This window comes from Phodopus roborovskii, unplaced genomic scaffold, assembly GCF_943737965.1.
Source record: "Phodopus roborovskii unplaced genomic scaffold, PHOROB, whole genome shotgun sequence".
In the NCBI taxonomy this organism is placed as follows: domain Eukaryota; kingdom Metazoa; phylum Chordata; class Mammalia; order Rodentia; family Cricetidae; genus Phodopus; species Phodopus roborovskii.
In genome coordinates this window covers 18,905,559-19,049,737 of record NW_026125391.1, presented here as the reverse complement: position 1 = coordinate 19,049,737, position 144,179 = coordinate 18,905,559, and the positions used below count along the sequence as shown (strand labels likewise).

Genomic DNA, 144,179 nt, shown 5'->3' with positions numbered 1-144,179 from the left:
GTTCCCAGCAAACCTTGCCTAACTGCTGACATGAGCAATAAAGATGCAGTTTCTTTAAGCCCCAAGGTGGTGGGGAATTTTGTTACACATCAAGGTGGAACATGTACATACATGGCAGAGCACGGAGAAGTGTTGGACTCAGTCATAAGTGTTCATGCTATGACATCATATTGTCGTGTCTCAAATCTTACTTCCATTGCCAAGTTCCATGTTGAGACTGGTTGTCCCCTGTGAGATGGTAATAGTGACCATATTGATTATGGGTGTTGCATTAGTTTTCTAGGGTTGCCATAACAAAATACCACAGTCTGGGTACCTCAAACAACAGGACTTTTTGGAAGTCTGAGATAAATTGCTGGCAGAGTTGGCTTCTTCTGAAGCCAGTCTTCTAGGTTTCCAGAAGTCCACTCTTCTGCATCCTTACAGGGCCTTCCCTGTGTGTGTGTGTGTGTGTGTGTGTGTGTGTGTGTGTGTGTGTGGTGTATGTAGTAGTGTCTACTTTTCTCTTTTCCTTTTTTTAATTAATTTTTTACATTCCAATCCCAGTTCCCCCTCCCTCCTCTTCTCCAGCTCTCCCTACTCCCCTTCCTCCTCCCATCTATTCCTCAGAGAGGGTAAGGTCTCTTCTAGGAAGTCTGTCCCATCATCTCATTGAGGCAGGACCAAGGCACCTCTCCACCCCACATCCCTGTGTCTAGGTTGAGCAAGGTATCTCTCCATATAGAATGGGCTCCACTAAGTCAGTTTGTGCATTAGTGTTAGATCCACTGCCAGTGGCCTCATATATTGTCCCAGTCACACCACTGTCACTTATAAGACCACTTTTCTTCCTTAAGAGAACAAATCACACTGCTTAGAGTCTACCTACCCTAGCACCTCCTTGCATGCTTGGAAATGGGGGTGGGGAAACTTGTCTCTCTTCACTTGAATAATGAGAAGAGCCGCTCTCTACTAAACACAGTATGACCTTCTGGCCCACAGCTTTGTGGTGGTGGTAAGAGAGAAACCAAGGAGACCCTTCAGTGATTGCTGCTTCCTTTGTGGACTCTTTTAGGGGCTCCTGGATTAAGCCCGAGGGAGCATCACAGGGTATTCTAGCTGAGGAGAGGCCACTGTGTAGACAGCAACAGTTGGTGTCTGGGATTGCCTGAGTGTTCCAGAACTGACCCCTGGCATCGGTCCCACTGCACACAGTTTGCAAAAGGTATTTTAGAGAGAAAGTCCGGACTCAGAAACCCCTTCTGCCAAGTCCTTTGTTTTCCTTCTGTTGCCACGGAGTCTGGGGCTGAATTTTTAAAATGGCATTTTCCTGGAAAGAACTTTTTGGTCTTTTTTGGAAATGTATCATGTAAAACAAGATCACCAGTGGGCCATTGGCATGGTGTTCCCAGGGCCAGCTTGGGAAATAGCAGGTGGGGGATGGTCACTCAGGGTGGGAAGAAGAACAGAAACAAATTGGGAGGGAAGGTGGGATGTGACTAAGGGGCCAGCATTCCTGGGTCAGAAGTAAGTTCAGGTTCAGATTCATTCCAATGGGCAGGCATCATGATGGAGAGATACGGTCCCAGAGCCAGGCGTGGGAATGTTCCCTGAGAGCCTGTTGGCAGCTGCTCAGTATCTCGGTCCCTTACAGAAATAAGCACATTCCTAAGCCTGCCATTGTCATCATTCCTTGGTCTGTGTAGCTGAGAGGGCAAACTCGATGCCCCAGGAGCCATACCTCTTCCGTTTGAAGACAAGAAAGAATGGCTGTCCCATTTGGTCTGGAGACTCTGAAAAGGTTGAGTCCGCGTCATTTCATGGCACTGGAGGGTCCTCAGGACAGGACCCTGCCCCTCCTCCACCTGAGAACCTGTTTCTCATTCTGTTTTTCAAAAGCACGTGTATGGGAGGAGTCTGGTTTGTGGGGCTGGCCCAGTGGCCTCTTCACCCCACCCCACCCCTTCCCCTTAGCAGCATAGACACAGGCTGCCCTGTGGCCACCTCCCTCCAGGCCCAGGGCCAAGGCAATGACTGTTGCCAAGTGGAATGTCTGAGGCAAGAAGGCTTTTGGAAGCTCTCTTTAGAGCTGGCTTCCATCCTTTGGGCTCCTGTTATGCCTCCCGTCCATTCCTTGTCCATTCCTTTTCCTGCCCTGGCCTCTTGACGCCTGTCTTAGGTCTCCTGGGTTTATAGCAACCTAGTATATAGATGCACGCACCAATTCTGAAATACCCTGGGCCCCTTTGCTTAAGTCCTTGGTTTCTTAATGACTTTCATTTTGTAGGTAGGACTGATGAACATTTTGGCCCTTGATAGTAGAACCAAGCCCTCTGTGTTTTCTCGAGTTAGGAATGTAAACATCAGGGAGATGGATGCAGCTTTCTTATTTCAGGTGACCAGCATTCATCTGAAGCTATCCAGGGACCCTTGACACCAGCTCTCTCATTGTCACATGCTACATTCCACTCAGCTGTGTGCCAGGAGTCAGAGACAAAGGTCAAATATTTAGTTTTACTTCTTCACACTGCACTTTAGAATTGCATTTAGCTGTACACAGTAGAAATGAATTTGAGAAGCACCTGGTAATCGATTTGAAGTTAGTAGGCCTGAGTTAGGTGACCACTATGGTGGAGTAGTAGTTTGAAGGTGTGTTAACATTTTTAATGCTGCGAAATATTTATTTAATGATGCAAAGATGTGCTGTATTCTTTTATGTCGCATTTGTTTAACTCTGAAGCTGTGTCTAAAACACCTGGTTGGTCTAATAAAGAGCTGAATGGGCACTAGACAGGAGAAAGGGTAGGCAGGCCTGGCAGGCCAAGAGAATAAATGGAAGGAGACATCTTGGAGGAGAAGATCAATGAGTGAGAACAGGAGAAGGAGAGGGATATGCTGGGGAACAGCCACCCAGCCACACAGTCAGACATAGAATTAGAAGGAAAGAAAAGATAAACCAAAATAGAGAAAAGCAAAAGCCCAGAGACAAAAGGTAGACCGGCTAATTTAAGTTAAGAAAAGCTGGCTAGAAACAAGCTAAGTTAAGGCCAGGAATTTATAAGAATAAGTCTCTGTGTGATTATTTGGGAGCTGGGTGTCGGGCCTTCCGAAGAGTAAAAAGTAAAACAAAACAAAAAACAAACAACAGCAGACCAGAGTTAGTACAAGTCTTTGTGTGCACTCTGATTCGTTTATCCTTTCCTCCTTAATACTGAGTAGTGCCCCTCCTCTTCCTGATTATAAGATGCCCACTGCTCCTCCTGGCATTTTGTCTTTATGCCCCCAGTGGAAACAAACAAGGACAAACCATGCTTCTCAGAAGCTCACTGGGCAGCTTGTGTTCCTTTCACCTGCCAGGGTCACAGGACACTGATACCTTCCATGCTGTCTCATTGACAGCACATTGCTGACTTGTGGAAAATCCCAGATTCTGTTACAAGAAGGAAGAGTATTAACACGGGAGCTGATGCAAGTATTTGTAATTCATGCATATTACTGCAATAATTTTCCAATGACTCAAACTCTGTACATGCTAAGTTGTTCTTATTCTAATGACTCCCAACTCCATGTTATTAATATTTAGCATTTGATGTTCACTCTGTATTTAAATGTTCCCAAACCAGATGTTGTAATTATTGCTATTTTACAGTTTCTTGTTAAGAGTGACTGTGTGTTCCATTTCTTCTTTTATCAATGACTCTCCCATCTGATCCCTGCCAGACTAATTTCCTTCTTTAAGTGATAGAGTCTTGTCTTCTTCTCAAGGTGGGGTGTTTATAAAAAAAAACTCCTGATTTATACTTGACCTTGGTTAATCATTTCACAAGGATGGGTGATGTTTTTCATCACAATGACATTGTTGGATGGTCTTCGATAGTGGTAAGTCTGCTGTTCACTTTTATTGTTGGTGGTGATGGTTTCTCTTTCTTACATTACTATTAGTTTTTTTTTTTTTTTTGATAGCTTGTATTTTGCAGTTTCTAAAATGAGCCCACATGTAGCTTCCTACATGCTCCAGATTCCACATTTCTCCAGTTTGAAGATGCCCCTGCTTTGGCTGCTCTTTCTGCTGTTGTAACATGGTACTTAACAAAGGAGAGGCAAGGAAGAAAGAAGGATTTATAGTGGCTCACAGTTTGAGGGAAAAATTGATGGTGGGAGCATCCAATGGCTAGTCACACCATGTCTGCAGTCAGGAGAGAAGGAGGGAGGGAGGGAAAGAGAGAGAGACAGAGACAGAGAGAGAGAAAGAGAGAGAGAGAGAGCTCTGTAGAGATGGTTCAGTGGTTAAAAGCACTGGCTGCTTTTCCAGAGGACCTGAGTTCAATTCCCAGCACCCACATGGTGGCTCACAACCATCTGTAAGGAAGTTGAGAGATCTAGAGAGATAGATGTTTGTGCTTGTGCTGGAGAGATGGTTCAGCAGTTAAGAGCACTGGCTGATCTTCTAGAGGACACTGGTTCAATTCCCAGCACCTGCATGGCAGCTCACAGCTGTCTGTAACTCCAAGTTCAGGGGTTCTGACACCCTCCCACAGACATATGTGGAGGTGAAACACCAAAGAACATAAAAATACATAAATAAATCATAAAAATAGATGTTGGTGTTCAGTTTCTTTCTCCTCACCACACTGTCAGTGCCCACACTCAGGCAAGAATTCTGCAGACACCTCGGAGGCAAGCTCAGAGGTCACTCTCCAGTTCCAAATCAAATTGGCAATCACAGGTAACCGTCACAGCTGTGTCACCATTGTAAACTGTTATCAGGCAGTCTCCAAAGGCCTCCTCCTCTTCTCTAGCTTCCAATTAGTCAGTGTGGGAGCTTCATATCTGTTTCTCATGCTTGTATTCTCTCTGTAACTTTCCCTATCTTAATTGTATCTATCTATCTATATAATATTTTCAGATAATTTTAAAGGCTCATTTAAGTTCATCAAGTCTTTTCATTTTGTCTACTGTGCTGGGTCTTTTGTTTTTGTGGAATCAGGATGTGAACTCAGGGCTTCATGAGTGCTAAGCATATGCACATCACCCAGCTATACTGTTTCTGTTTAATATTATTTGATTATATCTTTTATTTCTAAAGCTCTAGAACCTCTTCTTTTTTTTTTTTTTTCAATCTTGATGAGGGAAGTCCTTCTGTGTATATGTTTCTCTTATTGGCTAACAAGTAAAACACTGTTGAACAATAAGGGGGGGGGGAAGATAGGCAGGACTAGGAAAAGAGGAGAATTCTGGGAAAGGTAGGCAGAGAAGAGTCACCCTGTGGAGACTGGGAAGATAAAATGCACCAAACCCTTCTCCAGTAAGGTAAGACCATGTGGTGGAAATAATTAGATTAATAGAAATGGATTAATAATTGAGACAGAGCCAGCCAATAAGAAGCCCTAGTCACTGGCCAACAGTTTCATAACTAACATAGCATTTGAGTGTTTATTTGGGGCTTCAGGGCAGAGGGACTCTGCCGGGCCAGAAAGCTCATGTTAGACAAACTTACCTTAAACCACCAATCTATTTTTATGTTTTTAAAAATCTTTTTCCTCTGATCTGCCATTTTAAAATGTAGGCTATAATTACTTAAGTAATCATTTCATTTAAAAATTCATGAGGTACAGGATGGCCAATTTCAATTGTCAACTTGATTGGCTTACAAAATGCTTAGGGCATCAATGAGGTCTACCTTTGGTGTGCCTGTGAGAATATATCCAGAGGGTTCCCTTAAAGTGGTGGCACCATCTCCATGGGCAGGAGTCCCAGACTGAATCAAAGGAGCAGGGTGGGGTGTGGGGGGTGTGGGTAGGAAAAGCCAGCCATGAACTGACTAGCTTTCTTCATGCTCTGGTCTGAGCCACAGACCAAGGTACCCCCACCTTTCCTGTGAGCCAAAGTCAACCCTTAAGTTGCCTTTGCTTGGCATTTGGTCATAGGGTAGGAAATGTAATCAATACAAGGTAATAACACCCTTATTTGTATTGTAGCCTTCCTCACGGTAGTTTATAATGTAGCTTTGCTCTCTCTTGGGACAAAGAAAATTCACAGCAGGAAGTTTTCGTTATCCTTCCTGGTGCCCCAGGACCAAATGTTATCCTAGCTTTGATTATTATTATTTTTTTTTAAATGATTTAAATGTCAGGTATATGATTAATTTTACTTGTTAACTTTGCCAACTTGTTACCCAGATTTTTGTCACATACCTCTGTAGATGTTGCTGTAAAGGGGTTTTTAAAGGTGTGGTTGGCATTTAAATCAAGAGGCCTTGAATTAGACATTCCTCTCTACAGTGAGTGGACATAATCCAATCAGTTGGAGGGCAAAAGAGAATAAGGTTTCTGCCTCTTAGCTTGAGCTATAATATCAGTGATTCCTTGGACCTCCAGGCTAATTTATTGTAAGTCTCTCACACAGGAATCCCTCTGGCTTGTTTTTCTGGAGCACCCTGGTCCATATACAGATACTCAGAGTAAGTTTGTAGACCATCCTTATGTTTGGTACTGTGACAAGATTTTCCTTTATCCTAGTGATAAAGGAAGTTTCATCTCCAACTCTGGAGAGAAACAAGTATCACTAGGCTTAAGTTAAAGTAACTATCACCCGAGAGTCTCTGGTACTCTTGGAATCTCCAGCTCAGCTCCCCCCCCCCAATGCCATCTATTCATCATTGGTGGCTTTTATGTGGGCATAGATGCTCCAGACTCTATCAGGTACATCTAACATTCAACAAAGTTCACACTGGAGGATTGAGGAATGGAGTTTTAAAAAATGTCATGCCATTTTTTAGTACTTTTACAACTTTGTGTTGGGTCACATTGATCTTGGGATGCATGTGGTCCCAGGTCAGGGATTGGTAGGCGGGGAAGGGCACATGAAATTTCTTTTTGAACCATCACCAAGTGAGGAGATGCCCCCTACCCTTAGCAGAAGTTCTGTCTTTTTATTTCTTGCACATAGGGATTTTTTTTTTTTTTATTTTATGAGCTCAAGTATGCCTGTGAAAATATTTTTTCTGCTCATGTTTGTATGGGTTTGTAGGGGTGTGGAAATTCACACTAGCTCATTTTGTGTTGTTGCTGGAACAACCCAAAAACCAAGTCACTCCCCATGCTGGTGAAGAGAGCCTTTTCCGTTCTTTCCTAACTCACACCTCCCTAGTCTTCCCTCATACAGAGGGATTTCACTCTGATTGTGCTTCTAGCTTTCACAAGGCCCCGGGGTTCAATGTCCAGCACTCCTAAACTGAGTGTGGGTGTGCACACCCATAGTCCCAGCTCACTTATAGCTCTAGCACTCAGAAAGTGGGTGACAAATCTCACTGTCGTCTTTGGTGTGCTCTGTTGAGGTAGGCTTGGGTTTTGTAACTCCAGGTCTTGTGTAGAGCCTAGGGACAGAACCCAGGGGAGGATCAGAAATTTAAGGTCATTGTCATTACATAGTGGGCTTGAGGCCAGCCTGGGCTACATGAGACCTTGCTCCCCACTCTCACCCAAAAGGAGCAGGACTCCCCCCTGGAGCTATGACCACTCTCATTCCATGGTCTGGGACACCTCATCCTGTTCCAGAGACCTGTGGTCTCAGAACTTGAAGGACTAATACATCACTGTGTTGGCAAAGAGTGAGCCTCAAGAAAAAAAAAAAAAAAAATCAAGGGAATAGAGGGAAAAGGAAGCATAGCCCGGAGAGGCAAGGGGCCATCAAAAGGTAAATGGAGCATGGGGAGTTCAGATAAATGAGTTGTGGCCTGGCCAGTATGGCCCTGTGGTGACATTCTGCAGCCCTTTCTCAGGACTGTGATTTAGGGGCAGAAGACTGCAGGAGCCTGTCCTGGAGCGTTCTGAATTTATCTAGGCTATTATTTGCGTTTGGTCAACTTTTCAGACTCCAGTTTTCTTTTCTTCCAGGCTGTTGCCCAAGTACATTAAATCTCTGCCGAGAAACCTTGCTGAGCTATTTGGAGCGCTTTGCCGTGTGAAGCTAGGGGTTTTGTAATACTGGATCTTTCGTAGAAGGCAGCAGCAAGGCCCTGCAGTCCGATGGAGATAGGGCTCCTTCCTGTCCTGTAGATTAGGAGCTACCCAAGTCATCAAAGCTGGGGGCCAGGAGAAATCAGTGACAGAAGACTGCCCTGTCCCGTGACTCTTTCCAAATCTCTTAATCTCTCTACTGTAGATAAGAAGAGTTGGATGAAGACTCCCCTGCTGCAAATGATCTGAGCTGATTCCTCACAAGAGAATAAATGATAGGGTCATGCTAATGGATCACAGGTCTCAGAATGTTCCTCCCTTCTCTCTGTCTCTCAATTTTTATTTGTGTGTGTGTGTGTGTGTGTGTGTGTGTGTGTGTGTGTGTACCCACACATACCACAGAGTGCTTTCGGAGGCCAAAGAACAACTTTATGAGGCAAAGCACCTTTATCTAAGCCATCTTGCTGTCCCTTCCACTCTCTCTCTCTTTAAAAAGAAAAAAAAAAAAAGGTATTTGGCACCGGGGATTAAATCCAGAGCCTCAAGCATTCTAAGCAAGTGCTCTATGACTGGACTACATCATCAGACAGACCCCTCCCCATTCTTTCCCTTTGTTATTTAAATATTAATTTTATTTATTGGTAGTGTATATGTATGTCTGAGGGTGTATATGAACTCAAGCATGCCTGTGTCATGGTGCATAGAGGGAGGTCAAAGGACAACTTTAGGGATTCAGTTCTCTCCTTCCCCTTGTTTTGAGGCAGGGTCTCTCTTGTTTCTGTCATGTTGTGTGCTTTGGGCTAGCTGGCCTATGAGCTTCTGGGCAACTCCCATCCATGTAGGAGTGTTGAGTTTCAGATGTCCACCATCACATCTGGCCATTTCACTTGGGCTCCAGGGGTCCAATTCAGGCTGTTGTGTTTATGTAGCAATTACTTTTGCCCGCTGAGCCATCTTGCTGGGATTGGGTTTTATGTTTTGATTCAGCATCTCACACTGTAACTGTAACTTGCTATGTAGCCTAGGCTAGCTTTGAACTTATGGCAATTCCCTGGTCTCAGCCGCAAGGGCTGGATCACAGGTGTGAGCCTTTATCTGGCAGAATTTACTTACTTTCTAAAATTTACTTTGCAAGTTCTCACAGCGTGATTGGTTTCATTATGGCATTTTCATGTACAGATGTCGTTATACTTTAGTCTCGTTCACTTCCCCTCTGCCGTTTCCTGCCTTGTCTGCCTCTTGCCTGTCCCCTTCTCCCCTTCTTCCCCCAGGAAACTCCCTCTTCTACCTTCATGTGAAGTAAGTTTCATTACTTTCTCTTTTGTTCCTCTCTCTCCCTCCATTAAAGGTAGCTTTCTCTTCCATCATGTCATAACATATACACACACACACTCACACACTACACACACAGAGTCTGTGAGAGAACACATTTTATTTGTCTTTTTGCATCTGCCTTCTTTTGCTTAACATGATAATCTCCAGTTGTTTCCAAAAGTTTTAATAATTGTAGAGATGACAATACAGAAAACTAAAAATATCCTCACTATAGGGGTGGCATGATTCTAAGTCCTGTCTACCTCTGTTTCTCATCATCCTCACACTACCACCAAGGGCTAGAAGTTACTATTTTTATATTTGAGGCAAATGTACAAAGTCACAGAGGGGTTAAGTACTTTGTCCAAGGTCACAGGTAGATTCCACGAGGCTGGGACTCAAAACAGGCCCTCAGATCCCACTTAGCCCTGTCATTTCAAAGACTTGAGATCAAGGGTCAGGGATCTGCTCTTGGGATGGTCAGAAATTCCAGGGGGCTATCTTAATCCCATTTCAGGAAAGAACGACTAAAGCCTAGAAAGGACAGAGTTAGGCACTGACTTGATTTTGATGGGAAAATTAAAGAACTCATGGACTGATCTGGAGGGGGTGGTGGTCAGAAAGCCTTGCCTAACTAGATGAAACAGGAGAGCAAAGCCTGGAAGGCTGGGGGATCTGAGCGCACTGAGGGATGTCCTCACAGTGTAGTGAGACCCAGAAGGTGTCTGAACACTTGGAGTTTAGAGGAGAGTGGTGTACAGTAAGGCTGGATGAGGGCCCAGAGACTCTGCAGGCTTTTCGTGTCTCGAGTATCACTGGCTTTCTCAAGCCCTAATGAAGGCTGGGTAAGTCTTTGTCAGGGGACAGTCTTTTGCCCTGTAGGATGTTTAGCAACATCTGTAGCCTCTACTGAGTAGATAAAATAGTAATCTGTCCTGATAAAATGTCTCCAGATACTGGCAAATGCCCCCTGGGGTAAGAGTAGTGGATTGGTTCCAGTGTATTCCTGAGCAAGACATTCTGCTCTCTGGGTTTCTTTCTCGTTGTCTGGAAGACAGACCCTACATCATGGGGTCACTGTCTAGACATGTGTACTGACTTATATGTCCTTTGTCCTGGTCACCACTGGTCCTGATGAGGTGGGTTCAGACGTTTGGAGCCCTTGCTATGCTCAGGTTAGAGGCATGATCACCAGCAGAGTAGACCATGGGGCAATGAATAGGCTATGTTAGAAAAAGAAGAGCAGAGATGCACAGCAGGGTCAGAACAAAGCCATGGGTGTTTTCATCACCAGGCCCTCCAATGTTTCAATTCAGGGTAATATTTCCCCATTTGCTAGTCCTCTTTCTCTCCAAATCAACATAAGTGCAGAGTACTTGACAAAGCAGGCCTTTTACAGAGAAAATGACTTTAAATCAAAAGGAATAGGAACAAGACACTTGGCATTAATGGTAACGATAACTAGACTCCTCTGAAGGAGTAAAAATATTGCTCCTTTGTTCGCTGATTGTTATGGGAATTCGTACTTTTCAAACTCAATATTAAGCCTTTCTAGACTTTCTGTCAAGTGTGTTGTGATGTTGCCAAGTAGGTCAGTGAAAAGGAAGGGGTTTTTCCCCCCAACACATCTCTGCTCCTTCTCTCCCAAGGACAATTAAGTTACCTATGGTCTTCTTTGTCTTTTTGTAAAGGCTAAAAAAATGCTCACATTTAATTATGCATATGTATACGTGTCTGGGTGTGGGTATATGCTTGCGTGTTTTGGTGCTCACAAGGGCCAGAGACGGTGTTAGATCCCCTGGAGCTGGAGTTCTAGGAGGTTGTGGGGCACTCCCAGCTCTGATGTGGGTGCTGGGAACTGACCTGGGATCTTCTGCAAGGACAGTGTGCTCTCTCTGCTGAGCTGTATCTCCAGCCTCTCTCTCTCCCTTCCTTCCTCCCTTTCTCCCTCCCTCCCTTTCTTCCTTACTTGCTTCTTTCTTCCTTCCTTCTTTCCTTTCTTCCTTGCTTCTTCTTTTCTTCCTTCCATACTTCCTACCTCCCTCCCCCCCCCTCTCAAAATGATATAGGGGACAAATCATGGGATCCTCGAAGGGCGAACTCACCTAGTGATGGAAACCCCTGCTTTCTATTGCCTTCAACCGGCAAGGTTTCCAAGGGAGGTCATAAGTTTACTAAACAATCACCGTAGGAGATTGTCCACAAGGCAAATTGTATACTAGCCCCTTTCACATTTTCTGGTCTATTTCCTTGATTTGCTGTACATCTGATCTGCTAGCAAACTGGGCCTAGTGAGCACCCTTTAAAAAAAAAAACAAACAAATGGAAGAAAACTCTGCTCTGAAAACCACTTTGTGTCCAAGGATTGAGATATCTGTGGTGGACAGTGACCCTGCACAGGGAGTGAGGCTGTTTGGTTCAGGCCACAACTAAGTGTCCGTTGGTCCCATTAAATGATGGTCTTGTTTCACATCATGAAAGAATGCAGAATACCAGCTCAGAATCAGAGCTGAACCAAAGGCACAGGTATGGATGATGGTAACAACTGTGAATATTGTGAATTACTACGGATTTATTTGCTGATAACATGCCTGGAGCTCCCAACACAGGAAGGGCTGACTTATTTAATTATAATGTCTATGAAATGAATACCATTATACTCATTTTCTAGGGAAGGATCTGAGGATTAGAGACTTTGTTTCCTTGAGGTGACATAGCTTCTAAATAGTAGTTACAGGACATTCAAAGCCCATCCTGTGCATTTTGCTGCCTCTGCTGATCATTTAGGAGACTATGACAATGTTAGAAAGGCACTTTTGGGATTCCCAGTGAGGCTGTGGAAATCCTGAGAGGAACAACCTTATGTAGCTCTGAAAAAGCTGATCTCATGGATGGCTTTTGGACTGTGTTGGGGAGGAGAATGATATATTAACATTTAAGAAAAGCTTCCTAGCTATGACCATCATTTTCATTGGGCAAGTTTATCATTGTCTTTGTGAATGATATTTATAAAGACAATACACACCCGTTCCTTGGCATCATGCCAAGGAGATATCTCCGGGCTTTGGTTTTCTTCTTCTTCTTCTTCTTCTTCTTCTTCTTCTTCTTCTTCTTCTTCTTCTTCTTCTTCTTCTTCTTCTTTTCTTCTTCTTCTCCTTCTTCAGTGAAGAATTGTGACATCTTGGCCTCTAGTTAATTTTGACTTTTTCCTTGGATTCATACATATACCAGCACCTGGGAAAACCCTCTTGAAGTCTTGGCTGTGAGCCTTAACCTTTAATGGCTTAGCTATCTTTCCAGTCCAAGGGAAAAGCCTCTTAGAGGTCCAGCATCCCCTTATGAGACATTCACATGGCTTCCAGCATGTGAAATCAGTTTCCAGGTATCCAGTCACAATGCCTGAAGATTTGCAGCTTCAGTCATCTGGGCAACTGGACTTCTTGTGGAAAGGTACTGTGGAATGCTGGTCAGCTGTGCAGGCTGATTGTGGGAATCAACCCATGTTGGTCACCAATTAAAGACAGGGGTTTAAATGATTTCAACAGACCCAAGAGAAATGACAAATAGGTGTTTATTAGGGAAGGACTTACACAGATAAGAATAAATAACCACCAAGGTCTTCTGGCTCCAAAAATGCAGTCTCCACAACCCAAGAGATTGTGAGCCATCCCAGCCTCTACCTTATAATCGGTCACTTCTGCACCTAAATCCATGCCTGAAAGGTGTGGCCACCACTACAAGTTCATTGGCAAGGTAAGATGCCACTACATACTGTTTACACACAGCCCTAACTGCATTCTCCCAGGATCTAATACAAATAGAAGTCAAAATTATGGCATACCAATTGAAGGCAAAATTTAAATGTTGAAAGGTGTTCCTGGTATGGAGCAGGCATTATTAAGCAAACTACAGCCCATGGGTCAAATATAATCCACTGGCCTCTCTTTCTAAATATACAGTTCATTTGGACCATTCATCTATCCATCCATACAGTCATCCATCCATACATACATTCATACATCTACCCACCCACTCAGTCATTATTTTGGCTACTTTTGATCTTCCCCAGGGGAGGTCAGGAGCACAATGAACAAAGCCAGAAATAGTATTAAAAAAAGTAAGAAAAAAATTGACATAGAGGAAAGGATGATATTGTTCCAATTCCTGGAGCCACAGCTTCGAATCCATAACTCCCTTTATAATCCACCTTTCAAAATTTCTTAAGGCATACATGGTGATTTATGCCAGTAATTGCAGTACCCAGTAGACAGATGACCTCAAGGATTGCTGTGATGAGAGAGAGAGACAGAGACAGAGACAGACACAGAGAGACATGTTCAAAAGACAAAAGCACAAATGTCTAAATTTAAATTTCTCACCTGTGAAATGAGAGACTGTATTACATAAGCCAGCTCATCACTTAGCTCATACAGGTGATGAAGCATTGAAAAATGAGTGAGAAAATCTCCACTAAGTGCTAAGGAGTAGTATCAAGTACAAAAGACAGTGGGTTTTTTTTTTTTAACAAAACAATCATGAAGACATGAAAATAACAGGGGGCCCTTACTTAATAAAATGACCCCTTCTTGGGAAGGAGGGGTTCTGGGGAGTGTGGGAAAGGGTAATGGGTGCCAGTGATTAAAATGTGTATGTATACATGTAAAACAGTCAAAGAATAAAATAAAGTTATTCCCCCTGGTAGAGGTCAAGAGGAAATAAATAATAGTGATTGTGAAAGACCCATGTACAGTTGTATCTGTCATCCAGTATATGGTTTTGAGACAAGTTAAGCTGGGTTATTAAGATGAACAGGAAAGGAATCACAACCACGCCATCTTGAGAGGAAGCTGAAGCTTTTGTGAGAGTGGGGCCCAGTGTGTGTGGTGCAGACACGTGTCTGAGGGTGAGTGTGTGTGTGTGTGTGAGTGTGTGTGTTCTGGGGTCAGGTAGAGAAGTTAGTGGCAGGAGGAAAATGATGAGAATCAACTCAATGAGATTCCTGGGTAACATATATGAGGGAGCAGGGAAGAACTCCATCTGGGTTATGAGAGGCAGTAACTGCCTGGGGCTGCCATGCCAGACTTCCCAAGACCCACAGCTGCCAGGCCCAGGAACACAGAGGAGACGACACACACAGCCCATCATTCCAGTTGGCTCAGCTTCTCCACCCTGGGGGAGGGATGTGGTGGAACTGGAGATTACAACAGAAAGTGACAGTGATGATTAAAGGCATGGCAAATCAGGGCCATAAAGAAAGGTTAAAGGGATGGTAGCTATTCAGCCTGGAGAGGGGTGGCATGGAACAGTTTCTGTCAAGTCTGTAGAGTTGTTAGTGGACACATGCAAGGCACATGCTCCGAATAGCCACAGGTCTAGGGATGACAGCACCCCCAAATCGGCCAGGCACTTCTGTAGGGTTGGGGGTGAGGCTGCTCTGGGGACAGGCGGAGGCATAATTATAAAGGCTCTTTTGTGGTCTCCAAAGTCCCTTCTCCCCTCCCTTTTGTTTTCTGCATCTGTCATTATGTCGTGAAAACCACAGCCAGGCCTTTTGACAGGACTGATATCTGCTTTCCTACAGACTTGGAAGGTAGTGTGGCTATAAATTTGACAAGCTAGATAAATACCAGCACAAAGGGATGACTGTCTAGTGTTGTGGAGCCTTCTGACTGGCTTCATCCCCAGCCAGGATGGATCACTCTTCCTCCATTACCTCTAGCCTTCTCTAGTCTACCTGGATCCTTGACTGACAATCCAGGAGCTCTCTCATCTGTCACCTTGACACTTTGCAAGGTTTTTTATTTCTTTCCGGGCCAAACACAATTCATTTCAACTTTCTTTACCCCCCCCACCCCATTTAAAACATTTGAAATGTTTTCTCTTTTCACTAGGTGAAGTTTTTTGCTCCCATAGCCAGGCTGTCATAGCATATCCACAGGCCAGCAAGACTCAGTTTCTCCTGGGATAGAGACTATGAGGCCTTTTGGCCTGAGTGTCCTCAAATTCCTCTTAAAGCAACATGGGCCTACTCTGAGTTTTTCTTATTCTCAACTGAGAACTTGTAAAAGAATCTGGCCATTGAAGGGAGCTGGTTATGAGCCATCCATTCATACGCTTCCATCCTAGAGTTGGGTTACGATCAGGTTGGGGCCTGGGAGGTCTAGAGTTAAAATGTATTTTGTTTGGTGAGAAGACCCTTTCAAAGGCTACATTCCCACCAAGAACTTCTTCAGGAAGCAGAGGATGTAGATGTCTCCATCTGCCATTTTCACCATGCCGAGAGCATATTTACCACACCAAGCTCACCTCAGGAGGTCAGAGGTGTCAGCACGGATGGAGTAGAGGACCAGGGAGGTAAATGGGTAGAGACTATTCTGTCAAGACTCCTGAGACTGTGCCTGACGTGAGGAGTGCTCTGTGCTCTTCTCCCTGTAGCTGTGGGGACAGGCAGAGGGCAGGTTTGGCTTGCATCCTTTAGGATTCTGCAGCATGAAACACAGGGATGACATTTGCCAAGCTGTGGGTCCCAAGAAACTGAGACCGTGGTCATAGAAGCGTCAAAACTGCCAGCCATTGTGCAGCCCTTATGACTCCTCCCTTTATCACTGGCACACTCGGAAACAGTAGGCAGGGCTCACCATACGCTGAACTGCGACTGTAATGACAAGTTCTCAACAGGAGTTATCAGATGGAGTGATGGAGCGTGGAAGACGCCGTTCGAAGTCTGTGCTTCTCGGATCTGGGCAATCCTCGTTTTAATGCAACTCTGGTGTCCAGGTTCTGGCAGCCGGCTGCCCTTGACAGTGGCCAGCTTGGGATGAACTAGATGGCCTGGGCTGCATTTACCTTGGTGTTTTGCTGCCTCTGTTGATGGTGTTGGCAGTCATCTTTTTCCTCCTGTCCTTCCCATCTCTTCTCCTGTCTCCCCCTGCCTCCTCCCACAAGTACAGGGGAAGCAGAGGAGTCCTTGAATCTGCAAGGAGGCGTGCCCGTCTCTATGCTCCATTCCACTGGAAAACTCAGAACAATTCCTATTATTTTCGGTTCCCAGACCTTGAATGTGTCAGACTTCAGGTTCACTTCCTACATCTCTCCCCGGCGCCCGGATCTGCAAGTAATTTAACCTTGTTTTCATAGAGCGCAAAGACGTTCCGCTTGTTTACACTGAGACAAATTTTCCTCAATTGACGCAATCCTATTGATGAAATAATGACTTTCTTCCTCATTTAAAGGTAATTTCGGCTGGTGTCGTGACACGCAGGAGAAAGTGAAAGGCCCTTCTGTCCCCGCTGCATCAAGGGCAGGCTCCCACGGCTCTGAGTTGGGCCTTTACCCTTTCTCTCACCTGTTCCGAAGCATCCCAGGCAGTCCGGGGAGGCTGGAGCCCAGGCAGGAGGAGGTTGGCTAAACAGCCGGTTCTTGATTAGGGAAATCAACAAGCAGCCTTGACTGGGTAATGAATGCCAAGGTTGGGCAGGATAGATGTACTGTGTTTCAACAATGCCTTGATTTACTTTCCAGATTTTTAACATCTAATCAGCGAGGGCTTTTTTTTTTTTTTTTCTTTTTTTTAAGGTCAAATCATATGACAGCTAGGACACACTATTTCAGCCAAGGATTTAAAATCAAAGGGAAGGAGCCGAGTGTCTGGGAGAATGGCAGAGGATTGCACACACAGGATGAACACACAAATGGAGGGGTGGAGGAGGTCCTTAGCTTCCCCTGCCCTAGTTGCTCAAGAGGAGACAGGAGGAATCAGATCCAGTGGCTTCTAAGATCGTCTCCCTTCAGTCCTGTGATGCAATGAAACTAAGAGGCCCCTGCTAATTCCTGTTTCCGCCCCACATCCTTGGACTGTGTATTTTGATAAAGATAACAGCAGAGGACAGCATTCTGGTGGTTGGGCCCTCTTCCACTACTTGTCAGTGAGGTTGGGACAATGTATTCTGTGTCTGCGGTTGCTTGAGAACTAGACATCACTTATGTGTTCTGGAGATGGTGGGGGTTGGAGTGTGTATTATGCATGATTTTTCAAATGATTTAGTAGAAGCTTTGGTTGTAGCTCAGGAGTAGGGGGCTTGCTTAGTATGTGCAAAGTTTGATCTACATCACTACAAAATCATTTTCTTTTCTTTAAGGTGCATTGGAGTTTTGCCTCACATGTATGTCTGTTGAGGGTGTTGCATCCACCAGAATTGGAGTTACAAACAGTTGTGAGCCACCATGTGGGTGCTGCAAATTGAATCCGGGACCTCTGGAAGAGCAGTCAGTGATCTTAACCACTGAGCCATCTCTCCAGCCCTACTACAAAAACATTTTTAAGAAAAACAAGTAATAATTTGTAAATATTTGGGAACGTATTTCCAAAACCCAAGCCCAAAGTGGCATGAATACCATGTTCGTATAGGACCTAAGTGCTAGTGGCCAACATGTTTTAGGTTTCTCATTCTATTGCAGCACTAGCTAGGCATTCCATTGTTTTTTCTTGACCAGAGGTTGGCTTTTCTTTTCTTTCTTTCTTTCTTTCTTTCTTTTTTTTTTTTTGAAGAGCTACAAAGTAAACATTTTTTAGGCTTTGCAGATTAGAAGGTCTTGGAATTAGGATGCAGCCTCTGTTAGAGGTAGCTTGTAAATGTGTGTGACTGTCCCAATAAACTTTATTTGTGGGCCCTGACGTTTGGATTTCACATATCCTTTGAGTCACAAGGTGTCCCTCTCTTGATTTCTTTTGGACAACCACTTAAAATGTAAAATCCACTTTTTGTTCATAGGCAGTGAGCTAGATTTGGCCCATAGATTGTGGATCTGTCCTTTGGGATAGCCCTTTCAGGAGGGGCCATTAACAAACAAAGAAATCAAGGCTTACTTCAAGTAGAATTAGACTTGGAATATTATCTTTTTTATTTATTTATATATATATTTTTGATACCGGGTCTCTTGTATCCCAGGCTGGCGTCAGACTCAGTATGCAGCAGCACACATACTTTATGTGACATGCAAGGCATCGATCCCAAAGCTGCAAGCATGCTAGGCAAAGAGTCTATCACTGAGCTATCTCCTCAGCCCAAGCAGGTAAACTTGTCTAATAGTTTGAAGTTTTCAGGGACATCAAATGAGACTTGTAGACTTGGGGACTCAGCTCCCTCTTTTTTATTGACTGTTAAAAAGATGTTGCATGGTAACTCCAATTCAAAACCCCCAAGCAAAACCAGCCCCTGAGCAGGCTAGCAGACCCCTAGGCTGCTTAGGAGTTAGTTGTACAGGACAATGACATCAAAGGGCACTGGCTGGAAGGAAGGTAAAAAGACAGTGAAAACCTTGTTCTGTAAGCATTGGGGTTGTGGATGAGGCCCAGATCTCCTGGTTTGTTGGGTGGAGGGGGATGTCAGCTAAGCTTTTCTGTAGGATGGAGGTTGAGGAAGCCTGCCACCACTCTAGTCTCCTCCCACTCTGTGGTCGAAGATGATGCATTTTGGAATGTGCTTCCCCTAATTCTGCCTTAATGTTTCTAAGATGGGCAGGCTTTATCTCCAGAGCCGAACTGTCTCATGCCAGTGTTGGCTGTAGGCCTGTCTAGTCCTCTCCACCCTGGGTGGGTGCAGTGTGGCCAGGCTCAGATGCAAGAATGTGCCGAGACCTGAGAACATCCTTTGGCTCTAAGACAAGGCTTCAGGAAGTCCAGCTGCCTGCTTAGGAGTCTTAGTGGATGCTGGTACAGAGGACCACAAAGAAGGGGAGGGAGGAATTGCAGCCCCTTTCACTCATGTAGCTAGCATCGAAGAGGCTGTAGCTGAAGTTTCTTTCTGCCTTGACCCAAATCAGCCTTGCCCCAAATAAACACACAAAGACTTATATTCAGTATAAAATGTTTGGCCGATGGCTAGGGATTCTTACTGGCTAGCTTTCTCTTAATTATTAACCCATTTCTATTAATCTATGTATTGTCATAGATATGGGCAAGGCTGTGGCTTACCCATAATCCAGCATGTTACTCCTTGGGCAGCATAGCGTCTCTCTCGTGACTTCTCTATGCCTTCCTCTTTCCCAGCCTTCCTTTGCCTGGTAGACCCTCCTATATTTCCTGTCTGGCTACTGGCCAATTGGTGTTTTATTGATCAACCAGTAAGAGTAACATATATACAGAAGAACATCTCCCATCAAAAGCCAACTAATGTGTGCTGGTTTCAAAGCCAGGAGTCCCTGTGTATGTATTTTGAGTGCCCTGTCTGGCTCCTGGGAGGGACACTGTGATTCCGTTAGCTGGATAAAGATACTGAGGCTTGGAAGAGTTCTCCAGTTCCTGAAAGGAGTAGCCAGAGGGAGGTAGAGCCAGTCCTGCTTATTCTCTGCCTCCCACCGCATCAGGCCCCTAAAGGAGCTGGGTAGAGGATGGACTGGCTGCAGTTCTTGCCTGGACCTTTGATGGCAGTGTGATTCGAGTTAATTATCTGACCCTCTTGAGTTTGTGTTTCTTCACCTAGATTGGTGTTGGTTTATACAGTTGCCATGAATAGAGAAAGAGTGTCACATGGAGTTGTCTAAAAACTGCCAGGTACGGGTTTTCTGTCTGGCTGCTTTCTGTTTCTGTTTCACTTCACTGAGACTTGGTTTTGTGAAGTTGACTGACTAATCAATCTTATTCATTCTGGACACTCCAGGGCCAAGGAGAGTCCAGGCACTGTGCAGATGTCGTCAGTAAGTGTTTATTCAATGAGTGCATACAAGTGCTCATATCTATTGATACCAAACATCTGGATATTCAGGAGCTTCAAAATGATGGAGTTTTGACTTCCCATCTGAGCGTTGGATGTCGCCCTCTGATAAAAGCAGCAGAGATGATTTAAAACAATAGGGGTACAGCCAGGGCTCGAGGATGCAGGCTGGCTGTGGTGGACTGAGTGCGTAATTGAAGAAAGTCTATTAGTGGCTTTTCAAATAACCATAGCAATGTGGCTGGGTTGGTCTACTGTAGGCAAGAGGTTTTTTTTTTTTTCCCTCCCCAAGTAACCACACAGAGACTTATTAATTATAAATGCCTAGCTTAGGCTTGTTACTAACTAGTTCTTTCAACTTAAATTGACTCTTATTTCTTATCTATGCTTTACCACACGGTGACACCTCTTTTCAGCATGGCATGCTCATCTCCTGCTTCCTTTCACCTGGCTGGCAACTCCCCTCTCCTTCTTCCCAGCATACTCTTTATTTGGCTCTTCCACCTAACCTCCTCCTGCCTAGCTACTAGCCAGTCAGTTCCTTATTAACAATGAGAGCAACACATCTTCTCAGCATACAAAAGGATATTCCACAGCAGCCTGGCACCTATCCCATCCATCCGTTTATCTGCAGTTGGTTCCTATTCTACCTGGTCCACTGTACTTCATCCCAAATAAATACACAGAGGCTTCTGTTAATAGAAACGGTTTGGCCAATGGCTCAGGCTTCTTACTGGCTAGCTCTCTCTTAATGGCAACCCGTTTCTATTAAACTATGTAATTCCACAAGGCTGTGGCTTACCCGTAATCCAGACCTGTTATTCCTTTGGCAGCATGCCATCTCCCTGGCAGCCTCTCTCTGCTTCCTCTCCCTAGAATTTCCTCATCTGGTAGTCCCACCTATGCTTCCTGTCCAATCAGTGTTTTATTGATCAACCAATAAGAGAAACATATATACAGAAGGACATCCCCCATCATTTATCCAATAACTCAGCAGTGACTGTCAGTGACTTTTAGGAACTCCTTGGATACACAGTGAAGAAAGATTTTCTGCCTCCTGGCCATTGTTTGTTGACAAATAGAGGCTTCCAAACTGCCTACAGGAACTTGGAAATCATTTGTTCTTGTATGTGTTAGACATTTCTCCCATATCTTGGATGCTTGTTGCTGTACACCATCTTTGAAGAATCATCTTTACACTCCTTACAGACACATTCTTGTCTGCAAGAGCTGAGAGAACAGGACCTCTGGTTGCTATCTTTAAATGTCCTGAGCTTGAGTGACAGGGAGGGGCCACAGACATGGATCCTGTGCTGGGGGTTATGGGAAACTACCCACTGGACCTAGGGGAATAACACCTGACATCAGAGGGCAGGTAAAGTATGCCATCATCATCACTGATGTCATCATCTTTATTGTCACCTTCCTCCTCCTCATCGTTTACTTTTTGTGTTTATGATGTGTTCATTATTGTTTTAAAATTTTATTTGGTCACATAGCAGTGCCATGGGTTCTATTGGATTGTGATAGCTATCTACTTATTCTTACATGAAAATGACTTGGGATTCTTAGTTTTGGAGGGCACTCTTATTGGTGGTATATTGGCCACCAATAGTTCAGTGTTATGTTTTGATTTTCTCTATTTTGCCAGCTACTTTTAATTTTTCATGACATAAACCAGATAGAAAAAAACAGCAACAACAAAAAGGTAAACACACTTGAGCTGCTCTGAGAGTCCTTCAATGAGTGTTTGGCATGAAGTCTGGAACCTGACTCAGGATGTCTCAGGGTGTGTGGATTGGCTAATGGAGGCCTGTTCTTCTTCCCCAAAACTGCCCTGACAACCCATTTATTACAGTTCTAAAACAGATGTAAATTTAATTCAAGTCCTCAGGCTTGGTAGCAGACACCTTTACCCTGAGCTATCCTGTGGGCCCCAAATATTATATATATTTGGGAAATTCTGGTGTCTGAAAAAGAAGTCAATGATGTGTTTTGAGGAGAAGTAGAGTAGACCTTCCTCTATTGCAAAATGTTGGATTTTGGTTCAACTGACACGCACTAGGTTTCTTCTAGTCTTCGATTTTCTGTGGGTCCATGGGACTGATGTGTTCAAGATTGGTGACAGGTGTTCTGAAATGATGGTCCCTTTCCTGTGGTGACTGACTGGGTAGCAGGGCTGTTTCCAGAGCTGGCACTTTGTGCTTGCACCATGGCACAAGACTGGTTTATCCTAATGACTCCTTACACCCTCCATTAGTGCCCAGAACCTTGGAGGACCTGGATGAACCATTTCCCCTGGATGCTTTAATTGACCTTAACCCTCCCAGGTGAAGGCACCAACTCAACAGACCCATTCCAGAGTCAGTCCTGACCTGGAAGGAAATGGGTATGGAACCACAACAAGACCCTGGGGGCAGGAGCGGCTGGAATAGCCTCTCAAGTTTTCAGTCAGCAACAACTGTGCCTCAGTGAAATCTGTTCCAAGTTGATACTAAAACACATTCTTCAGACATCATGGGTCCAGAAGCTCTATCACTCTCAGGCTCCTGGGGGATCATTCCTCTTCTTCTTTACGCAATTCCAAGGGAAGACTGGGCATGTCAAAGGCAGCCTGGCTTCCAGAATTTCCCCCTCATTCCCATCCACCAAAGGCATCTACAGAGATCTCCCAACCCACCATCTATCTGATCATGGCCTTATCCCATGGGCTTTGCTCCATTTAGTTGAAGCTGGGAGTATGGGATGCTAAAGCAGTCTCCTGGTCTGCTGGGGACTCCTGCTGGAGACGTAATACAGGGGAAATGAGGGACCCTTCTGATGCCCCTTCATCTTATTACCAAATAATTCAAGACTGGACTCAAATGGAAGTTCAAGGACAATTCTATTAGGCTTTAAAGTAAAATATCTCAGGACTGTGGATCTCAGCAGCTGCCTGGAGGAGGAGAACAGAGGAGGAAAAGGGCCATGAGTGGGGAGGTAGCCATGTCCTTGAAGAGGCACCGAGGTCAAGTACATGGTCAATAAGCGGCTACACGGTAGAGGTGGTGCGGAGGCTTTAGAGACAGAGTAAGGGAATCCGAAGGATCAGCAAAAGCATACTTGTGCTCTGGCCAGCATCAGAGAGAAAGAGGCAGAAAAAAAAAAAAAAAAAAAAAAAAAAAGAAAGAAAGAAAAGAAAAAGAAAGAAAAAGGAAAAGTTGTACCTTCTTGACTTAGACCGCCAGAAGACTGGGAGACTCAACCAAACCTCATGGTGGCTCCTAAGGACTGTACTGGGAGGTCAGGAATTTGGGAAAGGAAAAGGACAGTAAGCCACTAAAGGGAAGTCTACTTTATTCTTTAGTGAGGTGTAGGCAGGCCTGCCTTCTGAGGAGCAGCCCCTTGGCCAGGTGATTGGCCAGGCCCAATAGCAAAGGTAGCCTAGAGGCTATTTTCTTCACAGGGAGGAGATTTTCCGTAACCCTCCCCTTTTTGGCTCTTTAACAGATGGACAGCACAGGGTCCCATCCATTCCTAGACTCTGCTGGGATCTTGTCTTGTCTCCAGGGTCCAGACCTCATGAAGAACTGCTATGTCTGAGCTCATCTTACCTGTCACAACACTCTGCAGGTGAAGCCTCCGAAGCTGGAGCCATTGTGAGGTCCTAGACAGTTGGCCTCTTTGTACCTGCTTGGTTTTTTGCTGTTTACAGAGTGAGAGCAAATCACAGTCCATCTTTTGGGAGAATCTGTGGTGGCTCCTTCCTCAGAGGTGGTTAGGACTTGGGAGAGATAGAGTTCAGAATCTTCACAGGACATATCACCAGTCAGCACTGTGACTAACACCCACCAAACCCTAATCTGGAAAAAGGCAAGTATCTAGGTGTCTGCAGTCGGAAGTTTTGGTGTCCGAGGAACAGACCTGAAAATGGAGAAGCCAAGGAGAGTGTAGATTCGTCAGGGTGTCTGCATGAAGGCAAGCAGGCACTGATGCTAGACGACAGGTGCTGTGCCTTTGGCAGAAACCCTGGCTTTGCTTGTGGGGACCAGATCTAGGAGCACGCAGCTCCGGGGCTCGGTGTCTGGTCCTCTGCTCGCTGTAGGGGGTCTGTGCATCCTGATTTCACTGTAAGTGGACCCTGACGTTGTGGCTTATCATTCCAGTAAGCCCTCAGTTTGCTGTTTGAGAAGAGTTGGTGGACACACACACACACACACACACACACACACACACACACACATACACACACACACACACACCTTTGAAGTGAACTCCATGGCCACCTGGGATGACCCTCTGCTGGAGCCGATCCCATTAGCGATCTGCAGAGAAAGCCTTCCTAACAGCACACCTTCTGGTACCTGGAGTTTCAGGTGGGGAGCAGTTGGGAAACAAATCAAGGGGGGCGGTGGTCTGTAAACTCCCCACCTAGGACCGCTTGGTCTCTATAAAAACTTCAGGCTCACTGATCAGGCTGTTACCTTACTGTCAGGGAAAGCCTTATGCAGGAGTGGGGCTGACTGTCCCATGGTTCCCGAGGCTATTTTAGGGAGACCCTAAAACCCTTGAACCCCTCCATTTTCCAGCAGGTCCGTGCTGGTGATGGGGCAGCAGCTCCCTCTTGTGGTCGCAACATCCCGAAGCTTCTCCGTGGCCGCAAAGGTCTCCTCCATCTCTTTCCCATCCAAGCCTCTCCCTTGGACCTCCACTCCCCATACCCACAGCTCTCCACTTTTTTCTTCTGGAATGGTTCAGGCTTTGTCTTTTGGAGCCTCATTACAGCTAACAGAGTGTCACACGCGGTGACCGGGGTTTACTGGGCAATTCCTTCCAATGTGCTGCTTGTATCACATATTTCCTGTCCATAAATCCCATTCTGAGCTGGGGACCTCTGCTGGGGACATACACCGTTATTCATTTTGCTCCAGGATCAGAGGTACTGTGGTCATGCTGAGACAGGAACAGGGAAAGGGTGGGATGTGGGTATAGTCGGGTCGCCTGTCTCTCTTCCCCCAGCTTCTCTTGCCCAGCCCTATAGTTACAGTGACCTGGCTTTCTTTGGCCTTTGGACATGTGGCTCTCAAACTTGGTCATGAAAGCTCACAAATGGGCAAAGGAGCTAGCCAAGTGGAATATTTCATCAATATTGCTTCCCCTTTGGCTCCTGTAATATCATGGCTTCCTATAGCTCCTTATCTGGCTTTAGGACTGGCGTGTGCTTGTTCATGAATGTATGTGTGTGTATGCATAGATGTATATGGGGGCCAGCATGGAGTCCCTTTCAAATGGACCCAAAGCAGGGCTTAAAGGCAGCAGTTAAGGAGTCAGGAACCAGTTATTTTCTTAAAAGAATAAAAGCCAAACTAGTTGTATGATGAGGCTGACAGTTCTTGGTCTGGCCTCTGCTCCTGCCATAGATAATCCTCACCCTCTGCCCCAGGCCTTGACTTCCCCACTGGGAGCTGGAGCGAGCTCCAAAGTCCTCTCTTTTCCCTGGAGTTCCACAGCTCCTTTTCTCTCATTCCGGAGTGACCCAGCAGGAGGAGTCACTGTGACCTGTGTAGACTAGATCTACTGCCCAGAGCGGGTACCACTCTCTGCCCACTCACATGAGCCCTCTCTCCACTTCCACTTTTGCTGAAGCAATATTTTCCTAGTGTATATTTTTAAAATATTTCAGTTGTGGTGCCCGTCTTCCATTGGGAAAATTAACTGCTTACAGATGTGTGAAGCAGTCTCCTCCCAGGCAGTGAAACCATTGGGGTTTGGATATCACTTCAAAGGGGAGCAAAGGGAAGGAGGGCTGCCTGTCTCTGAGATGGACAGCAAACTTCTTTTAAATATTATTATTTTACGTGCACGGGTGTTTGGCCTGCATGTATGGCTGTGCTCTAGATAGGTGCATGTCTTGTGCCTGAGGCCAGAAGAAGGCATTGGATCTCTTGGAACTGGAGTTACAAACAGTTGTAAGCCCCCATGTGGGTGCTGGGAGTTAGACTCGGGTCCTCTGGAAGAACAGCCAATACTCTTAACCACTGAGCCATCTCTCCAGCCCTGACAGCAAATTTCTTGACTTATAAAAAAAAGCCCCAATGTGATTGCCTTTCAGAAATTGAAGGGTGAGGACTGTCTGAAGCCTTGGGGGATGAAAATATTGAAAAGCCTGCATTGAAGCGGTTATTTGTGAGTTATTATATTCACTTTCCAGACAGCAGAATGCTTGCACCAACAGGGCTAAGTTAATTCCATCTTAATTCCTTTTACTTTAGTTATGCTAGATCTCTACTTCCACTCAGCCACACGGTCAGCTTCAGTTAGTCTATGAAGCCATTTCCCTTGGAGTCCAGGGCGACAGTCTGCTGCCCCAGCCTAGAAATAGTACCTAGTAGGCTCTTGTGACCTTGTGTTCCTGGGGTCCCTGTCATTCATTCACCTCTCATCCTGACTCTTCTTCTTTGATTTTGTCTGTCTGATCCAGGAGTATCCATAGGGCACCCTTGAAGCCTTCATCCCCAGCTGTCACTCCAAACCTGCATTTTGCACAGCAGAAGACACCCAGGAATAGAAAGACGTTTGGTGAAACCCAGGGAACTTGCACATAAAGTTTTTTTCTCTTTCTGTTGTCTCATTCTCTGTGACCCAAGCCCTTCCCCACCAGCAGCTCTCAAATGTTGGTTTTAGTGGCAGGGTCAGAGCCTGCCCTTCCTGTGGGTGCAGGAATCATGCATGCATGAATGAGCACCACTGGCGCTAGCACGCATGTAGAGAGTACGCATGCACTGGTGGTCCTGATGGTGACACAAAGATGGAGAACAAGGTTTTCCCCAGCTGGTACCATCCGAGGCCAGACATTTTCCTTACCTGAGTCTGGGACAGCTTGCTTTCACCATGGTTGAATGATTTCTGTGGTCTGTTTTTTCCCGTTTGCAGGTACCATACTGTGGCTTTTGTTACGTGTCTGTGAAATGAATGTTTGAGCAGGAAGAACCCCAGAGACTGATTTGATCCAGTGAAATTGAAAGAACCCCAGAGACTGATTGAAGGACCATTTGAAGTCGAAGGCATAGGTTCCCGCCATGCAGTCCTTTACACAGGAATTTCTTGCAACTTCATACTGTTTGAGTTAAATATTGTGTGTCTTAGTTACTTTTCTATCACAGTGAAATCAGCACCACAACCAAGGCAACACATGGTAGCAAGCAGGCAGGCATGTTGCAACAGCCATGAGAGAGGAGAGAGGAAGAGAGAGAGAATGAGAATACGTGGCTAAGTGGCAATAGTTGGCCTTTTGAAATCTCCAAGCCTGCTTTCCTTGAGGGAACACTCCTTCTCAAACAGTTCCACCAATGGGGACCCAAACATTCAAGTACAGGAGCCTGTGGGAGACATTGTCATTCAAAGCACCACGTCTGTTAACGTTATTTTTGCAGTTTTGTAGGACTTTTTTTTTTCAATGCAAGAAGCACTCATAGACAAGGGGAGGGTACTCTCTGTTAATTTAGACCAGTGTATGTAGGCTTCGAATGTGAAGATTTATAAGGCAAAACTCAAGTAAGAAAAACAAGCAGAAGGTTATATTATTACACTTGTGCTCAAATTCCCATGGGATAAATATGGGAGGAATACATTTGAGTGAAAGGTAAATTTATTCATGGCATTTTTCTCTTGGAACGTGGTAACGATTAAACAGTCTACAAGAAAGCAATTCAGTAGGAAATAGCGGTAAGTTGTACTCAAGTCTTTTAAAAGTTCATACTTGAAGGAGATGTGAAATGAGCTCTTTTTTTCCCCCAAAGGCATGACACAAAAACTGAACAGCAAGCATGTCTGGTATTTGGAAGACCTGTGATGGAAAAATGTTAAGTGGAACAAACGCCTTCCATTTCCAGAATAGAGGCCACTGGCAGATGACAAGGGTGTGTGAACTGGAGTGTCTTCCCTGTAATTGGGCAAACATGGGGGAAGCTGTCAGAGACAATGCTTCTGGGTGTGTGGTGTTTGCAACTCAGAGCACTAGAGATCAAGTCTTCACCAAGTTTCCTATCAGTACAAAATATCAAACAAAAGACTCCTTTGGCCTCACAGTGCAAGATGGATCAGAAAATTGGTGGTTGCTTTCTAGAATCACACTGTGCAACCATCCCCCAGACCAGAGGTTTCCTTGTTGGAAAACCATTATAACCTCAATGGGCGCAAAACCCAAGAAAGACCTAGCTCAAGGCTAGGGGCTGGTCTCTAATATCTTCTAATAGCCAACACAATGCTGCATTTGGTGCATAGAAATTGTGGTGGTTTGAAACAAAATGGTGGAGTGGCACTATTGGGAGGTGTGGCTTTGTTGGAGTAGGTGTGACCTTGCTGGAGAGGTGTGCCACTGTGGAGGTGGGCTTTCAGGTCTCATATATGCTAAAGTCACACCCAGTGAGTCAGGCCACTTCCTGTTGCCTATGGATCCAACTGTAGAACTCTCAGCTCCTTCTCCAGCACCATGTCAGCCTGCCCATTACCATGCTTCCTGACACAATGATAATAGACGGGACCACTGAACTGTAAGTGAGTCACCACAATTAAATGCTTTCCTTTATAAGAGTTGCCATGGTCATGGTGTCTCTTCACAGCAATAGAAACCTAAGATAGGAACCAAAGTTACTGGCACTTCTAAGGGATTCACCGATATCTGAATGTCCTCTACTGAGTGGCTCTTGAGCAGGACCAGACTGCCAGCTCTTTCCCTGCCTGGGACCTGGCTTCTCTTACACCCTTCTCTATACAGTAGTTTCCCACACCCTGGGATTGGCCCAGGTCACATCAACACTTATAAACATAAGCACCTGGCTTTTTGCATCAGCTCCATGCACCTGCCTGTCTTTGGGACTCTGTTACCAAATTCCTATTTCTAGGACTCCAGTTTAGGTTTTATTTGCCTGGCTTTTGTCTTACCCAGACCTAACCTGAAGCCTCAGAGAGCATAGTCTACATGTCTTTAATTTCAACACACTTCAACTGAACCATCCAACTTCAACTTGCCTTGGAGAAAAGGAAACCATGTTCTTTTTGTCCAGAAACCGTGTGTCCCAGGGCTGGGGGGAAGTTTGTCAAATAGGGTGGTGTCATCTAGTCAAACCACTTGTTTGACATCACATGGTCCAAGGACAAACATATGAGAAAGGAGATGGTGGCCAAAAGAAAGAGAAGGGTGAACGTCTGTGTGAATCCCTCTTGCAGCCCAGTGTCATTGAGAGGCACAAGGTGCATTGGAAGCTAGGCCTGGAAGCTAGGGGACCTGGCAGACGAGGGGGAGGAAGGACTATAGGAATCAGAAGGGTCAAGGATACTATGAGGACATGGCTCACAGATTCAACTCAGCAGGGCTCATGGGTGCGCACAGAGACTGCAGCAACAGTCACTGAGCCTGTCTGGGTCTGAGCTAGGTCCTCTGTATGTATGTTACGGTTGTATAGCTTGGTATTCTTGTGGGACTCCTAATGCTGGGATGGGGGTATCTCTGACACTTTTGCCTGTGCTTGGAACACTTTTCCTACTACTGGGTTACCTTATCCAGCCTTAATATGAAGGTTTGTCCTTAGCCTTATTGTAATTTGTTATACTGAATTCAGTTGATATTCCTAGGAGGCCTAGGAAATGGAGGAGGAAAAGAAAGGTGGGGGGAGTAGAAAGAGTGGAGGTAGGACACAAACACACACCCAAAAACAAAACACCCTTAAAATAAAAAACAACCCCCCCAAAAGAAATCCAAACAAAGCAGCTGGGTCTTCTCTGACCGGTTTGCCCAGATGCTGGTTACAAACTGTTCACTTTATTGTGCAAATTTGAAACCCTTTACTGTGTTATCTCCTATCAATAACTTGGTTTGGAAAATTATCTATGATAAATATCGTGTCCTGTGCCTAAAGAAAAATGTATAATATTCTTTTTTCATCAGTGTACAATTAGGTTTTTCTTAAATATGTGATCAAATGTTAAACAAATGCTAAACAGCTTTGGAGCACTTTGCAAATGCCAGGGAGCTTATGCATGTCCCTGACTATATGGCCCGCAGCCACATTTTACAGAAGAGAAAACTGAGGTTCAGGTAGGATGAGCACCCCAACCCTTCCAGGGGACATCAGTTCTTAATAGTCTGTTAGATTGCTTCCAGATACTAAAATAACAACAGAGGGACTCCAATCAGTCTGTCTACAGTTAGTCTCTGTGTGTGCGATTTTTAGTTTGGTTCTTTCTGCTAGGCAGAAGTGCTAGAACAAAGCAGAGCAAAGCCTTGGCGCCGAGACACCATCTTGAATGATACCAGACAGCGAATAATGTTTCAGATTCTAGTGGAGAGCAGGGTTTTCAGAAGAAGCATGGCTGCTGGATACTGTGTGAGGCCATAGAAGGTGGCGACCCAGCAATGGGCTGCCTGACAAGTCCTGGGATGGTATCAGTAACAGGCATGGTGGCTCCCTGGAGCTCCACTTGTTCCTAACTGTTGGAGAGGCAGTATGAAGCTGTGACTCGCCACTCCAAACTTTCCCAGGTGAACGAACACTGTTTAGTCCCCAGCGGAGGTTTCCCCATTTGTTCCCAGTGCTGTGTCCCAGTGCAGAGTGACTGTGTCCTGTGTCAGGGAGTCTTAATGGGTCATGAAGCCGCAGGTGTAAGAATGTGGTTGGATCTAAATGCAAGGAGTGTATCCGTGATGGAGGGACTGTGGGGGATCAACACGTGCAAGAGCAAACAGAATTCACTACTTACTCTCCTGGTTGCTGTGACAAAGTGCTACACAGAGGCAGATTACTGGAGAAAAGATTTATTTTGGCTACGGTTTCAGAGAAATTTCAGTCCATGATGGCAGGGAAGGCATGGCCAGAGGGACAGATGGTAGGGAAGGCGTGGCCAGAGGGACAGGAGAAAAAGGTCCTTGGAGGATTAGGATGCAGGGGCATATAGTCTCAGAGGCCTGACCCTAGGGGCCTGCTTGCACCAGCCTGGCCTCACCACCTAAAGGTGCCTCTGTGTGGGGAGCAAATATTCAAAATGAGGACCAAAGATAGCCCCACTGTGCAGGGAGCAAGCACTTAAAACAAGGACCCAAGCCAGCCCCACTGTGTGTGGAATTAGCACTTAAAAGATGGATCTGGGGTGGGAGGCATCCTGGATTCTAGCCTGGGAACTGGGGAAGCATCTCTCTCAGGTGTGTGTAATTCTTTAGCTTCTTGACAACCCTACAGACTTGCTTGATCAGTAACTGTGGCCAAAATTCTCAGTAGGAAGCAGGTCCAGGGGACACAGCTGTCACTGTGGCTGGAGTGTGAGTGGACTGGTCACACCCCACCCTCAGGGAGCACAGAGAGAGATGAACGCTGGTGCTCAGCCCCTTCCCCCTTTTTATTCAGTCCGGACCCTGGCCTGTGATGGGGTGGCTCTTATCCAGGCTTTTATTTCTGGAAACACCTTCATCCAGACACCCAGAGATGTGTTTCCATGGTGATCCTGAAACCAATCAAGCTGACAAAAGAGATTAACCTCGGTGACAAGCCTAAGTGTGCATTTCCTCACTTTTCACCAGCTTCCAACTCTTGAACATACTCAGAAAGCCCCAGGATATTTTGCAGTCCCTGTTTGCAGACGCCAAGGAACATTTATGGCACTGAACATTTGTATGTGTTTGCATCTAGAGGCCATTGGTGTGAAGCACAGCACCCACTATATTTTGGAGGTAGGGAAAGCCTGAGACAAGATCTCACCAATGTTGTTTTACCAGAGAACGCACACAGACACTCTTACAGCCAAATAGAAAGTCTGCATTGCTGGTTGGCAGCTGCACGGGGCACTTGCCCAAATCATGCAGCCCCAAGCCTGGCTGTTCTTTGTCTTTTATGTATAGAAAATACATCCTGGTAGACATACTGCAGTTAGCAAGAACAGTTAGTAAAGAAGCAAAACTATGGATGCTGAAAAGCAAGGTGGCACATTTAGGGACTTTTCTGGATCCTAGAACTACAGACCAGGTCTTTGATGGATCAGATCTTTGTTCCTGTTTTGGCAGGTATTGGGTTACATGCTGGTTGGAATGGTGTCTCCAACATGGTGTCAGCTGCGCTAAGGTCTCAGGGCCGATTAAAAAGAAGCCCAGGTCGGCCTTGAATTCAAGCTTCTTCTGCCGTAGCCTCCTTGGTGCTAGAATGACAGTAAAATATGTGCAGTAAGGCTTGCACCGGATCTAGGCACCCATTCTTTTATAAGTGGGCAACCAGACACACATAAGACACCAATTAAAAAAGAAAGGTTTCCTTGCAAATAAAAATGTTAAATGTAATCAGATTGAAGTTTTAGAAGATTCAAATGTCAACTATCATTGCACCGCCATGGTCTGCTCTTAGTACCCCCCTCCCCTTTATATATATTATGAGGCAACCTGATAGAATAAGGATGCCAGGATTGCTATGCTTTATTTCCAATTAAAAATACAAGATGTGATCATATTTAATTTTTAAAAATATCATTATTTTAAAAATGTGCTCTCATTATCATTTATATTTTTCTTTTATTTTAAAGAAATAATTTAAGTATCAATATATAAAGTAAGTCTAACACATGTGAAAACAATTTCCCTTTTCATTTTTTACAGAATGTATTTGATGTATGCAAATTTTAATAGAATCACATTTTACATTAATCGTTTTTATTGTGGAGAGTGGCTATGAGTCAAAATTACTACAAAAGATGAAATAGAGACATAAAACTCCAAAGCTTAAGAGACACAGAAAATCATGGGATGATTTGTGTAGTCCTCCAGACATTGGACAATGAGGAAAAGGAGTTTGGCGGTTCTTGGTGCCTCCCACATAAATTTTTTACTCAGGGCTTCAAAAATGACTTACTTCAAACAGATCTAGTTAACGATGAAAAGAACAAGAAAGTAAAAGATTATTGTTATCAAATTGAGACCCTAGAAGCAAGTGATATAGCTGGTGCCTGTCTGGGCAACAATAGGAAAATTCCATCCACAAACCGAGCCCAGTGGGAAGAGGGCTGGACTGGGAAAGCCCCAGGCTTCCCATTTCACTGGCTCCTGGGAGCTCAATTCTGGCCCGGCATGACTGTTTCCTTCAAGTGCATTCTCATCTAAAATGATTTATTCTTCTTGGCTAAACATGGCAGAGCACTGAACATTTTGTTTGACACCAGACTTCTTTCAGTTGGAAAAAAGATGCTGTAAGAAATTGGCTTTTAAGTTCAAAGGCAAAATGTTTTTCTGAAACAGTTATTGCCAATCCTAAGTACGCTTTAGCTAGAGAGGATATTTCAGAGAGAAATTCACAGGAAAGCACATAAGCGGCTGTGAAGCAGCACAGCTCTGGTTAGAAAGCTGTGCTTGGGTGTGGTGGCTGGCACATGCCTTGAATCTCAGCACTCATTTGGGAGGCAGAGGCAGGAAGATCTCTGGGATTTGGAGGCCAGTCTGGTCTACAGAGTGAGGTCCAGGACAACCAGAGCTATACAGAGAAACCCTGTCTCCAAAGATAAACAGAGAGGGAGGGAGGGAGGGAGAGAGAGAGGGAGAGAGTTGCATTTTGGAACAATTCAATATTCCTAAAATTAGAATATAATCTAGCCAAACAGAATGGTGCTTTTTGTGGCTATCATAGCAGAGTCTTTATAGAGAATAGGAAAAGCTGGGTATGGTGCCCAATTTAATATGGATGAATCCACCACAATGTCACAATGTTTGAGATTGTTCATTAAATTATGGTTTATTTCCAATCAAAGTATGGCTTTAGGGATATTATTGACAAATACCGTCAATACTAGCTTATCATTATTTTAAAGTTGACCAAATCTGGCATTATTAAAAAAATTTTTGATAGTTACATACATAGTGAGTTGATGAAATGGAGGACAATAAATATAATTTTTGTGAGCATCTGTGTGTATGTATGTATGTAGGTGTTCATATTTGTGTATGGACCTGTGCAGGTAGGTATGTGTGCACTTGTGTGTGAATGCACGCGGAGGCCTGAGATTAACACAGGATGTTTTCCATATTGCTGTCCAATATAAGGCAAAGTCTCTCACTGGACTTTATAGTCACAGATTGGCTAGAATGGCCAGCGATCTCTAGGGATCTGTCTGTCTTCACCATCCCATTACAGATATTAACCATGCCTGGCTTTTTACAAGAGTGATGGAGATCCAAACTCTGGTCTTCATGCCTGTGTGGCAGGTATTTTACTAAACAAGCCTCCTCCACAGCCCCCATACATTATAACATGTGTATGTGTGTGTGTGTGTGTGTGTGTGTGTGTGTGTTCATATGTGTGTAGTGCAGAGGCCAATAATCAGGTGTTCCCCTCAATTATTCTCCATTTTTTATAGTTTTATTTAATTTAGAAGCAATCATATTTTACAGTTCTCTCTCCCTCTCATCCCCTTGCTCCTCACTGTCCCCCCATCCCACCACCATTTTATTTTTTGAAGATTTATTTTATGTGTGCATGTGCCTGAGTGTATATATGTCTACCACAAGCATGCAGGTGCCTGCAGAGGCCAGCAAAGGGCATTGGATCCCCTGGAAACGAGTGGCAGAGAGTTGTGAGTAGCCATGTGGAAGCTGAGATCATAACCCGGATGCAGGGAACCAAACCCAGCTCCTCTGCAAGAGCTGTAAGTGCTTTTAACTGTTGAGCCATCTATGCAGCCCTGTCTCCAACCTGTTTTTTGAGATAGGGTTTCTCACCAAACCCAGAACTTGCTTTTTCTTCTGGGCTGGTGGGTGAGCTACAGGTGTCTGCTGGGGTTACAGACACATGATGTCACAGCTGGCTTTTATCTAGTGGCTGGAGATCCAAACTCAGAGTCATGCTCACACAGCAAGCATTTCACTGGTGAAGCCATCTCTTCGGCCCTAAGAAACAGAAATTTTGTGGAATAAATTTATACAAATTGATTATGTGCTATCAATATTGTATTGTTTTCCAAATATCATCAGTTCATTGAGACATACAACTAGACCTGTGCACAATCAATTGATTTACTTTGAAATTTTTGCTCATATGAATTAACTGTTTTGCACAAAGTTTAAATCTTGACATTAAAAATGTTAAATTTATCAAGCCAGGAGGAAATGACATACTGTACTTAACAGTTTGTTACTTAGTTTATAACCTTAAAATATTTTGACATATGGTTTCTTGGGTGGGCTGAAATGTTAAGTTGGCTTCCAGGTGGATGGATGTTCATGTAGTTTGGAGGAAAAGGTTTGGGAGCCCACACCTGGAGAGATTAGGAAATGAATTGGAGGTTGGACTGAGAATTCTTTCCATGTTGGAAGGTGGTGGAAATCTGCAGCTCTCTTCTGCTAAGACAACTCTTTTCAACCTTGGTGGCCCATTAGAATTATCCAGGGAGCTGGAAACATGTCCAGACTCCTATTAGAGCATTTAAGTGTTGATTGATTGATGACTGATTCTAGGGAGGGAGTCCTGGGACTTGCACCTGCTAGGCAAGTACTCTCCCACTGAGCCTCATCCTGGAGGCCCTAGGGCTTTTGATTTAGGTTATGGCCTGAGAATCAGCATTTTGAAACATCCCTTGCTGACTCGAATGTGCAGACATATTCACAACAGCTGCTAACACCAGGGCCAGCAAATGGTACCTTGAGAGGGTTGGGAGGGCTCAGGTCAGGCAAAGGTTGGCAAGAGTGAAGTTAGTAGAGAAACAGCTGACCGACCTCCATTTCATTTGTCCAGCTGGCATTTAATACCGTTCTCTAGTGTTTACGGGGCTGAGGATACAGAAACAATTAAATGCGGATTCTGAAAATGAGGCAACAGATGTGTAAATGAACCCTGTAGAAGCACCAGGGCTATTATGAGACATGGTAGAGGCACAATTCTGTGAGCAAAGGATGGGTTGACAAGGTGGGAAGTATCTGGAAGGTTTGGCTGAGATTGAGGTCATAGGAAGACCGGTGTGGTTAGGAGCTGCAGGTGCATAGAGGTGTAGGAGCAGGCCAGGCTCTCTGGCCACAATCTGACAGCAGGAGCTGCTGGCCTCACTCTGGCCTGGGACCTCTTCTTCAGAGCAAGGCTTAGAGCATCTTCATTCTAGCCTTGTAGGAGGACTTCTTCAGAGGTTTGCTGTCAGGAGAGGGAATTTCTAGATCCTTGATTTCCGTGTGTGTTTTGTTAATGTTTCCCTGTTGAGAAGTTAACTGAATTGTCTGCATAGGGACTTGAAGCTGTTTCTCTTCTCTCGTGGTTGACTTCTATGGTTTCCACAGGAGTTTGGCATTCCCCCTATTATGAATCCTCCTGCCCCAGGTATCATTTCAGGAGCATTCAGAGTAACAGGATTATTTGAAATAGTTCCAGAGACCTCTTATTGATGAATTCAAACACTAAAACCTGCCCTTTGGTTTTGTGTATCAGTCACATTTCTTTTTTTTTAGTAGCTCCTAATCCTACTCTGAGTTGGCATTCCTACCCCACCTCTATGCCTGAGGAACTGAACAAAATGTAAAAGGCATCATGTAGCTCCTTTATCCCTTCTCTTGGATGTTATAATCTACATAATACATCTGGGAACCCTACCAGGTCATGTAATTTGTTGTTTCCAACATTTGCCATAGAAGTCTGGATAAGACACATTCTTCATGACACACTATGGTAGATTAGATATCTGTTACTCAAATTGCTTTGGACCAGAAGTGACTCAGATCTTGGAATATTTGCATATTTATGATGAAATATCTTCAGGATGGGGCCTAAGTCTAAATATCATTAAATGAGGTTAAGTGTAGAAGTTACCACTTGGGGCAATAAACTGTTTCAGCTTATGGAGTATTTTGGATTTCAGATTTCCAAACTAGGGGTGGTCATCCCATACTTGTTTAATGACTATAGTCAAATAATGAAATAACAAGACTCTGGAGTTATTATTTCCATGGCAGAAGAGGAAACGTGGCCCTTCCTATAGATACTGAGAGTTTGTCCTACAGCTAAAACTAAAGACCTTTTGAGGGACCTATGGAAACCTAATGCAATAGAAACTTCTTAAAATATATACATATGTGAAAGAAATCTAAATGGAACCACCAAATAATTGGGGAAGATAAAGCCCCAGCTAGACATCTCTCACCCTCAAATGAAACCTCCAGTTCTAAGAATGGGTTACATCTAATCCAGTTGTTGACCAAAGGGGTCCATGGAAGTCTCTGAACAGCCCAGGCTACTGCCAACATTATTGATTGACAGTATGGCACTATTTCTGAAGACAACACCTATACAACTCAATGAAAAAGGAGGTGTTGAGCAGGTGCCTTCACTCCTATGGATTGGTGTTCATGGTATCTGAAGGTAGTCTGCATGCTACCAAAGAAGAAAGGTGAGCAAACCCTGCGACATGTAATGGTAACCTGCCTGCAAAGATATGTTGGTGCAATTAATGGCACAAAGCTTATGAGAGTAACCAACCAATATTTGAATGAATTTAAGGCCCACTCCATGAGGTGAAACCCATCCCTAACACTGCTCTGGTGGTTAAGAGCTTGACACTAGATAAGCCAGGGACCTAGAGGAAAACTAAATACTACTGTTCGGCTGAAGAAGTATAGCAATAAAATGACTCCTAGCAACATTTTTCTATACAAGACCAGTGTCTTGCTCAGCCTTCATCAGAAGTCTTCCTCCTACAGCAGATGGGAACAAATAGAGACCCACAGCTGTACAATGTGCAGAGAGTGAGAGACCTTGGAACTCTCAGTCCTAAATGGGATCAAATCTCTCTCCTCAGAGTTCAGGGAACCCTGTGGAAGAGGAGGCAGGAAGATTATAAGGGCTGAAGAGGATGGAGGGCACTGAGGAAACGCAATGCTATCTAAACAAAGTATGTATGAACTCATAAAGACTATGGCAGCATGCACAGGATCTGTACAGGTCTGGGTCTGCCTGGTGGGTGGGTGGTCCCAGTAGTGAGAGGAGAAGTGGAACAAGCTCCCATCCCTAATCCAGAAGCTATTTCTAGTTCATAATTAGTTTTCTCCAAGAGAGTTTCACCCAGTACACAAGCCATTCTTCAGGGCAGGCCCTATGCCCAGTAGTAGAAGGCCAATAGAAAAGGAGAGCCAATAGAAAAGGAACTCAATGGAGTTTTTGTAGGTTCTTTGTCTCAATACTTTGTCAGGGTTATTTTTTTTCTTACAGGACTTTTACACACGCACACACCTACCTTTATCTATGGATGTATCTATGTATCTGTCTATCTATCTATGTATCTATGTATGTATGTATGTATGTATGTATGTATCTATCTATCATCTATCTATCATATCTATCCATCCACCCACCTACCCACCCACCTACCCACCCATCCATCCATCCATAGTTTTGTATTTTTGTGGGATTCGTGTGCATGTGGACATGTGTATTTCTGCGTCTAAAAGTGTTTCCTGTGCCTTTTCCTTTGGCTCTTTTTCTTCTTGTCTGTTTTGTCCCATTCTGGTTTTTATTTTATATTTTGTTATTATTCTTTAGATGCCTGCTTATTTTCTAACAAGAGGGAGAGAGAGAGAATGAACTTTTTTTTAGGGGGGGAGAAGAGTCTTCTAGAAGTTGAGGGAGGAGAAGCCACACTCCTATGAAAAGAAATCTAGTTAAAAAAAAAAAATATAAAAAAAATGTCCTGGATCCTCTTATGTAACACTCTACACGGTCCTGTGTGGCAGATGTGTGAGCCTATTGTAGCTTCCCAGCAGAGGGGTTGGGAGATGTGGGGAATTCTACCCAGGCCTCCTGGGAGATGATCAGAGACTCTCCATATGCACTCAGTGGAGAGTGACAGCTGTGAGAATGGGGAACCAGACTGAAGACTAGAGGACTGAGGATAAGAGGAGGGCTGTGCACAGTGTGGACTTTGCCTGCGCCAGGGGGCCTGAGGCTCACACAGGAATAGGTCTGCTATCCTCCAGCTTCCAACAGGCTTCAAGTCCTGCCTTTCTTCTGTGCATCTTGGCAGTAGTGGATAAAGACTACCTTCTCAGTGAAACTCATGGAGAAACTGTATTGACTCCCATCAGCAGCTCTTCATTGGTGGGTTTTCAGTATGCAAATGGTCTGACCTTATTATTCCAAGATCATTCCAGGAGAGAAGAGCCTAGCTTGGCAAAGGGGAGATGGGGGAGGGCTCTGGGAGAAAGGACTTGCCTGGCGGGACTCAGCTGGGAGACCTTGAGATCTGATGGGATGTTGCAGTTACTGAATGTCTTACATGCATCCGGATGTTTGTTGAACGAATTCTAACTGTTCTTAATAATGAAAACCCAGAGTTAGCTAACAGGGGGTGAAAGCTGAAGTATCAGAGAAGCAAAGCAGCCAGCCACTAGCTCTTACTTCTATTTAATCCTCAGACCAAAGGGGCCTTCTTGTCTCTAAGAATCCTCAGACTGCTGCCTCAGACTGCCATGAGCTCCTATTTCCCCTGCCTTATATTCCTCTCCCTGCCCAGCCATATGCCTTCCTGTCTCCATACCCTAGTGCTGGGATTAAAGGCATGTCACTCCAAGTGCTGGGATCACCTTTGTGTGAGCTCTGTTTCTCTTTTAGACTGGATGGATATTGTGTAGCACAGCGTGGCCTTGAACTAACAGATATCTATCTGTCGCTGTCTCTGGAGTGCTGGGATTAGAGGTGTGCCCCACCACTGCCTGCCCTCTATGGCTAACTAGGGTGGCTAGCTCTGCAATCTGATCTTCAGGCAAGTTTTATTACAGAATAAACAAAGTATCATCATTTGGTTAAAAAAAAAAAATCAGGGCCTAGAGAAAACAGTAACATTGCTAGTTTTGGTCATGTGTAGGTATGGCTCTCTGGTCTATGGCTTCTTGTTCTTTGGCCTAAGCCAATCTGATTAATCTGTTTGGGTCGTGTTGTTCAACGGGACAATAACTGGTGGCCTTCCTGGTTTTTTTCCTAGACTGGTCACAATTTGAGGGCTATGGACATGCATCACTAAGGACTACTGCATCAGATTTATTTGCAAGTGCTGCTGGACACATACCTCCTGGTGACAAGAGACTTTGGGGAAGCAGCAAGTTTTACCAAAGTTTGACTGGAGTTCAAATTAACTCCATTGGTTACTAGTGGTGGGAGTTACTTGATTTCTTCTCACCCACATGTCCTTATCTGGCAAGTGGAAAAACGTGTGCATATGCCTTACAGGTGAAGGAGAAAAGGAGGGATTCTCCAGACAGCTTAGCACGGAGAAATCATAGCCATGGTTACTGTGGATGTTAGGATGGTGAACACCTTCCATCCCCACGGGGCTTGGGCAATCTTTCTGAGCCTTCCTTTCTGTGTCACACAGAGGTGATGGCGTTTTGCTACCTCTGGACTGTTGCAAACTCCAGTTGAGGTGGTATATGGGGATACCACTCTGATCCTTGTCACCTCTGTCATCTTCATCCTTTGTAGAATTCAGTTAAGGACTCCTACTTGCCTGGAAGGAGTTACTTTACACAGGGGTTTGCTGCCCTCTAGTGGCTATTATTGCAACATTGCTATGACCTGGAAAGTGGTCTGTAGCCTCTGGGGAGTCATTCTTACACTGTGGTCCCTGGCCAGCTTACCTGGATGCTTGCGTAAAGTCTAAGGCAGAAGAGACAATTCAGTGTCTAGGAGCTCCTGAGGTTCTCCAAGAGGATCTGTGCCCCCTTCTCAGCACCCATACTTTACAACTGCCTGTAAGTCAAGCTCCAGTGGGGATCTGATGTCCTCTTCTTTCCTCCAAGGGCAACACACATACACACACACACACCCACACACACCCACACCCACACACACTCCATATCGTTAATAAATTTTCCAAAAGAAACATGTGAGTTCTGAACCCTTAGGCTCTGAAACTTCTAGACTGTGTGTTCTCTGAAGTCTGTGACCAGCTGTCTAGGGACTTCAGGACCTCTAGCTGGGAAAGCGAAGGTAACTTCACAGCTGGCTGAGATGTTCAAACTGCAAAAGATTTCAAAAGGTGGCATGAGCTAGGTGTGGTGCTGCGTGAGGCTAAACAAGGAGAGTAGAGAAGGAATGAGTGGCTACACTCCCTTTTGAGATTTACCCAATGTTACCATTTTACCACATTTTCTTCACCCATCCTCTGTATTTCTTTTATCCTGAGCCATTTAAAAAAAATTGGCAGAAATCTTAACACTTTGACTCTTAAATATTGAGCAGATGGTTTGTGTATATAATTAACAAGCCACAGTATCGCGCCCACAGTAAGGAAATCAACAATTTAACAGCATCTGATTCACATTTTAATCTCCCGTTATTCCAGTTATCCTGTTTTTAAAATACTTGTATGTGTTTTATGTCCAAGCTCTAATCAAAGTTTATGCATTGAATTTAGTCTTCTCAGTGTCTTTTGTGTAAACTAGCTCACCAGCTTTGATTTTTTTTTAAAGAATAAAATTGTCTTTCTGGAAGAGTTCAGGCCAGCTGCATCCTAGAATGTCCCAGAGCTGGCGGTGCTGGAGGGTTTTCTCATGACTAGACATTATTGGCCAGAACACTTTATTAAAGCAGTTGGCAATGGTGGCTCTGACCATGATCCCAGTACTCATGCTGGGACAGGAGGATTACTGCAAGTTCAAGGACAGCATGGGCTACACATAGAAGCCAGTGTGGCCCATGTGAGACCTTCTCTCAATTACATCCCTGTTGGGAAGTTTAAGTACTTGTCCCTTACAGCTCTCTTCCTCCCCACCCCACTGTAGAACTCCAGTGCTCTCTAGATTGATCAAACAAAGTTGTTCTCATAAATTTTCTGGTGTGCAGTGCCCGTGCCTTGACCCCAGGTGTGGGTGGTGCATGATTTTCTCCTATGCTTAGCTCATCCCCTGGCTTGGGTATATAAGCCTATTACTCTCTGTAATAAAAGGCAGCAGCTTCCTCTTCACTTCTCGTGGAGGTCTGTTAAATGTTTCAATCTTGACACCCTCCGCCAAGCTCAGTACTCTGGCTGCAAGGGTACAGCACTGCCCCCTCCCATGAGAATGTCCCTGGTCATGCTGAGTACTTTGCTTTGTTGTATCAGGAGGCTGTTGATGCAAAGGTGAGTTGTCACATCTTACTTCTGCGTAGGCATCCAAGTCACCATCCTTAGGTCACACACAGTGTAGTTCCACGGGTCCGGGGTTTGCTCAGAATCTTTCTGTTATTCCAAAGCTTTTCCACAGTTTTGCTGTTTGGCCCAGTTGAGCCCATGCCTTTGTAGCCTCCTAGTCTCTTGTTCATGGACCTATTCTGCGCAGTTGCACATTGGAAGGCTCCCAATATAAGTAACAGAACTACACCAGAACTACCAGCTGCCTTCTGCAGGCCAGCCCCTTCTGCTTCCAGTGAATAGCTGCTCAGCTGCTTAGTCCTGAAACACAGTGTGGTAGTTTGAATAGAATGTTGGGCCCCCATAGACTTACAGATTTGAATGCTTAGTCACTAGGGAGTGGCATTATTAGGAGGTATGGCCTTGTTGGAGGGAGTGTGTCGCTGTGAGTGGGCTTTGGGTCTCTAATGCCTAAGCAAGGCCTAGCGGTTCTGTCTCTGCCTGCTCCCTGTGAATACCGATGTAGAACTCTCAGCTCCTTCTCCAACACCATGCCTGTACTCCACCATGCTTCCCACCATGCTGACAATGGACTAAACCTCTGAACTGTAAGCCAGCCCCAATTGAATGCTTCCCTTTATAAGAACTGCCTTGCTCATGGTGTCTCTTCAAAGCAATAGAACATTGACTAAGGCATACAGGAGGTGAGCTGGATCTTTAACCTCTCCACGAGGGGACAGAGGGTGGAGGCAAGTCAGGGGCCCTAAAGGATTGCCCGAGTTGGGAGCTAGAGCTGGCACCAGTGTCTAGTGCACCAAGGAGGGAGCTGGTGCCGCTTGAAGGGCTAGCAGTGGTATTTCTGGAAGAACTGGCTATCTTTGAAAACCACAATTTGAAGATATTCAATACTCCATCTTCATGAATGCTGCAGACCAGTTGGGAATGCTCCCAACCCCCTTTCGAAATGCTGAGTCACGATTTGCAGTGCCTTCTCTGTTGTCCACAGATCTAGTGACACTGGGCAGCAGAGGATGACCTTGCACTCCCGATCTTCCTGCTTCCACCCACCGAGTGCTGGGATTATAGATGTGTACCACACATCCAGTTTATCATTTTATTTTCACCCCAGTGTTTACACGCATGTGCTCACATACAAACCACTTAAATTTCGTCCCTTCTTCCTTGTATCTTAGACTTCACAGTTCTCTCACCGGAGGTCCGTTCACAACACTGTTACCTTGTCTACAGATACTTGCCACAGTTTTGCTCAGTATTAAATGTAGGGTGACAGTTACTAGTTCCAAATTACAGTCTGTCTGTTAAAATCACATATTAGAGAAAAAGGCGACCTCCTCAATAGATGGCACTGGGAAGGAAGCTGGGTCTCCACATGTAGAAGAGTGAAATAGGAGTCACATCTCTCCTCCTGCACAAAAATTCCATTCAAAATGGATCAGAGACCTTAACATGAGGCTTCAAACCCCGGAACTGCTGAAAGAAAGCATAAGCAAAACACGACTTAGGCACAGGCAAGGGGTTTCTGGAAAGGCCTCCAGCAACATCAGGAATCATCCTAAGAACTGACAAATGGGATTGCATGAAATTTAAAAAAGCATCTACACCACAAAGGAAACCATAAACAGAGTCAAGTGTGGAGACCATTCAATAGAGCTACCACATGGCCTGGCTGTACCTCTCCCCAGGTAAACATGTAAACATGTAAATCCATGTTTACAATAGATAAGGAGCCAGCTCTGGTACCCACTAACAAATGAATGTATAAAAATATATTGATATACACCATGGTGGAATTTTATGCAACTGTAAAAAACCCAAAGTTCTGACAGTCACAGTAAAATGGCTGGAATTAGAAATATGTTAAATAAGCCAGACTCAGAAAGACAAATATTAGTTTTATCTCTTGTGTGGGATGTAGATTTGTGCATCCATGCATGTAAGACATGAAAGCTGAAAGGGGGCATGGGGAAGCAGGAGGAAGTCTAAAGAGAGAGGGTCTTAAAAGAAGCCAGAAAGGGAGAGAGAGCGAGCATATGAAAGCAGAAGGCAGAGCTGTTTGAGGGGACAAAGGGGACCAGCAAAGGGCAACTGATGCTGGAGATGGCAGGGAGGGGACGAATAGAAACAAAGCATAACCATAAACATCTACTAAAACATCATAGTGAAAACCATTTCTTCATATTCTAACAACACAATAAAGCGGTGACAACGTCTTTCTCAGTGGCTTCATTAAGACGTCCTTGGGGGACCACGTGGCATGAGTTTGGAAGGCTTTCAGGGGACAGATGGCAGGTGTTATGACTGGCCTTTATGATGCCTTTGCTCCGTGAAGAAACCTTGAGAATCGTGTAAGTGAGCGTCTACTCTCCCAGAACACAGGCTCTTTGCCAACAGGTTCCAATGCTGTATTTCTCTTCTCCCCTATTGATTATTATCCCTGCAAGAGGCTTTCCCAGACAGCTGTTCTTGGCTGCCTCTCCCATGGGTGTTCAGTACCACTGAGGGAACTGCAAATCTGTGGTTGGCAGGGAAAGAGTAAGGACCTTCTTCCCCCACCCCCAAATGACCAGCCTTGTTGAAAAGTACAACTGAGAAGAATTTAAAAATTAATGGTATTTTGTTTATTTGCATGTGTGTGAGCATGTTCACATGCACACAGCCACAACTTGCACAGTAAGTATTTTTACTTTATCCTTTTACTTTACTAGTTTCAGCCCCAGATTAGTAGTGTTTTTAAACAGCTGTGTGTGACTGGACAGTTAGATGACCAGGCTACCGTCTGGGCTAGGCTAGAATCGAATCTGTCATTGACTAGATGTATCACACCCAGCAAAGGACTTCTAAGCTTGCTTTACACTTGGGATTTGGTGATAGTCATTCAATGAACATAGTATGGGTTCAATAACTTTCCCAAAGTGCCCGTTCCCCTTAACATTTTTTGGTTATTATTTTATAAAAATTATTATGAAAATAACATGTTTAAACATATTCAGGCATGAAGGAGAAGTGGGTTATTTAATTCCACCCTGGAATCCATAAGTGGTATCCCAACAGGGCACCGGCTTGCATAGCATCTGGCTCAGGGGGCCAGTGAAGAAGAGCACTGTCAAGGGAAATCCTGAATCTGAGAAGCAGAGGAGGATCTGGTCATGGATTCTCAGGGCAGCTACGCTTGGTCTAGGATATTCTCCAGAGGCCAGAAAGAAGGTGCCTGAAGAAATGCTCCTTCCCACGGGACACTGCCCTCCCAGCATGCTCCTTGGGACAGCAATATCAGTTCCTCTTAGGATTTAAGAATGCTGCAAATATCTGGATGCTGCCCCAAATGTATGGAATTGGAAGCTCTCGAGGTAGAGTCCAATAACTTGTGTTTAAACAGGCATTCCTGCAACAGCAACATCTCTGCTGATTCCGAGGCCCCTCAGGTTGGAACGCCATTGCTCCTTGACAAATATTCCCCTCACATAACAGCACAGGGAGGGCGGGACTGCAAATGGTTTACCAAGACCAGGGCCAGCTGGATTCCCTCCATGGGAGAAACCTGGGTTGGAGGCTTAGCCGCTTGGATCACAAGTCAGCTGTGAACATTTGACCACTCCTTTGAGACCGCTAATGTGGCTGGCCTTGGTTCAAAGGAGGCTGCTTCTTAAAGAGTTCGGCTTGGAGCTTCGATTGAACATGACCACCAACGAAGATGTAACAGCGCCTGCTGGTTCATTGAGGACCTCCCTTTGTAGAACAATCTGTTTCCTTTTGACAGGAAAATAGGATGTCTAGGTTGTGCCAGCGAGCTGCTTTGATGGAGGCTGTTGTATGTTTTGGCCCCGCATGTTTCAAGAGTCCGAGGTTAATTTGCGCTGGTCAAACATAACCGGGGCATAAGTGCGTCCTAACCTACAGACATGTTTTTCCTCAGTAAGTGAAGGTAGTTTAGACTTTAATTCCTCTGCTCAGTTTTTAAATAGGCAAAAATGATTGGGATTCAAGGAACTCTCTTTCTAATGCCTTTGAAACCTTGGGAAGGAGAGAGGCTGAGCAGACAGACAGGAATGAGGCATAGCAGGAATCTTAAAATGACAGTGGTTTATCCAGAGAAGGGGTTTATGGTCTCACATCAAAGAAAGTTAAATGAAGGTGGGCCCACCACATTCTGATTCTATACCACCAAGATTCAAGCTCCTTTTAATAGTTCTGCTTGGATGCCTAGTTTGAGATGGTCGTGGTTACAGAAAGGCCCCCTGGTAACAGGATGAGGGAGGTGAAAAGAGAGGGAGAAAGGGGCTGCCTTGATTGTGCCTCTCATGAAGCCCTTCACACTGGTTTCTTTTACATTTCCCTGGCTAGGAAATTAGCTCTAAGGAGTCTGGGAAATGTAGTCTTATTCCAAAAGACAGCAATCCCAGCTATAGTCAGGGTTCTGTTATGGAGGAAGAACGGTAGACAGTGGTGCAAACAGATGATGATCTGTGGTCTGTGTGAGGCTGGTTGGCTTGGTACACAGGATTGCTAAACTATAGGGGTGAGTAGCTTGGAGCCGCCGCATTGAGGGCTTAGACCAGATCCTATCTTGTTATTCTACCCAGGAGGAAGAGACAGGCTCTCTACAGCTGGGCTGTGCTCTAGGAGGGAAGAATGCAGGCCCCTCTGCAGGAGAGAGAAGCTGAGGAATGGATAGTCTGGGCAAACATAGGTGTGTGGTCTGGAGATGGCCTACACTAGTGCCAAGATTTCACCTTTTTCTGTCTTCTCTGGGCATTTGCAGCCCCCTTCTTGCCTCTGAGCCCCTGGTGTTAAAGGATGCTTAAGTCTGTCTGGAACAATGCAGTTAGGACTGGGAGGGCCAAAACGCCCTTTGTGTTTTCCAACCAAAGATTGGCAGGATCCCGGAGAACCCAGTCACGAGTGCCCTAGTCTTCCCTTTCCTCCCCGAGGCTGACAACTTCCCGAGCTTTCTTCCCATAGCAGGCCCAGTTGGATGAGTCTCTTCTGAGGCCTAGAGGAGCAGGGACTAGTTGAGCTGTGGGATTTAATTGAGGGCATAAAAATGTGAGAATGGGGACTTCCAAATTATCTTGTAAACTTTTCCTTAGGGGCATTCTGGGACAAGACTGACTTTCATCACTCACTTGCTATTTGGCCAGGCAGTTGTCCCTTTATGTGTCTCAGATTGCTCCCTGCTTATTGAGAGGCCTAAATGAAGACTGTGCAGTATGGGTCACCCATTCTTTGAGTGAATTCTATTTTCTTTCCTCAGGGCCACAGCAGAGACATTTTTCATGTATTGCTTATCTTCGTAAGAGCAATGATTATTTAACTGCTTTCCTTTTAAAACTGTATTACATTTTAATTATCTAACGTGGTGTGTGTGTGTGTGTGTGTGTGTGTGTGTGTGTGCAAGTGCCAGAGTGTATGTGTGGAGATCAGAGGACAACTTTCAATAATCAGTTCTCTCCTTCCACCATGTGTGCCCTGGAAATCAAACTCAAATTGTTAGAGTTGGCAAAAATTTCTTTACTGACCGAGTCATCTTGCTGGCCCCTCTTTTACTGTTTTTTTTTTTTTTTTTTTAATATTGTAGTTGGATACTTAATTGCGTGTAGGGTTTTTCTTGTACAAAATTTGGTCTTTGAAATTATTCATTCAATTAGGTTTCTAAGTAATACATTACCAAGTTAAAAGGACTTGATTGTATATCGCCCACTCATTTTACCAAAGGCTTTAGCTGATCAGTTCTACGGCTGACAATGTGTACAAATCAGATTTTTACCCACGGGAGAACATGGCTGAGAAAGATGGCTTAAAAGTGGGGATAGATCACATCATCAGAGGGGCCTCCTCCAGCAAGTGATGGGAACAAATGCAGACCCACAGCCAAACATTAGGCAGAGGGTGGGGAGTCCTGCAGAAGACAGGGAGGAAGGATTGTAGGACTCAGAGGCATCAAGGACATCACAAGGAAACCACAGAGTCAACTAACCTGGACTCATAGAGGCTCATAGAGACTGAACCTGCAACCAGGGAGTCTGCAAGGGTCTGACCTAGGCCCTGTAAATATATGTTATGATTGTGTGGTTTGGTGCTCTTGTGGGACTCCTAACAGTGGGAGTGGGGGCTGTCTCTTACTCTTCTGACTGCTCTCAGGGCCCTTTTCCTCCTACTGGGTTGCCTCGTCCAGCCTTAATATGAGGAGAGGTGGCTAGTCTAACTGCATCTTGATTGGCCATGTTTGGTTGATGTCTCTATGAGGCCTGCCCTTTTCTGAAGGGAAATGGAGGAGGAATAGACTGGGGGAAGAAAGGAGGTGGGGGTGGCTGAGAGGAGAGGAGAATGTTGGAATGTAATATATGAGGGCATATTTTTTTTAAAAGGCAGAGGGATATATTTTGACTCATGATTTCAGAGTTGAAATCCCGTGTGTGGCTGATTTGGGCCTGTAAGAAAGCAGAGATTCATGGCAGGGAGTATAGAGTGGATCAAAGCTGCTTACTTCATGCTGTCCAGAAAGCGGAAAGAGAGAGAAAGGAGGTGGCCAGACTCCTAGTATACCCTTTAAGAGGATGCACCTAATAACCACCTCCCTCTAGCTAGGTCCTACCTCCTAAAGTTTCTAACATTTCCTAATAGTGTCACTGGCTGGTACCAAGCCTTTGCCCATGAGCATTTTGGGGACAGTCTAGCTCAGTGGTTTTCAATCTTCCTCATGCTGTGACCCTTTAATATGGTTCCTCATGTTGTGATGACCTGCAACCATAAAATTACTTCATTTCTACTTCATAACTGTAATGTTGCTACTGTTATGAATCGTGATGTAAATATCTGATTTACAGGATATCTGGTATTTGATCCCCAAAGGGCTCATGACCCACAGGTTGAGATGCACTGGTCTAGACGAAACTCTAAGATAAGGTAGGGCAGAGCTCCTTTTGGTATTCTTACACATATTGTGCTCTATATCTATATCACAGAGAGTGGATAATTTATAACACAACTACTTTAGAGGCGAAAGGAGAACCTCAGTTACGAATACCCCATGTCTTTCTGAATAACCCACAATGTTTGCATTCTTTTCTTTTTCAAAAAATTTTCTTTCTTTTTATTATCTCATTTATCTAGTGTGGCTCCTGCCTAGTACTATGCTCAGACTTAGAAAGAAAAAAAATCTTTCCACTGTGGATTCTACTTGCTATCCTGCCTGTGAACCTGTGGAGGGTTGCATGTGAGCATGTGGTGGTTATACCCCACTGTGAAAGGGCTTATGGGCTAAAAACTGAATGGGTTGGAGACATGTCTAGACATGAGATCACATGGACCTTTGTCATAAACTACCTTTGTGGGCCTTTAGTTGGATCCAGCCGACTTGCCAGGTTCATACCTGAGAGGAGGAGTGTGGATCAAGAAACAGCAGGGAAAGATGCTTTAAGAAAAAGACAGAGGCACAGGATAGAGTCAGGAGGGAAATCCAGTGAATACTGAACACCCCACGTTTATTCTTTCACAGTCTTAAGCATTGCAAACTCAGTCTCCAGTTATCTGGCCTTGAGGATCAGGAGTAACTACAGCCCAGACCAGGTCTGTTATTTAGATAGACATCTTCTACCAAGATCAAAACATCCTACAGTAGCCACACCTTAGACCTTTAGGTCTTATGACTTTAACCTTGGAAGAGTAAGGATAGTTTTGAACTCTCTGACCTTGAGCCAAGATGATGCAGAGTCATCTTTATGGGCCCCAACAGACCTTAGCCCACCTATTTCCTTTTCTAAAGAATCCTTACTCTAGAGGAAAGATAGATGCAGAAATCCTTCCTTTTGGACCCAGAGATAAAAAAATTTGCAGTAAAGGTCAAGAAACCACGACCCATCTTCCCTTTTGGGTTGCATCTCTGATCACCCTGGCTCCCCTTAATACATTTTCTGCTGTGATAATGGAGCATTGCAGACTGGATAATTTAGAAGCAATGGTTTATTTGACTCATGGCTGATGAATCTAAGAACATGGCCCTGGTACCTAGAGAGGGTTGACTGCACATTGCCTCTTAACATAGCAGCAGGAGCAGAGAGGCAAATAAGCATGTGTAAGACGGGAGAAAGGAAATGAGTGGAACTCACCTCCCCCTTTAAAGTCAAGAACTCATGCAGGGGCAACTCACCTACTCTTGAGATAATGGCATTACTCTGGAATGAGAGGTTCTTTGTTCCAGCTGGTCCTGCTGCCCTTTGGTCCCAAATGAACACACAGATGCTATATTAATTATAAAACTGTTGGATGATGGCTAGGGCTTCTTTTTGACTAGTTCTGTCTTAATTATTAACCATTTCTATTAATCTATGTATTACCACATAGACTGGCTTACTGGAGAACACCTGGTGCCTCCTTTCTTCCAGGGCTCTACATGATGACTTTGTCTGCCTATGTTTCCCAGAATTCTCCTCATCTCCCAGCCCTGCCTATACTTGCTGCCTGGCCAATCAGTGTTTTATTCATCAACCAATAAGAGAAACATATATATATAGAAGGACATCCCCCACCATCACTCCATCCACGAGGCAAGAGCTCTCACCACTCAATCACTTTTGCAAGGACCTACCTCTTAATGCTGTCATGGTGGCAATTAGGTTTCAGCATGACTCAAGCCACATCCCTCTCCATTGCCTGATCCCTCACTTGGCCTGATGTGGCATAGACCTTAGACCCATCCAGAAGCAGATTGTACCATTTCTGGGGATATAGAAACATCAGGGGTCTGTGTGCTTCTAAAAGTTCCAGTAGGATGCTCCCACCATTCCCCAGAAATTCAATTCCAAAGTCTGTGTCCTCAGCCAGGAGACTTCAGCTCCAGGATGAAGAAGGAAGTTTCAGTACCAACTGGTTGGTCCCACAGCTGCTCTGCTCCAAATAAACACACAGACATTATTTTTTTTTCTTCCACATCTTTTCATTTTCTGTGGAAACAAAAATAGAAATCCTTTTCTCCAGCAACTTGTTCTTCAAGTTAAATTTTGGAGTCAAAGCATTTTTTTTTTTAAATTTATTATTTTACATGTCGATCCCAGTTCCCTCTCTCTCCCTCCCTCCCTCCCTCCCTCCCTCCCTCCCTCCCTCCCTCCCCTTCAGTCCTCCCTCCCCCTTCCCTCCCTTTTACCCTCTCTGCCCTCTCACATGCACTCTAACCACCCTCTCCTCCCATCCCCCACCCCAATTCCATGTGTAGGGGAATGCCATCCAGTTGGGGTCATGTAGATCTGACAGGTCCTGTGAAGTAGGGACTAGGGCTTCTCTCCTGTCTCTAGAATAAGGCAGTTATCCCTCCATGGGGGATATGTTCGCAAAGTCCTTTTGTGCTCCAGGGATACATCCTGGCTCCACTGTCTGAGGTCCCCTAGACTGCTCAGTCCTTCTGGCTGAGACCCATATTCAGGGGGGCCTGAGTCAGTCCCATGCTGGCTTCCCAGCTATCAGTCTGGGGGCCCATTAGCTCCTCCTTGTTCAGGTAAGCTGTCTCTATGACACACAGACATTATTAAACTCTTAGCTGATGGCTAGGGATTCTTATTGGCTAGCTCTATCTTAATTATTAACTCATTTCTATTAATCTATGCATTGCCACAAGGCTGTGTTTTACCCATAATCCAACATGTTACTCTCTTGGCGTCTCTTCGTGGCCTCCCTCTCCCCAGCCTTTTCCTTGTTTCACCTATACTTCTTGTCTGGCTATTGGCCAATCAGTGTTCCATTCCTCAACTAATAAGATAAACATATATACAAAAGGACATTCCCCATCACCAGGAGGTACTTGTGAATATAGCTTATGATGAGAGGGTTTGGTGGATTTCGCTAGAGGGCTGAGCATGCAAAGAGCTGTCCATGAGGGTCATCTTGGGAAATAGAGTAAAACTAATGTCTTCTTGTCAGAGAGGATCATGATTGTGTAGCTGCTCCAGAGAGCAGTTGAAGCACCAAACTGCAAAGATCCCTTACCATTGAACAATGCCTCAGGGAGTAGGGAGACCTTTGTGGACCACAATGAGGCAGGTTGGCTTTTGATGGTTCAGAGACAAGAGCACACATCTTTCCCTTTGCAGTCTGTCTTCTTATTTGGGGCTGGGGGCTTAATGTACAGTGTATCCCAAAATACAGAGAAAGCCTGTCTTTGTACTCAGCATGGAACATGTATGTGTCAGAGAGTAGAGGGTTGAGGAGGGAAAGGCTGGCTCTCATGAGCTCTCTGTTTCTAAAACAGTCAGGCTGATGTGAACCATCTTCCCCTCTTCAGCCAAATGTCCTGGATCTTCAATCCTCCAGTCCCATTACCATTCACAAACAAAGGAAAAGATGCCCTGAGATGATAAAAAGTTCTTGACTACAGTTCAGAACCAAACCCCTAAGTGGCAATGGAGTCTAGTCTCCATCTTCTGGCCAAGCCTGGCTCCTGAAGAGAGCATCACACTCTTTGCCAGGATTTCCTGGGTGCTTTAGTGTTACATAGGTTCATCTGACAATAGGTCAGTGTGTCTCTATGTGCTCAGGGAGCAATCTTTGAAAGATTAGGATAAAGGTAGACATGGGACAGAGGTACTGAGATACTTCTAGATCTGGGGAAGAAGATCTGAGAAAGGCAAGGCCATCAGCTGTTTTTTCTGGCTCTTCCAGCATCTGCTTCTGGGAAGGCATTCCTCCTGCTTTCACACTTCTTCAACTTCTTGGTAAATTATTGAGTATTGACCAGAAGGATTCATTCCTTGGAGATGTGTGTCTTTGTAGGATGGCAGATGAGTCATCAAAACTTGGGGCTTGAAGAAGGACTCAACAGGATTTGTCCTTAAAATGTTCAATATATGGGCTTGAGGTCAGGGGATGTGCTGAGTGTGTAAAGGTGTTTGCTATGCAATCATTAACAACCCAAGTTCAATCCCCAGAACCTACAGAAAGGTGGAAAGAAAGAACTGACTGTACAAAGTTGTCTTCTGATCTGAATGTGTCCCCACATGCACATGCAAACAATACCAAATTTAAAAAAATAAAAAGAAAATTACAATGCATGACAATAAGGGAATGGCTAAATAAACTCAGGTATGAAAAATCTTTATGTGCAGTAGACAAAATAGATATATAAATAGACATACATATTTTTTAGATATACTGTTAAGTGAAGAACACAAGTAGAATAAATAAAAATGAAAATATTTATCAATATAAAATTTCCAAACCAAAACATATCTTTCTTTGATGACCACATCATACAACTATAACCACAAGATCAGGAAGATGCCAGAATTGGTTCTGGAGAGTGTGGCAGCCAAATGGGTCTTCTACTTTGTAATTTGTGTAACAGCAGCAGCAGCAACAACAACAACAACTTGACTTAGCAGTTGTGAAATATGTTAATGTTGAAGCACCCTGATGAAGATCCTCTCTCTCTCATACACACACACACCACACCGAGCAAGAGAGCATATTTATATATATGTTTGTGCATGACAAAGATTAAATTTACATTTATAATGAGTAATATATAAATACGTGAAATTAATTGTAAACATTATCACTTACATGCTTGTGCAAGTACAAGAATGACAATGGTTCATATTATCTGAACATTTGCTGTGCGCAAGACTTCCAAGTGCTTTGCAGGTATCAGAGCACAAAGCTTTGTTGTATGAGTTCCTATCCTCATTTTACAGTTCAAAAAACTGCCATGAGTTTAAATAAGTTGCCCAAAGATGTTTAACATAAAGTGTACTCTCAGTACAATGTGGAAGAAAAACAAAAGCATAAAATGCTGTAATGTATTTACAAGAGCACACAGAAAGGACCAGTCTTCTCAGGGACAGGCATGGCTTTGTGTGGGATCTTCGAAGTGGAGATTCATGTGCAAGCAGCTGCAATGGATGGGCAAAGACACAATAAAGTTCTGATTCAGAATAGAGCTCCATCCTGAGGGCAGCCCAAGCCAGTCCACAGATCCTCCAGCCACAGAAGCTGTACTTAGGGGAACCCAGCACAGAACCTGGTTCAACATAATCTGGGCTCCAGCCCTACGAGCTTTGGAGCTGTGATTGGATGCTCTCCTGATTGCCTGAGATCATGAAAAACCCACAGTGTATTAAGGTTTTTGTATTTCAAGAGTCCTGTGTACCAGAGTTAAGCAATGAATACTTTCTAGGCATTCATTCTGCTTCTAAATTAACAGCTTATTCATTGTGACAGGTCACATAAATGACCCAGCTTAAGAGGCTGTCACAGATTTTGGATGCCTCTTTATCCTATCATGAATTGGCCCCTCTTTTACCATCTGCTGTACACATTTGCTTTTTGGCTTTTAGGAGAAGGGTCTGATTACAGATTAGGCCCCTGTATGGTTATCTCTTATATCTTGTCAGCTCGATGTATTGGAGGTAAATGGCACCTTTTAAACATGTGAGATGTATGATATACCAGTACTTAAGGAAACTTGTGAAAGTAAGGATAACAAGACTAGTTTGTAAATTGGTTCTGAGGTTCTTCTTGAGGTTATTGACCTAGTAATGGGAAGCCCAAAGTTTGGGAGTGGCACTGATGAGTACAGGAATGGGGCATTGGATGGATAGGACAGTAGACATCTGTTGTTGGTTGTTATTTTACTTTTTGGGCTCTTCGGTCTTTTAGCTATTTTAGGGGACCCACCACCCCAAATAAATATACATAGAGACTTATTATTACTTATACACCCCAAGCCTTAGATCAGCTTGTTTCTAACCAGCTTTTCTTAAATTATCCCAACTACCTTTTGCCTCTGCACTTTTTCCTTTTCTTACTTGTAAACCACAATTTCATTCTTAGTCCATGACGGACTGGGTGACTGGCTTCTCATGATCTCCTCTCCTTATTTGCTCTCCCTTTCCCAGATTTCTCTCCCAGCACCTCCTATCCTTGCTCCTGCCTTGCTATTAGACTATCAGATATTTTATTTTTTTTAATTTTTAAAATTTATTTTATATAACAAAGTCCATTTAAATGAAAACAAACATTTATAGACAATATTTGGGAATTTGGGCGTTGTTCTTTCCAAACTACTTCCTGCTGGTAATGGGCGCTGTCATGGGGGATTCGAAGAAGATTCAGAAATCCTGGCTGTAGTCTGTAAGGCTGCTTTGTCCAGCTATTTTGAATGTAGGATCACGTACTCTGTTTCAGGCGGTCTGGCTTGATCAAGCCACATTAGTCTGGAAGGAATCCACATCTTTTCATTTTCTGTGGAAACAAAAATAGAAATCCTTTTCCCCAGTAACTTGTCCTTGAACTTAAATTTTGGAGTCAAAGCATTTTTTTTTAATTTAATTTATTATTTTACATGTCGATCCCAGTTCCCTGTCCTTCCCTCCCTCCCTCCTTCCCTTCCTTCCTCCTTCCTTCCCTCCCTTTTACCCTCTCTGCCCTCTCACATGTACTCTAACCACCCTCCCCTCACATCACCCCACCCCAATTCCATATGTAGGGGAACGCCATCCAGTTGGGGTCATGTAGATCTGACAGGTCATGTGAAGTAGGGACTAGGGCTTCTCTCCTGTCTCTAGATTAAGGCAGTTATCCCTCCATGGGGGATGTGTTTGCAAAGTCCTTTTGTGCACCAGGGATACATCCTGGCTCCACTGTCTGAGGTCCCTTAGACTGCTCAGTCCTTCTGGCTGAGACCCATATTCAGGGGGGCCTGAGTCAGTCCCATGCTGGCTTCCCAGCTATCAGTCTAGTGGCTGTTAGCTCCTCCTTGTTCAGGCAAGCTGTCTGTATGTGTTTCTGCCACATGGTCTTGTCCTCTACATCTGCATCTGGGTTCTAGTTCGACTCAGTGTTTATGTATGGGTGTTTGATCCTGTTTCCAGCAGGCATTAGTTGAGGGTTCCATGGATAAGTTAGTTGTTGATCTCACTCTCCGGGAAGGGCATTTATGATAGCCTTTCCACGGAAGCTCAAATGGTTATTTGGCAGCAGTCTTGTAGTTCTCTAGACCTTTCTTTGTGTTCAATTTTATCTTCAAACCAATATTGGCTCCCTCTTTTATGTTCTCTCTCTCTGTCTCTCTCTCTCTCTCTTTCTCTCTTTCCTGTCTTCTATTCCTAACCAGGCTCAATCTTCCTGGTCGCACATGTTTTCCTTTCCTCCCTCTCGTTTTTTCCTACTTCTCTCTCCGTTCGCTGTCCTCCCCCACTTCCCCTGAGCTCTGGGGGACTTGTCCCTTACAAGGTCTGTGAGGGACTTTATATGAATCTCTTAGAATACACCTTGCATCCTAGTTCCTCTGGTGGTGTGAATTATAGGCTGGTGATCCTTTGATCTAGGTCTAAAATCCATATATGAGTGAGTACATACTTTTTGTGACTGGGTTACCTCATTCAGGATGGTTTCTTCAAGTGCCATCCACTTGCCTGCGAATTTCAAGATACCATTATTTTTTTCTGCAGAGTAGTATTCCATTGTGTAGATGTGCCACATCTTCATTAACCATTCTTCAATTGAGGAGCATCTAGGTTGCTTCCAGGTTCTTGCTATTACAAATAGTGCTGCTATGAACATAGTTGAACAGATGTCTTTGTTGCATGGATGTGAATCCTTTGGGTATATGCCTAAGAGGGGGATGGTGGTAAACTAATTCCCATTTTCCTGAGGAACCACCATACTGATCTCCAAAATGGCTGTATGAATTTGAACTCCCACCAGCAGTGGAGGAGTGTTCCCCTTTCTCCACATCCTCTCCAACATGAGTCATCATTGGTGTTTCTAATTTTAGCCATTCTGGCAGGTATAAGATGGTATCTCAAAGTTGTTTTGATTTGCATTTCCCTGATAGCTAAGGATGTGGAGCATTTTCTTAAGTGTCTTTCAGCCTTTTTGATTTCCTCTATTGAGAACTCTTTCTTCAGTTCTGTACCCCATTTTTTAATAGGGTTATTTGGTGTTTTGTTGACTAGTTTCTTGAGTTTTTTGTATATTTTGGAGATCAGCCCTTTGTCGGATATAGGATTGGTGAAAATCTTTTCCCAGTCTGTGGGCTGCCGTTTGGTTTTGTGGACTGTGTCCTTTGCCTTACAGAAGCTTCTAAGTTTGAAGAGGTCCCATTTAATAATTGTTTCTCTCACTGTCTGTGCCCCTGGAGTTATGTTCAGGGTACCTCCTACTTTCTCTTCTAAGAAGTTCAATGTGGCTGGATTGATGTTGAGGTCTTTGATCCATTTGGACTTGAGTTTTGTGCATGGTGACAGACATGGGTCTATCTGCAGTCTTCTACACACCCTCATCCAATTGTGCCAGCACCATTTGTTGAAGATGCTGTCCTCGCCCCATTGTATAATTTTAGCTGTTTTGTCGAAAATCAGGTGTTCATAGGTGTGTGTGTGTGTTAATCTCAGGATTTTCAATTCGATTCCATTGGTCTACCTGTCTATTTTTATGCCAATACCAGGCTGTTTTCAGAACTATAGCTCTGTAGTAGAGCTTAAAGTCAGGAATGGTGATGCCTCCTGAAGTTCTTTTATTGTATAGGGTTGTTTTGGCTATCCTGGGTCTTTTGTTTTTCCATATAAAGTTGATTATTATCCTTTCAAGGACGGTGAAGAATTGTGGTTGGATTTTAATGGGGATTGCATTGAATCTGTAGATTGCTTTTGGCAAGATTGCCATTTTTACTATGTTTATCCTACCTAACCAAGAGCATGGGAGATCTTTCCATTTTCTGGTATCTTCTTTAATTTCTTTCTTTAGAGCCACAAAGTTCTTATTATATAGGTCTTTTACTTGTTTGGTAAGCGTTACACCAAGGTACTTTATATTGTTTGTGGCAATTGTAAAGGGTGATGTTTCTCTGATTTCTTTCTCTGTCTCTTTGTCGTCTGAAAAAAAGTAGGGCTACTGATTTTTGTGAGTTTATCTTGTATCCTGCTAGTTTGCTGAAGGTGTTTATCAGCTGTAGGAGTTCCCTGGTAGAGTTTATTGGGTCTCTTATGTAAACTATCATATCATCTGCAAATAGAGACAGTTTGACTTCTTCCTTTCCAATTTGGATCCCCTTGATCTCCTTTTGTTGTCTTATAGCATTAGCTAGAACTTCTAGTACGATATTGAAAAGATATGGAGAGAGAGGGCAGCCTTGTCTTGTTCCTGATTTTAGAGGAATTGGCTTAAGTTTCTCTCCATTCAGTTTGATGTTGGCAGTTGGTTTGCTGTATATTGCTCTTATTATGTTTATGTAAGATCCTGTTATCCCTGACCTCTCCAAGACCTTTATCATGAAAGGGTGTTGAATTTTGTCAAAGGCTTTTTCTGCATCTAGAGAGATAATCATATGGTTTTTCTTTTTCTGTTTGTTTATATGGTGGATCATGTTGATAGATTTTTGTATGTTAAACCATCCCTGCATTCCAGGGATGAAGCCTACTTGGTCATGGTGGATGATTTCTCTGGACCATCAGGTATTTTAAACAGGCAAAGAATCACAGCTTCACAGAGTTAAACAAATGTAGTGCAAGCAAAAGCAACAAATCTTTACATCATTAAATGTTCCAGTGCATAAACAAATGCAACACACCTTGAAATAATATTCTACAATAGACATCTTTATTTTCATCCAATTTGGTAGGACTACTATATTTTGGTCACTTGAGGAGAGTCATAATTTATTTTGAAAATTTATTCAAATTATTTCTCAATTACAATGAAACAATGTAGAAATAATGGTAGGAAAGTGTGTGTGTGTGTGTGTGTGTGTGTGTGTGTGTGTGTGTGCTGGGAAGCCATACATTGGAATCTGATCCTCTATCATACAGCCTTAGAGTAGTTGCTTAATTCCTAATTTTCTTAACTATAAAGAAGGGATAATTGCAACACTATCAAAGAAATGAAAAGTAATGAACAATTCTAAATGAAATAATCTGGACGACTCCCTAAATAGTCATGGGGGCTGGGTGTGGTGGTGCACACTTTTAATCCCAGCACTTGGGAGGCAGAGACAGGAGGTCTCTGTGAGTTTGAGGTAATCTAGTTTATTTTCATAGTGGTTCCATGACAGTCATGACTACACAGAGAGACACTGTCTCAAAACAAAACAATAAACCCTCAAACAAAATGAACAAACATAATAGATGAAAAGCATATACTGTATAGTTCTGTTTACATAAAGTTCTAGAAAACAAATCTGTGCTGTCAAAAAGAACAGTGGTTTTATGGGGAGAAAGTGTGTAGAGGGCTACAGAGGGCAAAAGCAAGCTTGGAGGTAATGGATATGTTTATTATCTTGCTTGGTTGTGGTGATGTCCTCAAGATGCATATGTGTTTCACAACTTATGAAATTGCATACTTACTTTAAATATGTTCATTTTATGGCATTTCAGTACTTCTGAGAACCTCTTAAAGTGGAGTAAAATTTATTTGTAAACACATTAATATTTTAATGAAGAAAACACAAAGTGTTAGGAGCATAGCAAATAACCAGCAGTGTGCAACTCTAATTCTTTTATTATTCTTCATCTTTGCTTACAAATCACACAAGGTTACTAGCTTTTTAGTATGCATTATCTGGGGACTCCTGTAGTTAAATTCCAACATCTTAAGTAATACAAGCTACAAGTTTTCCTTCTTTTGGGACCACAAAAACAGAACTGTAAAGATGTACATTTACTTTGGAAAGTGTCGGGCATGGGGAAACAACCATTGTTTCAGCTACTATTATCTTTGCTCTGGTATGGATCAATAGCACGGCTTGAATGATCACAATACTGTGGTTGTTATAATATTTTTGTTACTATTATGGATAGATGGGAAACACTTACTGAAGGCTTAAGGAAGTTGACATCAGAAAGGGTTTGATTTTTCTGAGAGTCCTTGATGGGCTTATAGTTTTACATTTGTTTGGGCCAAATTATGACAGAAACCATGTAGAAGAAATTTGGTTAATGTCTCTGTCAGGAATAAGACAACTCTATATTATTATCAGTACAGATAATATTAAAGGTGTCTTTGCATTTTTCAGTGACCGTTGAGTTAAGATGGGATTAAATGATTTCCAGTCCTTAACCAAGTGGTGCTGGCATATGGTAGATATTGTTTTAACATTAGGCATAGGCAGCATCTTAGAAAATATTTAAAATGTATGTAAGGACTCTGACCCAGTGGCTCCGAGGTGTGCCAGAGTCTACTTTTTAATTAGCATACTTCATTGATTTCAATACAGGTGGAGTGGAGACCACACTTAGAGACCACTGGTCTAAGACAGTTGGAACCTCATTTTCAGTACCCGGGACAGCACCCAGCCTTTCAAACCTCACATGCTATTGGGACATTTATTACAGTTCTCAGCGGGGCTTGCCCTGTTCCCTAGAGAACAGAATATCTCAGTGAGTGTTAAATACTCTATATTCAGAAACACATAATTTTAATACTTGATGGAAAATAAGGAGAAGGCACACATGCAGGTTCACCCGGTGAGAAAACACTGAGGCCTTGCAGGTGTCGAGGAGCCTAGAGCCTCCAGAAAGTGCACTAAAATCTGAGGAAGGCCCTTGTGGCAGTTGATCTGCATTGTCAAACTGATTGAACCTGGAATTATCTAAGAGACACACCTTTGGATTTGCCTATAGGATATTTCCAAAGGATACTAAGTGAGGGGGAAGACCCACCCTGAATGCGGGTGGCAGTATCTCACGGTCTGGGCCAGCGTTCACTTTTCCCTGCTTCCTGACTGCAGATGCACTGTGACCAGCCTTCATCTGCTTCACCATCACAGAACTGAAAGCTCCTGCCACTACCACATTTACCCCATCAGAATAGTACTATGATCGAGAACAAACTCATCCTTCCTTTCCTTTTTAGTTTTTTTTTTTTTTTTTCTTGTTTTCTCAAGACAGGGATTCTCTGTGTAGCCCTGGATGTCCTGGAGCTAGCTCTTATAGACCAGGATGGCCTTGAACTCACAGAGATCCCTCTGCCTCTGCCTCTGCCTCAGGAGTGCTGGGATTAAAGGCTGTGCCAACACAGCCAGACTAACCCTTCCTTTCTTAAGTTGCTTTTTTTCAGGTTTTGGTCACAGCAATGAAAAAAGTAATGAACACACTTACACGTTTGAGTGGATGAGGAAATAAAAATTAGTTTGTTTTATTTCACTTGAGGATCAAATGTTCTAGGTTAGGCACTTTTGTGTATGGTTTACATACTTTGACAAACCCTTAAGATTTGTGTGAATGACCAGAGTTTCATTTAAGTCTTCCTTGCTATTTAAACACCCCTAATAACTATCTGTGTCTCTCAAACTGCAACAGAATCAATAAGAAGAAGCAAACAATATAAGAAACAAACTCTGAAACCTCAAGCCATAATTTGAAGGATGCTCTGATCCTTTGACTGAACCCCACTAAAGCTGATATACCTAATCCTGAGAAATCTGGGAGCTCAACTAAAGGTACTGTGTAGTAATAAACTGTAGCTAATATGAGAAATGAAACAATTAGGATGACTAGGGCATCTTTTGAATGTATCCTCATATTAATTATTTGCCTTGTTGTTGCAACAAAATATATCACCAATAGCATCTTGAGGAAGGAAGGATTTCTCTGGTTCATAGTTCAAGACAGTGTATTCCATCATGGAAGGAAATTCTAACTAGCCACATTGTATCAGCAATCAGGAAGCAGAGAGTGATGGATGTTAAATGTTCAACTAGCTTTCTTCTTTATATGTAGCCTATGACCTCAGACTATGAAGTGCTACTGCCACCTTTCAGGGTGGGTTTTCCCATATCAATGAACTTAATCTAGACAACCTCTTTCAGACATACCCAGATTGTTTCCATGGTGATCAAGTTGACAAGTTGACAATCAAGATTAACTATCATAATCATTTACTTTTTAGATTTTTTTTTTTTTTTTTTTTTGCTTTTTGAGATGGGAGTTTCTCAGTGTAACAGCCCTGGCTGTTACTCTGTAGAGCAGGCTGGCCTTGAACTCATGGAGATCTGCCCGCCTCTGCCTCCCAAGTGCTGGAATTAAAGGCATAGGTCACCACCATCTGCCCCAAATTACTTTTACGATATTCTTATATATGATAGTTTTACTAGGAGACAACTTGGGGATTGATGAATATGGAGTTAGGTAATATTTGTAGTGGATCCAAGTGTTTCAAACATAAGGTACGGACAATTAACAATTCCCTTAAAATGTATTCCCTAGAACAACTCATTCAATGACGAGCAAACTAGTTTACATTCAACACCTATAGCCTATCTGATAGAAAGCCACAGTTTGATATTAAAGAAAAACCTCTGTGTGTGTGTGTGTGTGTGTGTGTGTGTGTGTGTGTGTGTGTGCGCGCATGTGTGCCCGTGAACGCATGGAGGCCAGATGAGGACATTGGATATCCAGAAACTTTAGTTACAGGCATTTGCAGGATGTCTGACTTGCTATGTGGGTGGTTGGCTCCAAACCTCAGTCCTCATAATTGCACAGCAAATGCTCTTAACTGCTGATTCAGCTCTTTAGTCCTACTTTGATATCTTAACCTGCACAATATATACACAGAGAGGAAAAAGACTCCCTATGTCATAGTTAAAGACATAGCTATTCATTAGGTGTTTGAATAACAAGTAATGAGTACATGAAATTCTCTAGTCACACCCATCTTAAGGAATTTGTTAATGTACACAAATAAGACATATGAGTACCTAATTTTAGCTCTCCCAAAACATTTTGATCCTCAAGTAACATCAATAAAATAAACTAATTTTAATGTCCTCATCTATGTATGTATATTAACTGCCTTTTGCATTGTTCTTTCAATGATGTGCCTGGTTTTGATTATCTGTAATGCTGTGAAGACTCTTGTATTAATTCTAAAAGATGTGAGGTTATTGAAGTAGAGGAGAGGAAATAGGGCTATGACTATTATCTTTAGTTCTTTAGGAGATCCAAGCTATTTTGGAAGTAGAGAATGTCCCTGACCCTGACATAGTTTCTTTCTATGGGGAATGTTGAGATAGGAACAATTGGCTCAAAGTTTTTAAGAAACTTAGCCAACCTTTGGCCCATCTATGTTAATTTGGGAGCAATGATAACCCAGGCATTTGCTTTCCTGACCAGCTTCTCAGGTCTGATCCTTCTACCAACCTCAGTGGATGTTCCTTTTTATTCTATCGGCTCTCTCTTGTTTGTGTGACTTCCAGGCAGCTACCTGGGTCTCATCATGCAGTTTTCCAGGTGGATTTAATTTAGTTCCTGAGTATTAGCCCATCTATATGCAGATGACTCCTCAATGTAAATCTTCACTCTTGACCTTCCTTGAGCTGTAGGCTCATAAATCAAACTGTGTACTGATGTCAAACTGCTCATTGCAATTGAAAGTTGCTTTAAATCTATGCAGACCCCAAACAGAACTACTTATCCTCTGTTTCTTTCTCCCTAAACTCTTCCTTGCTGAGTCTCTTCCTGAGAGAATGACTTGTCTTTTCCTGGCTTCCTAAGATAAGACATTGACGTTATTCCGCTATTTTTCTCCAGCATCACATGTGTTTTGTCTTTAGGCAATGAGTTTTACCCTAATGTGTTCACCTCCCTTCACTTCCACAACCATCATCAGGCTAGACAAGAAACATTTTCTCCTCTGGACTACTTTAATGATATACAGAGAAGTCTTACCTGTAGCTGAGGCTCATGCAAAGCTGATTGTGTTTTAATGAGGAAAACCTCTCTTTGGTATAAGTAAAATTAAACAGAAAAGGCTCCTGTAAAAGAACTTGAAAGTTTCTGTTGAGAGACCAAGAAGCATGTTGTCTCTAAAATTAAAGTGTATGAGGCATCATGTTTTTCAAAATGTCCAAGCAACCACAGGACCCTTAAGCTAGGTATGGGTTGGGTTCTTTCTTGTTTGATATGTCTTGGAATTTTCCACATACCTGGGTTGTTCTAAGCTGAACTATGCATTCCTACAAGTTCTTAAGAGGACCAGTGTCCACACGAGGGGAGGACATCTGGAGACACAGGAGGGTACTGGAGTACTGGAAGTACTGGTGCAGAGAGGTCTGACCATGGGCACAGGCAGCAGGAGAGCTGCCTGCAAGCTAAGGGCAGAGCTTACACTCAAGGTACTATGCGCATCTCTATCCTAGGTTGTTAATCTCTGAAACATGGAGAAGGTATCTACCTGTTGGTTGATTTATCTAGACTGTAATGTTTTGTTATGGCAGCCTTAATGGACTACTATGCATGCTCTTCTATTTTGTATGTAGATCCAAGTTTTTCAGTATTAAAGGGAAAAAGAGAAGGGTTGGGAACCAGAGGGCTTGACTATATAAGAATCACAGAGTAAATGGACACTGTCACCTTCACTAACAGCTGATGTGCAGTTAGACATCTTTGTGAGCGGTGAACTCGAATCACCAGCTTAGAATGAATTATGTTAAGAGTAGCTCAGACAAATTTGTGCTTGCCTCCATTTGTAGTGTTGGGACTGGTTTCTTATAATTCACACCGGGGAAATGGGAGAGTATTGAAAAATGATTTTTCCCATAGAAAATAAAAATTTGTGTTAAATACTAGCTAAAAGTTTATCTTTTAAATTCTACAAAATACCTGGTTACCACAACATAGCCGGGTGAGTACATTTCAGTTTGCATTTCGAAGGGGGCGTTAAGTTCAGCATAGTTAGTGTGGAGTCTCAGCCTAGATACTGTTGCTGTTGTTTTCTTTGGCAAAGTAGGAAAACTCAAAAGTGTTTCCCTTTCCTTTTGATACTCAGAAATTACACATCTGCTCTAATACCCAAAGTGAGTTCAGTATGCTGACGTGCCTATGCTAGTGGTTCTCAATCTGTGCATCTCGACCCCCTTGGGGGTCAAATATCAGATATCCTGCATTTCAGATATTTGCATTGCAATTCATAACAGTAGCAAAGTTACAGTTACAAAGTCACAATGGAAATAATTGTGTGGTTGGGTCACTACAACATGAGGAACTATATTAAAGGGTCACAGCTTTAGGAAGGTTGAGAGCCGCTGGCCTTGGGTATAGCAATCCCAAGCTGACAAACGTTTCTCCTCCCTTCAGGAATCAGTGTTAGAGAATGTAAGAGTGAGCAGGCAGCTGGCAGCCAGAGACAGGAGACAGAAGCAACACAGTTCTGTCAAGTTGCTTTCTCCAATGCCTTCTTAGAATTAACTTCTTTTTCTTAAGCAGCAACCACGAACTGACTAATTTGAGAGTTTTGCAAAGCAAACAATCTTTTGGTAAAAATTCCCCCACCAGGGGTGGAGAGGGGCCTTGGTCCTGCCTCAACTAGATGATGGGACAGACTTAGTAGACTTCCTAGGGGAGGCCTTATCCTCACAGTGGATCAGATTGGAGGAAGGGGGGATTGGAGGGACTGTGAGGAGAGGAGGGAGGGGGGAAGTGGGATTGGAAAGTAAAAAAATAAATTAATAAAATTAAAAAAGAGCCATAAAAATTCCCCCACCAAAACAGCAACAATAACAAGAAAACCACCCGGCTAAATCAAAGGCATCAGCAGAGAGGAGGGATCGTGTACAACAGAGACAGGAGTAGAAGAATCAATACCGTAATGAGACTGCCTGATGCTGCCTATGTGTCCAGCATCCATTGCTTAGGCATCAGAGTGTGTCTTATCTGGAATGACTGGGTCTCTTGATCAATAGAATTGGGAGACACCATTTGTACAAGGCTTTCTCTTTTAGGTCACCAATCAGCTTCTAAATCATGACACAGAGACTTATTATTAGTTATGAATGCCCAGCCTTAGCTTATGCTTGTTTCTGGCTAGGTTTTTTTCCCTTTAACTTAAATTAACCTGTTTCTCTTCATCTCTTCATCTACAGGGATTTTTACCTTTTTTCTTCTGTATATCCTACTCTGTCTGCTGACTGGAGGCTCTCTGGCTGGCACTGTTTGTCTTCCTCTCTTTCTTCCTAGTTCTTTCCTTCTTCACGCTCCTTTTCTTCTTGAGTCTAGATTTCTCTTGTGCTAGGCCCGCCTAATCCTCTTCTGTCTAGCTATTGGTTGTTCAGCTTTTTATTAGACCAGCCAGGTGCCCCAAGCAGGCAAGGCAAAACACCAACACACTTTTCATCATTAAACAGATGCACCACAAACAAGTGGAACACATCCTTACATCATTAACAAAGGCAGCAGAAACCGACACAACACACCTTCATGTAGTTAAAGTAATAGTCCATAGCATAAGCAAATGTAATACATCTTTGCCCAATTACAATAATATTACACAACAACCATTCAGTTCCCATATCTACCTGCAACCATTTATTCACCAAAAGGAGGAAGGCTTCATGACTGTCCACACTTGTACCCGTGTTCAAACCTTTAAACACTCACACCACAATGCCAACTCTCTATAGCTGTACCTGAGGGGCTGCTGCAGGTGTGGCCACGTATGTCGGATGAGGTCCTCTCCTAGAGAGACCTGAGAGAATTTAAAGAAGGGAAGAAGTGATTGGATAAAGAGAGCTTGATTTTAAAATGAGACACAAGTGTTGGGATTAAAATGAGACACAGTGGCAGGGATATTGAGCTCATTTCAACCGAGGCCCATAGTCCTTTGAGCACAATGTTTTTTTTATGGTGGTTTCTAGATAGTACACCTCTCCTCACCATGATCTTAGTAAAGTCTACGCTTTTGGTGTCATTATTTTGCAAGTATGAGTAAAGTAGACCTTTACTTCTCTCTATGTCCATTTTCTCTTCCATGCCTTTAATGAAATTGTCTTCATAGATTTCCTCTACATACATTTAGGGCCTCATCAAAGTGCCATTTTCACCTCAGCCTGAAAACATGACTCAGAAAACTCAAGATGGGAAGACAGCTATAAATGCCTTGTTTTTGTTGAGCATGCCTTCTTCTTTCTCTGTTTTCTGTTTGAGAAATTCTCTTATGAAGACTGTATTTTTATGTCCTCCTCCTCCCTCCTCCCATTTCCTCCTGTGTCACTCCCACTCCTTCTCAGATTCATGGCCTCAATCTTTAATCATAATCACTGTATGCATGTTCATAAGTTTATCAATACAGCCTGCTGAGATCACTCAGTGTTGAGAACACTCACGTGTTCAGGGCTGACCTCTTGGGATTGGCTAACTCATCGGATGCTCATCCTTGGAAAAGACTGAGTCTCCCTCTCTTGGCTGTGGTTCTTCTAAGGGTATAAATCCTTATGAGATTTCCTCCAGACCCACTGGGGTCTCAATTGGTGATATAATTTTTAGGTCTCATTCAGGCAACCATATTGTTGAAATTTCCTGGGTACAGCTTCCCTGTCATGTATAGAAGATGCTGTCTCCCTGTTGACGTCTTGGTTCTCTGGCTTTTTACACCCTCCCCTTCTGTAATGTTCCATAAACTTCTGGTGTTGGGGCTGGAACCACACAGTCACTTGTCCTGCATCTTGAAGAGTTGTGGCTTTCTGTGATGGTCTCTGTCTACGGCAGGGAGAAACTTCTTGATAAGGGGTGAGAGCTACACCTACCTAACCTTCATTCTTTCTTTTTATTTATTGTTTATTTTATGTGTGTGGGTGTTTTGTCTGCACATACATCTGTGTATTAGGTGTGTACCTGGTGCCTGCAGAGGCCAGAAGAGGTACTGAGAGCCCTTGAAACTGGGTTATAGATGGTTGTGAGCCACCATGTGGGGCCTGGGAATTGAACCCCGGGCCTCTTGAAGAGAGAGAAGCCAGTGAACTCAACTACTGAGCCATTTCTCTAGTCCCTCTTCTTTCTTGATATCGTAAGGAACTTCTTAGAAACAGTTTTCTTTAGGCATTCTCTAAGGACAGGCCTGATGTTGATAATTTCTCCTCATTTTCCTCCATGCCTTGATTTCTCTGGGGTTTCTGGTGAGGGATCCCTTGTGATCCCAATTAGCTTCCCCTTGTAGGGAAGGTGTCCCCTGTCCCTTGGTGCTTTTAAAATTCTCCCTTTGATGAACTTCTTAGATGGTTGACTGAGCTCTGCTTTGCTCTGGGTTTCTCTGGCTGTGCTCCTGAGGGAGGAGGTGGGGGTGGGGAACCTCATTAGCATCAGCTGAGAGTGGAAGTATGTGTTCTCTGCTTGGCCTTGCTGGTATGAATTTGGGATGGAGTAGAGTGGTTTGGTTTTTTTTTTTTTTTGTTTTTTTTTTTTTTTGGTAATGTTTGACCACAACAAAGCTGTTAATATTTTTAAAGTTCTCTCATTTGCTATGATTGCTCTTCCTCGGTCCTTTTTTTTTTTTTTTTTTTTCTTTTTGTACTCATCTTTATGTTGCTAGCTTGTTCAGCATCCAATCTGGCACATGAGAGGGAAAGATAAATAAAGCTTAGATATCTCCTCATCATGCCATTGTTTGGATCCTCAGGGCATAAACAAATACAGTTTCTTTCATCTAACATTTAAAGTCTCTTCAAGGCCTGTTTCTAAATAATGGTCAGGGTTTTTTACTTCATGTCAGCAGGAGGAGTTGAGAAAAAGCATGCCCACTGCATATTCCAGGCATTCTTGGAATGAGAAAAGGGGTTTGCAGTGGTCTGAACCTGGATTTTAGCTTGCTGAGCTACATGTATTACTAATTACTTTAAGGGCTTTCCTGGGACTATAGCCACCACCATGTAAAGGGAGGGGATGACTATACATTCTCAGTGTGTGTGTGTGTGTGTGTGTGTGTGTGTGTGTGTGTGTGTGTATGTGTGTATGTGTGCATGCACACAGGTACACATGGAGGTCAGAGGTCCATGTTGAGTATCTTCCTGTATTGCTCTTTATATTATTTATTGAAATGGGCCCTTTCCTGAAAGTGGAGCTCCCTGATTTGACCAGGCTGATTGGCCAGTGAGCCCCAGAGGTCCTCCTGTCTTTGCCTACTAGTTCTGGGACTACAACTCCACATCGCCAGGCCTGGCTCTTACATAGGTGCTGGGGCCAACTTCATACTCTTGTTACAAGTACATTACCAACCAAACTTTTTCCACAGCTCCTATATGTATTTTGTTCTCAGCTTTACCACAAGCCATCTCCATTCTAGAATATGACATCACTAGTACAGTGATGCTTGCATTGTGGGAGTCATCTCCACACTCCTGTGTCTTTCTGCACTGGCTGCTATGACATGCTTAGCAATTTCACACAGATGTGCAAACATTTGACTGCTTTGACATAACTTCATGCTCAAATATCCACATATGAAATGAGTATATTTATTTAGAAACAAGTTCCTCTGAATTTATTTATTATACTTAGTGCATAAATTGAAACTATATGAATGCACCTGCATTTTTGAACGAATGTCATTTCTCTGTAGAAAGGTGGGTAATTCAGCTAGTTGTGATAGGATGAGAGCTTTGGACCAGAATGGTTAGTCAGCTTCTTAATACTATAATGACATATTTGTGGAGATTAAATCATAAAGGAAGAAGGTTTATTTGGGGGTCACCAATCTGGAGCTTTTAGTCCATGGTCCCTGTTTTGCTGTGAGTCTCTGGTGAGGGCAGCATATTGTGACAAGGTCACATGATGGAACTTAATGAGTCAGGAAATAAAGAGAAAAAGGAAGAGAGCAGCATCCCACAGTCCTTACTGAGTGTATATCCACATGACCTCCCTCAGCAGGCACCACCATTTCCAGGCCACCCTGGGAACCACATCTTTAAGACATAGACCTTGGGAAGGGGGGGTGACAGTCATACAATCAAGAGCTGGTAAACATCACTGACACAATATAAATAATCAATGTGCTAAACTTACAATGATATTAAAAAAATTTAAAAACAATTTTAATGTTGCTAATGTTTACTACAAATATTAAACTACTAAAGAAAGATGTAATTCTGCAGACGATCCACTAGATGTCCCCCAAACTCCTTTCTAGTGTGAGAAAAAAAAAAAAAAAAAAAAAACGGGCAAATGTTTAAGATTTTAGCTAGCTTTAACCTCTTTAAAGAAAGATTAGCAGGGAGGACACTATGCAGAGGAACTGTCACACCTGCCAAAGATTTCAGCTAACACCAAGAGATGCAATATACCTGTGTATCATAGCAACTTAATCTATTTTTCCTAACTGCCATTTTTTTCATTGTGTATAATGAAGGGATCACCGTGCTAAACAGGACCACTCCGGAGCCCCTGCTCTCACAGGGACACACATGATAGCTTTCATTCTTCACCTCATTTAAAGGGATTGGACATTGGTTATTTGGTGTCATTTTCTTTTCTAATTATGTGAAAAAGCACAGAAGGGAAAGGAGATTTTTCCCAGCTGGTCTTTCTTCTGGGAGGGTGGCCATATTAGGAGAGAATGAAACTGAGATTACAGAAGGATTTGGAAAAGACACCATGGTAAACTTTTTCTTTAGCAATATACACTTTTTTCTATATAGTATACCTATAGACTCTCTCAAACCTATTTCCATGGCCACTTCCCTGTTTCAGGACTCCCTCTGAAACAGAACACTAATATCATCCTAATTAATCTTCTTGTTGGTAATTTCTCTTTTCCATGTGGATATCAAAGTTATCTTTCTAAGATGCAGGTATAGTCAAATCACCATTCTTAAAAGCAAAAGTGTCACTGAGCTGAACTCCTGGAATCCAGTTGCAGAGAGGGAGGAGTGATAAGAAAATGGGGACAAGACCAGGCTACCGAAACCCACAGAGACAGCTGACCTGAACAAGGGGGAGCTCATGGACCCCCAGACTGATAGCTGGGAAACCAGCATTGGACCGACTCAGATCCCCTGAAGTGGGTCTCAGTTAGAAGGCCTGGGAAGTCTATGGAAACTCTGACAGTGGAACTAGGATGAATCCCTGGTGCACAAAAGGACTTTGGGAGCATATTCTCCATAGAGGGATACTCTCTTAACCTAGAGGCAGGAGGGAGGGCCTAGTTCCTACTCCAAATGACTTGACAGATTTTGATGATCCCTCCTGGAAGGCATCCTCCTCCTTGTGAAGTGGTGGTTGTTGGGGAATAGGACTGGAGGGGGCCTTGGGGGGCATGGGAGGGAGAGAGAGGGAACTAGGATAGTTATGTAAAATAAGAAAAAATAGATAAAAGCAAAGGTGTCAGAGCCAACTTTTCCACCTGCCTCAGGCATTATGGATGGCAAGGGTGAGGTGGTGTTGGGCATCTCTCTCCTACCCATGCTGCCACATGACAGATGAGTAATGAGAACAGCTCTCCCATGCTCACAGTCACCCCATCTGTGATCTGCTGGAGCATGTGAAGGGACCAGCTCTGTAGACCCAAAGCTGCAGGATCTTCATGACACAGGAGTTCCTGTGACATCCCAGCATGGATAGTGTAGCAGAAACCAGAGGCCTTGGACCAGACCAATGACTTTGCAATGAACACTTGCAAGTAAAGATATGTGGATAAAAAAAGCAAACAAAACACAAAGGGCAACTGTAGCTGCGACTTGCCTGTGAACCTGTAAAGGTGGCCACACCCCTTTGGGCGTGGCTTCGGGTGGATGGAAGCCCAAAGAGGAAAGTGTGAGGCATGGCTCCTGGGATCTCTTTCTGGGATCAGCCTATCTGATCCTATAGGAAGGGCAGAGAAACAGTGCAGTGGTTCCTTGTTATTATCTGTGTAAGTGTTCCCCAATAAAACATCCATTTATCATTTATCTTGGGCCTAGTGAATTAACTCCCGCCTTCAGGCAACTTCCACATCAATGAGGTTTTAAATTCTGTGACAAAATAATAAGAATATAAAGGAGGGAGATTTATTTCAGTTCAGACATTCATGATTTTTAGCTCATGGTCTTTTGGTTCCAAAGTTTCCGTGCCTGTGTGAGGTGAGGACAGGACTGGGAGCATGTGCTGCAGCAAAGTGTCTTAGCTCCTGGTGGACAGGAGGCAGAGTCTGGCAGGGATAAGAACACATTCCCAATGCCCTGCATCCTCCAGCCAGGCCCCAAATCCAAAAGTTTCTGCTACCTCCAGATGATGTCATTGGGTTATGAATCCATGCATGGGTTAATCTATTGACCTCTCGCTCCCTTCACCTTCCAATGGTGCTACTGGCTGGGAATCAAGCATTTAACATCTGAGGCTTTGTGAGGACACATCATATCCAAATCAAGCACACACACACACACCCGGATATGGACACAGGTTCTTCCCTCCTTCCCGGGTCTTCCATCCCTGGCCCATTGCCCATTCTTGCTCCACATCCCTTCTGCTCTGTTCTTGCAAGGATTTCCACTTCTTGCCCTGCTTAATTGTGTTTCTGGATTTCTACCTGGAACTTGTCTTTTCCTCTTCAACTGGTAAACACTCAACTTCTTTTTTAAGTATCAGCTCAAATGTTTCATCTCCTGGGAAGCTGTCCTTGATTTATTGGGCACAATAAACAATTTGTCTCCTATATTCCCAGTGTCCTTTGCACAGGCTGTTAACACACAGTAATGAGATAGTGCTTCATCTCTGTGAACAGTGAACACCAAGGGAGGAAGCAGAGTCTTACTTGTTGTTTAATCTCTGGCATGCAACAGATATTTGAATGAATAAATGGCGATGACTTCAAAATAACGTTTTAGGTATAGCACACTAACAGTTCTCGATCCTGTCTTTCCTGCCTCCCTCCCTTTCTTCCTCTTTTCTCCCCCTCTCCTTCTTCCCTCTCTCCCTCCCTCCCTCATCCTCTCCCTCTTCCCCTCTCTCCCCCTCTCTCTCCTTCCCTTCCTCCTCTTGCCCCTTTCTTTTTTATTAGACTGGGAATTGAACCTAGTCTGTCACACATGCCAAGCACATGTTCTAACATTGAACAGCAGCCCCCACCCTTCATCCTCAGCCCTGGAAAGCTTGTTAAAATTGAGATTTCCAGGTTTTATCTTCTATTTCAGAACCTCAGGGTATGCCTATTCATTTTTATTTTGACAAACTCAGGGATTCTTGGGAAGACTTTTTTTTTTCATAGTAAAAGTAGTTTTCTAGATGCAAAGGTATAGCTAGATAAGTGGATTTGTTTATAATCATTATTGTGAAATACTTTAAAAACTATTTTTTTTGCAAATTATAGACACTTAACTATGATGATCCAATTTTTGGTAGATAACATATATGATTAGGCAGAAATAGGCAAGCTCACACTGGTAGATTGACTATCAAATCTGGGCTGACTCTTTGGTATTGTTCTAGAACATTCCAACAGGAATTCACAGATCATCATGGGATGTTATCCCCATGTTCATTACTTGAACTTTAATAGGAAACAATTCAGATCACTTTGATACATGGGAAGATTTATAATTATTCTGGGGTCTTCAAAAAGGACAGAAAACAAATCCCATGCCTGGGCCCGTCCTTCTTGAGACACTGCTATGCTTTAGTAGGGGTTTGAAACTCTGGGAGAGTTTGCTTGGTCATACTCTACTGCTGTGACTTTGTGCTTGTAGGACACAGGCAATGCTTGCATTTTAGGGACTGGGGCTGGAGATGCTGTTCATGCTTGCTTTTGGCTCAGAGTTTTGGAATCAGACAAAAAAAGAATCTCAGCCGTCCCCTCTTTCTGTCACTTCCCTCAGAAGAAGTTGGCATTCTTATGTGTAAAGTGGTTGTGAATGGCAAGCTACCCTTGGCAGAAAAAGAAATGCAGCTGGCTGGGTAAGGGGAACACACACACACACACACACACACACACACACACACACACACACACACACTAGTAGGGGCAGTAGGATGTGTCAGTGCCATTATGGGTTTTGAGAGTGACCCATCATATTTTGAAAGTTTTTAAAAAATTCTTATTCTTATTTAATTTTTCAATTTTGTTTAAGTTGACAAAACTGTATGTATTTGTCATACACAACATAATGTTTTAGGGGCAGGTACACTGTAGCATGCTTGATAGAACTTGGGCCTCTCTGGATTGTCTGGGACCCACTTTATAGACTCGCTTTAGTGATAAGGTGTTTGTAGAGTCAAGATGTTGAATAATTCATGATGTCAACACTTCAAGCTGGGGGCAGCTCAAAGAGTTACTGAAGGCCCAAGCTATCTCAGTAAGTGCTTGTGGTCTTAACTTCTCAGTCTACTCTCTTTAAAATGAGTTGACAACACGAGATAAATGAGAACATTTGAGGGAGACACCACTCTTTGATGTCAGGTGGCCTGTGCATTGTCCTAGTGCTTGCCTCTTGAGCTCTGACTTACTTTAAAACTTTCTACCATTTCATCATGGAATTCTAATCACACAAAGGCAGGGAATAGTGGGGAGAATCCTAGGTGGCCACCACACAGCGTATCAGTGACCTAATGCTGTAGTTCAATTTTTCTATCAACATTTCCTTTCCCCCAAGTATTGTATTTATTTGCTCGTACTTTAAAACTTAGCTTTCCTGTGATAAATAATGTATGTGTATTTTACATGTGACATGAAAACAGAAGGGAGGACAATTGGGGAGGGAGGAGGGGACCAACAAGAGGGGGCAGGGTGGCTGTCAAGAGCAGTGGCAGGAAAGGGATGATTGAGAGCAAAATACAATGATACACATGTATGAAAATGCAGTAATTAAGCCCACTACTTTGTTTGTTGACTGAAATAGTAATAAAGACGTGTATGTTCTGAGGACAAAACAGATCCTAAGTTTACAAGACTCTGCACATGCTTAGTTTCAACTTCTTATTAAGAACCTATTATTAGGACTACAGAAAATCCACACCAGCACAGAGAACTCACACATGGCCCAAATTATGTAATTATAAAAATTATAAAATTAACACATTTCATAACTATAAAATTTTTAAAATTACAAAATATTAAGGTGTTATCACATTTACACATACATTCAACATGCACACACACACATACATTCAACATGCGTGCACGCACACACATACATACTCACACACCTTCTAATATGTAACCAATTTAATTAGCACGTTACACTTAATGGAAAAGTTATTTAATTTGGTCTAGTCCTAGTACTATCTTTATTTGATGTTTTCTGATTGTTGAAAAATGAGTTTTGAAGTATTTTTTTGAACTGCCACTCAAATACACTGCATTTGAGTATTGACTACCTCTATTCATTCTTCTTTCATTCAACATTTCATTTTGCAATATTCAAACCTTCTGAAAACTGAATGGTTCTCTGTAGCCCTGGCCTCTGGCTTTTGAACTCTTGGTGCCGCCCTCTGGAGCCATTTATGACAGCTTGCACATGTGTGCAGTGGCATAGTATTATTAGTGAGCTTACTGACAGTTGGATTTTGGAGGTCCCGACAGTCTCTTCATCTTTAATCCTTTCTGTCTATTTTTGTATTATTTCTACTGAAACAATTTTCTCAGTAATATTGACATTCTCTGCAGGATTTCTCCTATGCTCGCTCGACTAGACACAAGCCACAGTGACAGGTATTTTAGAGATAAACCCTTTAATACTTTGGTCTCCTATTGAGATCACTGAGGGATCACACCCCTAAGCTTCCAGGAGGCCCTCTGGTTGTCTGAGAACATCTGTGAGCACACCTTTAATTTCTTGACAGGTCCTTCTCAGAACTGAATGATGAGATCTCTACTCTTTGTCAGGTTTTAGCAAAAGATGGTATAAAATCACACTCTTGGCCTTTTCTCTAAAGCTCCATGTGTGTGTGTGTGTGTGTGTGTGTGTGTGTGTGTGTGTGTGTGTGTGTGCCATACCATGCATGTGGAAGTCAGAGGACAAGTTACAGGCACTAGTTTTCTCCTATCATGTGAGTCCTGTGAACTGAACTCAAGACTCTGGGCAAGTGCCTTTACCGGTTAATCTAATATTGAGTCTTGATTTTAGTGTTCTTTGGCATCTGAGCAATTTTAGGTCATCAAATTCTCCTTTCTTCCTGTTGAGCAGCCTATCCCCAGTTTGTCCTCCTCTTGTATTTTCTTATAAACAGCAAGGAGTGTGAGGGGTGCCTTTCACATTCTGTTTGAGAATAGTGGCTGAATAATCTATGCCTCCTTACCTCCTTTATAGGCCTGCAAAAGGCAATTTCACCAAGGTGTGAGCCTTGCTCAGCAGGGATCACTCTTATTTTATTTCTGGCAACATTCTCTTGCCTTCTCCTGACTCCTTATCAGTATATTAAAAGCTCAGGTTTCCACTGGCAGTGAGAACTTAGCTAACAAGAGTTAGGATTCCATCCATTTTTGGCTGACTTGTGAGTATAGGGATTCAGTGTCACCTTTCTACATCTGAATGCCCAGTTTTTTTTTTTGCAGTTCCTTCTGAAAAAACTTAAACAAAAACAACATTTGTTTGCATATGTATGTGTGTACAGAATCTCTGTGTGTGTTCTCATGTGTGTGGGCATAGACTTGTGGAGGCCTGAGGCTGATGGAAGTCTCTCTCTCTCTCTCTCTCTCTCTCTCTCTCTCTCTCTCTCTCTCTCTCTCTCTTCGTGTGTGTGTGTGTGTGTGTGTGTGTGTGTGTGTGTGTGTGTGTGTTTTGAGACAGGATTTTTCTGAATAGCCTTGCCTGTCTTGGAACTCACTTTGTGGATGAGGCTGGCCTCCAACTCAGAGATCTGCCTGCCTCTGTCTCCCAAATGCCAGGATTTAAGGCGTGTGCACCACTGCCTGGCTGATGTGTCTTTCTTAGGTACGTTTTGGTATTATACACCACTCCCTCCTTGTTCACGTGGTTTCTGAAGAGAAAGTCTAATGGTTTGCTACAGAGAAAGTCTTTGTCTTCGTGCAAGTGTTAGGATGTTAGTTTATCCCAAATTATCTATAGCTACGGATAACCTCAATAAAACTCCTTACAAATTACACATGGATGGATGTCAACAAGCTGATTCTAAAGTTCATAAGGAAGCATAAGGGTCCAGAATGTCCAACACAATGTTGCAAAGGGGAATAAAGTAAGAAAAGTACATCACTTCAGGTTTTACTCTGAAGATGATAGGGGAATGTAGGTGGAAGGGTAGCTATATCTTTCGAACAGATAACCTAGTAGATGCCTATAGTGAATAGATACCTATAGTGAATTTGTCCTTGGCAAAGGAACAAAGGCCATCTCACAGAGGATGAAGCTCTCAAAAGATGGTATTGAAACAGCTACACGTGAGTATGTAAACATCATTACACCTTTCCTAAAACTTAACTGAAGTGGATTGTCCTTGATCCGTACAACATTTAGGAATCAACAGAGGAGAAAAATCCAGCTAACTTCAAGTGTGGCAGTGATTCTTGATCGTGTACGGATCATATCAGATACATGGGAGAAACACGACTCAGTTGAATTTCATTAACATTAAGATTGCATGTTCTGAAAAATAATTCAGTTCATGCAAGTGAATAAAAAGACAATTCTTCAGACTGGGAGTAAGCAGTGTATTTGGAAAAAGGCTAGTTTACAAAATCTGCGGGGAAAAAAATCCTTAAAAAGAAAATAATAGAACAGACACTTCCCTATAGAAAATAGACAGATGGCAAACATGTGTGAAAACACCGTAGTGTCCTAGTCATTAGGCTACCTAAAAATTTGGAAGCAGCCCGAATGTTCATCAGTGGGCGAATTGGTAAACAAATTGAGGTACATTCATACAATGCAATGTTGTCCAATGATAAAAAGTGAGCCATAACACCATGCAAAAGCATAGAAGACCCTTAGTGCATACTGCTAGCTGAAAATAGCCAGTCTGAAAGGGCCATACAGGATACAATGCCAGTGACAATCATTTAAAAAGTTTAAAGGCACGCGCTGTGAAGAGATGAAAAGGTGGGAAGGTTTTTGGGTGCTGGAACCGCATTCTGTAATGCAGCAATAATGAACATATGAGGATGTGTATTTAGCCAAACACCATACTGTATGGGATAATAAGAGAATCTCTGTGTGAAGTGACCTTGGACAAATATGGGCTTCTTACCAATGTACCACAGCAGTGCAAGGTATTCAGTTTAGTGGGGACTGAGGGCCGAGGGAGAGGATGCATGCAAGGACATTCTTTAAGCATACTTTTTAGAAACCCAAAACCATTCCAGAGGCAGAAATAAGAACAGTTGTAAGATACTTAATTTGGCCCAAACTGCCCTCCTTGGGCTCAGGACTTCAAAGAGCATGGATGCGAATGTCAGGTGACTCACTGAGGTCACAAAGTTGGTGGCATGGTAAACCCAGGGCTCTGTCACATGCCACACTTGCCCTCTAGTGGTTATTTCATAGCATTAAAGTGACAGGAAAGACTTTTTATAGCACAAACAAGAAACAATGCCAAAGCTCCAATTAAAATCCCAATGGGGACAATGTAGGCTTCTGATCTATGAGACACATTATCCACCAAAGGCTGGCCTGCCACCAGCACAGACTTCAAAGTGCACTTCTTTACCCTCTAGAGAAAGATTACTAGAGGGGGGAAAATATGAAGGTTGCAACATTCCTTAAAATAATGTTTTCCGCTTGTGATCTGCCATTTCTGTTAAGAACTCTTACTGAATCACGTAGTTCATGTTTTTTATGTCCCCGTGGGAGGGATTTGGCTTTTCTGTTTCTGTGAGTTTTGATAATGCAAGGGAGGCCTCCTATTTAGCTGGTGTCTCTGCAGGCACTGGGGAGGTGAGTTTGTCAATGCAAATTAGCATATATAATCTCCACACTTCTAGTCACTGGTTTAATATGTACTCTGTTGGTAAAGGACTCCCTCAGGTAATAAATGTTGAATGCTTGGGAATAATATATTCACCTACAAGCCCAGCTGCTGAAGCTTCGGGCAAAGAGACAAAGTAGTTGTTTTGCTTATTAAAAGGAAGGAAGAAAGAAAATTCTGATAGGTTTGCTTTAAGGAAAAGACAAAAACTGTCAATACTTTTTTTTGATGGAAGAGGTATATATATATATATATATATATATATATATATATATATATATATATATGTAATTGTGTATGCGTGGTGTGTGTGTGTGTATGTGTGTGTGTGTGTGTGTATGTATCAGAGGTTGGTATTAGTGGTCTCACTGCTCACTATTTTTTGAGACAGGGTCTCTTATTGAAGTCAGGGATCACCAGTTTGGGCAGATTTGTTGGCCAATGGACTCTGGGAAGTCAGCTGCATCTATCCATCCCTCCCCTGGCCCAGTGCTTAGGTTATAGATGTGTGCTGTCTGTCCAGTTTCTTATGAGGGTGCTGGGGATCTGAACTCAGACCCTCATGCTTGCACAGCAGGGATTGTTTTCAATTGTATAACCTCCAGCTCCAAAACTACCATTTTGAAATTTAACATGCAAAGACATTTCAAGGCAATTTTTATTTGATTATTCAATTAAAATAACATTCATAGCTCTAGGGATAGAGTTCTGTTGGTAGAGTGCTTGCTTAGCATGGATGAGTACCTGAGTTTTGTCTCCAGAGTGGCATAATGGGTCATGATGGTTGTCATGTCAACTTGACATAAGCTAGAGTTATCTGAAAGGAGGGAGCCTCATTTGAGAAAATTCCGTTACATGATGGCCTTATTTGGAAACTGTCCCTGAGCTTGGATGCCTAACTTATCTTAAGTATGACCTTTGATAGAGTTCCCTGCAAATGCTACCCCCTGCCATCCACATGATAACGAGGTGTTCTCTAGATGTATCACAGGGCCACGATGCCAAACACAATTAGGTGATGCTCAAGCTGTTGTTCCCATCCTATATATGCCCCTCATCCTGAAATAAAGTTGAGCTGTCTCACTGAAGCTGACTCCTGGAAAGCTACTTCTTTTGTACTCACAATCATCTGAACTTTGCTAGCCACTACTGCTCCCTCCTTCCTTGCAGACCAGTGGCCAGTGATCCCCTAGGAGGAAGGTGACCCCAGGACCCCATCATTTTGGAGAAGCTAGTACCATGGATTACCACCAAGAAAAGCAGACACTGTGAAGTGGAATCAGCCAGAGCCCAAAAGACAAGTTATGTGTGTGAGACTGAGGGCAGATACAGAGACATGACCCAAACCCTTTGGAGAAGCCTAGAAGATCATGAGTAAATCCCAGATATTGGAAATTGAGCTGTTTATACTGCTGGACTTTGGTTTTGCTTTGTTCAGATTCTGTGCCCTGGTTCTTCCTTCTTGAAGCAGAAAGCATTTAATTTACATTTGATTTTACAGAAGCCCACAGTTGAGCAACTGAATTTTAAAAGAGATTTTTAAGTTTTAAAAGAGACTGAACTTTAAAGTGTCTGATTTGGTGAAGACTGTGGAACTTTTAAAGGTTGTAATATGTTTATTTCTTGTGATGTTGATGTTAAGGTGAGATCTTGGGGAGGAACAAGAAAGGAAAGGTTATGGCTTAACAGTGATATGTTTGTGTGTCAGGTTGACAGGCATTCAATTGTCCTGGCTAGTTTTATGTCAACTTGAGACAAGATAGAGTATTCTGAAAGGAGAGAACCTCAATTTAGGGAAAGTCTTTCATAAGATGGTTATGAGGCATTTTCTTAATTAGTGATCAATGTGGGAGGGTCCAATTCACTGCGGGTGGTGCTACCCTGGGCTGGTGGTCCTGGGTTCTATAAGAGCAGGCTGAGCAAGCCATGGAGAGCAAGCCACCAAGCAGCACACTTCTGTGGCTCCTGCATCAGCTCCTGCCTCCAGGTGCTGCTCTGTTCTGACTTCTTTTGATGATGAACTGTGATATGGTAGTGTAAATGGAATAAACCTTTTCCTTCTCAACCTGCTTTGGTCACAGTGTTTTATTATAGTAATAGTAAGTTAAACTAAGACCATGGTGCATGTCTATAATGACAGACTTGGCAGGTGGAGGCATGAGGGTCAGAAGTCTGAAGTCATTCTCAGCTTCATAGGGAGTTTGAGGTGAACTGGGGCAAATTGAATATATCTATTTTCCATGCTAGTGCCACTACTTTATCAATGAAAGCCTTTCTTTTTCTGTCTAGAGTAAATTCAAATGTGAAACTAACATATCTCTATCAAAATTTTTGACAGTGGCACTATTGAGATTATGGGGTGTTGTAGGGGCTTTCCTTTCAGTCTATGGAATTCAGCAGCATCTATACTTATTACATGTCAACAATTTATACTCTTTATGTATGACAAGAATAAATGTCTGAGACTTGTTAAATTGCTGAGAAGCACTTGTTAAGCTATTGGACTGTCCAATATAGAGCAGTTAAAATGACTAAGTCTAATTAAACATTCATTCTACAATGAGCACGGAAGACAGAATGCCTTCAAGTCAGAGTGAAACACTGATGTCTGAGTATCTCAGTGATATGTTGATATGGATGCTTTTGGGAAAGCACCTAGCACTGGAATAGCTGGGTCATATAGTAGACCTAGTTTAAGTTTTTATGAGGAACCTCCATACTGACTTCCACAGTGATTGGACTAGTGTCTGTCAACAGGGAAATGGATAAATACAATGTGGTATACATACAAAATGGATTTTTTAAAAATCCACAAAGAAGAAAAAAACCCATATCATTAGAAGGAAAATAGGTGAAACTGGAGATATATTAAATAAAGTCAGACCCAGAAAGACAAATATTACATTTTTTTCCTCATGTATGGAGCCTAGATTCTATAACACACACACACACACACACACACACAGAGCCCCCCCCAATAAATACACATTGGCATGAAAGTAGATATGACACTGTCTAGAAATGAAAAGGGGACTAACAGGTCACTGGGGGTGATTTCTCACTTGCTTGCTTTGGAAACAGGAGAACTTAAATTTGATTCCAAGAACTCATGTACTTAATATCTGGGGGTGAGATGATGTGGGTGTCTCACTGGTCTGGTTAGCTTTGCTTACTTAGTTGAGTACCAGACCAATGAGAGACCTTGTTTTTAAAGGCAAGGTAAATGATGATTGAGGACTGACATCCTGAGGTTGAGGTTGACCATTGGCTTTGGCATGCATTTGCATACACACCTGCCTACAAAGGAATGGAATGAGTGCATGCACAGAGGCACAAATGAATGCATGCCCACACCCACACCCACACATGCACAACACACACACACACACACACACACACACACACACACCCCAAACCCTCCAAATAACATCAATTAAGAGACCGAGGGAGGGGTAGTAGGAGGTGGGAGTAACATGCTCAAAGTACATGTGTAAAGATGTGTTTATGTAATGCAGTTCCCTGGACAGTAAATACATATCAATGTGGGAAAATTAATGAGAATCAAAGTAGGTAGACCAGATTTGGCAATACTAGGCACCTCTATCTATCCTAGGGTTCTATTCAGGGACTGAATGTGGTGAGCATAGCAGACAACTTGGATTTTCCTTGGCTTAGCTTAGTATACAACCTGTCTGCTCCAAGATAATAGAACAGAGTACCCTGTTATATCCTAATAATGATCAAGGACACCTGTGGTGGTTAGTTACATTGTTGATTTAATTACTGGGGCTCCAAGTAAAGAATTCAGAGCTCTTTTTTTTCTGAGTAAGTGCCAGATTGACCTTTTTCCTTGTAGCCCTTCATCACCCTAATGCCTACATCTACTAATTTCACGAAGAGTAATTTGCCTCTGAAGGCAGATAATTTCAACTAACTGTTTTGATCATGGGAAGATTTATAAGTCTTTGCCAGTTGGGCTAATTGTTCATTTAAGGCCTTTAATTGTTCCCTGGCTAATTTATTTTTAAGAGGTCTCTGAACTAGCCTTTCTCTTGCTCATTAGGTGCTTGGCAGTTTCCCAAAGTAAGCAAGGGTGGACATCTGCTATATGGTGCTCAGTGAACTGCACTCTTGCCTACATCTTGATAGCATCTATGCTCTCTTTTTTTCTCCAGGCATGGGTTTCTTCTTCTCTGGAAGCACATCCCTTTCCAAACAGGCTAATCACATGCCTTTAGCGGCTCACATTCAGCTTAACAAATTCCTCCTCTTTGGTGTTCTTGGTTCTTGCTATCTACTAAAGAAGAAGGTTAGCCCAGTACATATCCAGTCTGAGAGCTGGGTGATGTCTCCTAGCCTATTTTAGTTTTACATAATGGAAACTTTGTAAAGAAACATTTGTTTCATTCACAGTTCTGGAGGCTGGAAAGGTCAAGGGTTAGGGTGCTGCCATCTGCTTAGTATCTGGAAGCCACCTAGTTTCTGCATCATTCCTTGGCAGATGGCAGCAGGACACATGGTCATAAGAGACAGAAAAGAGCCTGAGCTTGTGATAACTAATCCATGAAATCAAGGCTCTGATTTCATGCCCTAATCACTTCCCGGTGTTTACAATTCTACGTTGTTGAATCGAGGATTAGGTTTCAATGTTGGTTTTGGAGGGGATGTTAAAGTCATCCCTAGCAGGTGCTTTGGGAGTAGCCAGACATTTTAGCCCACCTAGGACTCAGGAACTTGCAGCTGTATGAGACTGTCATTGCTCAACTGAAGTAACTAAATGGTGGAATTAAACATAAATTCAGAGATAGTCACACAGTCATCAAAAACTGATTGTAGGAAATCTGGGGCTTTGTTTTTAATTTTTAAGTGTGTGTGTGTGCTTTTGTGTGTGTGTGTGTGTGTGTGTGTGTGTGTGTGAGAGAGAGAGAGAGAGAGAGAGAGAGAGAGGATGCTGCATATGTGTGGGTGCACTCAGATACCAGAAGGGGGCATTGAAGTCACTAGAGTTAGAGTTTCTCTTTTGTCATTTTATTATTATTATTTCTTATTTTACATATCTATCCCAGTTCCCTCTCCTTTCCATCCTCCCATGGCCCCCTGCCCCCCATCCCATTCTGCCCCCCATTTCCCAGGGAGGGTGAGGCCTTCCAGAAGGGATCATCAAAATCTGTCAAGTCATTTGGGATAGGGCCTAGGCCCTCCCTCCTATCGCTAGGCTAAGGGAGTACCCCTCCATGAGGAATATGTTCCCAAAGTCCTTTTGTGCACCAGAGATTCATCCTGGTTCCACTGTCAGAGGTCCCCTAGACTGCCTAGGCCTTCTAACTGAGACCCATGTTCAGGGGGTCTGGGTAAGTCCAATGCTGGTTTCCCAGCTATCAGTCTGGAGTCCATGAGCTCCCCCTTGTTCAGGTCAGCTATCTCTGTGTGTTTCTGCAGCCTGGTCTTGAGCCATTTGCTCATCACTCTTCCCTGTCTGCAACTGGATTCCAGGAGTTTGGTTCAGCATTTAGCTGTGGGTGTCTGCTTCTGCTTCCATCAGCTACTGGATGAGGGCTCTAGGATGGCATATGAGGTAGTTATTAATCTCATTATCAGGGAAGGGCATTTAAGATAGCCTCTACACCATTGCTCAGATTGTTGGTTGGGGTCATCCTTGTAGGTCTCTGTAATTTCCCTAGTGCCAGTTTTCTCTTCAAACTTATATAATGGCTCCTTCTATTATGGTATCTCTTTTCTTGCTCTCTACTATTCCACCCCAACTCAATCTTCCTGGTCTCTCTATATTCTTCTCTCCCCTTCTCTTTTCCTCTTCTCTTTCTCTTAACTTCCTCTCCACTAACTGCCCCCCCTCCCCCGCTCCCAATATGCTCAGGAGATATTGTCTCTTTCCCTTTCTGTGGGGGACCTTGTATGTCTCTCTTAGGGTCCTCTTTGTATCCTAGCTTCTGTGGTGGTATGAATTGTAGGCTGGTGATCCTTTGCTCTATGTCTAAAATCTGTATATGAGTGAGTAATACAAAAAAATTGGAATAGCTCCCTGTATCTTATCAAACCACCATGCTTTAAAGTTAGAATTCAACAACAGCACAAATTGCAGAAACCCTATGAACTCATGGAAACTGAACAACGAGCAATTGCACCATTCCTGGGTCAAGAAAGAAATAAAGAAAGAAATTAAAGACTTTCTAAAATTCAATGAGAATGAAGAACAAACTTATGGGACACTTTGAAAACAGTGCTACGAGGAAAGTTGATTGCACTAACTGCCCATATGAGGGGTTGCAGTTTCAAGTGGTTGTGAGCATCTGATCCACATCTGGGAAATTAACTTGGGTCCTCTGAAAGGGTCGGAAGCTCACTTAGCCACTTAAGCCATCTCTCCCTTCTCAAAACTCAGATTTTTAATTTTTTTTCTTCAGAACACCACATCTGGGCTCACAGTGGAGGGCATCTCTCTGCCACTCTATTCCGTCATTTTCTTTCCTTGCTCTTTAGCTTCCCAGCAGTGGCTCACGCTCCACTAATTGTCTCAGGGATTTCTCGCTGGTGCCACTGCTGCGGTGAACCGTGTCTGTTAGACACTTCCCACCCCACGTTCCCACTGATTGGCTGGGAATAGTTTTTTATGGGTTGTTCTCTGGGAGATCCCAAAACCTCTAGCCTATCAGAAGGGCACAGAGGGTCACACCGACCCTTAGTTCCTCAGTTCCTTCTTCCCTCTGCATGACTCCCTTCATTATGCCATCCTTGGCTCCCACCTGACCTTTTTTGAGCTTTCTGAATCTATAATCAGGAGATGAAGAATATCATACACATTAACACATACCATGGGGAAAATAGAGCTACTCTTTTCATCCATTCACTTAGAAGCATCTTTGCTGCTCAGCCAAATTACTGTCTTAGGACCATGGACTTGCCAAAGGTTTTCTCTCAGCTTTCAGCTCCTTAATTGTAAACCAAGTTAAAATTCCCTAGCCTCCATGGTTTTATGTTTCTTAACAACACCCATGTCTCCTGTCCCTCCTTATTTTATTTTACAGTGTTGAGGACCAAGCTACAAGAGAGGCACCAACAGGAATTAGGAAGACACAGGCTCTCAATTTCACTTTCCTCTTCTAAGAGATTCAGTGTGGTGATTTATGTTGAGGTCTTTGATCCATTTGGACTTAAGTTTTGTGCATGGTGATACATATGGATCTATATGCAGTGTTCTACATGCCAGAATTTGTTGAAGATATTTTCTTTTTTTCCATTGTATAATTTTAGCTTCTTTGTCAAAACTCAGGTGTTTGAAGGTATGTGGGTTAATATCAGGGTTTTCAATTCCATTCCATTGGTCTACCTGTCTATTTTTGTGCCAATTCCAAGCTGTTTTCAGGACTATAGCTCTATAATAGAGCTTGAAGTCAGGGATGGTGATGCCTCTGGAAGTTCTTTTGGCTATCCTAGGTTTTTCTAGGGGTGTTGACTTCCTATGTGGCCTCACAAGGTGCCTAAGTGAAGGATGAAAGCCTGGATGAAAGTGTTCCCCTTACACCATCTTCTTTATTTTAGTTGCCATGCTGATTGCTCAAGCACTGTCCATCTAATCTAGATCATCTCCCTTCAAAGATGCAGGCACAGGGGTATATCTTTGCCTTAAACCTGTGGCCACCTTGGATTCTAGGAAGAACAAAATCTTGCAGGTCAGACCAACTACAGATGAGGACAATGATCCATAAGGGAGGTCTGCACCCTGGGACAGAAGTCTCATCTCCTGGATTTAGCTTGTACCTTTAAACAACATGCATTTCCTCAGACAAACTTACAGCCTGAGGACAGTGACCAACAAGTATTTTGAATAGGATTGCTAAATTACATGTACTTCTTGGCCCTACCCTTGAGTTTTCCTGCATTTAAAGCTAAAGCTTACATCAGTATCTTGATTGAAGGTGGACTTGGGGTCACTTGACTCCTTTATCTGTCCTACTTCCCAGTGTGGCCACATTGAATCAACCTTCCTCATTTGTTGTTCATCAATAGCAAATTTAATCTCTTTAATTGGTGCACTAGGACAGGTGGCCGAGCTTAGAAGGTATCCTGGAGTGTGGCCTTGTGGCTGAAAAACTCTGGCTACAATTCTGGAATCTCCAGTAATCAGTCCTTTGTACAATACAAGAGCTTTCGCCTCTCTGGGAGTAAGGGTGTTTTGTGTGAGTCACAGTTCATTTACCAGTCTCTACAGGTAGCTTTCCTTGGGTGCCTGCAGAATCTCAGATGCTGCCCTGGGAAACTTGCTCAGGCAGGGAATGGATAACAAATAAGCAAACAAAGAATTGAATTTGTAACCTTAAACTGCCACATGCTGTGAAGAGACCAACAGAGCTGTGGTGGAGTCTGATCTGAGCTGCTGTTCTGCCCAGAGCAGCTTTCTGCTGGGTCATTTTACATATGGCTCCAAGCTGCCAGGAGTCTTATTACATACCAGGTATTTTTCCTTATCCATGGTTGGAACTGGGCACAGGTTTCCCAATTCATCTTATGTAACATGAAAAAATAAAAGACCCAGAGACTAGTATTGGGGTTCAAGCTTCAAGGTAAAGATCAGAAAAGCAAAGCAGCTGGTCACTAGCTTAGTGACTTACTTCAGAATGAAAGGCAATTCTGGCTCCACCAAACCTCAGACTGTAACCTCTCTTCAGTGTGGCTGGAGAATCCCGAGACTTCAGTGTTTTCCTGTCCTCAATGTGGCTGGAAAATGAATGCCTGATACTGACTATTGCACACCCTGCTCCTACCTCTTATACTCCTGTAGTGTTGGGATTAAAGGCGTGTGATCCCAGGTACTGAGATCACCTTTGTGTGAGCTGTTTCTCTTTAGGACTGGATCAGTCTTGTGGTGGTGGGATTAAAGTGTGTATCACCACTGCCTGATCTCTACAGCTTGAGGCTGACTTTGCTTTCTGAATCCTCAGGCAAGCTTTAATAAATCATAAACAATATTTCACCTCAATCTTATTGTAGATGAGCAACTTTCAACCTCAACCACTTCTCTACTTACTTTAACCTTTTGTCTCCAGCTGAGAGCACATTCCTGAATCCTAGGATTGATGTCTTCATGTCTCCCTATTCTCACAACATCAGACAGGATTGAATGCCTAATTCATGGGTGGGGGGTGAAGTGGGGGGGAGGATGATCATCTAAACTTCTCCCTGCCACCAGTCTCAGCAGTGGCTGCATAGAGTTAAGATAGGAGGAAGGTAGAGACAGAGCAGCAGACAACAGATTTACAACAACCACAGAAGCTTCTGGGATGCCAGCTTCCAGGCCTACAGGCTGAGTGACACCAGGAGCAAAGACTAGGGGCTGACTAGACTTGATCAGGAAGCTAAGGAAGCCTGCTTCCTTCTCATGCATGCCTGCCTGGGACAACTTGGCACTGTCACAGATAGCCCACTCAGCACCTGCCTCCTGGATTAGGCATCTCTCAGGGGAGCCAGCAGGAAGTTTAGTGACATTTATTTCCTTTTTCAGCTTTAAAGTTTCTATCTTCTGAAACACATCAAGACAGAGATCTTTTAAAAGCCACATTTAGAGATAAAGGGAAAGCTGCAAATGTCAGGGGTTCATATTCTCTTGTTCCTCTGGGGATCTATCTTTCCAGTTCTGACTGGAGAGGCTGCAAGGTGAAGGGTGGGGAGAAACCCTGGACTGAGGGTTAGAGGATCTAAACCCTGGTCTTAACCAGATGGGAGACTGTAGATGAACCACTGCATCTCTTTTGTCTTCATTAAATTATTTGTAAAATATTGAGGATGGGTAGTATAAATGGTGCCCTAAATCTTTCCAAATCTAATGATGAGATTTCACACAGCCCTTTAAGATACACTCATCAGAAACAAAGCTGTAAGACTGTTGCTAGTAACTGCTATTTTGTTATGGAGTGGCCAGCAGAGGAAAATAGAGGTAAGGTGTTTTTTGGCAGATGACATGGGACTGCACACTCCTTATACACCGCCAGCAGAAATATTCTTTTTGACTGATGTATAGTTTCCACAGCACTGAACAACTGTCAACTCACAGTCATCCAATACAGCTGTACCACTTACACACTCACCAGCAGTGTTTTAGAGCTCAGGTAAAACATATTTTTACCAACATTTTGTTAGTCATTTTAGTTATCATCATTCTGTGGGGAGTAAAGTAATATTTAATTGTTGTTTTAATTTTTATTTCCTTTATGTCTAATGATGTTGTTTGTACCCATTAGACATTGTGGTGTGTATCTATTCAGAAGTGTTTACCTACATCTTGCACATTTTAAAAAGCTTTTTTAAAAACCTTTTTATTGACAATTTTTAAAGTTATTTGCATGTACTGGACATAGGCTTTTTTTTGTCACATATTGCTATAAGTAGCTACATCAAGGTAATAATTCATCTCTTTCTTTTTCTTAGAGATGTTATTTTGTTAACAGAAAAAAATATTTTTAAATCTAATGTTTCTTTTCTTTATGGTACATGAGTCTTCTTAAAGAAAAAATATATCTTTTAAATTATTTTCATGTCCATGAGTGTTTCACCTGCATGAATGTGTATATGTGTATTGTGTGCATTCTGGTACCCACAGAGGTCAGAAGAGCCCATGGAGTTGTTAAGGGTAGTTGTTGGCATCCACGTGGGTGGTGGGAACTGAATCCAGATCCTCTCCATGAGTAGCAAGTGATCCTAACCACTGAGCCACCTCTTTAGCTCCAAGAACCAGGAATCTGCAGTATCTCTCAAGAAGACATCGCTAACTTGAAGTCATCAAGATATTTACCTAAGTTTCCTCCTGGAAGTGTTTGGTTATGTGACTGTTTTCAGGTATGTTTGGATTCACATTCATGTATTCTACTGTATGTTCCAGCAACATCTGTTATACAGCAACTGGATTAGTAAAATCAATTTGTTGAAGTAAGTTTGTACATGAACATGCACTTGGGAGCAGGGAGGACTACTTCTGTGACAATGCAGCCAATGCTGGATAGTTGCGGAGGATTTTGGTTTCAAGGAAGTATGAGTAGGAATCACTTGTCACTTGTGTGGGTCAAGAGGAACACTGCGATGAGGTGTCTAAGCTCACTGTTCTCAGTGGTCAAGGAACATGCTGTATCTTCATTAAACAAAGAACAAAACTAAGAAGGCAAGGTCACCAACAGACATTTAATTCACGAAACATGTATTTAGTAAGTGCCAGGCATTGTGCAGTGAGAGGGAGGCAGGAGCCATAACTCTAGTGCCCCTCTCCTTCCCTCCACCCTGGGCTTAGGGCTTCTGTGTATATGTGTGATTGTTTCCATCAGGTGCTGCTGAGGTGGAGTGGGCTGGAGGAACTCAAGGAATCCCCGAGCCTATGATGTGTTAATCAAAAAGACAAACTCCCAGAACCATGGGGTTTTCATCCCTCCTGGTCCTGCCACCATGTAGCCCAAAATAAACACACAGAGGCTCAGGCTTATTAGCTAACTCTCATAATTATTAACCCATTTGTATTAATCTGTGTATCTCCACATAGTCTTGGCTTACTGGTAATATCTGGGCCTCTTACTCCCTTGGCAGCCACATGGCATTTCCCTGGCTACCAGAATTCTCCTAGTCTGGTAGCTCAGCCTATACTTCCTGCCTGGCTATGTCCTGTCTGCCCATTGGCTGAAACAGCTTTGTCCATCAACCAATAAGAGAAACAGATATTCACAGCATACAGAAGGACATTTCCCATTAATGGAGTTAGGACAGAGTGGACTCCATGTGACTCAGTTGTCCAGTGTCTTACCTAATTTGAGTGATAGCTGGTCATCTGACCCTGTCTGACCTTCTAGAGATGGAGTGCTCAAGTTTACATGGGGTCTAAACATGCTGTCCTGTTAGCAGCAGTGGAGAAACGGGGCAGAAGTACCAATTATTAAACACTTAATGCCTGCCAGTCACTGTGGTGCACACAGAGGACCATTCCCCTCATCCCCACAGCACAGTGTTGAAACACACTATCTTATTTGATCCTCAGAATGATTTGGGATAGATGGGTGAACACCCACCCCTCACCCCACCATGTGTGTATGTGTCTGTGTGTTCATGTGCTCATGTCTGTGTGAGTATAAACTTTCATGTAAGGTATTCAATACTCCTCCACTCCCCTCATTCACCAGCAGAGTTCCAACACACACTGCAGAGGATTCAGTGGGGACAATAGGTATTTCCACATGGTCTTATCTCATTGGAGAAGGGTCTGGACAAGTTACTCCTTCCTCTGCTACATGGCACCTCCCCAAGCTCTTTCTGCCTACCTTTCCCAGAATTCTCCTCATCTCCTAGTCCCACCTATTTTCCTGTCTCTATTGGCCAAACAGTGTTTTATTCATGAACCAATAAGAGAAACGTATATACAAAAGGACATCCCCATTAAGGCAGGGGCATCTTTAGTGTCTTTGATAATTTTTTTCTTTCTTTTTTGGCATTTATCTTGAAGTTATTTGTCCAGATAATCTTCTGGGGAGTTAGTATATCGTTCAAACTTGTGATTTTCTTTCTTTCTTTCTGTTGATGTTCATCTAGACATATTCTTACCATTGTTTGTATATATGTGTATGTATGTATGCATACATGTGTATTAAGTTTTTTTCTCTGCAATCTGGCCCTTTTCCCCTTTCGATAGCACATCCCAGAAATCTCTGCAACTCAATTTCTTTACACAAATTTACTTTTAGTAGTTTGTAAAGTACTGAATCCCTGAAGTACACTAATGTACCTAATCATTTCCACATCTTTGGGTATGTTCTTTGCTTCTAGATTTTTAATTGTGTGTGTGTGGTATTCAGGAACAATACTGGTATTTAGAAGTCTAGAGTGGTAGTGATGCTCTTGAAATGAAGAGGGAAGAGGTTGTAATTTCTAAAGTGGTCACTAGATGGTGAAATTGTCCTACGGTGTTAGTGAAACCGCAGCGTTAATTGCAGCTGTAGGAGACAGTGGAGCTGGCTGCTGGGTAAGGAGCCCTGTACAATGGAAGGGACTTGGGGAATTAACTGGTTCACTTTGTATTATTATTAATTATTATTTATCATTATTATTGTTATTATTAGGAACTTAGAGCCTGTGAAAAAAGTCCTCTGAGTAGTGCTCCTTCCCTGCCACACTATGTCAGTCTGTGGCTTTCAAGTTCCATAGCAAAACTCACATGCCTCCCACTGGGGTGAAACCTGTTCTGTCCCAAAGATCAGCAGCATCAGAGGCCAGGGTCATCAGTGTAGAGCGCAGGGATGGGACTCATCAGGAGCCATCTGGCTGGGGACAGTTGCAACACAGACCCTGGTGCTGTGTGGGTAGGCCTTGTGGTGGCCACAGGATGCGAGGGGAATCGTGGCACTCGCTTGTTCTCTCTTCAGGCCTTGCCAGAGATCATTAAAGGTCCTAATGCCCAGCTGTGGGCACCATCATGTCTTGTGGGCTGTCTCTAAGAAGAAAAGCTCTTCGTATGGTTGTGCAGTGTCCTGAGGGGAGATCATTGGCTATGACCAACAGTTCAGGATCCACATAGATCTCAAAGTCATTCCTACAAGGACTGGTCTCATTTCCAAAGAAGTGGACGATGTCAAAGCTGTCCTCGTCCAGGCCTAGGGGACAAGACATGAAAACCTATCATGCCTCCTCAATAGCATCTCAGCCCCTTGCTAGCAAATCATGTCTTCAGGGCTTCCTCAAATGTCTCCCAGGTCTTATCCTTTTTGGTCCAGTTCAGAGAACTCAATCTTCTTTCTCTGGGGTGCAGCTGTGACCAATGGGCAAAATGTTCAGCATGCCATTCTGGTTTCATGATTCTTGGGCAGTCTGAGCAGGGTCATATAGATGAGGCAGGAGTTGATCAAGTTCTGAAAGAGCTCCTCCCCAAAGATGGTTTTGGGGGATAGCCACCCATATTTGTACTGCACTGTCCCATATTTATCAAGCACATGATCAAACTTCTCAGTGATTTCATCTCCATCACCTAGTTGCTCAGCAACCCTCGAGCAGTCAGAGCCACCCATCACGCTGTTCTGCACCCTACTTCTGGAGAGCTGGGTGTGAGGATCCTGTCCATATCAAGCAGGCAGAGGATGTGTGTTTTCCTATGCATGTCAAGTGCTGTTGCCTCCTGTGTTAGAATGCAGAAATGCATTCTAACTGTAAAGGATTCACTCTACACAGCTCCTTCTCTGTGCTCATCTCCCACACCAGAGAGAACCAGGCTTGAATACGTTGGGGTGCTGCTGTATAACCCATCCTATGCAACATGCGCACCCCATTTTGTAAGTGGAGACAGTGCAGGGCTGGGGCAGCTTTGTCAGCACAGTGCAGATCCTGTTCTGTGGGTTCACACAGACCCGAATTTTAAAAGTTGACTTTAGCAGTGGTTTTCACAGTTAGTCAAACTATTTAGCCCTTGTCAAACCTCCATTTGCTCATTTTTCGAGCTGTTCAGGCCTAAATCAAGTCAGGACATGCAAGTCCTTCTAAGTCAGTGCCTGGAAGGTAGAAGCCTGACTGAGGGCATTAGTTTTCTTCCTATTACTCCTTTTCTTATACACACACACACACACACACACACACACACACACTCTCTCTCTCTCTCTCTCTCTCTCTCTCTCTCTCTCTCTGCAAGCTGGAGGGAAATGCAAAGTCTAACACGGCATTCAGCAAGGCTGAAATGACTATAGTTCAGACTCAAGGCAGGCCTATAGAATTATGGCAAACTTTTGTATGCAAAAGCCTGTAGCCTTCCCTACAATCTGTGTGCGTATCCCCAATTTTTACAGATGACTATACTGATGCTCTGGGAGAGATGTCATCGCTTGGGCCAGTGTCACACACTGAGCAACAGAGGTGAGATTCAGTCCAGTGACATGGAACCCAAGGCCCAGGCCCCTCAGCACCATGCTTAACAGGGTCTCCTCCCAGCGAGTCACACTCAACCATCAACACATGTGTTTGCATGTCACAACTATCTTGGGTTCAAAAAGCAGCAAGTTGTTGTAGATGCTACTTCAATGGTATTTGAAGGAAAAAACCAAAAGCAATATGATCATAAAGCATCTTTTTTTTTTCTAAAAACTAAAACAAATCTCAAAATTAATCTGTTTCAGTTAAAAACAAAACAGGCTTCCTGATAAATGCAGCTGAGAAAGAGATAACTGGTGGCAGCCTGGTCCATGTGGTGATTGGCTGATCTGCAGTTTCCTGGAACATTTGTTGTTGTCCAACCACACATGCAAGCTCCTCACACAGTGTTATTGCTTCTCCCTCTCTTCCCATGAGCTGCTGAATGAGTGACAGCTCTTTCCTCTCTTTCCCTGTGGATATGAAAGTCACTTTGGCCACTGCAGCTTTCCATGGGAAGAGATCTTGTTCTGAAGGGTTACATCTTGTTCGGCTCTTCTTGCAAATGGGAATTGTCTTTTTCCATGGTTTGTGGTAGGTCTTTCTTTGGGCTGCTGGCTGCCAATAATGACATGGAGACTTTTTATTAAGTATTAAGTATGAAAGCTTGGTCCTAGCTTAGGCTTGTTTCTGACTAGCTCTTAGAATTTAAATAAACCCATTTATATTAATCTACAGTCTGCCACATGGCTTATTACCATTCCTCAATACAGTGTATGTCCAACTTCCTCTATATCTTCAGGTGAACACGCACCTCTCAAATTCTTCCCCCAAGTTCCTGTCTCTGTCTGGAAGTCCCACCTATCCTCTACTGCCTAGCTATTGGCCATTCAGCTCTTTATGAAGCCAGTCAGAAGGTGCCTTGGCAGAGGCACATCTTCACAGAGTACAATAAGATGATCCCACAGCATTGGTTTTCATCTTGCTCAAATAAACTCTGGGAAGTTTCACAGGGTCTCTGGGACATGGTTCTAGACTCTGTAAGGGGTCCATCTGTGGAAATCCCTGGATTCTGTTCTCAGGAGGCCTGGATGATATCTCCAGAGACAAGAGGGTCTATTTTCCATGTAGGATGAAGAAAGAGAGCTCACAGTAGAATCCTTCAGTCCCCTGACTCCTGACTGTGTGTGAAATGGACTTCTCTGAAAAAAGACACACCTGTGTTAAAGATTCTATAAGGCCGATTAGAACTCGTGTGTCTACAGTGACCTGGACTGCTGCAGATATAGGACCAAATTGTCTTGAGCTATCTTTAGCTCCTTAGTAGCCCATCCAATGTTTCTGACCTAGTATCCTTGTAAGTATCAAATGAAACAATTTGAGATGTACTAAACGTAACAGACCACTAACGTCCACCAGCCTAAAGGCTAATAACAATGTCAGACAGCATCTAAGCCTTGTAGCAGTGAATTCCTTGCTGTAATTGAATGTTCTTACCCACGTATCTGCAACATGCCTTTCTTTTGTTCTGTAACTATAAAAACTTGACAAAACTCTCACCAATTTCAGACACGGCATTTGGAGGCAACCGTCACTCACATTTATGTCTTCAGAATAGTTGCTATCTATTCTCCTAGGAGTAAGAGCTGTACCTTTGTGAGGGTGAATGCTGGAGTGAACAGAGGGGGAGTAAGCATTGTTGTTGTGGTGGAGCTTCCTTTCTCTCCAGGCAGGGGAGGTTGGGAAGCAGCTCCAGGCTTTGGATTTTAGAAATTTATTTGCATCATCACGGGGCACAATACAAAGCCCTGTAACAGAAAAGAAATATCAGCACAGAGCAAAGCCATGGACGAGACCTTTCTTACCCAGCAGATGGGAATTAAACTGGCATGAATGGAGCCTCTCCTAAAGAGGCGCAGAGAAGAGCCAGTCACTTTCTCTTTCAGAGGTAGAGAGAGCTACTCTCTGCAGCCAGGCCTGTGAATTGGCTCCTGGCAACTCTGTTTTAATAGACTTCCCCCTCATCTTTGCATACATTGCTGTTGGCTGTCTCTGAACCTCTGTCTTCCTGCCAGTGGTCTCTCATCAGAGAGCCTTGTCTCTGAATAGCGCGCTACTAGCACGCTACTGAAGCCATCCTGGGAAAAGCTGCCCTGGGTTAGGCAGACAGAAGCCTGCTAGTGGTAGCTGTGTTTGGATGGCTGCTATCTCGCCCCTGCAGGAAGCAGGGCAGCCCTGAAAAATGCAAAGTCAGCTGAGTCGGTTGCAGCATTGAGAGGTGCTCACAAAGCTGGGCCATTCAGCACCAGCTCCTTAAATGAAATGATTCCCAGAATTCTAACATTTCAGATGCACAAAGGAGAGGGAAGAAAGCCTGAGCTGAAAAGAAAAGAAAAGAAAAAAAAAAAATCACAATTTTAAAACAATGAAAAGAAACAGCAGCTCTGAGAGCTGCTATAGTGGGTACAATGGGTGTCCATGCAGTTAAGTATACTGCAGGGTCCTTGTCGCCTGATCTAGATGGCCTTAAGACTGTCCTTAGATTGTCTAAACTTCCTTCCTTCCTTCCCATAAATATATATTTTAATTTGCTGAGCAGAAAACACTTGAGAAACAGTACTGATCCAGGAAAAGGAGGGTATCTTTGAATTTGTTAGAGGCCCTTCTTATTTCAGGCAGGCTTTATGTCAGGGGTCCAGGTGTCAGACACCCACAGTCAACACAAAATTTCCACCGAGTAGGGAGCCTCCAGGGTCTTGTTCTGTGTGATTTTGGAGAATGAAAGCCAATGCGTTTTAAATGGGGTACCATTGACCTGCTAGTCTGGGGGCAAGGGCTAATGGCAGGAATTGGGGCGAGGCATGGGGAGATGGCCAGAGCAGTGGGCCAACCTATCAGGTATCAGTCAAGTCCTCAAGAGTGGCTTCCAGGTGGGATAATAGGTGACTGAGAACCAGGAAGCAGCACTTTCTTCTGGCATTTGACCTCCAGGAGGTCCCTGCCCCATGTGACCAGTTTTTATCTCCTGTGCTCATCACTATGTGCATATGTCACAAAACAGCAGCTTCTGCTTTAGGCCTCTCAGGAGGGAGTAGCTCTGTGGAGTTTCCTGGAGAAAGGTATGGCTCACTGGGAGAAGGTCATGCCAAGCAGAGTGCCTGGGCTGTGGGTTCCATGTGACAGGACTTGTTCTCACCTCTGTGGCTTGGTGTGTGGTAATATTCCAGGTGACCATGTCTCTCAGAGCATCAGTTTCCTCACTAGTAAACTTGGAGCTAAAGGGCAGGACAGACTATCTCTAGGATTATAGACTTACACACAAGATGTAGTGCTCAGCTCCAGACACTGGCTCAGAACTTCTACAGAGTTATCATCATTATACTGTGACCTTAACCAACCAGGTACAGCCTTAACCAATCATTTGTATGACCTTAACAAAGTGTGACCGTAACCAACCAAGTATGACTTCAACCACCCAAGTATGACCTTAACCAACCAAGTAAACTTAGGGAATAAACAGAGTAACTAGGGAAACAGTGCTGTGGATTTCATACTTCCTTGCAGTGTTTCAATCATTTAACCAAACACTTCTTTTATTTAGAAACTTTAATCAGCTAAGGAATCTCTACTTCTAGCAATTAAGGGAAATAAGCAGATGGCAACATGGATGGAAAATTTTGTCTATAAATAATGCTTCAATAAAACCAGGGCCACTTTATAGTTAAAATTTAGCATCAAGTAACCCATTTTAAAAAAATAGAAAATAAACCCTCCAGCAAGTGCTTCTTTCTTATGCTTAAACCCTTCTCCTATGTCCTTCAAATTTGACTGGTTTAAATATATGTGGTTATTACAGCCATTTATGGGTGGAGATAAAACAAAACAAAATAAAACACATGACCTCAAGTTCTGGTCAGGGTGCTTTGCCTTTATTTAGGAAAGTTTGAAGCTAAGGAAGCATCCGAAGACTTCCCAGCAGGTGGGTGTGGTGGGGGAGGGGTAGGAAGTCAGGACAATGGGAATCCTCAGAGTGGATTCTGGCTGGTCTGCTCTGAGCTTGTCAAAGGATTTGGAAGAAATGAAGGAAAGAGCCCCCAAGAAAGAACAAGACCATCCTTAGGAGGGTTGACTTGAGAAAGAGAAGTATTTAGGGGAGGGAAGAAGTCAAAGCTAGGGGTATCAAAGGTGCCAAAGGAAATAAATGTAACCTCTGTGAGAGTTGCTGGGGATGGTGATTTTTCCCATGTAAGGGGAAGGCTGTAGCCATCTCGCTTTGAACTGATATATAGTGTGTGTGTGTGTGTGTGTGTGTGAGAGAGAGAGAGAGAGAGAGAGAGAGAGAGAGAGAGAGAGAGAGAGAGAGAGAGAGAGATACTTACACATGCACATGGAGGCCAATGGTTAAGTTTGGGTGTTATTCCTCAGGAGCTCTTATCCCTCCCTCCCTCCCTCCCTCCCTCCCTCCCTTCATCTCCCCTTCCCTCCCTCCCTTCTACCTTTCTTTTCTCTGTGTGAATGCAGAATGTACACAGGCCAAAGCAGGGTATGTGGAATTCAGAGGACAATTTGCAGGAGTTGACTCCCATTCAGGTCACTAGTCTTGGCAGTCAGCCTCATTATCCACGGGGACCTCTTGCTGATCACTGCCCCCACCCAACCTTGTTTTTGAGACAGGGTCACTTACAGAGACTCAGGGCTCAGTCCTTAGGTTAGGCTGGCAAACTAGCAAGTACCAAGGACCATTCTGTTTCTGCTTCCCCAGTGGTGGTATTACAAGCTTGTCCAACCATGCCTGGCTTTTTACATGGGTCCAGGGAATTAAATTCAACAAATAGCTAGCACTTTAACAGCTGAACTACCTCCTCAGCATCTGTGGCAGGCCCCAGAGGCCCTAAACTCTAGTCTTCAATTTAGTAGCAGAATTTGTCTTTATTTCTTCCTTTTCCCAATCCCACAGTCTAGACACAGAAAGGGTGATAAGCTGGCTCTGACCACATAGATAAGGACAGTGTTGAGGAGGCTTTGCCTTAGCTTTATGTATAGTTTCTGATTTAATGAGCCTGGAGTAGGGTCCGAGGATCTGGGTGGTGGTTAAGTTTGGTTCAAGAACCATAGAGGATGGGAGAGCAAAGGAGAAGGAACCGGAGTCCTCAGTGGCACCCTTAACACTCTGTGTCACCTCTGGGTCACTCCCATGACAGCAGAATAAGCATCACTTTAGTTGGAGCCACAGAGTTTTATCAGGTAAAGGGTACTCAGCAAGGCTGCAGGATGTGGGATCGCCTGGGCAGCTGGTGCTCATGTTCAACATGGGTGATTTTTATTTGGAAAAATAATAAAACAAAGGTGATTGCTTGTTTAACGGAACAGCGTCTTTGATGGTGTATGGCTGGTAGGCAGCAGACTGTGACCATTCTTTCCACATCAATCCAGAGCTTGTTCCTTGCCTTGGGAAAACCCAGACATTCTTATGCCCTCATGTTCTCATCTGTTAAGTGAGACATTTGATTTCAGTGTTGTGTGTGGAAGAGTATTTGGGGAATCATCACCAGAATTCTAACCTTTTCGGAGTGCTCACTAGGTTCCAGGTACTATGTATGTTGTGTGTATCATATCATTTATCCTTCCACAGGCTCTGTAATGAAGAATTGCTATTAGTTGTGTTTCTTCAGGGGAAGAAACTGAGGCTTGAAAGGTGTGCTGGCTAGTTTTTTTGTCAGCTTGATACAAGTTAGGGTCATCTGGGGAGAAGGAATTCCAATAGAAAAAAAGAAATGCCTCTATCAAACTGGCCCATATGCATGTCTATGGGGACATTTTCTCAACTAATGATTGGTGGAGAAGGGTCCAGCCCATAGTAGATGGTACCACTTGCTGGGTTATATAAAAATAGGCTAAGTGAGTCATGGAAAGCAACCCAGTCAGCAGCCTTCCTCTGTGGTTACTGTTTCTGTTCCTGCCTCCATGTTCCTGCCGCTGACCTCTCACAGTGATAGAATGTGAAGATGAAACAAACACTTCCTTCCACTAAGTTGCATTTTGTTATATGTTGGTCTCAGCACTAGAAACCTAACTAGGACAGAAGTATCAAGTGACTTGTAAAGATTTTAAATCCAAGGTGGCCAGGTCCCAACCCCTCTTCTCTGAATGACTTGCAACATCCTCTCTCTGGCAAATGACCCATCTCCACTTGTTCCCACTCTCAATATTTGTTAAGAGTAGTTTTGTTTAGTGTATCAATGTGGATATTTTTTTTTCCTCTTTGAACAGGTAACCCTACACTGTGTAACCTAGACAGCTGCTCTCTGCTCTTGGGATCATCTGGGAAAACTGATTATTGGAAACGAGAGACTATTCCAGAGTTACAAGGGGGCAAATGGCCATGAGTTCCCTGGATTTCAGGTGGTGAGAATTAACTTCCATACAAGGATGTTGGAATTTAATATTATAAGGATTCAGGCATTACTCTGGCCTGCCCCTGTCACCTGGCAGAATGCACTCAGGCAGTACTCTGGTCAGCCCAGGGTTCCATGAGTACTAGTCTGCAGGCAGGTGTAAAGGACCCTTTAAAAGACAGACCCCGTCCACTTACGTCCACTTACGCTCTCACTTAGGCTCTCTTTTGCCTTCCAGCTTCCCCCTCTCTTTATTTCTCTCTCTCTCCTCTTTTCTTCTGTTTTTGGTGTCTCTATGTCTCTCTTCCCTTCCCCCTCACTCTCCTTTCTAAACGTGTTATTCCATCCACCTCAGTCACCCTCACCTGCTATGGAACCTGCTATGGTCTCCCACGTGGTCCCTTACCTTGGGACCCCCACCCACAAGGGACCACTACCATCCCTTTCTCCAGCTTTCTCCTATAACTGTAACAGAAGAACAACAAATATGATGGCAGGTTTAATAAGGAACTGCCCCAAACTATAGGACAAAGAGGGAGCCTTGTCTCAAGCAGTAACCATGCTAATTTTTGAAGTTTTCTGCCAAGGGAGTAACCTTACCTCTCTACATACCTAGAGGAAAGCATTAACTACCACTGGACAAGTCCACTCATCTCTGCAGAAGTTTCTTTGGTCCTGGGCCTTTGGCTGCTCCTTAGCATCAATTTTGTCTCTGGTCTTCTACTCTTCCTTCAGAATTTACTTCCATTCTTTCCCCTTATACTTAGATGGGCATCTTTTGAATTAGCTGAGTAACTTCATTCTTTCTCTCTTTATTTCTCAAAAGAAACACACACACATTCTCTTTCAAGAAGGAAAATCAAAACACATGAACTTCATTTTGTGTTGGTCAACTACTCTTGGGCATGGGGTCTGCCCTGAAGTGTTGTTGATGTACTCACTGCAGTGACACTCCACTGGAGAAAACTGATTTCCACTTTGCCAGCATGTATCAACTGCAAATAGGGGTGGGACAGATTATCTACTTCCCCATCTCAGGGTAGGAGCTCTATGTGGCTTGAACCTGGGCAGGTCCTGCACATGTCACTACAATCTCTGTAAGTTCATAGGTGCATCAGACCTGCTGGATCTGGAAAACATTCTTTCCTTGGTGTCACCCAGCATCTCCTCTTTGTCATGGATCCTGAGCCTAGAGGGGAAAGGATGAAGACATCCCATTTACAACTGAGTGCTTCAAAGTCTCTTGCTTTAGACTTAGTATGTGGTTCAGTTGTGGATCATTGTGTCCATTGTCATTTACTGCAACAAGAAGAATCCATTCTGGACAATCACAATTTTACATGAACTCAAAACAGTGGGAGCTACAATCTCCAAACACACTGCTTAGGGACTTTAAAACAAACGGGAAATCCATAGCAACCCGACTTAGGCTTTATTCTGCTCTGCGTGCTTTAAGGCTTAGGTTGGGGGTTTTGGTAAACATTCTCCATAAAGGGCCAGCTGGTAGATATTTCTTATCTATGTCCAATTAATGGTCTCTGTGGTGGCAGGAAAGAAGCATTGATAATAACATAAACAAATGAGCATGGCTGAATTCCAGTAAAACATTATTTAGAAAAGCAGATTGTGGCTGGATTTGGGTTGTTGGCTATGATTTACCCACCATGTTTTGATGAAGAAAATAGTTTATTCAGTCACAACTTAAGAGGGTTTAAAGATGTTGGAAAAAGTTGGGGGAAGGAGGAGTAGCTGGAGATTTACTTAGAGACTTGAAGATGTCTCAATATCCTGGTCTTGGTTTAAGATGCTGAGATTTGAAATGAAATGGAAAGGATAAATAGATTGTTATATATTTTTGCTTAAAATATGACCCACTAGTACAGACTGTGGGCATAGACTATAGGCGGGGATTTGCAAGAAAAAGACCTGAGATCTTACTTTGCCTAAAGCTTATGAGTCTTTGAGACTACTGAATTGACAGTTTATTATGGGCTGTAATACAGGCCCACTGACTCTTGGGTAGGATCATCCAAGAAGTGTGATGTGTAGCACCTCATTGTAAAATTCTCATTCAAAGGGAGGCACTAGGATGACCAAGGCCAGAGAGACATCAAGGGTAAGGACTAGTGAACCTGTAGTTGGAAAAAAGAGAGGACCAAATTGAGAAGCAGCCGTTACTTTTCTATATCTGGATTTCCACAGCCAAAGATGGTAGGAGTTGTGAGTGAGTTCAAGGACCTCGGGGCTGGAGCATGGCAACTGCTATAAAATTGACTGAACATGTGCAGAAAGATAGCAGAAGAGAAGGCCAGACTTAGTTATCCTAATAACCATTGCTCACATCCAATTCTTGGGGGCAGTCAGTTGACCCAATGGCTGCTTTCACTATTTGGGGTGCACCAGAATAGTGCTGGGCATCAAAGGGTTAAGGAGATACACTAGTGTTCCTCTCTGGGACAGGAAAGCTAAAATTTCCGTATTATAACAAAATGGCCTCTAAGCAAAGATTAAGAGGGTGAGACCAGATGGGTTATTTTTATTATTTGTAAAAATCCAATAAAATATTCTCTATAGTGTATAATATCTTTGGCTGGGCAGGCATTCAAGTATGAAGGGGGGGTAATAAAGTCTATTTTCTAGCAAATTGCTTGTACCAGTCAATAGAGAAGAGGGAGAGGTAATAAGGAAGGTGTTTATAAGTTTTATTAGGCCGGCCGTCTCTGCCACTTGGATTCTCTCAGCAAGGTCTCTGAAGGAAGGGATTACTTCAAGAAGGCAAACTTCGGTTCTCCATCAGCAGAGTGAAGTCCTTTGCTGTAGAACACAGTGTCTTCTCCTGGGTGAAGTCCAGGAACTTTTCCCAAGTGCCTGGACCAGGGCTAAGTACTTTACACATCTTGTTTTCTTTATTCTGTTACAGCAGTGGTTTTCAGGAAAGGGTGACTTCTGCCTCTTAAGACAGACTTCTGGGGCTGGAGAGATGCTCAGCGGTTAAGAGCACTGACTGCTCTTCCAGAGGTCCTGAGTTCAATTCCCAGCACCCACATGGTGGCTCTGTAACTTTAAGATCTGACACCTTCACATAGATATACATGCAGGCAAAACACCAAATGCACATAAAACAAGAATAAACTATTTTAAAACAGTAATAAAAAAGAGACTTTTGATAATACATAGAGACATTCTGATGGTCATAGCTGGGCAGAAGTGAGATATTAGCAGAATAGGGTTGTTGGAAGTAAAGGATGATACTTATACTAAAAATCCTATAATATGTAGGATAGTCTCCACCAGAAAAGGATCACATGATCCCAGCAAGTCATCACACCATGACTGAGAAATCTCACCTAATGGGATAGTTGGCATTTGTATCATCATCCCCATCTTACAGATGTGGAAACCAAGATGCTTAATATTCCTAAATGTCCTTTGAAGCAAGAAAATGGGTAGGTATTCTACTGACTTGGTCTTTACTTAATGACTTTGCTTATAAACAGGAGTCCCAGGAAGTACTGTGCGTAGTTGCTGTAGTTGTATTTTGGAGCCAGCATGGACATGGAATTCTATTAGTAAATTGATGGGGTATGTTGTTCTGCATATATGTTTCTCTTATTGGTTGATGAAACAAACACTGATTAGTCAGTAGCCAGGCAGGAAATATAGGCAGGGCTACCAGACTAGGAGAATGAGGGGGAGGAGAGAGAAAGGGGCATTGAAGAGAAAGGGGCATTGAAGAGACACCATGTGGCCAAAGAAGTAACATGCCAGATTACTGGTAAGCCACAGCCTCATGGCAATATATAGATAAATAGAAATGAGTTAATAATTAAAATAGAGTTAGCCAATAAGAAGCCTAAACTATTGGTCAAACAGTCTAAATATTAATATAGTGTCAGTTTGTTTATTTGGAGCTAACAGGCTGTAGGTCCAGGTGGGACAGAAACCTCCATCTTTAATAAGTACTAAAGTATTAGTAGGCAACGAGTCCCCTCAATGACAAAGCTGTCAATGGACTCACACCAACGGACTCTGGAGGCCTAAACAAATGAGGGCATGGTCCACTAGTCCTCACTGTCTACGGTTCTCCTGGTTGGTAACTAAGTGTCTAGCAACATCTCTCCCAGTGGTTCAGAGTAAGGCCCTGCAGTTAGCTTCTATAATGTTCATGGAGTAACTAACAAGAGAGCAGGCTTTGTTGTGCCTCTTCCCTACTTAGTTAGCTTGCTTTGTGTGTGTGTGTGTGCCCATCTGTGTATTCATACATATGGAGGCCAAACAACTTTGGTTGTCATTCCCCAGGCCATGTACATCTCTTTCATTTATTTTCTTGAGACTGTGTCTGTTGCTGGCCTGGAATGCTCCGGGTTGACTAGTCTAGGTGGCTAAGAAAAGCAATAATAAGGGGCTGGAGAGATGGCTCAGAGGTTAAGAGCACTGGCTGCTCTTCCAGCGGTCCTGAATTCAGTTCTCAGATCCCACATGGTGACTCACAATCATCTACAGTGAGATCTGGTGCCCTCTTCTAGCCTGCAGGTATACATGCAGGCAGAATGTTGTAAACATAATAAATACATCTTTTTTTTTCTTCTAAAGAAAAGCATTAGTAAATGCAATATGAAGGAGGGTAGGAACAGGCTCCTTATTTATACATAAGGTTGCTGAATCAAGAGCCCTGAGATGCAGCACCTGTGGGCAGGAGGAGAGCGATAAATATGTCTGACCCATGCAGTTAGCAAAGCTGGCCTTGCTTGGCTGATGGCCACCTGACCATCTCTGCCCTTTCCCATTTGCCTCATACTTATGAGGCAAATGCCAGTAGAGAAACAAGCCAGTGAGGCCCCCTGATCTGTCTCTTATTTTTCAATGCTGGAATACAAGCATGTGCTACTGTATCCATATTTTTTTCTTTTTTAAAATGTGGGTACCATGCTTCTAAGTCAAGTCTTCATGCTTGCAAGGCAAGTATTTTACTAACTGAGAACATTTTCCAGCTTCTTGCTTGCTTTTCTGACCATTATGTTGCCAAATGCACTGCGCTGTTAAGGGAAGATTAAGCTAACCTAGAAGAGGTAATTTGATCAATGTTGGTTTGAGCGTTGAGGTCTCTTTTCCAGGTGCTTATTGCATAAACCATGAGTCTTGAGACTTCCTTTTGCTTACCACTTGAGAAGTGACTGCAGAGCCTCTGATGGCCCATAAAACAAGATGAGAGGTCACCATGCAGGGCAAAGCTATCTGGTAGGAGATAGTCATTGAAAAATTTCTTGCCTGTTTCCCATTCTGCATCAGCCCCCAAATTTAGATGGTATCAGTCTCACTGTCTAATGGAGCAAGGGACTGAAGGTCTCATTTATTACCAAGATTCAAGTGCTAAAAGGACCTGAAGAAATGAGATGCCTTCTTTGGACTGCCAAAGGAGGAAGTGAGTTGATCTGTGACTTAGAGGCATGTCTTCCAGTTAATCATTGCTGACTCTTTGCTGCCAGCCATCCCTATACATCTTGATGAAACCAGGAAGATAAATGATAGATGTGATGTAGAGGGAGATGGAAACAGGCTGCATGTTCCCACATCAGGTTGCTGAAGCAGGCAGGAGCCTTGAGGCCTTAAGATGTAACCCCCACAGGCAGAAGGTGGAGAATTATGAATGTTCCTGAACCATTGGGTTAGCAAAGCTATTTTCCTGGCTGATGACAGTCTGCTGGTCTCTGCTTCAAGAGTTTGTTGCCAGTAGAAAAAAGATTTGGAAACTTGTTCCTGTCTCTGTTGATGTTTTGATAAATCACCAAGAACATTGGAATCTGCCAAAGGGGACTGGAGAAAATATCTTGTTTGTACTCTGTCCTCCATCGGTGTCCTCAGATTTGCTGGTCCTGTGTGATGGGGGATGTCCTTCTGTATATGTTTTTCTTATTCTTGATAAATAAAACACTAATTAGCTAATAGAGGCAGGAAGATAGTGGGGCTCGAAGACCAGGAGAATTCTGGGGAGTAAAGGCAGGAAGAGAGGCCTGGGAGAGACACCATGTAGCTGCCAAAGGAGTAACAGGTCTGTTCTCCAGTAAGTCAAGACCATATGAAAATACATAGATTAATAGTTATAGGTTAATAATTAAGATCAAGCTAGCCAATTAGAAGCCCTAGCCATCGGCCAACAATTTAATATGTCTCTGTGTACTTATTTGGAGCTGAAGGGTGGCAGGACCTGGAGGGACAGAAACCTCTGTCTTCACCTGTGAGGGTAAAACTACGACTGGAATGATCCTACATGATGAGTCAAATTCTTAGGAGAGAAGTTCTGATTTCAACGGAAAAGGATGCCCTGATGTGCTGTGTCTACTTCCAGGGTTGCAGTGCCTTTGGTTCCCCCAATAAAAAGACAGCCATGAACATCTGCTGGCATTCTTAGGACATGTGTAGGGATAATACCTTGCAGGAATAGTCACCTTTCTGGTGATCCTGCAAGAAGATATGACTCCTTTCCTCTGGACAAGGCAAGGCTTAGCATCCTTAAGATACAATCCTTATTTTCACAGGCTTCAACAGTTAAAGAGCATTTATGTGTGTGAGATGCCATCGCTGCCACTGGTCTCTCCATTTCTAACCAGACGGTGGAAGGAGTGAGGGCATCTGTTTGCTTAGTCATGGACTTGGTCTTGCCTCCACTCAGTTGTTCTTTTGCTAACTAGACTTCTTCAGGGATCTGATCTCACTGTGACAGTTGCAACTTGGTTTCCCTAGTGTAATATACAACATTTTTTTGGGGGGGGGAGAATGAGAGATTTAAGATTAATTTCCATTTATAAAGCCCCCATGGTCAGTGCTGAAGACAGCACTGTTGGAAGTGGACAAGGAGTTGACAGATTTGGTGACTGTGATGTTCAGTCATGAAGGGACCTGGAGTTTTACTCAGGAAGAAATGGAAGAGCTTGGCCAATGCAGGAGGTTAGGGAGGCATGAGGACAACAGAAGAGAGGGAGCAGGAGAAACAGGTTTCTTTGGGATGCTGTGGGAAGAGGGATGAGTTCTTCTCTGAGCAGTTCTAGAATATCTAAGGCAGCAATGAAGTTAGGGAAGTATGGGATTGTATTTTCTATAAAATAGGAAGTCTCAGGAGGAACTGAGATTCACAAAGGATGTTAGTGCTAGGGAAATAGCTATGAGTCTTTGGTTTTGATAAGGTTAATAGTCCAAGGCAACGGTTTAATTGCCTGGCAAGAGGTGTGCACAGAGAAGGGGGTGGAGGGAAGTGGAAACCACCTTGGAACACATGGACACTGGAACAGTGAAGGGCAGAGAGTAGAAAGGAGTGGGCAGGAGAGGTAGATCATAGAGCAAGGAGGAGCTAAAGACAGGAGTATCTATGTTTGTGACTGCTCAAGAGTGGTTGGAGGAGGATGGGATGAGACTATCTGGTATGTCAGTGGGTGGTGGTGCACACCTTTAATCCCAGCATTTGGGAGGCAGAGGCAGTTAGATCTCTATCGCTGTGAGTTTGAGGTCAGCCTGGTCTACAGAGAAAGTTCCAGGACAGCCAGAGGTGCACACAGAAATCCTACCTTGAAAAGCAGGCAGGCAAGCAAGCAAGCAAGCAAGCAAGCAAACAAACAAGAAAAAAGAGACTATATGGTGCTTCTGCTCTGTGGTGATCAAAGTCAATCTCAGAAACAAATTAAAGGAGAAGTTTATTTTGTCCCAAGTTTCCACTGAAGTGGGATTCATGTTAGCAGGGGTGAGTGTTGGAGGTTCCTGACATTGTGGTAAGCCAGGAAGCCGACCAGTCCCAACCAGGGGCTGGGCTTCAGTTCTCAAAGGTGTGACTTGCTTCTACCAACTAAGCTCCTGCCTGGTCAAGGTTGCATGGTTTCTCAGAATAGCCCCACCATTTGACAAGTAATCAAAACATAAGCCTGTGGTGTGTGTGTGTGTGTGTGTGTGTGTGTGTGTGTGTGTGTGTGTGTGTGTGTGTGGTGGTAGTGGTGGTGGAGCCCGACAGGTGATAGCAGCTGTCACTTAGACAGTGGAGGAAACGTTTTACATAAAACAGTGAAGACAGACACTTAGGAAGCTGAGAGTGAAGGAAAGTTGTCTGCCCATGGATGGAGAATACAGTTTGGGTGTGATGGTGGGGGGGAAAGACAGTTGCTATCATGGGGGAAAAGGTGAAGAGGACATAGGAAAGACCTAGAGAGAGGCATTGAGCTTGCAAGAGGAGAGGGGTGGGTTCGTGTGATAAAATATTAGAGAGGTGGGAAGGATGGGATAAAAAGTTCAGAGTTAACAATAGAAAAAGAATTTGTTTCTTCCTCTCCACCTTGTGGAGACCAGCAGGGCTGGGTGAAGCAAGTCATCATGCAGAAGGCTCTGAAAGAAGTGGGTGGGGTATTAGAGAAGAGTAAAATAGACTTAAATTGCTGCCATACGGAGCAGGCTAGACAGTTAATAAGAACGAATAAAAGGATTAGCCAGCAAGTGATGCTGAACAACAGATTTGCAATGGGGGCTGGTCAGCAGGCGTTTGTAATTTTCAACAGCTTGGGAACAGGAGTGGATAAAATGGATGATTTGGCTTAGCTGGAGCTGGGAATTGGCATGATTACAGGTTAGGATTAAATCTGAGAAGGACATCAAGGTATTTCTCTGTGTCCATTTTAAACCACAGAGCCATTTTTTGATGGGTGACTCCTAGACTTCTCAGGTCTTGAATGGCCTAGCACAAAGCCACTCCTTTGATCTTTTGCCCAAGAGCCTCCTGGAGGAGGCTTTTCTGATACAATACATTTCAAAGGTGAGTTTTTGGGGAAGGGTTGAGGAAAAATGGAAGCATAGCTCAGAGGAACAAGAGAGACTTGGTCTTGAGATGTAGAGAACCCTGGGAGGAGGAGGCTCTGAGAGGGTGGTATAGCTCTTTGGCCTCTGATCTCTGCCAAAAGTCACACTATGTGACCTTCCCCCCTCCTTTTAACTTATGTAACAAGCACAGAAAGCCCAGATGTGTGCCCAGGGTTGCATAGTGAAGAAGAAAGTACCTGGGATCAAATCCCAAGTTTGTGGCAACAAAGAGTGGAAAGCAGTTGTGTCCTGTTTTAGGGTTTCTATTGATGTGAAGGAAAACACTTAACTGGGGCTGGCTTACTGTTTCAGAGCTTTAGTCCATTATCATCATGGTGGGACACATGGCAGCATGCAGGTAGACATGGTGCTGAAGAAGGAGCTGAGAGTTCTACATCTGGGTCTGCAGGCAGCACAAGGACAAGAAGGAGACTGTGCACACTGGGCATAGCTTGAGCATAGAAGACCTCAAAGCCTGTCTCCATAGTAGCACATTTCCTCCAACAAGGCCACACCTCCTAATAGTGCCACTGCCTCTGGGCCAAGCAAACACACAAGTCTATGGGGGCATTACCTGTTCAAACCACCACGCCCCTACCCCACCATCCTCTTTGTAGCTTCAGAAGCAATGGGGAATGAAAATGGTGTGTGTGTGTGTGTGTGTGTGTGTGTGTGTGTGTGTGTGTGTGTGTGTGTACATTGTTTTAATCCATCCAATCATCAAAGGACATGTAGGCATATTCCATAAGTTGTTCATTGTCCGTAGCCAAGTGCTTAATTTTTAAACTCAAAGGTCAGTGAAGCACTCCTCTTTGTGCCTTCAAAGCACACCTCCAACCTTCAATGCCTTCTCTTCCCACATTGCTTGGAGCTGGCGGCTGTATTTTACTGCACTGAGAACATTAAAGCCTTTAGAAGAGGCTTCCATGGAGGAGGCTCCATTGCCAGCATCAGCACCACATCCTCTGTGCCTTCCTGCCTAAAGCCAGTCCTAGCAATACCTCTGTTCTATACCCCCATCCCCATATTGCTCTCTCAGATTGTGACTGCAGCCACTCTTCCAATCTTCTCAATGATATCACTGATTCATGTTCTTTCCTGGACCCCTTCTTATGAACATACAATTACCCTCCCCTCTTCAAACAGTGAAACTTCTCCCCACCAGCCTGGCCCTCCATTCTTTTTCACTGGTTGCAACAAAAATCCTGGAAAATGGCATCGATGACCTTTACTTCTGACGCATGCCAACTTGATCTTTCTTACTCCTGCCTCATCAGTCTTTTTTTTCCCCCAAATCTCTCCTTGAACATTAGCTGAGCTATCTATGTTGTTTTAGAACATGGTTAGTCATTGACGTTTATCTTCCTTGAATGGTTAGCATGGCTTCACATGAATGCTCCTCTGAGTCTTTGATAGACTGTCCACACTTGGCTTGCAGTATGCTGCATCCTCATGGTCACCATCATTTAAACTTTTTGCTGGGTCTTCCTCCTCCCCCTGATCTACTGTTGGAATAGTCTCAGTTCTCTCATGTACCCATCCACTTTCCTCCAAATCCCATCCTGTTCCAAGGCTATAGCTACTTTCTATGTGCCAGCAACATGACAACTCAGAGGACCAGTCCAGACTTTCACACTCCAGATTCCTATATCCAGCTGCCTACTTGGCACCTCAGTTTGAAAGGCAGATCATCTTCTTAAGCTGAAAGTCTCTCGAACCTGAATTCTCATTCTCCTTGTTCCTGCCAAATTCACAACAGCTGCAGACTACCTCTTCCTTGATAGCATTTCCATTTTTAAAGTCCTAGACCATGAAGTTATCCTTGATTTTTCTCCGTCTTTTTCATGTCTAAGCTTCAGGAAGTATTATAGTCTATCTTTTTTTTTTCTTTTTTATTATTTCACATGTTGATCCCAGTTCCCTCTTCCTCCCTCCCTCCCTCCCCTTTATCCTCTCTGCCCTCTCCCATGCACCCTAACCACCCTCCCCTCCCCCACCCCAATTCCATATGTAAGGGAGTGCCATCCAGTTGGGGTCATGTAGATCTGACAGGTCATGTGAAGTAGGGACTAGGGCTTCTCTCCTGTCTATCTTGATACCTGTCTGGAATCTGATCACTTAACGGCCTCCTTCTCCCACCTCCACTCAAGCCATTGATATCTATTTTATGAATCTCTGCAGTTGCCTTTTGGCTGTCCTTATTGCCACCTTTGCATCTACTTCTCCCACAATAGCCTGGTTGTTCCTTTCAGAGGGTCATGTCATGTTGTTTTTCTAGTATTTCAAAATCTGCCTGTCAGACATGGTAGCTTTTCAAACAGCTTGTGCAGTATGCTTCCAACATGTTTATGATCTCAGCTGCAGTCCTTTACTCCTCTATGTTCAAACACCATACTCCCCTCCCAGAATCTCTAGTGGGATTGACTGCCGTTAACGTGCAATAGAAGACAGGAGCAGCTACGTTATCAGTTGTTGGTAATTTGCAAAATAGTGGTGTCCATTTCCATGCTCTTGGCCTGGAATCTGTTTCTCCTGAATCTTTCCTTACATTGAATTTTTCGTGGTTCTTCCTTCTGTTTCTTGCTTGTAAAATTTGTAAAACTGTGGCCAGCTGTGCCTTTCCTCACAGGATTGTTGTGCAAGTATGTAAGGTCCGACATGTTCAAGTCTTCTTGGAAAATGGACTGTAAAAACAGAAGATTACAACTCAGACTCAAGGCACCATCATGTCTCATATCTCTGCACCACTGCAGCAAAGACTTTTTCTTCAAACGTTTCACTTGGTAACTTTGAAAAATGGACCAAACCAAACCAAACCACCACCATCACCACCAACAAAAAAAATCTAGCTCACATGTGTTGCTATGGCAACATTAGAAATCGAGTTATCACCCACGGAAACTGTAAGCACCATCCCTAAACAGGGCGATGGGAAAGGTACTTTGACTGTTTAGAAAGCAGCAAGAACCTTTGCTTCCCTGCCTTGTGAGACCACTTATCCTTGTCAACTCTGCTTGATTAATTAGTGTTCCTGCAGAAAAGAAATGCCACTCATTGTGTATTCGACTCCATGCCTGAAGCTGATGGGGCTTACTTTTCTTTGCTAATTGAAATGCTTCCCACACAAAAGCAATAAGGCTGGCTTGTCACTTTTCCAGAGAGTACACACTCACCTGTAGTTCTGGAGCATAGTCGTGGCATTCAAGTTGTGACAAAAGAAATGTGTCATTCAATCATCTGTTTCTCTCCCCCCCTTTCCCTTCTTTTTTCCCTTTGTTAAACAGATTAATGGGTTCAGAAGAAGAAAGGATTCAGACACAGAACTTTGATGACAGTCTTTATCCCATCTGTTTAAATTCCTTACAAGCTTCCTGATGTAAGGGCTTTGTCTGTAGAGGGGTGTTCTTTATTAATGGAGCTGCATAATTCCTGGGTGGGGGCAGGTAGAGAGGGAAAGCCCTAGAAAGAAGTGAGGCAAAGCTGCTTTCTACAGGGAGAAAGGAAATAGGTCTAATTAGTTTTCTGTTTTAAATGTGAGCAGAAAAGCAACAACAAGAACACTATCAAAATGTGTGAGGTTGGAGCCAGAGAATCTGAGTTGGTTTGTATAACATGTTGCAATTGAATAATTGCTAGATTTCACTCATTAGTTGAACAGACAGTTAACTTAGTATCCAGCTGGAGAGCCCAGGCTGTGTTCATTGCTTTGTGCTCAGTTGTGTGGTGGGATACCCACCACCTCTTCAGGTTAGCATCGCTCTTTACCTTTGTTTGGTTCCCTGGGAGTCAGCTATTGAATTTTTCTGTGCCTAAGTTTTTTCTTTTATAAATGAATGATATAGTAAAAATGACAGTAACTGAATGTAGAGTAGTTGTGAAGATTGAAGGAGAGAATGTATGTGAAAGTCACTGGGAAGGAGTTAGAGCCTTCATGCTTTCAGGGGATGAGACCAGCTGAAGGTCATGATAACACAGTTGCTTGCCCACCAGGTATGGTAGGCATATAGAAAGTCAAATAATGCACACTTGTCACCACCTGCTATAAAGCACAGTCATTAGAAAAACTAAAGGGTTAGGGTTCATTGTGACGAAAGAGAATCAAGATATGCTGGGGAAGGGAAAGGTAGAACCAGTTGGCTGAGTTAGTGGTGGGAATGGGTGTGGTCTTTCTAGCCGGAAAGGACTGTCAAGTCAAGAGATGGAGGAGGGAAAGCACAGGGCACACTAGGACCCCTCCCTTTTCCAGATGGCTGCTCAGGAATAGCTCTGCAGAGGGTATTGGAGAAAAGTCTTGGGGTGCAATTAGATTAAGAGTGAATCTAGATGAGCAGTTTGGGTTCACTCTGTAAAAGTTGGGAGCCATTAAAAAAAATGTTGAGTGACAACAGCAAAATACATCTCAAAGCTCCAGCTTTGGTGTAGCAGAGGCATTGCTCTAGGGAAGAAGTGCTAAGGGATTAACATTCATGCTTAAGATGCAAAGGAGGCAGTAACACGTGCAGTGCAGCACGTTACTAAGGGAGAATTGGGAGACCTAGGCAACTAACAGATGTGATGGTGAATGTGAGCAAGAGAAAAAGGACAGATTAGCTTTGAAGTTCCTGCCAGCCTGGTGACAGGGAAGATGGATATGCTAGGGTCTGTGGTTGTGAATGAGTAACTAGCATCATTTGTGGCCAGTGATGTCAAAGTGTAGGAAAAGCTGAGTGGGACAGGAAACTCCTACGACCGTATTGGAGATCTGCATAGGAATACTATGACACAACATTCACATCACCCAGGCACCCTGCACAATGTAGTTTGAATTTTCATCCACGTTTATGCTTTCCATAGTAAGATTACAGGTTTGGGCCAGCCTGACCTTGACACCGACATCCCTAGCCGTTTGTCTGAAAACTGAGGCTTTGCCAGGTTTTCAGAAATCTGTGAGCAAGACAGTTCCTATAAACAATGACAGGATGCTTCTGTGGGAGCTTGCTGTAGTGGCGGACCCTCATTCCAGCTATTGTGCCTGCCACCAATATCAGGAATAGACAAACCTCCTAGCCAAGAGTTGCCATATGAAACCCAGAGAAGTAAACATTATTATTACTATTTTTAATTATTCCTTTTCTCCCTTTGTCTTGGTTCCATTTTCTGTTGTTATTTGTTCCGTTAGCAAACAGTTCTTGAATACCCACTGCATGCACAGCGGCATTGTAATGTGACTTAGGAATCACTCCGAGGTGCTAACACTGCACATGCATGCTGCGGCATGACCTTTCTTGCCTATGAATAGAAAAAGAATGACTCAGGAAAGTTACTGATAGACTTAGAGAGTGGGCTTAGTTTTTGGCAGTTGTCACAGCATTATTTATGTTTAAAGCTTGCAGGTTCTTTGTAAATCTTTTGCCCTCATTTTGCAGACCAGTAGTGGATCCAGCGAGAAGGGCAAGTGACTTCAAAGCTCCTAAGACACCTTGTCAGAAATGGGATAGGCGTTCTCATTTTCTGGACGATGCCAGGAAATCTCCCCTCTCCAACTTCATGCTGAAATATCCTAGTATAAATTCTTAATTCTGTGGGATCTTTTTTTTTTCCTTCTCATCCCCCATTAATTCATGTAGTAAACAGAAGTGTGGGCCGGCACAGGCAGGGAGGGTAGAGCAGTACTTTGCGTGGGTGATGCAAGCAACTGAGAATGGTTTTAAATGCTGCAAATCCATCAAGTGCCCCACTGAAGCCTGCACACAGGGCAATGGAAGAACAGACTCCAAGAAAATGATTAGCTATGAAAGAGAGGGTGGTACTCAATGTTTCTGCGTGTGCTTCTTACGCCTGTCTATGGTAGTTTTTCTGCTCTGCCTGGAGACTTGATACTCTTCCTCCATTTTTCTTGCTCCACTATAGTCCATCATTCTTCTAGCAGAACTACTGTTGCCCTTCATCGCGCGTGTGCGTGTATCCTGCATCCAGCTCCATCTGTGAGCACGAACAGGGGGAACCCTGCTTCTAAGATGGTCCTCTGTTCCATTTGGAATCAGGAAAAAGAAAACGGGCCATTCTGTACCTGGGGAACATAAAAGTCGTGCTCTCTACATGGCAAGCTTGAACTTGGGGAGATGTGACCTGAATTGTTTAGGCCACTATGCAGAACTTGGAAATGGAGCTGGAGCCAAAGACCCAAGAGATGGAGAGTCACTGGGTTCTGAGGACAGTACTTGTAATTCATAAATAGAATTATACCTGGCCAGGTCTGTTTCTGGACTTCTCAGCTATGAGAATTTTATAAAGTCTTATTTTTGGCTTAAGTATCTATTGATTTAGCTTTGTGACATTGCTAAGTGAAATATTCGTAACTGATGAAGTGACAATGTAAGAAAGGAAACTATAAAAGAAGATCCACATAGAGACAGCTTACCTGGACAAGGAGGAGCTAACGGCCACTAGACTGATAGCTGGGAAGCCAGCAGGGGACTGACTCAGGCCCCCCTGATTATGGGTCTCAGCCAGAAGGACTGAGCAGTCTAAGAGACCTCAGACAGTGGAGCCAGGATGTATCCCTGGTGCACAAAAGAACTTTGCGAACATATCCCCCATGGAGGGATAACTGCCTTATCTAGAGACAGGAGAGAAGCCCTAGTCCCTACTTCACATGACCTGTCAGATCTACATGACCCCAACTGGATGGCATTCCCCTACATATGGAATTAGGGTGGGGGATGGGAGGGGAGGGTGTTTAGAGTGCATGTGAGAGGGCAGAGAGGGTAAAAAGGGAGGGAAGGAGGGAGGGAGGGATGGGGGGAGGGAAGGAGGAAGTGAGGGAGAGGGAACTGGGATCGACATGTAAAATAATATATTAAACTAAAAAACAAATGCTTTGACTCCAAAATTTAAGTTGAAGGACAAGTTACTGGGGAAAAGGATTTCTATTTTTGTTTCCACAGAAAATGAAAAGATGTGGATTCCTTCCAGACTAATGTGGTTTGATCACACCAGACTGCCTGAAACAGAGTACAAGCTGATCCTACATTCAAATCAGCTGGACAAAACAGCCCTACAGACTACAGGCAGGATATCTGAATCTTCTTCGAATCCCCCAAGACAGCGCCCCTTACCAGCAGGAAGTAGTTTGGAAAGAACGACGCCCAAATTCCCAAATATTGTGTATAAATGTTTGTTTTCATTTAATTGGACTGTTATATAAAATTAAATAAAATTAAAAAAAAAAGAAGATCCATTGTCTGTCAGCTACCATGTCTTAGGGAGTGTTGTTATTGCTATCAAAAAGGGCCTTGGGAGATTGTTGACAGGTAAGAGGCAGTGGGGTGCCCCTTCCACAGTGGTGCAAGAGGGCTAGAATTTCACCAAAAAGGAGAGGACAGGGGTAAGTCTGGCCTTCCCACACTGTTCTTCTTACCTCTAAGCCACTGACTGCTAATCACATAGTTGTTATGCAGCCAGAAGATACATCAACACATTGAAAGCTGGGTGTAGTGACAGCCTTAGCTGTATGCCCTGACTCATGTTGCTCTGTTTCTTCTTTCCCCAGCACCCTATGCAACCAATGTACAAAGTGAAAATGTTGCCGAGTTAGCAGAACAGGTGTGTGTAATTGGAGTCAAAATGCTTGTTTTTAAAAACTTATTTTAGGTCTCAGAATGTAGTTCTGTGGAGGAGTACTTGCCTAATACCTATGAGACCTGGGGTTTCATCTCCAGTTCTGGAAATGAAATAAAGTAAAATGAAAAAAGGGGCTTGAGGTTAGGTTTCCAAATTGTAAAGAGTTTCTATGTCGCTCATACTCAATTTTACCCCGAATGTCTTTTGCTGGTATGACATAATTTCTTATATTCACAAACCAATATTAGCAAATGTTATTAACTAAAAGTTCTTACTTTATTCACATTTACTTAGTTTTTACCTAATATATTTTTCTCTGTTCCAGGTTCTCAAATATGTCACATCACATTTAATATTCATGTCTCCTTAGTCACACTCCTACCTCCACACTGGAGTTTCTTAGGTTTTCCTCAGTTTTGATGGTGGATGCCATTTGAGTTTTTTATTCATGTATTCATTGTACACATCAATGGCTTCCATGAAGACACATTCATTGATGCATGTCCCTTTGACTACATCTGTCCATTGCTATTTCTCCTCCCTTCCTTCCTGCTAGTCCCCTTCTTCCTTCTACATGGTCCTACCTCCACTTTCATAGATGACTGACAGTTCTGATAGCCCCACCTCTCCTATTGATGGAGACTGTGGTGGTGAGTTTTCTGTAAAGACAATTATAGAGATTCAAGTCTTTTTCTCGAAAGACATCAGTGATCCGAGTTATATAAAAATGCCATTTTTCATGTCTACTATGTGTGTCTCCCGTGGAAAGTCACCTTACCCAGTTTCTGTGCTATACTCTTTCAGACAGAGGCTCTAGGCTTAATCCTGGAAGTGAGGTGTGGTGAGCTGTGCTCCATGTTTTAGAGAGGGAGAAGAGAGAGGGCAAGATATAGATGATGATAGATAGATAATAGATAAATAATAGATGATAAATAGACAAATAGATCTACTTAAATTGATATTCTCCCACAAGAGAGTTATTTTTCCCTTTATTTGGCTATAGTGGTAATTGTAATTTATTTTATACTTTGAGTTATAACACATCGTTATTGACTTATTCATTTTTGTTGCTCACAGGGAAGGATTTGGAGCTTTCTCTATTGGCACCTCAGTTGCTTTGACAGACTCCCATCAATTTTCAAAATGATTTTCTTACTTCTATAATAACAAACTATTGGCAATTTATTTTTCAGGACTTGTTTTCTAGCTCTAGAACTATCCACTTCTTGAAGAAACCCTGGTTCCAGTTATTAGAGAGTAAAATTAGATACCAAGATCTGTGTGATAGTCATACTGGTGGTTACCAGGGCGTCATTCCTAGGTGTTTCCAGTTGACAGAGTGAGAAAATGGGTGTGTATACCAACTTATATATAAACATATTGATAAATACTTTTATATGCAAATATGCAAATATTTCTCCATACCTAACAATCCATATGTACGTGTCCCCAGCTCTACGTTGTCTGCTTCAGCCTAGATCCCCTCACTTGTTGCTCTATAATTTTTCACTTCAACAGTAATTAACAGAGCTCACCATCTATCACAATTAAAAACTCAAGAATATATGTATAGCTGTGGTGGTTTGAACGACCCCCCCCACACTCATATCTTTGAATATTTGTTCCCTAGTGGATAGAAATATTTGGGGAGGATAAGAAAGTTATGACATTATTTGGGGAGGTGTGGCACTTGGGGGTGAACCTTGAGATTTCAAAAGCCTTATGGTTGTATCTCATGATATAAGCTCTCTCAGCTACTGCTCTAGCACCATGCGTGCGTGTTTGCTGTCATGTTGCCTTCATGATGGTCATGGACTCACCTTCTGAAACTGTAAGCCCCCAATAAACTATGTTTTTCTACATGTTTCATTGGTCATGGTGTCTTATCACAGTGGTAGAAAAAGAAGACAATAGTAGTATCAGAATCATGAACTTATATTCCGCTGAAAACAGTGTTGTCAACCAGAGCACTTCTCTACACAGTATTTACAAGAAAACCCTTTACATTCAATCTCACAGGTTTCTTTCATTCCCAAAGTCATTCAAGCCCCTGCCCCTGCAACTACCAGTTCAGCCAGGCTGTTTCTTAACATAGTTTGAGTCTTCCACATAGTCTGTGTCCCATTCTGGGAACACAGTCATTTTTTTAAACACTTTTCCTAAAAAATGCATACATTAAAATTTTCTGAGAAAGAAAACTCCTTTTCTGCTGTGAAATTCTAGGGATTTTGATAAATGTGGACACACGTCCTCTATTAGAGAGTAACACAGAGTGGTTTTGCCATTTCAGAAAGACCTTTTCTGCTTCATCTCTTCAACACATCCTCAAGTTGCTCAGAATCTCTAGCAATCATGGGTCATTATCCTGGCTGTAGTTTTGCCTGCTGTAGAATTTCATGTAGTTGAAATCAGATATGTAGGTTTTTTTCCTTCATTAAGCAGCAGCAATAAGGATGGTTCTGTTTTTGTTTTTTGTATTTTTCATGGCTTGACAGTTCTCATTTTTTTTAAGCCACTGAGTAGCATTCTATTGTACTGATGACCCAACTTGTTGATTCAAGTCTGTGGGTCTAACTACCAGTTTGCAAATGACACAGTGATGTATTGAATGACATTAGCAAATAGCAACTCAAGAAGGAAGAGCTTCTTTACTACCAAGTTTCTCCATTACATGCACCTTTAGGAAAAATAATATAGGGGAGAAAATAAAATTTAGTAAGATTGGTTTTCTAGAAGTGTATCACACCAGTGAAATACGTACTTTATATGGCTATGATTTAAAAAAACCAACTATATTAAAAAAACTTTAATGAGACAATCAGATGAATAATATTCTCTGGCTTTTAAAAGAATTAAAAAATTTTTGATTACACTGTAGTTAAAAACAGTTATATATCAAAGATGAATGCTAATGCATTTTTTTTTAAATGCAATGACAATGACGTACTGAGATTTGCTTCATGGCAAACAAAGTGAGAGGGAAGGAAGTGTGGTGGAAATACAACTCACTGAACATGGAGATGTGGATCTTGTTCCTTAGCTCCTATGTTCCGGTGTCCTAGGTACAGCATGGTACTCTATATGCTATCAAAAGAGAACTGTAAACACTAGGAACTCTTTACCTACAATGGTGTATTACCTGCAAGATACATTTGCGCAACAGTGGCACAAAGCTGGTGGGAGTAACCAACCAATAGCTGATTAGATACTTGACACTGCTTGGATGACCAAGAACATGAGAATAGATGGCCTAGGGACCTACCATAAAACTGAATAATAGTGCTCTAAAGACACAGGAAAAAAAAAGTAGCAATAAAATGACTCCTATTGATATTCTACACTCATAGATAAGAACCTTGTTAAGACATTCTGAGGGAAGCTTCCTCTTGCAGCAGATAGGAATAATTATAGAGACCCATAGCCAGACACTGTGCAGAGAGTGAGAGACCTTGAACACTCAGCCCTAAAACACTCAGCTCCATCAAATCCCTTCCCACAGAGCTCAGGGTCCATGCCAGGAGGAAGAGGTGTAAAGAGTTTAGAAACTAGGGGGAGTGGGGGACACCGTGAAACAAGGGCTTCTAAATCAACATCAGCAAAGCTGTAAGATCTCACAGAGGCTGAGGCAGCACGCACAGGGCCTGCGTCGATTTGCACCAGGTCCTCTGTGCTTTCATTATGGCTTCCTATGTAGTGTTTTTATGGGACTCCTGAGTCTGAGAATGAGTAGCTTTCTGATTATTGTGTCTTCTCTTGAGCTCTTTTCCTTTTGTTGGTTTGTCTTGTCCAACTTCGATGTGATAGTTTTTATTTTATCTTATTGAATTTTATTTTGTTATATTTAAAGATGAATGAATAGATGAATAAAGGAATGAATCAAAAACTAGCCATTAGAGTAAAGGCTAACAACTGAACTGTCATTTACACCTGCTGGGAGATGAAAAATAAGTTTTCTCCAATGGAACGACACTGGGCATGTCAACCCAGGTCAGAGCTCATGTTCAGGAGTAGTTTACCAACATGTAATAGGCTCCACTTTGTGTGTGTGTGTGTGTGTGTGTATGCACACACGTTTTTATTTGGTTACAGTTTGATGCTTTCTTTTTTTGGTGCATTATATTCTGCTACTTTGTTTTCTTGGTTTGGGGGGCTTGTTTTTGTGAAAGAACTTAAAGTTGGGTGGATAGGGTTGGGGAGAGATCTGGATGCATTTGGGGTAGGGAAATAAATGATCAAAATATGTTTAAACTTAAAAATGTTTTAAATAATAAAAAAGTGTGACAAAAATGGACAAGATTGGCTGTCGATTCACAATTCGGATGGGCGAAAGATTCATTGGGACATTGTATTAATTTTTTTAAGTCTTCTTAGATATGTTTGGAATTTGGCATAGTTACACGTGTGGCGATGAAACTTGCTGGGAATATTGTAGTTTAAATGTGAAAGATAAACTAATAATTCCCTGTAAACAGGAGACTATGAATATAATGTTGAGGGAGAAAGACAGCCTAGCTTTACAAAGCTAATATTCTTTGTTCATTAGAAGAAATTATAAAGGGAGAAAAATGCAGGGCATGGGAGATAGCTTCGTTGGTGGAGTGCTTGGCTTATAAGTAAGGGGACCTGTGTTCCATTCCAAGGACCTTTCTTAAATCCCTGGGCATGGCACTTGCTTGTGATCCCAGCACCTGTGCGATAAATCAGGCGGGTTCATTATTCAGCCTGGCCTAATCATGGAGCACTGGGTTAATGAAAGATCCTGACTCAAAATGTAAGTTAGGTATGGAGATGATGGTGCACGACTTTATCCTATCACTTGGGAGGCAGAGGAAGGCAGATCTTTTCGAGTTTCATGCCAGACATCTACAAATTGAGTTCTAGGATAGCCAGAGCTGCTACACAGAGGAACCCTGTCTTGAGAAACCAAAACAAGAAGAACAAATAAGCAAAAAACCCCAAACCCTCCAACTCAAAAAACATAATGTTGACAGCTCCTGAAAAAAATAACACCTGAGGTTGTGTTCTGGCCTCCACAAGCATGCATACATACATGTATGTGCATCTGCCCTCATTCCTGCACCCGCTTAAACACATGGACACATTGAAGAAAATGGTAAGCCATTGAAGAAAAAAAAAAAAAAACGTATTTGTAATAAACATCACTGACAAAAGCTCTCATATTAAAAATCCCCCAATCCAAGCCTAGGCAGTGGTGGCACATGGCTTTCATCCCAGCACCTGGGAAGCAGAGGCAGGTGGATCTCTGAGTTCCAGGCGTTCCTGGTCTACAGAATGAGCAAGTTCCAGGACAGCCAGGGTTACACAGAGAAACCCTGTCTAAATAAGAGACGAAGAGACTCCTTTCCAGAACAGGGTGTCTAATGTGTAATAAGGAAGAAAAAGTTACTCAAACTCATTAGCCATCAGAGACATGCAAATTAAGGTTACAGTAGCTTATTTTCAACACACTTGCCCGAATTATTAAAATGGGATAAACAGACCATGCTAAAATACTTAAGAGGAATGAGGAACAATAGGAGCTTTTAGACGCTCCCAAAATGAGGGGTAAATTTCAAGAACCTTGGAAATCTGTCATTTTCTATATGAGCTGAGTATCCACGTCCATACATACATCCATGCACACACTCTGACCTAGTGATGCCACCCCTACGGCTCAAACTCTCAGTTGAACTGTAAGTGTACCCTAGATGTTAAAGAATACTCAGAATACCCTGAAATGACCCCAACCACCCTAATAGAATGAATGATATCGGCACAACACTTTATAAGAGCACACATTAAGACATCACCATTTCATTACTTACTGAATTAGACACATACAAACCCACAAGCAGTGGCTTACAGAGTGTCCCTTGGAAAGCCAGATAAAAGAGTAACAAGAACTTCTACTCACTGCTCATCTTATCCTTCTGAGTGGGTCAGTTGAGCAGGAAGTAGGTGCTCTGAGCAGAACTGGTTCTCTGTCACTAAGATTGTGTTCATTAGGGTGGAGAACCAGACAGAGAAGCTGTGTTTTATTTTCAAGTGTTTTTCTCTGATGTGTGCTCAGAGAGTGGTTTGGTTCTGTGTGTGTGTGAAAGAGAGTGTGTGTGTAGATGGAAGTTTCTGTTCTGCCTGATCCCTAAGCTGTTTAGTCCAAAATAAATACACAGAGGCTTATATTAATTATAAACTATTTGGCTGATGGTTCAGACTTCTTATTGGTTAGCTCTCTCTCAATTATATTAACCCATTTCTATTAATCTGTATATCTCTATGTGGTCTTGGCTTATAGGTTTGGTAGCTACATGGTGTCTCTCTTGAGACTCACTCTTTCCATTCATCTTCCCAGCATTTTCCTAGTATGGAAGCCCTGCCCCACCTATACTTCCTGCCTTGCTACATCCTGCCTGTCCATTGGCCAAAACAGCTTTATTCATCAACCAATAAGAGAAACATATATTCACAGCATACAGAAGGACATACCCCATGGTGTGTGTGTGTGTGTGTGTGTGTGTGTGTGTGTATGTGTGGTGTATGTAGTGAGATAGTCCTTCTGTGGCACTGACCACACCCATTGGAGGGTGGAGCGATGGGCAGAAGTGACCTGTGGAAGGAAGTCGGAGGGAGAGCCGGAAAAAGCTCTCTTTCTGGCGTGACTCGGACAGGAGAGGATCGGGTTGAATTTCCTGGTGTTCATCTGTCTAGGTTGTAAGTTATTTCTCCCTGAATAAACATCTATTCGGCCTATTTGTTTATCCTGATCCTTATTTAACTGCGATAGGTGTATGCACACTTGTGTGCATGCATACCTGTGCATGTGCTTGCAGAGACCAGAACAGATGCTGGATGGCCCACTCTATCACTCTCTGCATTATTTCTTTAAGATTGGCTCTCTCACTGAACCTGGAGCTAGGCCATGGCCATGAAGCCCCAGAGAGCCTCCTGTCTCCACAGCCACAGTCCCATGGGGGGTATAAGTACTCAAGATAACTTCCAGTTTTTTTTTTTTTTTAAATTTAACATGGGTTCTGGGAATTTCCACGCAGGTGTTCATTCTTGAACAGCAAATATTCTTACCTGCCAGGCCACCTTTCTATCTCCCTGATAAGATCTCTAGAGCCCAAGACCATGTCTGTTTTGTTCATCATTGGCCAAGAACCTAGAATAGATCTGACACATACAAGGTGCTAAAATGATCCATTGAACACATCCTGTGTAACTTATTATTAGGCTGACCAGTCCCAGGGTATATATTTTGTACATAACTGATCAAAAGTCACATGTAACTCACTCATTTATGACTGCATTAATGTCTAGTCTGTGGTATGTAGAACACCTATTTGGCACAACCTGGAAAAATGCTTTTTCTCCTGAACAAAACTCATGAATTTAGTTAGGCTTTCTCTAATATCCACCATATTGTTTCACTGGGTCACAGAGTCATGCTTACCTTTAAGGATGAGTCCTCAATACCCAGGAAGCCCCTTGTCCTCACAATAGTTCATAGGCCCCAGGGTTATGATCTTTTGAAGATCCTGTGGTCTAAACTCTTACATTGTGCTGCAGCCTCCCCTCATCTTCTGATGTTGTCAGCACACCCCTCTATGAGCATGGCAGGACCACAGGCTTTGCCCTGAATATACAGAGACAGAATGTTCATCTTATCCCATCCCCAAACTGATGCTCAATTATAAAGAAGCCCAAGAAATATTAATACAGGCCATGGTGATAACCCTTAGTGGGGCCAAACAGACTGTAGTTGGGAAGCCCTTCTCCCTGCAGCTTTGTAGACTAAGAAGGCTGACTATTGAGGGGAAGCTCGACCCCTGTCATGTTCTCTTTGGTTTCTGGTCTCACAGCCAGGGCCATAATACATAATCCCACTCCATCTTTCCCACGACAGTTCTTTAAATGTTTCAAAGCAGCTTATTTCCCCTGGAGTCTTTTGGAGGTCAGGGCCATATAGAACTTGTCTCACAGAACACCAATTTTCTAAGACGTTCTATGTGAACAAATGGTTCAGTAATTGTGTAAGCTGTACTTCTATTTCGTCTTGGAGACTCTCATTTGAGGCTCTGAGAGGTTAAAAAAAAATCCTTAATTTTGTTTCATCTATCATCTAATTGCTCCATGCTAATTGTGCAGGGAAATTTCCAACTTGCAATATTATCAAGAGGTGCAGACATATTTTTGGAAAAGTAGTTACCAACTGGACTTTCTAGAGTTTTTTCCATGGCAGGTTGAATAATGTCCACCCCCACCCCAACCACTCAAGACATCCAGGTCCTGATTCCTAAATCCTTAAATGTTTCCTTATTTGGAGGAAGGGACTCTGCATATGTGGTATGATTGATGATGTTGAGGTAGAGAGGCTGTGGTGGAGGATCCTGTAGGCTCTCAGTGTAATCACTGTCTTTGTAAGACTGAGCAGAGGGAAAGTAAAAGTCACCACAGGGCCAAGAGCTTGGAGTGATATGAGGAAGAGAGAGACACTGACCAAGAATGAGGAATTCTCGGAAGCTGGGAAAGATTAAAAAAAAAAAATTAAAGGGATTCTTCCTTAGAAACTGGGGAGAGAACATCACTCTAAATCAATGAAGATGATTCAGTAATTCTGGGCAGGCTGCAGAATGGTCAAAATACAAATCCGTGCTTGTGGAAGGCACCATGTTTACATTAAGTTGATATGGCAGCAATGAGAAACAAATACATCATTATGTCATTGCCTGGTCAAACCCTTCCATGACTTCGGCTATTCTTAGGAAGGGAAGTCCAAGCTCCTTGCCATAGCCTACAGGTCTGTACCCAATCTCAGTGGCTTTTCACCAAGAACTGTGCCACACTCTCTTGTCCATGATGGAGTGGTTATACTGCTTCTCCTTATATTACCTAACCCTACTCAGTAAAGCCTCTCTTCAGGAGCTTGTGCCAGGATTGAAGGCCATTCTAGAGAGATGCAAGCCACATGCAAAGCAAAGTCCCAAAGACAGAAGGCTTAGCATGGTCTTCCATTCCTAGCCTTCCTAACTCTCCCATCTCCCAGTCTTTCTTATTACTTTGCCTAACAATCTCTGTTACCTCACATCTCTTGTTTCTACTGTTGTTGACTTATTTATGATCTTGAAAAATTACTGAGTAAAGAAGATATCCAAACACATAGCAAGTGCTTGGAATACGTTGGTGGTTGATGTCTGAATGGCTAATGGAATACAGATGTGGCTCTGACTTTCTTTTGTCACCTTGGTAGCTTCTCTTGGAGCTGGTTTATTTATGTATCTGAAATGAAGACTTCCAGAATTGACTACAATAGTATGAACCAGAGATGACCTTGGCAAGCAAGGCAGAGGCGATATTTTCTTGAGTTTCAGGGAACTTATCCTTTACGACAGAAATGTAAAGCGTTTGTTTTGAAAAGGAGCGAAGTCAGAATATTTTTAAATCAAATTCAGATAGTGTTTTGATCAGTTCTGGCTATCATAGTGAATCACTGTAGACTGTGGTTTGTATAGCAGAAATTAATTTTCTCATGGTTTTGGAGGCTGGAATCTGAGATTGGGGTGTGGTGTGGTATGTCTTCCTGTTCTTATAAGGCACAGTCTCACAGGGTCAGGAACCTGCTCTATGGCCTCATTCAGTTTTACCTCTTACATTTCTAGCTGAATACTGGGGGTAAGGGCTTCACCACATGTCTTTTGGGGAAAACATTTTTGCCTGTGAGCAAGGTATTGACACAAGCCCTGCCCATTCTATCCGAAATTGTAAGAGACTTCCCACAGGCATTCCCAACCTTCTTCTTACTTTATTATTTTTCTCAATACTTGGCACTGTATGTTTTCTATATATATTAGTCATGGAATGCCTTTATTAGCATGCTAGAGTATAAGCTATACTGCTAGTGAAGATTTTCACACACACACGCACACCCCTACCTCTTACACAAATCATATATATGATTGTATATCCTTGATGTCTAAGCAGTTGTTAGCAGGAAGTAGGCCTTCAAAAAATGCATAAGTGAGCACTTGAATAACTTATCTAGCAAATTGTATACTTATAAGTGTTGACCAGAGATTGATTTTAAAGCAATTAGTATTTTATATTATTTCTACAACAAAACACCCAGCTGCTCATCAAGTTCTACTTCATTCCTTTTCTAGGAACACAGTCAGGTTACATTTCTCATTTCTCTAGCAGGTTGGTGTAGCCAAGAGAACACAAGGGGCAGAACTGTACCCCACTCTACAGTTGGCTTCATTAAACCTCCCAAACTTAGTTCTGTATGTTCCTTATCTCTCTTCCCATGACAAGTTAACACCTGGACAGCATCAAATATCACTTCTTGAAAATAGAAGAAATTCTACTAGTTTGGGGCCTTATAAGTCATTCAGGAAACAAACAGAAAATTCCTTTGATTATTTTTTTTCCAATAGAGAAATACTTCTGTGATTTATGGGCTTGCTATGGTTGACATATTGGTTCCTTTATTTTTTTTTCTTTCTTAAATTAGTCAGCTTGTCTTGTCCTAGCAAATAAATTTGTACAAATAATTGTTCAATCCATAAAAGGGGTTAACGTGCACAGATGTTGGAGACAGATACAGGCCAGTGTTTTCATTAATACCTTTCTTTTCTCTGGTGTTCCAAAGCTGAGGTCTCTGGAGAACACACAAGAGCTTGGGATGATAGTATTGAGGGATGGGTTATTGGAAAATAGGCCACACGTAGAGGGCATCTTTAAGCTATTCATTTTCTCTTCTAGGTAGCAGAAAGCAATATCTCTGCTTCAGCTTTTCTTCCTCATCAGAATGATTTATAGAAGCCTCTGAATTATTGGGATTGCAGCAGCGTTTGGTTGCTCCCCAGGTGTCAATGCACTGTCATTAAACGATGGACAGCCTTGCAGTCACCCTCAAACATATCCTCATTTGCAAAGGCACATGGATGCCCTCAGTGAAAAACCAAATCAGCACAGAGATGCAAAAGGCTGGAGACAGGGTGGACAGAGTCCATTAGAGCTGAAACACGTTAATATTGCACACACATGCAAACCTTAACCCAGTTTAGGAGACATTTGTGTTGATTCCTTACTTGACAGCTGCAATGTGCCCCGAGACAGGTGGGAACACATTTAAGTTTTTCCTGTGTGGTTTTGTTTCTGTTCGTTTTTTTCTTGGGGTAGGGTCTCATGAAGCCTAAGCTGTCCTTGAACCCATCATGTAAATGAGGATTATTTGAATTCCTTATCCCTGTGCATCCACTTCTCAAGTCCTGGGGTTCTCCATGTGTGACCCCATGCGTGGATAAGTTCCCTGGTTTTGAAGAAACTGTTATTAAAAGGAATTAAGGAGAATTAAACAAACAAAAGACAATTAAGCAAACTTTTTTTTTTTTGAAATCTCAGGGTGCCCTTGAATTTGCTATTTGCTAAGGATGGCATTGGACTTCTGATTCTCTGGCATCTTACTCCTGAGTGCTAGGGTATAGGTGTCTGTCATCACACTTGTGCCATACACAGTTTGGGAATAAAATCTAGGGCTTCATGCATGTTAGGCAAACACTGTATTCACTGAGACTCATTGCCAACCTGCTGTTATCTGGTAGCTAATGTCTTATTGGAGAAAGGAAGCAAGCTCATCAGAAATGGTGAGCTGGCAAATCCCACATGATATACCCTTTCATGGTAAAGATGTTTAAGTCTGGGGTCTACAGGGGAAGAGGAGGATGTGCAATCCTGATGAATTACCAACAGGGTGCCTGTGCATGTTTTTCTAGAGAGGGGTCCATAGACTCTCCCAGTTTTTGAAGGGCTATGAACTGCTGATTCCTTCTGTAACTGGGGTTGTATTGGACTCTGGCTGTATTGCTGTGTTGTATAAAGAAGCAAGTGCTTTGAGCAAGAGGAAAGGGATAGGGGTTCCTCTAAGACACAGTATCTGCCTCCTAGATATTCACTGCACTCCATGCCACAAGTATTATTTTCTATAATCCCAGAAAATCCTTTTAGTTACATGCTCATCAGATTTGCTATCTTGCCAAAAGCAATGAGGGAGAGTCTGTAGATGTAAGAAGAGAATGTTCAGTGTTTATACAATCCCCCTGAACTCATCCCAGAGAAGATGTGTCAAACTCCATCTGCTGTTGGCCCCACCAAGGTTAGTTCACTGAGTTAACTGAAAGCAGCAGCCACAGATGCTTGGGCATGACATGAAAAATAGGGGCTTGGTGATTTTATTAGCATTTCTTTGCTTGGAATTTCAGAAGGGTTGACAGGGTCACACTTACAAGCCTGGATTCAAACATGACAGCCTTTGGGACAGTCTTATACTGACATTTTCAGAGCTTGGTGTTTAACCAAGTGTGGACTAGAAATGAAAACACTGTCCCAGAAGGACAACGTTCTCAGGGCTTGGTATCAACTGAAGAGAGAGTGTGATGCAAAAGGTGAATAGCTGTGAGAGTTTCCCCTAAACAAGGAAGTTCATTTTCTTTATTTAAATACCAGGCTGCCTGGAACATCAAGGACAAGCTGCTAAAACCATGCATTGCTCCTAGCAGTGTTGTTCTGTATTCTGACCTTAGGGATTGACTCCAAGGATGCTCTTTTTTTCCTATTCAGGAACTCAAGTTGAAATGCTGATTTTTATAGACTCATTTTCATCTGTATAAATCCAGGGTTCTGAACTCTGATTGAAATCTGAGTGGCAGCAGTGGGTCATGACTACCCCCTCCCCATGTCCCAGACAATCTATTTATGTTGAGAGAATCTCTTGTCTTTCATAAGAGATTGGAATTACACAGACATCACACCATGATTGCTTATAACTTCAAAGCAAACAGTGACTGGGTAAAGCATGCTTTGCGGAACACAAAGAATTCATCTTCTTTATATACCCTCTTTTCCTTTCTTACTTTTGGTTGAGAGTCTTCTTCCTCTTACAGATTATAAAAGCACTCTTTAAAGATTGTTTTGTGTGTGTGTGTGTGTTGTGTATGCTGTGTGTGTGAACGTTCATGTGTATGAGTGTGAGCATGAGTGTGCCATGGCCCTGCATATGGGGATTAGAGGACAGCATCCCGGGTCAGTTTTCACTTTCCACTTTGCTTGAGACAATGCTGCTTGCTTTTTATTGCTGCACAACCTGGGGTTAGCTGGCTCTTGAACTTCCAGACGTTCTCCTTTCTCCACCATTCATCATGCCACAGGAGAGCTGAGTCTATAGATACAGGTTACCATATAGTTCTAGGTGAGATCTTGGACTCTGAACGTGGGTCCTCATACTTGTGCAGAATGGACATGACCCACTGAGCCAGCTCCTTAGCCCATGAAGTTACTTTTCCTTTTAGTGTCCCTCTCTTTATCATTTTAGAATATGTTGCCTATTAGCATATCTATATCCATCCATCCATCCATCCATCCATCCATCCATCCATCCGTCCGTCCGTCCGTCCGTCCGTCCGTCCGTCCGTCCGTCCATCCACCTACCTACCTATATGTGTGCCATTGGGGTTAGATTTGAGGATTTGAGTTGTCCCCCCAACTCTGTGTTTTAAATGCTGTGTCCTTTCTTTCATTCTTCTCTTAGAGGATGCAAATTCTTGTCCTGATACACCTCACACTAGCTACCTGACTTTGAGAGATTCAATTATTCTTCCTTGAGTTTTGTGATGGTTTGAATAGGAATGGTCCCCATAGACTCATGTGTTTGAATGCTTAGTCCACAGGGAGTGGCACTGTTAGGAGGCGTGACCTTGCTGGAGGAAGTGTGTCACTGTGGAGGCAGCTTTTGAAGTCTTATATACTCAAGCTAGGCCCCTTCTGCTGCCTGTGGATCGAGATGCACAACTCTCAGATCCTTCTCCAGCATGTCTGCCTGCACACCACCATGCTTCTCACCATGACCATAATGGAAAGTGTAAGACAGCCCCACTTAAGTGTCTTCTCTTATACAAGTTGCCATGGTCATGGTGTCTCCTTGCAGCAATAGAAATCCCAACTAAGACAAGTCTCATCTTCATTTTTAAAAGTAATACCAGTACATAGCTTTCCTAACTTACTGGCTAGCAAAAAAGGCTAATGCCTTATTAGAATTGAAGATGCTGCTTTGGTCAGGTGAAGTTAGGTTGTGCTGTAATAACAAACACCCCTAACATCTCCTTTTTTTAAGTAGCAAAAGTTTATATTTTGCATGTACTACACATCTAAAATTAGTTGGGTTGGTAGCTGGGCTCTTTTCATGGAAATTTCTCAGAGATCCAAGTTAATAAACTTTCACCTCCTTGTATCCTATCCCTCCTTGCACATCCACCACGTGATCTCATGTCTATACTCATATATAGAGAGACAAATGATGACATGTTAGCTAGAAAGGACAGTATTTCTGATAATAATATCCCATTGGCCTAAGCCAGTTACATGGTTTTTAACTAACTTTAGTGGGTGTCACTGAATACCACTGATTCTAAGACACAGGTCCTGCTTTTGTATTTCTGAAACCAAGAATTTTCAAAATGACCAGTCTTCTTTTCTCCAACACTGGATCTCAGTTTTGAGATGTATTTTGAGGCTAAAGATACCTCTAAAACTTCACAAGACTGTAGTGTTCCTCAGTGCCAATGAGAGCATATCTTTTTCTCCATTCAATAATTCTCCCAGGGATCCAAAAGGGAGGGACAAATGCTGACTTGTGATTCGGAATTTCTGTGCCTGTTGCTGAAGACCCTTGCCTCGGGAAGTGATGCTTTTTTTTTTTTTTTTTTCATACAGTCCTCCTACCTTCTAGGTCATTGTCCAGAGATACCAAATGGTTCTTTTTCTCCCAATTTTGCTTTCCTGTAGCAATTGAGAAGCTTTTTTAGTGGTTGCTTCAGCCATTCATTTGCTTAAGTCATGCAATCTGATCAGTGGAGAGATGGAGGGTTGGGGACATCAGGAGATAGAAAAAGGAAGGGCTGAAAGTCATCAGATTGAAGCCAACTGAAGGCTAAGGCAAGAGAGAAGAAAGACATGGTTTTCTCCCATTCTGCATGGGGCTCCTGGGCTCCAGATCATGCAGTACAGTGCCCATTTCATGTTGCCATGAATGACATGTTATTTGGAAAGAAGGACAAGATTAACCTTCCACACTGTTCTCATTTGAACCCCAGGCAGCCTTTTATGTTTAATTTGGCATTAAAATCCTCTAATTATAGCCAAGATAATGACCTTTAAGGAAATTAGTGACTGAGTAAATGCATACCCCGCTTTGGGAGCATCCTGTTAACACAGTATGGTAGCTCTAACTCACTGGCATCCTTGATTGCTTTGAGGTCACCTGGAGCAGACCCAGGCCATGGCTACTGTCAGAGAGCCGAGAGTCATTATGTCTAAAGCCCCTCTTTTTTGAGCTCATATTTCCTGGATCTTAACTTTTTTTTTTAATCTTCTCTAGCTTTTCCTATCAATAGATTGCACTTGCTTATTTTTTGACTACTTCAAATATTATGACATTTATGACCACTGTCTACGGTTTCCTGGCTGACATATTGTCTATGCATCATCGACTTTCTCTCTGTCCCACATGCCCCATGCATCTCTGAATACTTACATCTCTGTCTATGCTTTAATCTTCTTCCTGGCCTGGCCCTCTTGTCTTCTCTTATTCTCCGGCTGTTGATCACGTGGGTGTGTTTTGGCCCTTTCCTCTGTAGCTCCCAGAGTCTGGAAAATCCATTAGATAGATACCTTTGTGGCTCTCTTGCAGGGTATGCAAGCTGAGCTCCCTCCTATGTGGATATCACCATCATGCTGCTGCTTTTCTGCCAGTTCAGACAGTCCTACTGAGGTTCTGTTACCAGCAGGCCTCAGAAGCGCACAGTTCTGTCATTTTCCTCCTGCTTTTCACCCTTAACTTGATTCTATCTCCTGGGCATGTGAGCTGTACCACAGCTGGCTTTGGAGTCTAACATGTGCTCAGAAATTTGTACCTATTCTGCCACTAGTTGGTATAGCAAAACCCCATCAATCACTTAGCATGCATTTCATGTGTAATAAACATGATTGCTTCATGACTCTAGGAAAATAAATAATTGGGGTCCAAATCACAACACTTAAGAGAGTCAAGCAGACTGGAGTTTCTTCTATCATGCTTAAACAAATGTGGGTTTCTGACTTTTAACAGATGTTCTTGCCATCTCTCTGCACTCTTCTCTCTGCATCATGCCTCTCATGCTGGCAGATGTGGACCTGGGCAAGTCTTTGGTCAGACAATTGTAAACTGCTTGATCTGAATACAGGGTGGACCTGAGCGTAGATGACAGAATTTATGAGTACTTGACAGCCACTCCAGTCTAGTCTCTTAACAGAACACTGGCTTTGCCTTTCTCCAGATGGCTCAGCTTTCTTTGGTTCTGACTATTTTTTTTTCCTTTTTTTGAGAAGAACTATTAACAGAGACATGAAGATAACAAGATTCTTGAATGAAAGAGTATGTGCTGATTTTGGAACAACAAAGGGGTAGGAACATCTGTGTGGTTCGGCTGGACTGGAAGGGATGGGGCACAGAGCCTGAGAGATTTGCAACCAGATGTTTCCTTGCTGGGAAAACAAACTTGTGTGATTCAGCATTTTCCCCCAAAGGCATAAGAAGCTTAAGGGAAGAGTAAGCAACAGTTCACAACTCAGGAAAGAACAGATTATCTTTTGTGGAGACTTCCCTGTACCCAGGCTAGTGAGAGACAGGTTTAGTAAAGAGAACTAAAATGCATGTGTAATCCCAGATGGTGAGAATGACAGCCTCTCTCCCATAGTAAGCTTTCCCATGTAGTTGTTCAAACAGCCGTCATGTTTGCTGTTTTAAATTTTATCTTTACTTACAATATAGTGTTTCCCCCTCCTTCTTTTCCCTCTAACCCCTCCATCACTTCCTGAACTCCCTCTCAATTTCATGGCCTTTAAAAATTATTGTTATGTACATGTAAAGGCGCACAAAGGAATACATATGCAAACACAACCTGCTGAGTCTGTTTAGTGTTATTTGCACGTATATGTTTTTGAAGCTGAACACTTGGCATTGATATTGAGTCACCAGTTAGGGGGCTCATTCCCAGAGAAGACTGATTCTCCTTCTCTCTGCAGTGATTAATTGCCTTCAGCTAGAGCTGGGCCTCATGAGACATTCCCCATCCACACTGGCATGTCAACTGGTGTTGGAATTGTTCAGGTCTTGTTTAGACAGTCATCCTCAAGAGATTTGATGGGTATTGAGCTTCCATGTGATACCTAGAGGACATAGTCTTATAGTAGACTTCCTAACCAGCAGACTTAGTGGGAGATAAATATCTACATCTATTATGTACATATTTTACTTGAATATATATCATTTTTGGTAAATATAAATTAATAACATAATAATAACCCCCATGTCTTTTCCAAATTTCTTTTCTGTTACTTATCTTCCTTCTACCCCTTTTATCATCTTTTCTCCTCTATCTCCAGTTAACATCCTCCTAGTTTTTCCAGTTTCACCCCTCACCTATCCTGCTAGTCTCTTCTCTTGACCTCCCTCTCTCCAGCCATAGTATCTTTTGTACTTTCCTAGTTTTTGTGGTTACTCCAGGTCACATATTCACATCTGAGTATCTGGAGCTAGGAACCACATGAGAGAGAACACAAAGCATTTGTCTTCCTGGGTTTGGGTTACTTCACTTGATGTAATACACACTAGGTCCATCCATTAATTTTCAAATTTCATTTTTTTCCACAGCTGAATATTATCCCATAAAGTAAATGTATCATATTTTCATTATCCATTCATTGCTTGAAGGACATTTAGGTTGTTTTCATTTCCTAGCTACTGTGAATATTAGCAAGTGTCTGTGGAGTAAGATGTTGAGTCCTATGGGCATATGCCAAAGAGTGGTATATCTGGGTCACATGCAAGATTTATTTTTGGCTTTTTGAGTATTCTATACACTGATTTCCAGAGTGTTGGCCCCTTTTTTGAAATCTCCCCAACTTTGAATGGAGGTTTCTCTTTCCCCAAATCTTTCCAGCATATATATATATATATATATATATATATATATATATATATATATATATATATTTATTTATTGTCAGCATTTTGTTGATCTTATCCAGTTTGCCTGGGTAAGATGAAATCTCAAAATGGTTTTAGCGTTTCACTGATTTCTAAGGATGATGAACATCTTTTGCGATATTTCTTAGTTATTTTTATTTCTTCTTTTGATTACTCTGCTCAGACCTATAGCGCACACTTTAGTTTGATCTTTTCCTTTGTCTTGCTTCATTTTCTCTGCTCACCTTGAGGGGAACTAAAAGTATACAAGGGGTGAACTTCAAGATGAGCTACCGACCAAAAGAGAGGAGTTTGATGCACAGGGCCTGGAGGTTGCAGTTGAAGGAGTAGCTGGCACCAGCCAAAGGGATGAGTTGCTCTCCCATCTCTCTCTTTTGCTTAATGGCCTACAGCTCCTTGATCCCTGGTCATTTGGGTCTGGTAAGCTCTTAATCACCAGGAACTTCCAGGCTGAGCATAGACCAGGAACTTCCAGGCTGAGCATAGACCAGACTCAAATTTCTGAACTCTTCTTGTTTTGTTTTTGTCTGCGGCTAAGTCTGTGCAAACTGCATGCAGTGCCCATGGGTCAGAAGAGATCATCAGGTCTTCTGCAACTGGAGTAACAGATGGCTGTTAGCCAGCACGTGGATGATGAGAACTGAATCTGGGTCCTCTGCAAAAGCAACAAATGATCATAACTGCTGAATCATTTGTCCAGCTCCTGAAGTGTCTTCTACTGTTTAAAATAAATTTTTACTTTTTGACATCATTTCCCTGCTTTCCTTTTCTCCTCCCAACCCCTCTCACGTACCTTGCTCTTTCTCAGTTTCATGCCTCTTTTTTCTTTAATTGTTGTTAAGGACACACACACACACACACACACACACACACACACACACACGGCATTCTTAAATATATGAATTCAGTCTGTTCAGTTGTATAATGCCACTTGTATGTATGTGATCCAGGGCTGACCATGGGTTGTGTAACCCATTGGGAGGAGCTCTGCCTTGAGGAAGATCATTTTTCCCACTCCCAAGCATTCTTAGTGGCCTGCAGTTCCTTGTTTTAATTGTATCATAGAAAGAATTGTGCTTGGACTAGGAAGAACTACTAATTAGTACCTTTGTGTGAGTAAACTCCATTCTTTAGCATCCATTTCATCATGATCATTCATTTATTTTTATTTGTTGTAAACAGAAATTGAACTGAAATAAAGCCTCAACCACTGTGCCCAGAAGAGCTGAGATACCAATGGCAGTAAAACAAAAAAACAAACAAAAAACTGTTTGAATTTGGAGATATAGTACCACAGATATTGAAGTCTTCATAAGACCAGGTCTTAACTTCCTATATTATTTGAGACTTTGGCCAACTCAAACTCTTTGTTTAGTTGTTCAGTGAATTCGGTCAAATGTCAGTAGAACTTCCTGTTCCTGTCTCAACTTACATAAGTTTAGTTGAAGCAGAGAAATAAGATTAGAGAATTTAATATAAGAGCTCTGATGGAGACTCTTCCAGAAATATAGAAATCCATATCTTTAGTATAGTTATATAATTTTGTAGGGTACAATAAGGTTTCTCTGAGCACATTGTGTAATAATCAACTCAGGCTGATACTTGTATCACTCACCAATCCTACACCTTTGTCAAAGACCTCTCTCTAATGAACTTTTTATAAAGCTGTGTTTACTGTTATTTATATGAAGTCATGTTATGTCATCATCTTTCAGGTTGGCATCACAGGAAATAATTGATAATTCTCAAATGTTGTTTTAAAGGTAGGAATGCATTTTCCCTCAAAATAGTGTTCATAGAAATCCTGGCTGTATCTCTTTAAAAGGTTTGCCTTCACCAGAGATCCACGGTAGACACTGAAGCACTGAGTAATACCAAGGCATATTCCCAGGGTGCTTGGAGAGCAAAGGAGGCAGAAACACCTGGCAAATACACTCAAAGAAAAGTTACCAGCATGAAAAGCCTGGGTTAAGGTCTCACAGTACTCAACCCTGAGGGTTGAGGAATTGCTTTTTGGATGATCTGCCTGTGAAAGTTTCAGGGACTCAAGGGGATTTATTAATAGTGGGGGCATCAAAACCTTGGCTGCCCTCTGCAACAGTAAATTTGTCTTTGAAACATCTAGACCCTGTACTTGGTGTTCTTCACTGATTTAAGCCGAGGGAACAGACCATAAATCAGCTTATCAGCATCCTTGGGAAGGTTAGGACTCTGGAATGTTAACTTTCCAACCGAAAGCCCTAGAAGTTTCTTTCTGACTGCATTTTGCTTGTTTCTAAGGAAAAGAATTAAATGAAGAATAAATGCTATGGATTAAGAACACATTTGGGGGAGCATACACATGCCACATGTCCATTTTCCTTCTCACAGGGTATTTTCTAATATATCTTTTTGAGTTCCTTCAAAAACAACACTGTTTGATTTTACCACTTTAAGTTAGCCAAGAGGTTTGTCACTTGGACTATTGCATTTTATTTTCCTTTATTTTACCTTTGGACTGCAGGGACTTGGTTGGGAGCACTCATCATCCATAGGTGAGGAGCATACACTATTGTGGCTTGTTTGATGAAGATGTTTCAGAATTTGTTAACTGTGCGTGTAACAGAAAATGCCTTAATTACTTTATTTTTAAACTAACATGGTATTTGGTCAATAGTTAGCCTTTCCCCCTTTAATTGTAGGGTAGGGTAATTTGACATTCCCCCTTTGTCTATGAGACTTGTCTCATATGTACAGTATGATCCACTTAACACCCTGCATCCAGAATAGGGCATGTGAGCAGTATGTCCTGGGGGTGGGCGGGGCTGACCCATGGGAAGGTTCTGGAGAGACCCAGGCTGAGGCTCTGTTTCATACCAGCTCTGTGGCCTTGGAGCCGGTGACAACTCTGAATGGCAGCCTTCTCATTTCTTGCTTCCCTATGATGATAAGAATCTTTAAAGGAGAGCTATGATCATATGAGTGTATGAATCTGAAGTGCCAACAAAATGTCTGGCTCATCTGTTACTTTGTGGACCTCCAATTGGTTTAGTCCAGCAATGTTTTCCTGCTAATTATTTCTGAGAACCTGGCTTTTTTGAGGTTACTGATTGGCAATGGAGGGAAGATGTTAGTATGACTAGAGACATCATGCAGCTGGAATCTCATGTCCCTTCTAGGCAAGTGAAACATTATCACTGCTTCCATTGGTGGGAATGCTGTAGGAGACTTGAAACACATCTCTGAAATCTTCCCCGGAATGGTAGGAATTACAGGGAAATTACAGTGTCAGAATGGTGCCTTGACAACAAGGCATTCTGGATCCACTTCTGAGATAAGCAATCAGCATAACTTTGTGTGCCTTTCATGGTTCTCAGCAGCAATGATGTGAGATTTGATTAGTTTGGACACAGAGGACAGACTAACAGCCCAGCCTGTAATAGGACTGACTTCCTGGCGCTCAGTTTCATGAGAGTTGTCTTCCTCTTGGATCTTTAAACACTTGATTATTTAAAGACACAGAAACTCTTTTTAGGAAATTCATCATGATTACCAAGGCCCTAGTTTTGATCATTTGTTTGTTATAATTAGTGGGTAGAGTTTTATGCCTCTTATAGGGGCCACATCGGCAGAACAAGTATCAAGCTCTATTTCTTACCAAAGGTCTCTTGCTGGGATTAAGTATTTGAGGCAGAACCTATAACATTGCATCAAATTGGTATAAAAGATGTGGGTTTATATGGTGAAGAGAATATTGGCCACCTGATCCCAATTTGACACTTTTCCTGTTAGCACTGAAAAATATTATATTCTGGGAAATGATTCAGTCCCAAGAAAACAGATGTGTTCTGCTGGGAAACAGTCATGCTTTAGAAAGGGAACGCTCCAGCTGTAGCTGGGGCTCATGCCTTTGATGCCAGTCCTTGGGAGGCAGAGGCAGGTGGATCTCTGTGAGTTCCAGCATAGTCTGGGTTGTGTAGTGAGGTCTTGTTTCAACAACAACAACAGTAGCAGCAGAAGCAACAACAACAACAGATACATACAAAACAAACAAAGACCAAACAACAACAACAACAACAGATACATACAAAACAAACAAGACCAAACAGCAACAGCAACACACTATGAAAGCTCAGTGTTGTTGGAATGATTTTGGCCCTGGATGATTGGTTATCTTATTGGGCTGGGAGTGTTGAGAACCAAGTTCTCATCTGAGCTGAAACTTTATCAGTGTTGGTGCTGTATCCCAGGGCAGTTGACATTGGAACTTTGTTTTATGCTATCTCTTCAGGGGATTCTTTTCTCCTGAAAGAATTGGCTTTCCATCCACTCTCAGAGGCCACACAAGTTAATATGGATTTGAAGCTGGATAGAATAACTCAGGATGCTTCTTTTTCTTTTAATAATAAACGCTGGGTTGATAGCTCAGACTTGTCAGTTACTAGCTATTTTTTAAAATTATTTATTTTTTACACTCCAATCCCAGTTTCTCCTCCCTCCTCCTGCTTCCCCAACTCTCCATCACCTCCTAACTGCTCCTTGCAGAGGGTAAGGCCTCCCCTAGGAAGTCTATTAAGTCTGTCTCATCATCTGGTTGAGGCAGGATCAAGACACCTCTCCACCCACCACACCCCTGTGTCTATGCTGGGCAAGGTATCTCTCCATATAGAATGGGCTCCATTTGTGCATTAGTGTTAGATCTTGGACCCACTGCCAGTGTCCTCATGCATTATTCCAGTTACACCATTGTCACCTATATTAAGGAGTCTAGTTGGGTCTTATGCAGGTTCCCCGTTTGTCATACCTGAGTCAGTGATCTCTCACTAGCTGCTTCCGGCTTCTCACTGACACTGCTGCTGGTCCAGGCCTGAAGCTTGGGGTTTCCCTCTGACTCTGCTCCCAGGTCTGAGACTCGTGATTCCTTGCGAGGCTGCTCCCAGGTCTGGGGCTCCCATGATGTTGCTCGGAGCCTGAAGCTCCGCCTTCCTCTGATGCTACTTCCTGTCTGGGAATCTCACAGATGCGCAGTTTAGGGCTCTGAAGCTAGAACCCACCTCTGACGCTACTCCCACGTCAGGGGCACGTGGCTCCCTTGACGCTGCTCAGCTTCCTTCTGACGCTGCTTCCAGGCTGGGAATCAGGCCTCTCACTGATGCTGTTCCCCGCCTGACTGAAGTTCCCGACTTCCCTCAGGATGCTTCTTGTTCAGACCTAGACCTAGGTAGGTAGTGCTTATGGACATCTGGCGGCTTGAGTAAGCAGGAGCTCTTCTTTTTGGTGTTACAAACTGAGCAGGCAAAGTGAGTGTCCCGAGTTTCATGGCTGATAAAGAAGTCAACTGGTGTTTTCTTTTTCCTAGCTGGTGAGATGGAGGCCTCGGTTATAACGTTTGTGTCGAGCCTTATTTATTACTTAGGACACTTCTCCAGGTCAGTGTCAATCATGTGTGCAAGCCTAGGTTTTGGAAGACACAGAGGGAACCAAGAACACAGGTTCTCAGGGCCCGAGGATTGCTAAGTGCAGCAATACTTTCAAAATCACTGTGTGCTGAGCTCTATTCCCAGAATCCAGAAAACAAGACATGGTGCCCTATTCCTCGAGGTTGTCTCTGGTCTATCGGTCAAGTGCTATGGTGGAGCCATGTATAGAAGCATATATGGGGGACAAAGGAAGAAGTGACTGATTCCACTATTCTGTTTTATGCTAACTTGTACCCCAGCGTCCATCCTGTGAGTCCATGCGTATGTGAGTCCGTAGCTTATACGGTTACTGTGCCAACATGCCTGGAAAAGCGATTTTATACTTTTATCTTTGAAAACAGTAGGGCAGAATGTCATTTCTATAGTTATTATACAAGGCAAAATAAATAAATAAATACAGCAAGAGTAATTTGTGGGCAGATTTGAGTTTTGCTGAAATCCTCTATCCAGTTTAATTCCTTGAAGATTTCCACTTCGTTAACTGACAATTCCTATCCAAATACTTTAAAATTACAGTCTTTAAAACCCAGCACTATTGCTTATTTCTAGCAAATAGAGGTGGCTTCTATTATTTTGAATTATTATTTTTTTCCTTTTAAGTACTAGTGAAAGCATGACTTCAAAAGGGCATTCCCAGGTACGATGGACACCAGCATAGCTTCACAGTCAGAAGTGTATTAATGTTTTTGATATGAAGTAGGAAAGACACTAATTTTAATTGTTTTATATTCTAGGATATGTGTATGTGTGTGTGTGTGTATGTGTTGTGTGTGTGTGTAATAATGAGAACTTCAAGAACTTAGAGAGTGGTTTCCTTCCATGGTGCACAAGACATTTCATGTGTCCTGCTGATTTGTCTTAATAACTTCTTTGAGAGGAGGGAGAGGAGGAAGCCTCGAAGTGGTTGACATGTGAGTACTGGCAGTGGTTAACACTGGCACTGCCATGGATGGGTCTGTTGGAGAATTTAGCCTAGGCTCTGTTAGTGGTTTTCCAAATGTGTTTCAGTAAATTCAGGATTCCTTAGGAGTTAGTCAGTCCTCCAGGGTACACACTGGAGAAACTTAAAGGTCCCAATTTTCTCTTTTATGCCCGTCTTCCATTCAAGACTCCAAGGATGCACCACTGTTCACCCTCTTGAAAAACATTTCCTGTTTTCTCTCACTTCTCTGTCTTTGGACATCAAACGTCATGCTCACACCTTGTCTTAGTTAGGGTTTCTATTGAGGTGATGAAACACCATGACCAAAAAGCAAGTTGGGGAGAAAAGGGCTTATTTGGCTTACACTTCCATGCTGTAGTCCATCACTGAGTGAAGGCAGGACAGGAACTCAAACAAGGCAGGAACCTGGAGGCAGGAGCGAATGCAAAGGTCATGGAGGGGTGCTGCTTACCGGCTTGCTCAGCCAGTTTTCTTAGAGAACCCAGGACTACCTTCTCAGGGGTGCCCCCACCCACCATGGACCCACATCAAGCAGTACTTAACAAAATGGCTTACAAGCTCGCCTATAGCCCCATCTTACTGAGGCATTTTCTCTCCGGGGAAACCAGCTTGTGTCAAGTTGACATAAAGCTAGCTGGTACAAATCCCTCTTCTACTTTCATGACACTAACCCCTATTTTGAAGTACAGGGACAGTCTGGCCTGGGTGTCTTGTCAGTATCTTTCACTGTACTGTGGGCTTTGCTTTGTGTTCCTAATTCTTGTTGTTTTCCAATGTGCAGCCTAATCTTGGGGACTATGTCTGATGCTTCTGTTTCCTCCAGTGCCCATCACAGTGCCTAGTAGTAAATAATAAAATGAATGGCAACTGTGAATTTTAGGTCTTGCAGTCCTTAACTACATTTCATTTTTAGTTTTGTCTCTGACCTTTCCTCCTCGGGGATAAATTCCAAAGAACTTTTGGAGAAAAATAAATGATGTAGGAATAATTGTCTGGGTGTATCAGAGACCAGGAATCACCCAGCATTTCTTTCTCTTGTGGTCATTAGACTAGTCTCTCTCAAACTCCAAGGAGGAGGTAGATTCCAGAAAAGTCAAACAAATCTAAGGAAAAAAAAAAATCCAAGACTTAGAGGAAGTAGATAATCATGCAGTGTGTGCTGAAACTCTCTCTGGTGTTCGTTTAATCAACCAAGTTTGTTTCAGAGGTGTTCTTTTAAACTTGCATACCACTTCCTAGGAAAGCTGATGGAAATATACTAGGTTACCAAGCATTTCAACAGCTTCAGGGAATAAGTGAGAATTGAAGGCTCCCATCCATGCATTTATTACTGCTTTCATATTGTGTGCAAAGCTCTCAGTCCTCTTGGGAACAGACTAACTTCCCAGAGTGCCTTATTAACTAAACAAATCTGCTGCAGGGCACTTCAGTGCCCTTCATTGACAATGCTGCCTGGAGAATGAGAGATTGTCCCTCTTTAGGACCTTTTCAGCTTTATCAATAAACAAGGTCCAAGTTTATGCCTTTCTTTTTGCCTGAGGACTTTCACCAGAAAAGTAGCTCTGTGGTTGAGATGTTAATGAAGCTTGCCTATGTGAGAAATGTGCAAGGACCTTTGCTATGGGCAGGTCACCAAGTTTGTAGCAATGGCTGTTTTATGGAGCATATCTTTGAGACAAGGGGTGGGCAAATGTTCTGCAAAGGGCCAGATAAGAAATGCTTTTTGCCTTTCAGGGTGGAAAAGCAGCCCCAGGCAATATGTAAACCAGGAGGTGTGGCTATGCAAATAAGCACCCTACTACAAAAGTAGGTAGTGGCTTTGGTTAGGCTTGTCTGTAAACTGGATTCTATAGTTAGTGCCCCTCTCAGAGTCACTGGCAATTTGGCAAGAAAGGGTCAATTGCTGAGCTTTACTCTGCATAGTGGCCAATTGTAATTTACCTTTAAGATTTTACAGGTCTCTAATGAAGAGGATGGAGATGTTCAAACATATAAAGAAGTACATACTTGATTTTTTAATAGCGTGGTTAATTTTTTTAAAAATTTGTTATTTTACATGTCGATCCCAGTTCCCTCTCCCTGCCTTTCTCCTTCCCTCCCTCCCTTTGACCCTCTCTGCCCCCTCACAGGCACCCTGACCACCCTCCCCTCTCATCCCCCCCCATGCCAATTCCACATGTAGGGCAATGCCATCCAGGTGGGGTCATGTAGATCTGTCAAGTGATTTGAAGTAGGGACTAGGGCTTCTCTCCTGTCTCCAGGTTAGGGCAGTATCCCTCCATGGGGGATGTGTCTAGCATCGTTAATTTTATTGACACATATGATCGGTGACTTGGACAACACACATTAACACCTACTTTCAATAAAGACCCTTCCATTTTTCACAGACTTAAAGGTTGGCTGGGTATTCCCTATGTATGGAAACCAAATGCATTATGGTGAGGAAAAAAATACCAGGATTAGTAAGAAATAAAATGTAGATAAGGAAAGCTGTGCCAACATAGATCATTCACCTCTGTTTGACCCCACTGTGTCATGCAAGAATTAAAGGCACTGTATCCGACCCAGGCAGAGTAGATAAACCACATGACCTATTTTAGCTTGTGGTGTGGGTAGCTACCAGAGGAGACAAATTTCCACTCACACTGGTGATTTTGAAATTACGATCTGAAATATATGGATTGGGCTGTAGCTCAGTTGTAGAATTATTGCCTAGCCAGCAGAAAGCCCTGCATTCGATTTCAAGCACTGAAAATTAAAGCTTTTGATTGTATGTAATTAATCAATAATAGTAAAAAAAATAATTTTTGGTTCGCTCCTGTCTATTTCACATTAATCTGTAAAGATTTTCCTCTGGTTAAAAAAAAAAAAAAAAAAAAAGAACTGCAAGCAAGACAACATATCTAATCATTAAAACCATATTCCTTCTCCCCCAAATGGAAAAATCATCTATTTGTTACCCGTGGAGAGAGAAAAGAGAGGAAAAAGCACATTTGCTCTATGGTACCAGAGTGTTTAAAGATGTCAGCAGTGTAACCACACTCTTGTGCAGAATGTAGCTTTCCCACAGTCATCTTCCCCCTGCATTATTGCTGTAATGATGATATTGTGATACTTTGCTTTGGTGGCAAAGAGTCTGGGCTGTGTCCTTTCCCCAATACCTGCTGAATCAGGCCCATTGGACAGATGAATAAAAACAGATAAACACCCATTGATAATATGTCTGGACATAAGAGCAAGTGACACTTAGATGTGCTGTGGGGGTAGATCCTGGCATGCAGATCTAGAGTAGTAATTGGGCCTGAGGGGAGCAGAAGCAGGATTCCCTGACACATGTGAAATTCAACAATTGGGCT

General features: G+C 43.0%; 1 long non-coding RNA gene and 1 pseudogene across 1 annotated transcript; one reads left to right on the top strand and one right to left on the bottom strand.

The window, feature by feature from the left end:
* Positions 1 to 1,073: 1,073 nt before the first annotated feature.
* On the top strand, positions 1,074 to 3,498 carry LOC127214969 (uncharacterized). The gene is made up of 3 exons (XR_007833907.1): positions 1,074 to 1,204; positions 2,375 to 2,478; positions 3,337 to 3,498. It is a non-coding gene; the product is annotated as an uncharacterized LOC127214969 (long non-coding RNA).
* Positions 3,499 to 92,093: 88,595 nt separating this feature from the next.
* LOC127214891 (phosphomannomutase 1-like) lies at positions 92,094 to 141,341 on the bottom strand (annotated as a pseudogene).
* Positions 141,342 to 144,179: the final 2,838 nt, after the last annotated feature.